Source organism: Strigops habroptila, chromosome Z (genome assembly GCF_004027225.2).
Source record: "Strigops habroptila isolate Jane chromosome Z, bStrHab1.2.pri, whole genome shotgun sequence".
In the NCBI taxonomy this organism is placed as follows: Eukaryota; Metazoa; Chordata; class Aves; order Psittaciformes; family Psittacidae; genus Strigops; species Strigops habroptila.
The window spans coordinates 10,109,523-10,253,701 of record NC_044302.2 but is presented as its reverse complement, the minus strand read 5'-3'; the positions used below and the strand labels follow the sequence as shown (position 1 = coordinate 10,253,701).

At 37.6% G+C, this 144,179-nt stretch overlaps 1 protein-coding gene across 3 annotated transcripts; it reads left to right on the top strand.

Annotated features, from left to right (window-relative positions):
* Positions 1 to 46,308: 46,308 nt before the first annotated feature.
* CDH11 (cadherin 11) lies at positions 46,309 to 129,624 on the top strand. 3 transcript variants are annotated; one of them, XM_030469752.1, is made up of 14 exons: positions 46,309 to 47,072; positions 59,376 to 59,440; positions 86,131 to 86,261; positions 103,754 to 104,149; positions 105,395 to 105,689; positions 106,469 to 106,588; positions 110,335 to 110,502; positions 113,485 to 113,672; positions 115,210 to 115,463; positions 116,417 to 116,553; positions 116,753 to 116,874; positions 117,670 to 117,787; positions 125,472 to 125,723; positions 126,719 to 129,622. In XM_030469752.1, exons 4-14 carry the CDS (start codon positions 103,922 to 103,924, stop codon positions 127,213 to 127,215), a joined length of 2,379 nt encoding a protein of 792 aa, XP_030325612.1. In that variant the 5' UTR covers positions 46,309 to 47,072; positions 59,376 to 59,440; positions 86,131 to 86,261; positions 103,754 to 103,921; the 3' UTR covers positions 127,216 to 129,622. The 3 variants fall into 3 exon arrangements, with proteins under 3 accessions (XP_030325612.1, XP_030325613.1, XP_030325614.1); XM_030469753.1 differs by lacking the exon at positions 59,376 to 59,440 and having other exon boundaries at positions 46,492 to 47,072; positions 126,719 to 129,624; XM_030469754.1 differs by lacking the exons at positions 103,754 to 104,149; positions 105,395 to 105,689; positions 106,469 to 106,588 and having other exon boundaries at positions 46,845 to 47,072.
* The last annotated feature ends 14,555 nt before the right edge of the window (positions 129,625 to 144,179 follow it).

Below are 144,179 nucleotides of genomic sequence, written 5' to 3'. Positions count from 1 at the left end.
CCCCCTGCCTTGGGCAGGGACACCTCACTCTAGACCATGTCGCCCAAGACTCTGTCCAACCTGGCCTCAACCTGGCATCAAATTAAAAATATAGATTACCATGTAATAAAACATGGTGGCTATCTCTTTTGCTGTTACTTATATAGTCCTCAGCAGGGATTATATAAACATATGGATGCAGGTTCTGTGCAGCTAGGCAGTATAAATGCAGGTCTCTCTCTGGGTAACAAAACCTGGCTAACAAATTCATATTCCTGTCATCCACAACCAGAAAGACTTTGGTTTCCAGAATTCCTTGTGTTGCTGAGAAATTGCTGAAAACCTACTTTTTTTTTTTAAGATGAATTGGTTCATTTTTTAGTTTCTGGAGCCAGAAGGGGAGGGTAATAAACTCTTTTGGGGGTGGAGGGATTGAGCTGGTGAAGTGTTGGGTAGGAGTTGGAATTAATTTCATATCCGGAGATGCTTGCATGTTGTAGTTTGTGATAACTGTAGAAGTTTAACTATTGGACTAGATTTACTTGAAGAAAATCTATGCTAAGGGAGCGAAAAAAAGGTTAGATGCGTCTTGTGGAGAGATACTAGGGAACTGCAGAATTTATGGATCCACTCTGTAGCTGAGATTAGATAGCCAGCAACAGTAGCCAGGGGAAAAATGTACTATAATTTGCATGTGGCCAGGTAATTACAAGTTCCTCCATTAAATCTTCGCCTCTGCATATGGATCTATGGTTTAGCTGGGACAAGTCCAATTACCTTCCTGCACTCTACATGGAAATCACTTGAAGTTCACTTGATGCAGAATAAGGCTGCCAGTATGTTTGGTGGTATTAGTTTGATGTGAATATGCTGTAACAACTGGAGAACTGTGGTGTGTTTCCATTTGCTTCTATGTATAATTCAGGATGTTCATAAAGAGCACGAACATCCTGGATATCTGAAGAATACTTTGTGGCTGTCAAAGGAGTTCAATTCATTGGTTATGAGGCGAGCAGTTGCAAAATTTCACTCCAGCCAGTAAAATAATTTCGGTCTTCAAGTTAGTATAACATTCAATCCATTTCTGTAGCAGAGCAGGAGGAATAGGTGCAAGTGATGGGACCCTGGCTTTTTTAGTGAATCTCAGTCCTTTAATACAGCCTTGTATAATAATAGCAAGGTGTCATGAGTTCTGTACATGGGTTCTACTATTCCTCCAGAAAGTGTGCCTGAAAGCTAGCTTCTTCCTGTCTGTTGCTTCTTCTCTGACCTGCTTATCTTCCAGTCGAGGAAGCTCTTAGACTAAATCATTTCTGATTATTCTTTCACAAGACCTTTGTTAAGACAACGTAAAAGCAGAATTATTTTCTGTCTAACAAGTCTTTTAAAGTCCCGTTTTGTCAATGCTGCTTTTCCAGTGGGTCTGGGCTGTGTCCTTGTAGCCCACGCTCCACTGAGAAGTGACTAATTCATTTGTAGTGTCCCTCCAGTTAAGTGATCCTTGTAGGGAAAAAAAGTCCAATGTCATGGTGCTGTCCAGTGAGGGCTGTAATGAAATGACTGAAGACATTTAAATTGCTTATTTCAGCTTATTTTCAACTTCGACATCTGAAGGATTAAGACTTTGCATTAAATTGCAAGATCTTGCCTTCTCTTCATCTCTTTTTCAGTCACTCATTGCTGGTAAATAATAGATACAGAAGAACGAATAAAACACTAAACTTGTGCCCCTGGGGCTGAAGTTTCCATCTAATTGGTGGTCCAGTCCAGAGTGAAATCTATTTGGTGGTTTAGGCTTGGTCCTTCTGGAACAGTATTCTTCCTGTGAAGTTATTAAATGCAAAAAAATGCAGCACAGCAAAGCAATTACAGTGTCTGTTTGAGAAAGGCCAAAGATTAAGTTAACATAGAAGCAGATTTACCTCCCACTCATACAGAGGAGTGTCTACAGGTCAGCCTTTACTAGGATGCAACAAGGGAAATGGTATTGTGCCTACACACGCTCCCTGTCTAGCTTCTGGTCAACAGACAACTTCTGATTTTCAGTGTTTGGGCTTTCAAGTGGAATGATTTTTATATGTTGAATTTATTTTTATGTATATATTCATAACTATAATTATGTATGTGTGTATAGATGCATAGATATACATGTATACATATATATGTGTGTATCTGCACACATATTATAAAATTTAAAAATACTCCCCCCACCATTGATTCAGATAGGGGAAAACACCTGGCTATGACTGGGAAAGCAAATGTCTAATGACACTCTAACACCACTGTAAGAACTTTTTTTTAATTAAAAAAAAAAAAAAAGAAATCTACAGCTGTTACAAATGTGCTGATTGCAAATCATAGTTCTGTAAGTGCGTAAAATAAATACAATTGTTTTGATTTTTTTTCTTAATATATCCTTTGTATATTGAAAATTGAATAGAATTAGACAGAAGTAATTCAGAGTTGGGCATTTCAGCTCATATTCTGTGCTTTTTGGATTCCTATGAAAATCACAGTTCTGCACAATCACTTGTCTTCCTTCAAATGAGTAACGATAATTTTATGTGAATTATTGTCCTGGGTTCAGCTGTAGCAGTCATTTTTCTCCTGCTTAGTAGCTGGTGCAGTGCTGTGTTTTTTAACTTTCAGCCTGGGAACAATGCTGATAACACTGATGTTTTTAGTTGTTGCTAAGTAATGTTCACTCCGACCAAGGACTTTCTCAGTCTCATGCTTTGCCAGGGAGGAGGAGAAGCCGGGAGGAAGCAGAGACAGGACACCTGACCCAAACTGGCCAAAGGGGTACTCCCTACCACAGCACGTCATGCCCAGTATATAAACGGGGGAGTTACCCGGGAGGCCCAGATCACTGCTGGGGTCGGGCTGGGTATCGATTGGCGGGTGGTGAGCAATTGTATCCTCTCCCCTTGTTATTTCCCTTACCATTATTATCATTGGTGGTAGCAGTAGTGGTTTTGTATTATACCTTAGTTACTGGGCTGTTCTTATCTCAACCCGTGGGAGTTACATTCTTTTGATTCTCCTCCCCATCCCTCTGGGAGCGGGGGGAGGAAGAAGGAGGGGAGTGAGTGAGCGGCTGCGTGGTTCCGAGTTACCGGCTGCGCTCAAACCATGACAATTATCTTCTCATGCCAGAATGACCTCAGAATCCTAGTTAAGATTCATTGGCAGAAAAATGCTGAAGAGGGAACATTTAAGCACCTGTATATATGAATGCAGAGCCAGTTCAGTGGTTTTTAATGTATACAAAAGTGACAGTGTCAGAACTTTCTGAATGCAATAATTGGTGCTGTGGTCTGAAATCACATGTGTATTTTGTAGTTTGGGCTTGCCATTAAGGGGTACTAACTACAAACTTGTTCATGGCGATGCTGGTCCCTAAAAGTATTCCCTTGTGTTTAAAACTTTTTCTAGTTTTGCTTCTCATCTCTATAAGCTCGAGAGCAGTTGGTGGTATGTGGCATTAAGAAAATTATTTTTGTGTTAGAAGCATTATGAATGTTATGAGTTGGCTAGTGCCTTCCCCAGGCTTCCACTGCCCAGGGCTTGGGGTAGGTATTGTAATTTCTGAGATTCATCCAGTCTGTGTAACAATTGTTCAGACACCTGGAGATGTCTGTATGAAGCCAATTAAAGTTAGCAGTGGGCAAGATACAGTTTTGCAATCATGCTTATATTTGTGGGTAACAGACTACATAAAAGATTAAAAGATATGCCAAACTTAGAAATTACTGGTTACACCTCAGTCTTTTTTGTGTCTTTAAAAAGATTAATAACAAAAGGAGAGTCTTCCAACATTCCCTGTAAAATTTTGTTACATTGCAGAATAAAAAATTGAAGCGTGCTGAGGTCAACAGGAACTTATTGTTGGCTTCAGTGAATATTGAAGCAGCTGCTAAATGAAATCTCACTGTAAACCCACAATGTTTATACTTTCTTCTTGTGGGGAGAAGGCAGTAGATGGGAAAGGCAAGATATGTAAACAAGCTATGCATTGCTGTTCACTGTGAAGGAAAGCTTAGTGGAGAGCTTTTAGAAGCTCAGCAACAGTCTGATGGAAGAACTTCAAAATGAGATAGCAACAGTGAGTCTTTCCATCTTCCAGTAGTATCAGTATGTCTCTCCCAACAGAAGACACACTGCAATGGGCTGTGCTGGCAGATAGTGAGAGGTCAGGCCCATATCTCTAATGCAGAGCCTGATGAAGCAGTGGATGCCAAACTGGTGGCTCTCTCCAAGCAGAACTTCTGAGGGGTTTCAAAGGCAATCTGCTTAAAAAGCGGATTAAAACCCCTGTTTATCTTCATCCTTGAGAAATCCTTTTGATAACAAACTGGAGTATTAACAAATAACAACCAAAATTTCTGGCCAAAATATTGAATGTGCTAAATAAAAAGCTGTCTTATTGAATATCGTATGATGTGTCCAGAACACAAATTTCAGCAAGTTGCTGCTCATCACCATCTTCTCTCTTGAAGGTAGTAAATAATATAAACCTTTGGAAATGTATGTTTCAAGAGTTTATCTTGGCTTTAGATCTTGCCAAACCTCATGACTATGTCTGAGGGGATTGTTTCATATAGATCCATGTCAATAAGATCTTATGTGAGGTAAACCAACCAATTTAAGAGTGCAGGACTCAGTCATCTTGTTGGCAAGCTCCTTTCATGCTAGATATATTTTGTTATTGATGTCATTTTCAGCAGATCCCAGAATAATACTAGGTTTGTTCTAAAATTAATATCTTTTTTCATGGTTCATTAGTTTGATGAGGTCTGGATAATAGCATTACAAAAAACAAGCAAACAAAACCCAGCATTTCATCTCAGATCCAATTCTGAAATTGAAGGTGTGTTTTGGTTTTGCTGGGTTTCTTTGTGGGGCTTCTTGGCTTTGGGTTGCGGTTTTTTTTGTTTGCTGTTTTTTTGTTGGGTTTTTTGGGTTTTTTTTCTGGGTTTGAGGTTTAGGATTTTTTTGTTTGGGTTTTATTTTTTGTTTAATTTTGGTTTGTTTTTCTTTTGGGTTTTTTGTTTGTTTTGTTTTGTTTTTTTTATTTGAACTTTGAGGAATCTTTATGGAAATACTAAAAATGGCATGCTCATTTTTCTTTTCACTTTCATATGCCTACCGAGTCCCAATCAGAGTGATAATGAAAATGTTAAAATGCAATGAAATAATCTATCTGCAAGGTGTTTCTAACCAGAAACTGAGATCTCTTGCAAGATTTACAGCTCAGTTTTGCAGACCCAGAGGATCTAGCTATTTCTGATAAGCCCAGATAAGCCCCTGAACTTCTGAATGCTTATCAGACCTGAACTCAGACTCTGAGCTTAGTGAAGTTCACTTGTTTCTAGTTTAATGTTGTTTTATCAGCTGTCATTATATAACTTCCCTTCCTCTTCTCGCCTTCAAACCCCACCCCCCCCCCTCCAAAATCCAACCTGGCATTTTAGATGCAAATCCCACTTAAATATTATTGTCTTCAATACAATAGTTATTAGATCAATATATTTTAATTGCTATCTACAGACGCTGGTAGAGATCGACAACTGTATTAAGCAGCAAGCATGTTTAAAACCCTCACAGGTTTAAAAATCTATAGAATATTGGATGACACAACTTCTATCCAGAAGTATTTAGTTGCTAAAGAAGTAGTTCAATAGGAATTAATGTAGATTTACACATATACTTGCCTTCTTATAAACATTAATTTCTATTACACTGTTAAACACAATCCTGTATTCTTTCAGTTTCCCCAAGAGCTCAGAATATTAGGAACAATATTGTGTCTTTTTTAATCTCAATTTCATAGCAAGGTAAACCTGCCTGAATAGTTCTAATTATTTCCCAAACATAATATCTATAATGTTCTTGTTGTAATTAGGGACAATTCATTATAACTGTAGATTTTGTTTTAAGAGAGTAATTTATGCTTGCTAGTCTGTATTCAACAATGCTCATCACTTTAAATTTAGAAATGTTTAAAGGTAATTATACATATCTTGAGCTGTAGTGAAAAAACACACAATTACAAGTTTGCTTAAGGGCTATACAAAGTTTGTGTTTTTGTTTTAAATTCTTCACTCTTCAAGATTTATAATTGTCCAGGACACTCACATGATTTGCCTAACTGACTTCGTTACTGGAGTGATACTTGGTGATACATAAGCATAGCTCAGAAAAACACGTTCATAGGTCTCTAACTGGAGTCTAATCCAGACTTCTGGAGTTCAAGGGAATGCCCCTTATGTTCATGATTTTTAGAACATCTGCTTCCATAGTAGAATTGGCATTTTCATTATTAATATTTGATTCCATAATTACTTGATATTTAACCTTCTTATCCCACTTGGGGAGGGGTTGAAAAAGAATAATTTTCCATGGGACAAAACTTCCAAATTCTAATCACTTGGATATTAAGTTTCTGCATTTTCAGATATGGAATAATTTGGTTTAATTATTCAATTATTGAAAGTGCCCTTTCACTTCAGTCCAATGTCATTTCCATTCCCTCTTGGAATTCCTGGATACTTTTAATGTTCTGCTCAACATAGAATCATAGAATCATAGAATAGTTAGGGTTGGAAAGGACCTTAAGATCATCTAGTTTCAACCCCCCTGACACGTGCAGGGACACCTCACACTAAACCATGTTGCCCAAGGCTCTGTCCAACCTGGCCTTGAACACCGCCAGGGATGGAGCATTCACAACTTCCTTGGGCAACCCATTCCAGTGTCCCACCACGCTCACAGTAAAGAACTTCTTCCTTATATCTAATCTAAACTTCCCCTGTTTAAGTTTGAACCCATTACCCCTTGTCCTACCACTACAGTCCCTAATGAAGAGTCCCTCCCCAGCATCCTTATAGGCCCCCTTCAGATACTAGAAGGCTGCTATAAGGTGTCCACTCAGCCTTCTCTTCTCCAGGCTGAACAGCCCCAACTTCCTCAGCCTGTTTTCATACGGGAGGTGCTCCAGCCCCTTTACCATCCTCGTGGCCCTCCCCTGGACTGCTCCAACAGCTCCATGTCCTTTTTATGTTGAGGACACCAGAACTGTACACAGTACTCCAAGTGAGGTCTCACAAGAGCAGAGTAGAGGGGCAGGATCACCTCCCTTGACCTGCTGGTCATGCTTCTTTTGATGCAGCCCAGGATATGGTTGGCTTTCTGGGCTGCAAGCACACATTGCCAGCTCATGTTAAGCTTCTCATCAACCAACACTCCCAAGTCCTTCTCTGCAGGGCTGCTCTGAATCTCTTCTCCGCCCAACCTGTAGCAGTGCCTGGGATTGCCCTGACCCAGGTGTAGGACCTTGCACGTGGTTTGGTTAAACTTCATAAGGTTGGCATCGGCCCACCTCACAAGCGTGTCCAGGTCCCTCTGGCTGGCATCCCTTCCCTCCAGCATATCAACCGAACCACATAGCTTGGTGTCGTCGGCAAACTTGCTGAAGACGCACTCAATCCCACTGTCCATGTCGCCGACAAAGATGTTGAACAAGATAGGTCCCAACACCCATCCCCGAGGGACACCACTCGTTACAGGTTTCCAACTGGACATTGAACCATTGACCACAATTCTTTGCGTGTGGCCATCCAGCCAGTTCTTTATCCACTGAGTGGTCCATCTATCAAAAAGATGTCTCTCCAATTTAGAGACAAGGATGTTGTGCAGCACAGTGTCGAACGCTTTGCACAAGTCCAGGTAGATGACTTCAACTGCTCTGCCCCTGTCCATCAGTTCCGTAGCCCCATCACAGAAGGCTACCAGATTGGTCAGGCAGGATTTCTCCTTAGTAAAGCCATATTGGCTGTCACCAACCACCTCGCTGTTTTTCATGTGTCTTAGCGTGCTTTCCAGGAGAATCTGCTCCAAGATTTTGCCAGGCACAGAGATGAGGCTGACTGGTCTGTAGTTCCCTGGGTCTTCCATTTTCCCCTTCTTGAAAATGGGGGTTATATTTCCCTTTTTCCAGTTGTCAGGAACTTCACCTGACTGCCATGATTTTTCAAATATGATGAAAAATGACTTAGCAACTTCATTTGCCAACTCCTTCAGCACCCGTGGATGGATTTCATCAGGTCCCATGAACTTGTACACGTTCAGGTTCTTAAGAGGGTCTTGAACCTGATCCTCTCCTACAGTGGGCCTAAGGTCTTCATTCTCACAGTCTCTGCATCTGCCTTCCAAGACTTGGGTGGTGTGGTCAGGGCATTTGCCAGTGAAGACTGAGGCAAAGAAGTCATTAAGAACTTCAGCCTTCTCCAAATCTAGGGTAGCCAGTTCTTCCGATAGCTTCCGGAGAGGGCCCACATTGTCCCTAGTCTATCTTTTATTTGCTACGTACCTACAGAAGTCTTTCCTGTTATCTTTCTCATCCCTTGCCAGATTTAATTCTAACTGGGCCTTAGCTTTCCTAACCTGGTCCCTAGCTTTCCAGTCTTAGAATCCTTGTATTCTTCCCAGGCTGCCTATCCTCACTTCCACCTTTTATAAGCTTCTTTCCCTCTAAGTTTTCTCAGCAGCTCCTTATCCACCCATGGAGGTCTCCTGGCCTTCCTGCCACACTTCATTCTAGTCAGGATGCAACACTCCAGAGCTTGTACTCTCACTGGGAAGAAAACTCATATCAAGAAAAGAGAACTTATGTACTTCTATCTAGCAAGGTGCATATGTAACCTTTTGCATTCTTAATTCAACTTAAATAGGAACATTAAGTTTATGTAATCAAACATAAAAAGCTGGCCTTTTAAGATGCCACATCAGATGCTGAAGAAAATATAAAAGGAATGAGGTTATGTAACATGGCAAATTCAAGATCTAGTGTGAAGCAATGTGCCTTGTCTGACAAGTATTAGAAGGATAAGGACATTCCTAATGCCAAGTGTTTCTGCGCCCTACAATGGTGACAGTAATGTACCACAATTATGTGCCTCTGATACTCTCTCTCTAGAAGAATATGAGTTAGTAACTGTGTTCTTTTTTTTGTGGAGAAAGTTGATAACTAAGGGCAGTTCTGATAAATACTGTAAAACAAAGATTTACACTCTGAAAAATGGCAAAGGAAATTTCTGGTCTGATTTTCATCTTCTGTTTGAAGTAGAGGTGAATCTACTATGTACACAGACAGCTTGGGGAACCATATCTTTCACCCTCAAGCTGTGCATTTAAAGGTCCTTAGCAGATTATATAGAAGATGTTGACAGTTTATGAAACAGGAATGCTGCAGATTCATCTGCCATGTAGAGGAATCTTTATTTCTGACAATTATAAATTAATTAATTCTGACAATTATAAATTAATTAATTCTGACAATTATAAATTTCTGCCATGTAGAGGAATCTTTATTTCTGACAATTATAAATTAATTTAAGGCAAGCTTAAAAAGCTGTAGAATTCTCACTTATTTTGCCTGTTCAGCTGAAATTATTAATTGAAATCTTAAGTTTCTAGAACTTCCATCTTGGAAGACCTGAAGCAGTCATTCAGACTCCTTGGTGAATGGTGTTGCTTTAAATACAGGATGAAAATATGTTATAACTGTAATGCTATTGATTCTTTTTTGCAGATATTAATCTTTTCTTTTAGCAGTAAACAACAAACAGAGACAGGGGGAATAGGGTGAGCTTCCCAATAGATTTTTAACTATGACTGCTGGATGTGGGTATTTTGTATAAGAACCCTGCTTTTTCACAGCTTTTTCTACAAAGTCATGTCTGCATTTTAGGTAGGAAAAGGTGAATTCTGTTTGCGTAGTTAAACATTTTTACTCAACTTCATGGCTTTGGGAGGCTGACTCATACTCATATTCACTTTCCACTATGAAGAGAATTGGCAAAGAGCAGAATGGAAACCAGAAAGAGAAAACCTTTTCCTGTGTATGAGTGTGAAAGCAAAAGTGAAGTAAAAACTAAATATGGGGCAGTAGGATTTTTGAAAAACTGCAGCCTTGGGTTAGATTCGTATTCATATTTAGACTGGAAAAAACGCTTGTCCTCATTTTCAAAATTGTTCAGTACTTTCTAAATTCACTGTGAGAGATTTGAGCTCTGTACTGCTTAAAACCTAGGCACTTATTTTACCTTAAATACAGACAAGAGACGAATTATAGCTCTTTTTTTTTTTTTTTTTATGCTGGGCCTAAGTGTACTATATGCCATCACAGTATATCCAGTGAATCTCTAGCTCATGGAAAATATTTTTCTATCCCTTAAGACATTTGTAAAACCAATATAAAAACCTCAGCCTGGTAAAATGGTTTGAATTACCCAGAGGCAGAGGTTGCTAAGGCAGTTGAGTTTTGTAAGCCTAAAATAGCCTTTGAAAGGTATGCACAGTTGCATGTCACTTAGCTACTCCCCGGGTAAGCAGTCATTGAATGACAAATGGCCTGGTTAGGCAAGGCATTGGGCATTTTGGACTTTTGAATTTTTATTGGGATTGAGAGTGACTGTCATTTTCTGGACTGGATACAAATGGCAAAGATCTGCTCCAATTAAGGACAGGACTTTCTACTTTTCATAGAGTCTGTTTGGTAGGTATCTAATGTGATGTAAGATATGTTAGGTGTAAGACAGACTGGCAAGTTTTTAAGAAGTTCAACTGGAGCAATTTTCTTTATTACAACTGACAGATTAAGGATGTCTTTACCTTTTTGATAGCACTGTAACTAATGCTTTCTGTTGGTGACATGATCACTGATAGTAATGACAGACAATTGGATCTGTCTGCCCATTTTAATGAGGTCTTGCTGCAAAGGCCCTCTCCAAAGCAATCATTGTGCTGCTAATCCTCCTAATGCCTATGAGATTAAAATGGGATCTTTCTGGAAATATTCGAATGATTTCACCACCACCACACCCCCCACCCCACCCCCCTTCTGTTTTCTAGGTGGAAAATTGGGCTTTCAGGATAGATTTCTGCTTGGATTTGGATCTTCCAGAGCAGTTTTAGTTTATGCTGTATGCTGTCTTGTTTCCATGGCCTGAGATTTTCCTTTTTAGCAGCTGAGTAAGATGGAAGCCTATGACACATCTAAATTTCTAGCTAAAGAAATCTGCAATAGTAGATCACTAGAGAATAAACAATTGGGTATATTAATAGCTACTCTAGAAAACACTCTGGAATAAAATTTTTTTCTTCATCATTCTTTATGCCAAGAAACCTACATCTTCCAACAGAAAAAATAGCGGTCTTCAGCCAGTTATATTTAAATACAGATCTGTAGTTCCAGTGTGAATAGTTCTATTTATATAATGAATACAGTATGACATGGAAGTTTACTTTTGATAAATTTATTCCAAGAACAGAATAGACGTATGAGAGAGGAATGGCTGCAGTCTGCAAATAACCTGTTTAATGATTAAGACAAAACCCAGGTTACCCAGAGAATGGCCATAATAGAAGTAAAAGTGTGTGTTTATGACAAAACCTTAAACAATACCAAAACAACTGTCATATGCATCTTAAAACCCCTTCTTTTATAAAGTTTCATGCTTCTGAAAATTTACATTTTCAGAAGCATGCCAACGTTTCACACCCATTTCTGTGGCTTCTTCTCTGAAGGAAATAAAAGCATGTTAATTTATTTAGAAAAACAAAATGCTTTGCAGAAGGAATTTTTGCATTCTTGTCCAGCTGACTTTTAATCCCTACGTCAAGAACTGTTTAACACAATGCCATGCCTGCATGCAATACAAATTAGGAAAGACTGTGTTTTAAGTTTTTTATACTGGCAAAACATAATAATACAGACTGTGGTAGTAGACGACATCATTATTTATTTTGCATGTCACAAAGTGTATTAATGTTCACTGTAGCTGGTATTGACTAATGCAATTTGAGTAAATGTACAGTTTTCTGGATCAGATTCAGTGACTGTGCAACCCATACCCTGGAGGAATAGTCCATGCTAATTGTGCTGGTAAAAGACATGGGGTTGTCATGGACTCTGTTTTCTTTTTACCCTACCCCAAACACACTGCCATGAATGATGAGTTCTGGCTCCCATGTAGTATTTTCAAGAATCACGTATGTTTGCAGGCAGTATTTTGAAGCTCAGCATACGGTAATGTACAGTACCAGTTAAATTAGCAAGAGAAACTTTGCTGACTTACATATTGTTTTTATTCAAGGGTTGATTTTTTTCTCTGTGCTTTCCCTTTTTAGTCTGAAACTCTGTAACATGCGTCAGTATGTAGGAGTTCTTCTAAAAACTCCTGTTAATGGAAGGCTTGATTATTAATGTGGAGATTGGGAGATAAACGCAGGTATCTTGTGCCAAGAATGAGGGCAGAATCTGACTACACTGCACTGCAGCCATTCCATATGGCAATTTTCACCTGTTTTTTCACCCCATGTCATGTAAATGTTCTCGAAACTGACCTGACGTGATGAATGACCAGAATGGGGATTCAACCCTTAGCCATACCAGCCTGTAGTGATATAAATCTACGTGTAAGACTGAAAAAAGGCCCAAGATTTTTAGATTTGCTAATGTTTCCAAAAGGTAATTTGATTAATTATGGACAACTATGTAGAAGTAGTGCAAGGATTTCATAATTACCCAATGTACATGTAAAATATTTCAAAAATATATTAGCTGTAGGTGAAACTGGCTAACACCTACATCACTGTATTTTATCATTTAAGCAAATGGACTTGAAGTCAAATTAGTCACTTATTTTGCTGTCATTGGTGCTCATTAGTGGAAAAAAAAATAGATGTAAAGAAACAAAATTGTTCTAAAATGTAATATTTAAGTAAATGTGTCCTAGTGTATACTTCAGGCTATGCAAAGAAGAGCTTTGCTGTGTCTGTGCAAAAACATAATTAAAACATTCCCTTCAAATTAATTTATCTTTGTTTATCAAAATAAAAAGTGTGAGGTATTAAAGGCCCCACATTTCCTCCTTCTGGTAGCAGCAGACCTTGTTTGCTTCTTGTGGCTTTTCATGGGTTTGGTTGACCTGGATTTTTTTTGACCCTTTTTAGGAAATACTGGGTTCTTATTTTTCTGACATGGGATGAGTCTAGTATAATTGTACTAAACTTTATCCTCCATTTCAAAATGAGTTGTTATTGTTCTGGTGTAGATAAAAAGGATTAGGAACAGGAAATTACTTTGATTTTTAAATAGGCTTTTTATGAGTGCCTTCCAGGAGTGCATTAAGCAACATGACTTACATCTGTCTCATCTCGTGTGTTTTGTTCTCTGATTCTCTTCTTAAGGGAGAATGGTGTGTGCAGCGGAGCATTTTGTTTTGGTAGGATTTGTCATTTGATTTGCTTTATATACAAACTGTCTCCATTTATACTGGACAGAAGTGTGCCTTGCATTTGAAGCACAGGTGGTGAAATTTATGATGCCTCTTCAGGCCTGTAGGAGTCATTGAACGAAACGCTACGATGCTAACCAACTGACATAATTTTAAAGAGTCTTAACAAGACAATTCTTGTTAAACATTTTGAAAACTCATTTATTCAAAGCATTTTGTGGGGATTTGTCTTAGTTTTGATTTGGGGATTTGTTTTTTAATAGTTGCATTAGCAATTCCTCCATCTAAGTGGAAAACCTCTGTATCCAGAGGGTGACTCTGAGATGTATCATCACCCAAATCCTACAGAATGAAGGAATTTCACTTTAGGAAATATGAATCAGAGTCCTCCCATCCTCCTGCTCCCCGCTCCCCTCCCTCCCCCCCCCCACCGAGACTTGCAATACAAACCAACCTCTTCATTTACTAACAATAATATTTTTTATCTTCTCAGTGAAGAGCACAAGAAATAAATAATAGGAATAAAAGCTGATGGGAACAAGTGTGGATTGCTATTATTGCCATTCTTTATTGGGTTTAGGTAGTGTCCAGAAAGACCAATTGCAATTAGACTCCTCTTGTGTTAGACCCTATATATACTAGAATAAATTTAACAGCTTTTTTTTCAGCTGTGTATCATTCAAAAGTACGTTGCTTGGTTTAGGCAGACAGGCTGAATACCAAGCAACACAGACAATGCAGGAAATTGTGTGGCCTCCTTTACAGTATATGTAACTATGTAATGCTGTATTTGTTTCTGCTGTTGTGTTCACCTCTGTACAGCAGAGAAGTACATCTACATCTGGGCTGGCATTTTTCTGTGTCGTACGTTATCTGCTAGACAACAACAGTAATTAGACTAAATTTAGAATGTACAGAGTGGTGAATTTAAGTTTTCAAAACAATCTTACACTGGAGTTACGCACACAAGAATGTCTTAAATTGAGTATTGAAAGAAAAAAGAAATGGACTAAATCATTTTTAATTTTCTGGAGAAGAAATGGTTGTAAAATATGCTAAAGGATACAAATGGGCAGAAAAATGCCATTGTAAGCTGAGATTCAGATCTGATGTCATTTCTTGTCCAGCTGTAAGACAAGGAAGAATAGAATTTTTACTAGACTGGTACATCATCACTGTGATGCTACTGATGTAACAATGAGATCATTTACTTTAGTCATCCAGCAGATGCAGAAAGGATGCATATTCTGCTAAAAAGAGTCTAACATAATTATGCATAAACTGTGGTGGGAATACAGCATTGCCTGTGCAAGTGGTATGAATATTTGAAAGTAAAGAGGGAAGCACAGTCTGGTCTAAAGATGTGTCCTAGAAGAGATGCTCCTTTTGTGGGGGTTTTTTATTTACCATAAGTGTTCCCAATAGATAAAAATGTAGATCAGGAAATTTCATCTTATTTTTCTTCTGTTTACAATTGTGCCACTTTATTATATGGCAAATTCAGACATTTGAAGGGAACAGAAAATCTGTTTTGTTCCAGTGCTATTTAACTTTGGAAAAGTTAAGACGAATGAGGAAAACTCATGCTTTTTGTTTAAGATGCTTCAACTCCTAACTGAATCTGTAGGAAAGTCCAATCTTCTTACAGAATGTATAACTAAAAGCTACTCGGAACCAGTATATTTATAAAGTCTGCATACACTTTTCTCTCATTTGAAAATAACCTCTATAAATCACATCATTAAGAAACTGTCTAAAGCTAATAAAAATATCTTACATTCTTAAATCACTGTTAGTTTTGAAATTGGAGGAAGCAGTGGTCTCATGCTTCTTGCAGTAGGTAAAGCTGAAAAGTGAACACTGAACAAATGAGTTGTGTGGCTTTGGTTGGCGAAGCAATGCCAGAAGGGTTGCAGCCTAGTGCCAGGGAGTGGCATATTCACCTTCCCTGATAGGCAGTTCCTTGTTATTTTCTACTTTGCAGGTATTAAATATTCTTTATTTTGCTAATTGTACTTATTTGGAAGTAACAAATTTTTTTATCCTAAGTAATTAGGGGAGTTTCAAGTAATAGGAATCTAAATTATTTCTCCTTTTATTCTGATTTTTTTTTTTCTTTTTTTGAGACAGAGGTGGCACGTTTTCATTTTACCTTTTTAGAGAAATAAAACTTAGTTTGCTTGGAGAGCTGGGACTGAAACAAAAACATGCAGTATGTCAAAATCTGCAGTAAAGTAATGAGCTCTCATTAACACTGCATTCCACCCAAAAGTTTCTTGCTCTTCCTAATAGCTTTTTCATACCAACACAGTTTTCCCAGTACAATTAGAGACTTTGTAAAGTACCTAACTTTAAAATGACAGATACATTCAAAGACATGTTGCTGAGACTTTTACTTACTGATTAGCTGAAATAAATACACATTTCTTTCTAATTTCCATGCGAACACAATAAATACACAAAATTGTATCTTGCTAAAATGTTAAGCTTTTCAGCTTTTTTTTTTTTTTTTTGGAAATTTTCCTAATATACAAGATTCTTCAGAATGTATGTTCTGTTTAAAGGTACACTGCTAAATGAATTCTTGCAATAGCTTTCCACAGTATTTCTACGGAAAAAGCAAAAAATTGCATGGGCATTTAAATAAGGGTGGGGACTTTATCAGTATTTTTAGTAGAGCCTTTCTAGTTATTTTATTCCAATCCATCACTAAAACTCCACACAAATAGAGGATTTAAAATGATATTAATATACAACAGGACACAGGGACTGGATGAACATGGAGATGGCAGTGGTCTGTTTACTGAGGTCTTAGAAACTAAACAAACTCGAGTTTCCAATAGGGTATGCAGTGTGTGCAGGTGGAGGGTGGAACTGGAGTGAAAGAGAAAGTAGGTGATAGCTTGTTGCATTATAAATGTCTCAGCAGGAGTTATTTGGAATGGCTCCCTCACTTCCACATTTTGGAATCATAAGGGAGTTATGCTGCATCCCAAATGAGTGCTAATGAAACCTTTATACCAAGTACCATCGTGTTGTGCATATGCTACACATGATGTGGGAAAACTCAAATTAAAATTGAGGGGGAGAGAGAATATACGATGGAGTGGCATAAAGGTTTTATCAGCATGGGGTTGGGAGGGAGTGCCTTACTCACAAAAACAAAGCTGAATTTATTAGTTCACATTTTTCCCTCCTCCAAGGTCTCCATCTTTGCACTTGCTGTAGAACTTGGGCTTACGGGCACAGGCTACAAAAATAGTTTCAATAATCTATTTTAAAACCCCTTTTCATCTTTTAATAAATACTTTTTTGACAGAATATATGAATTCAGGGTACAAAAGTCTTACCAGCACTTGTTTGTAATGTTCTGCATTTCTCACTCCTAATTTTGCAGTCTGGAAATGTGTGTGTATGTTCATTTGAGTGCTTTTAAACTCCCATATCTGAGCTTCAACCATTAATCTAGCCAACCGAAACAAAAACTTCGTAAGAAGCAACATTTCTTCCTTCATCTTCCCTTTTCATCTTATCTGCCAGAAAATGTTTTTTTTCTTTCTCCCTAGATATATCAGTTGCTCACCCCTTCCAAACTCTCAGCATCTGGACACTGTGCAATTCTGGATTAGTGAGTTTGATGGTGTATCCCAAGAGTGATCAAAAGTTGGGAATATGAGAGTGCTGCGCAGGCTCTCCCAGTTGTTTTATTATCAGTGAAGTAATGCTCATTGTAGGTATTGGAGGTCATTTTGTGGAAATGTTAAAACTGCTGCCTTCCCAAGGTCAGTAGAGTTTTGAGTCATGCTGCCTTTACAAATCAATAAACATTTAAAATAGCTTAAATTAAAAAAAAAAAAAAAGGCTGGAATCTATAGTTATGCATCATTTGGCTTGTAGTAATGATAGAGTCATATGTGCAAAATCAAGCTTTTCCAGGAAAGTAACCACTGTGAAGTACTTGTGCCATTAGGAAGTAGCTTCCTATCTTCACCTTTGGTTTCAGCAATAGTATTTCTGGTCTCTCACTCTCTTTCCATGGTATCTTCTTTGACCTGTCCATGGCTGTAGTTCTAGAACAACCAGTAGTAGTAGAATTTTTTAACATGTTAGCTGACTTCCAATTTTCAGACTAGAAATAAGCAGAAACAGTCTTTAATAAAGATGACCTTTAGTTACACTGCACAATAAGCAGCGAGAGAGGGAGGGAAAATATACTAAAGCATGAAGAGTTTGTGGTGCTTCTTAGTGACAAGAAAAAGCTGTGCAAATCTTTTATTACTCATTAAGGTTGATTGGTCATTATGTTCTTGCGTCTATTGACTGGTTTTACAAAGAAGGTTAGGTAGCATAGAGAAAGTTTTTTTCCTTCCGTGACTTGTCTTCTTTCTGACCTGAAGCTTTCCCTCAGCAGGAGAAATTCCTCATCTCACTTTTTCCTGCTTGCCCAAAATGAGTGCTTTAATAGCACCTTATCTTCTCACCTCTACCCCCTCAAAAAAAAAAAACAAAACAACCATACATTACCTACCAAAAAAAAAAAAAAAAAAACCCAAACAAGCAAACAAAAAAAACCAGGCAGGTAGGAGGTCTGGAAGATTTGTTCCTGCATTTGGTAAAGTTTTAACTGTTTTTTTTTTTGTTACTCGAATATATTTTCTCTGCTACGTGGATAATGGAGAAAAAAATCAAATCATGGAAAGAGATATGGAAACTATTCTTGCCATAAATCTTCCCTTTTTCTCTATTTACTGAAATAGAAAATTGGCTAGGAGTTGACATGCAGTGTGTATATGCGTGTCTGCATGCTTCTGAACCTTTCTTACCAATGTAAGAAGTGACATTTTCCTAATTTCAGTTTATATAAAAAGGCTTTGCATGACTTTGATTTTCATAACATGAAGGTCAAACAATTCAGAATAGAAACAATAATGTTCTTCAGAAATTGACCCATGAAAATGTATTTAAGTTGTTTCTGGAAAACTGCCCTTCAAAACTCCTTCCCAAGTAAACTTGCAATGACATTTCAAAACCAGAACATGGATGCCAGTAACTATGGGGAATTTTTGGATTGTTTCTGTTAATTTGGTAACCACACACAAAATACCTGTCACACAAATCAAACTCTAGTAATTTACTGTCCAGGTGCCTGATCTTGTAACAGCCACCATGCTGAGAAAACTTTTGAGGACATTCAGCTCAGTTTATATACATTCTGTAGTGCTTTTTCTATTACTTTGATTGCTGATCTAACTTCCTGAGGCCTTTAACATTGAAAGAGATAAACCTACTACCCTGTTAAAGCACAAGGAATTGAAATATCAGAGTAATTTGATATCAAATAGGTAATTCAGTTAAGAATTAAGGTTTCATCATGGTTTCATATAATCTTTTGTTCTTTTTCATAAAGAAATAAAATGTGGTGTTGCCTAGCTGGACATTTGGGTGAGATAAATGTACTGACTGTGTAGATAAAACACCCCCATGCCTTTAGCAATAACATGGACAGGAAGGATTGTAGAACTGTAAAATCGCAGGTTTGGAGTGTCCAGGGATCTGTGTTATCTTCCCATCTCTGTCAGACTTCATAAGTGAAGCTTTGCAACAGCTTTCAGAGCTAAGTACAGATCATCATCCTTTTACAGAAAGGAAAACTGAACAACAGAGTGATTCTCAGGAACTAAAAGACAGTGCATGCATTTTACCTGTAGACACAGAGGTAGCCTAGAATTGGGAAGCTAGCTCAGAAGCCCTCCTGAGGTTTGATACAGAGGATTTGTGTGGCAAGTTCACCTTGAGTATTCTTTGAATGTAGACAGTCAGGTTAGGAGGCTTTGCTTTTATCCGAGATACTGCAAAAGGGTGAGAAGGGGAAGGGGTTTCTTTAGAAAATTTACAAAGAAGAAGTCTTTATTTAACCTTCTGTGGATACTCTGACCTCTGTCTTGAGGTCTCTCTCCTTTGTTGCAGAATATTACCCAATACTTAAGAAGTATATATATATATGTAAAGAATACTTTGTGAGTATGTTAAATAATGTATTGGAAAACATACAAGTCACTACAGTAATCAGGATCTGGTGAAGGATAAAAATCCCCCATGTCTGTTCATAGGCATGGAGGAGCTCATGTGCTAAGAAAGCTCTGGCTGAGTCCCGTGCCATGTGCTGAGAGCACAGTTGGAATTCCAAAAGGCCTGATTCACAGGGCAAGTCTTGCTTAATGTCAGAGTAGTTTTGTCTTCTTGGGTAGCACATTACTGGCCTAGTGATTCTTTTGATGTGATGCCTGAGCCCTGGAAAGGAGTTACTTGACACCAGTTGTCATTAGTATTAGTCTTATTAATTATATATTATCTGTATGTTAGATAAGAGTTGAAGCAGCTCTATAGAATACCTGGTGAATTTTTATTTAAAATATAGCTTCTTAAAGACTGAGTGTATCTGTGGATGAATATATGGATCCGTTTGTCCTACAAAGACAGACCTGTGAGAACAAATGTTGTGAGTTGTCCATGTTTCAGTTTTATAATTTTGGAAGTAATTACACCATGAATTTCTTCATTTTGTTGCCCTCTGGTTTTAGTTTTTTAAATTTAGACCTCACCATATTTTCTTTTTCTTTGTCTTTTTAAAGCAGGAAAAAATATTTTTAGACTGAAAACTTTATGACATGATTTCTAAAGGAAATACCACGTATTGATCCATAGTCATGTGGTCTGGTGTGGTTGGCATTGTTTTATTGCCTACGTTTAATGGTTTTTATTGGTTAAAGCTTTTAGTCTCAAGTCATAGCAGTTACAAGGGAGCATTGTGAATGTCTTGTGGTTGTAAGTAGGGTATTAACCTGTCTTGTTTAACTGCTAGCTCATTCCTCTAGAGGCATCATGTTTGTCAGATCATTTTTCAACTGTGCTGCACAGGCCTGTGTGTGATATTTATTCTCCCTGTAACAAGTTCTTTAATCTATAGATGGGGTACTTAGGAGCTCTGTTTTGTTCCGTACTATTATTATCGTTACTTTGAAAGTGAGTTTTGAGTAAGTCTTGATTTTCTCTTTTAAAGAAAAAAAAATAAATTATTATTTTATATTAAAAGGTATATTGTTCACTCATTAATCTTGCTATGATGTGCAGTAACTAAGACTTATGAGGCTCTTCTCTGGTTTAAGTATGAGCACAACATGACCAAATGGATGGTAGTAGCCAGTGTAATTTCTTTTGTTGCCACTGAATTTCAGATTAGCTTCTTGTAGACTTCCAGGTACTTTCAAAGGCTTCTCAGGGGGCCTGGAATCCCATGGGTATCACATAGCTTGTATGAAGCTTGACCATGAGGAGGTTGCTGTTTGCCCTAAATGCTCCTGGCTCTAACCCTTGAAACTGTATACACATCGCACAGAAACAAACAAGCAGAAGCGCAATTGTGTTAGAAGATCTGATGAATGAGCCCTGGCAGAAGCAAAAGGCAGTTTCTGTATCTGAAAAGCATGTTCCTGATGTGAAGACCAAGGAAGCATTTCTTCATCTTGAAGTAGTTTGCTCCTTTCTTTTAGCTCCTGTAAGTCACCTTTATCTCCCTCAGGTATTTATAAGGCACCTATTGCTTCAGGATCTAAATGGCATGGGCCTCCTATGGAAGGCAGTTTAGATAAAATAACTATGTGGAATAACTGACAGACAGCGGAGTCTCTTCAGATGTGAATTCACTTGGGAGAATGAATACATCCTACAGCACTTAACTGCTAATATATAAACTCAGTTGTAGATATTTATACTCTACAGCATAGCATAGTTTCAGCACATTGTCCATAAAATCTTGATGTTTTGAGAGTAGTAGAATTTAATTTTCCTCTATTTAATGCAGCTATATTTTTAATCAGTTTTCCACAGATCTGTGTGCTGAACTGCAGCAGGAGTAAAGTAAATATTAATGAAAATACATTTAACATAATTTTTAATAATGAAGATCGACTGGGTAATACTAGAGTATTGTATTATAGATACAAAAATATACCTAAATTCTGAAGTCATACTGCAAGATGAGTTTCCAGAGCTTCAATTAGCAGATGTCAAATGAAGGAATGATAGATTTGAAGCAGCGTATGTTTTCCTGTAGGTTTGAATGGTGATGGATAGAAGTATTTTGCAGAATGTTGCTTAGGTGTCACTGGAATGCTACTTTCTGCAGTAGTAGAATTCAGCATCAGAGATCTGTTGCTTTTTTACACTTAGCTTGGGTTAGAGGAAGAAGTATTTCAGTTTAATAAAATATCTGATAATCATTTTAGCGGAAACCAGAACTGTTCAGAAGATAGGGGTTTATTTAAGAGGAATATGTTACAGGCAGAGGTAAATTAAAGAACTTGTTAACATGTTCTAATGAAAATGCTTAAGCATCATCTGTGTATTTTAACTAAAATTCCTGGTTCACAGAACTTTAATTGTTCTCAAAACTATTGTTCCCAATAATGTTAAACTTTGGAATGATGCAATTGTAGTGAATATACAATAAAGAAACAGGTGCAATTTATTTAGTTAAAATCTGGAAATCAAGGGAAGAGAAAACACATTAAAAATTACCTACTGTTTTGCTGTTATGAGAAAAGCAAAAGTTTGAGGGGTTTAGGGGAGGTTTAGTTGTTTGCACTGAGTCTCTTTCATATGTTCAAGAGTTCTGCAGGTAAAACTGCTACCAGACACTAAGTGTGCTTCAATTTATCCCCTCTCATGAGCTCTAAATCTGAAAATGTGGCAAAAATGGCTTTTTCAGTGAGTTCTTTCACAGCATCATGCTAGACTTAAACCCCAGAGCATCTATAACACACACACCATGCTTTAAGCAAGTAGAATACATTTTCAATTCCTAAATAAAGTTTAATATTTTTCATCTGGAGTTGGTTTTCTACTGTCAGCAAAAAAGACCATGGATGCAGTTGTGTATTTATGAGCAAATTTTATCTCTAAACAGATTTGTAACTAAAAACAGAAATATCTTTTTATGGGAGACAGCTGGTTGGGAGATTAAAGAAACACAGCAAGGGAGGGGAGTTCAAATTAACAAACATTCCTAGAGGAGGAATGCCTGTAAGCTTTATCAAGCTTTTAGCTTGCGACCTAAAAACATATCTAATCTCATCCATGGGTCTGTACTGATGGGTTTCACTTTGTTATTTGCTGATAAATCTTTGAAAAGCCCAATGTGGAGCCATGAGTCTTGTACATCTTTAAGTGTCAGACAGACCCTACAAATAAGCGTCAGCCTGAAAATTTCCAATTATGCCATGAGTTGGAGCTGAAATGGTGTGAAGCAGTTAAATCTAACATAGCTTGTACTGGTAAAGTTTTCATTGGATAAATTGCTTTGAGCCTTTAGCAGCTTCATGGGAAGCTATAGGGTCCTTGAGCAGTCTTGCAGAGACTTTTCACCAGAGCAGATGTTGTGTTGTAGAGAAGGCGAAATTTGCTGCCTGAAGAACAAAATATCTGAATAGGGGCAGAGAGGAATTGGGTTGTCCACAGACCGCTCAGTGTGTAATTCAGGTCATAATGGTACGAGGTGTTGGGCATTTAAAACCTTGTCTGTCACAAGAAACTGCAAGAAAATTTGCATGATGTTCCCGCTGGTATCAAGATGGTAACCCTCAGGTGGGAGCTTCTAAGCACATTTTTAATAACTCTACAGAAAGGCAGCTCTCAAAAAAAGAGGCAATTGTTCTGTACAGCAAGCATTTGAATAGCTAGACCTTGAGTTATTTGACAAATCTGGTTGAACTTTTCTCATAAAGTATACAGCAATATGTCATTTAAAAATAGTTGGAATATGCTTGTGCATATTGTATTCTGTCTTTCCTTATTTAAATATTATTATCGGGAATGCTGCCAACTTCTAACAGAACTATTGTTTGTTTTTAAATCAGTATAGTTACATTTGGAATTGTGTTCATCCTTCATACTGTGTTCATTTTTATTTGATTTTTAAGTTTGTCTTATAAGGGCACATCATCTGGTGGAGTAAACTGGCTCAGATTTACTGACTTTCAATTGCACCATAACAGAATCTTATTGATGATGTTCAGAAAATTTCTAGAAATATTTGGGCCAAAGAGAGAAACTGAGGTATAGCATTCTTAATATCAACTACTTTGAAGCCAGTTTTTTTTATTTCTTAAGTTTTACCTGATGCATAATTGTGGGGTTTGTGCTGCACTTATAAAAATAAAAAATTAAAAAAAAAAAGGGTGGAAAATCCTATCCTCAATGTAGTTACTTAAATCCAAGTTTCCTAATATCCATACGTTCATCACATCTGCTTTACTTGTTTAAAAACCCCAAATTTGCTCTGAAAGAATGGTGAGAAGAAAGGAGACTAAAATGAACTATTCTGATAGCTACTAAACGCCAGAAAGAGGGAGAAGAATGGCCAGTATGTGACTTTCTTTGTGTTGCAGATAAGAACTTGAAGAAAAATTTGGAGCAAGTTTGCATGCTAGAAAGCATGTGCTTGCCCATCTTTGTGCTCTGACCCCAATTCCCCCAAGAACCTTCTGAATGCTGATATTCGGCCAAAAATATGGCTTAATGAAGGGGATGTAGGTGAATAGGAACATAAATGAGACACTTTAGCTCTGTTCCTTGGTTTCTTGTCTTCTGTTTCACTTACACGACGTTATTTCTTCTGCTCCACTCAGGATTCCAGGCATTTTGGGGAAGATAAATGATCTCATCTATGTCTGACATCCAAATTCCTCAATAGAAGTTTGTTTGAAACTTGTGAAATCAAATCTTCTTAGGAAATATCAGAGATTATTTGGATGTTTTACCCAACACAAATACTAAGCCTGTATGCTCTGGGGGATTTCTCATTATTGACTTTTAGATCGAACAACAAAATACATGGTTGGTGAAAAGCATGCAAATTAAGTTTTCAAATGGAAGTTATAAGGTCCTTAAATTACGTTTCTGTCAAATCATAGATCCAATTGAGTTTTTTTCTGTTTGTCTTTTTTTTGTTTGTTTGTTTGGTTGGTTAGTTTTTGTTTGGTTTTAAGCAAGATATGAAAAAAATATTTAGATGCTTAGCTACATTCTAAGGATGGGTTTGGATTTCTTTGTTTTTTGGTTGGTTTTTTGGTTTTGTTTTGTTTTGTTTTGTTTTGGTGGTTTAGTTTGGTTTGTTTTGGTTTTTTTCCCTGTAAGGCTTGTGACAAATATTTTGGAGATTACATGTGGAATTTTGGAACTGTTCTATTCACTTTTTTAAGTATATTGAATGCAGGTGTTTGTAGCACTTTATAGAATCATAGAATGATAGACCAGTTAAGTTTGGAAAGGACCTTAAGATCACCTAGTTCCAACCCCCCTGCCATAGGCAGGGACACCTCGCACTAAACCATGTCGCCCAAGGCTCTGTCCAACCTGGCCTTGAACACTGCCAGGGGTGGAGCATTCACAGCTTCCTTGCTTTTCACCTTCATTGTTACTATTGTGTATATACATTATAAAATCAGAACCCTACCTCTAAAAATCTTTCTTTCATTGCTTTGTGAGTATCATCAGTTTAGATCTTTCCCACACATGTTCATGATTATATCCTAATGAGGAAAGATTTTTCAAATTCATAAGTTAAAAAAAGGGGAAACTGTGTCTGATTCTTCAACCCAAGAAAGTAATCTGAGATTTGCTTTATTTTGACTGGAATACTTTCTTCGTTATGTGCAATTCTAATCCAGAACACATTTTTATTCTCCTCAAATTGACATTCTTTCAGCATGTGCTTGGATGCAGATCTGCAAAAAGACTGAAATACAGAGTGAAAGCACATAAAAATAGTATTGGTGAACACATATTCCATATATTTATGCAGGGAATATTGACCATTTCGTACTCTTTTCTGTTGGTTTTCCAGTCATATAAATTGAGATGGAGCTGTCAATTGTTTGATGTATTTGTCTGCTATACAAAGATATTTACTAAATATTGCAAGATTAGATTTGTTGGCTTGGTGGTGGCTTGGTGGTGGGTTGTTTTTTTTTGGGGGGGAAGGTGTTTTGAGGGTTTTTTTGTTGGGCTTTTTTTGTTTGTTTTGGGTTTTTTTGTTTGGTTGGGGGGGTTTTGGGGTTTTTTTGTTTTTGTTTTTTTTTGGTGGTTTTTTTTTTTTGTGGGTTTTTTGTTTTGTTTTGATTTTTGTTTTTTGTTTTGGGTTTTTTTTTTTTTTTTCAAAATTACATTATATGTCTCTTCCATTTACATTTATGCCATATTAACTAATCTTGGCAAGTCACATCTTAGATATTTCTGTGGACAGCACTTAAATCCTAGTTATATTCATTCTAAGAACATATCTTGAATGCATCCTGATATATTCAATTGTTCACGAAAAAAATTAAAAAATGGGATATTTTTCATAAACAAAAAAAATGTAATCTAAACTTTTGATTTGAGCAGTGTTCATTTTTTTTCAATGTGAATAGCTTTTGGTGCATACTGCCTGGTGCATACTGTAGAACATTCACACCCCTTGGTGGGGTATATTAATCTTGAAAATATCAGCCATAAATTCATAAAGGGATGAGTTCTATTGCAAATAAAAACCAAACCAAAAAATTAATAGACTTCTTTTGCTAACCTGTTTCTTAAACATTTGAAAAATAAATCAACATGGAGAACAACAGCAACTGCAAGTAAAGGAGCACTATGAAGAAATTCCTTCTGCAGTACAGGTATTTATGAAGACATGCAGATGTATAGAGCTTAGAGAGCAAGTAATCAAAAGTGGTTTTCACTTCAAAATTGGATGGAACCATTAGATTATCTGGTTTGACCTTTTATGTGCAATAAATCTTGCCCTTTAACTTTATTGTACCGGGCCCCATGATGCGAATGAAGCAAATAGCACTTTAACAAGAAAAGCATCTAGATGGGAAAGTATGAAGGCCCCATCCTTCCTTAATTATTGCTGTGTTCAATTATCCATTACAAATATATGCTCAGTTTGGATTTTTCTGATTTAAGCATGTTTTATGTTAGGTATGTTTAGGATTTCCCCAGCTGAGATTGATGCCTGTTAAGTTCACCGTATTTATCATAGAATTTAATATTGTTCTTCTGTAAAAAATAGCATTTGGTCCCGCATGTCCTCAATTTGTCACTGAAAGTTCTTATTGTCCCTGCGACATTACTGAGACAAAGTAACAGTTTGCTGGTACAGTTCCAGCTACAAATCGAACTGCTACATTCTAGTCTTGCCTGCTTGTTTAAGAGTCTTTGTGCAGGGGGTGTGGTTAGAATAGTTTCCTAAGACATCTCTTTGTGCTATCTCATCTTCTGGAGTCCGTACTGCTTTTGGCATGCACAATCAATTTTAAAGAATTTCCTAATAGTGTTTCTTTAAGTGAAACTCGAGTATTTCCTTAAAATGAAGAGCCAGCAAAAATATTCTTATTTAATTTCACAGTTTCATTTATATGAACTGCTTGTTTTAAAAGTTAATGCTAATATTTTTAATGTTTTACAACAATTTTGCCAGTACTTTCTTAGTGGCCATAATACTTATTAATTCTGTTAGGATTATGTTTATGCTCTGCAGAACTAAAATCGTAAAAGTCCCTAGTAAATAGGTAATATAATGGGATATCCACAATTACAACAAAACTGAAAAGTAGGTATGTTATTTTTTGCTTTAAGCTTGTACTACTTCCCCTTGTTGGCCAGGCTACATCAGCACCAGTATTCTAGTACATCTCTGTCAACTTATCAGTGAGAATTCCAAGGACTTTTAAGTAATTCTTATTTAAATGTTGAAGGATACAATGCACTGAACGGTTGCTGTCATACAACCAGGTCTAGAGTTCTGTGCACATCCAAAATAAGTCATTGGCAGTGAGATGAAAGTAAGACAAGGATCTTAGTTCCTGTCACTCCAGCATTTTTCAAATTCTGGAAAATAGCAAGTGCAGATGAAGTAACGATTGTAAGCACTGCAAATAACAAAAAATACATTCTTATCATACTGGAAACATTTTAAAAGTGATGTTAAAGAGAAGAAAACCTCTTGACATTAATGCAAAAAGCAAGAAGATTATGTACCACACTATTGATTTAGTAAAATTATTACTGCTGTTCAGTGGTTACTTAAATGGTTAGCTGAAGGTTAAATAAGAGTAGTAGTAAAGTAGGAATAAGGAAGAAAAAGAAGCAGAGGAAGAGAGGGAAAGATAGAGTGGAATTATTGATAGGCTGGATCAATTATTTTTTTCCCCAAGAGACTTTACAAGATGTCCTATCATCCGTCCATAATTACCTCCTGCTTTTCTCTCTTCTAGCAGTCAGGCAGTTCTGCACCAACAATGTAGAATCCAATTTATTTTTATGTTGTATTCTTCATTCAAGGCATAACAAAATGCTTTTCAAATAGAAGCAGCATTACATTTTTTCATAAAATTTCCATTGCTATTTTCCCCTGTGAATTTTCCCAGATGGAAGCACTGTTCGCTATAGCAATAGTCCAAGACATGTAACATATAGATGGGTTTGGATGGGATTAGTTGATACTGCTAAATTGTAGTGAGCAAGTCAATATCAACAGGTCACAGATGGAGTTAGACTAACAGGAGATTTTTAATAAGAGTGTTTAAACCAAACATTTCTTTGCTGGATGTTTCAGTATGTTCTGGTGGATATTTTAGTCCATATAAATCACTTAACACAGTCAAAGTTTGGCTTCCTATAGGGAATCTGTAAATACTAAGAGTTTTATGACTACAAACCCTCAAGATGATATAGAAAGTTTTAATCATGACTTGTGGGGCATGTGCTGTTTATTCTCATACTAATAAATGAGTCATTTTATACAGGAAAATTCAGAGGAGGAAATTGGCTGTAGTGCAGCTTTTCTAGTTCTATAGATTGCGTATAATTCAGGTCCTAGCATGGCCTGTACCAAAAAGTTTGAGGAAAAATGGAACTTTGTAACTCTGATAGGTGACTAAAGCTGGAATAAATGTTTCAGCTGAAATGCAGTGAACATTGGAAGGGGAAGACAAGTTCCTTTAGTGTCCCTGAAACAGGAAGATTTCATGTAGATCTGGTCTTGAAAGGCAAGACAGAGTCAGGTTTAACCTACCTTTTGTGCAACAGAGAGCAAAGTAAAGCTTAGAAATGAGTAATTAATGGCTGTGTAAGAATTGAGAACAGTTGCTTTTTCTCCCAAAACCTGAGAAAGAAACATAGCAGGATCGTGTTTATTTCTGCACTACATACCATAATCTACTTAGAGAAAAAAAGCATAAACACGTGATTTAGGATTTACTAATGTAGGTCATTAATTCTACTGTTCTTGATCTTTTGGAATGGTTTAGTTTAAACATTATCTTGATGGATATCTTGCCACATTCAAAACACCAGTGGAGGAAAACAGAGCTAATGCTTCTGTCAGAAGACACTGAAGTGTATGAACACTTTGAAAAAAACATGGTTGTGTATAGGCACTCCTACTCAATAGTGACGGGACTGTACTGTGTACTGTAGAGTCTTAGTAGTTCCCAAAAGACTCCCCAAGGAACTACTAAGAATTGACTCTTAACTGGTGTTTTCTTACACTAAGAAGTGATTGCAGCCACTCAGTTAGGGCTCTAAGTGTACAGAAAATGCTCCAAGGCTTCCATATGCTCTATATTTCCATAATAGAACCTCTACAGCTAAAAGTGTATTTTTTATTTTTCTGCAAATTTCTTTCAATTAAGTGAACATGATACCTAAAAAACAAGAAGAAAGTGCATTCTGATGTGTTTACTTTAACAGTAAATGGAAGAATTAGTTAAAACCCAAATATTTTCTGTTCTAAAATGATAGTTTAAGCAAATCTATGAAAAGCATTATAAATGAATAAGTCCAGGGACTCCTAAAATGATATTTTATATATCTCCAGATGGTTATGCTGAATGATGCAAACAATAATGTTAACCTACTCACTGAGACATTACCCACAAAGGATGGTGTAATGGTTGACTAAAGACAGTGTACTAGGTTCACCTGTTTTCTTTTACAAATCCAATGCACTTTAGTGTAATTTACTTAGAATATTCTAGTAATTTTTTCTTTTTTCTTTTTTTATTTTTAATTTTTTTTTTTTTTTTTTTTTTTAGCTTTTTTTTGGCTCTGTTTTCGAAGTGTTCTATATGAAATTATCCTTCCATACTAACAGGAAGAGTAAGTATGGCTAGTTACAGTGCTCTGGCAAATTGCATATTTTCAAGATGAATGGCAATTAGCACATTTTTATTTCAGGATTTTTGAAATACCTCTTTTCTTTCACCTTTGTACATTGCCTTGTAGCTATTATCCTCACTGTTTTATACAGCATTTGATGTCTGGTTTAGAGTTTTTTCTGTCTTGTGATTCAAACATCAAGTGTTTATGACTTTTGTAGGTCACTTCAATGTTATATTCATATCAGATTCTTTCAGGCAGTCTGTGCTTTGAGCAGAAGCAGTGATATGTAGTTTCTTTCTGTACTTTTCTCTTCACTTTATATTGTTTTATTTGGCTTCCTGGACAGTGTTTCATACGTCTCTATGTTTTATTGGAGGATCAACACTTTCTTTTTTATAACCATGTTGTGAACTGGAAAGTGACAAGCATCAACATATAAACAGAATATTTCTGTTTGCCGGTGGCATAAATGTGGATGAGTTTAGTGGTGACTTGAAGAATAGCAGCAGAAGAAGAGAAATTATATTCTGAATCAGAGGAAAATAAGTAGCTGTGGAGAGCAAACAGTACTTTAAGCAACATTAACTTCCCTGTGTACTCTGTGGCCTTTCTCTAAAGACCCGGTAGTCTGTAAGCCGCGAGCCAGTGCACTGTTGGTTCTTACACAATGTTAAGAAAATGGGAACCTCAAGCAGTTTTCAAGTTGGCATCTGTCAGAGCTTCCAGAAGTTCTGGTGTTATGGTCTTTGGCTTCTGAGCTGTAGAATACATCCTGTGTGTTCTGCACAGGTCTCATAGATGGGGAATAGAGTTTGTGTGGCTGCAGAGCATGGAGATTTATCTGTTCCCTTGTGTGTCCTGGTGTGAGGAAGGGAGAGCATATTTTGATTTTACAAGTTTTTAAGTTTTTGTATCATCTTTGGAAATCATGTTTTAGAAAGCTTTTTTCAGATACTGTTCTATAACAAGACATTTTAGTAAGCAAACAGGTCAAGGCCAGATTGTGGTAGAGAGGTGTATGTCTATGGTCTGGAGATGTGATACTGGACTACCCAAGGAGCAAAATCCTAGATTTCCTCAGTCTAGAGAATTAGCAGTTATGATCACCAGTTAGCAGACAGGATTAGCACTATGCTAATCATTCCTCTGAATTATGATCATGTATGTCCAATTTGCCCTGATGGCTGCTCAGGGTCAGAGTGAATAGCAATATCATTTGATTTTCACCCTTCGTACATGGCATATGTGTCCTTTAATTACCTCAAACCATTCTGTGTTAAAAGCTGAGAATGCTGATAACTTTTTTCCAAGCCATCAGAAAAAGCAAAAGTAAAAGAAACTGCTCCCAAACTTAACTCATCTATTATTCTATTAGAAGTAACAAGAATGTTAGTTTCCAGTGTACTTTAAGGGAAACCTTTTCTGTATATCTGATACAATGTTTCCACAAAGAATTACTGTTACCTTGAACATTACCAAGGCAAAATGAACCCATCATTCCTTAGAGGAATTTACAGAACAATGAAGCTATTCCACCCCCATATTATAGGTAATACAGTAATACTCATTATACTCCCTTGGCTTTTTAAGCCTTTGCTGAAGTGTTGTACAATACACTTGATTTAAATAAACTGTTTCTTGATAAAAACAAGAAATCTGGTAGAGGTTTTCTATAATTGTATGATGTTAGAAATATTCTGTACATGAAAACTGGCACAACTCCATTGACTTCCAATCAGTTTTGTGAATTCATGCTGGAATTTAAGAGCTGTAGGTGTAAGTTGTGATGAGCTCAATATGTGAAGACTAGACAGCGCTGTTGAAGTTAGTAGACTGGTTTAGGTTTAACTGGAGAAAAACAATGAGAGCTTGATCTTCCCCAAGCAGGAGCAAATTACTTCAGCTGCAATAAATAAAAATTACTTTTATCCAGGAAAGGTCCAAAATCTTTAATGCACATACTTTGTCTTTGCCCCAAAACAGTAACAAACAAATGCAAAACAATTCAGAAGAGAAACAAAACAGAAAGGAGTAGTTAATTATGATTTATAAATTTATTAACTTGCTGAATATTCTAATGAACCAAAGCAGGAATTTAATTTCAATGCTATTCAGCTGCGGAATGTTTCCAGAAACAGCACCTATGGAAAGAAAGCAATACCTTTATGGTAAATAATTATGGTAAATACAGATTATGGTTTGAGATCATTAAAAAAATGTAACCTTTTAAACTTTGTTGTCATTTTCTTACTTTCAGATAAGTGAGTAAAATTGATAGATGACCTGCATGGTATAACTGAACCTTGTAAAGAATCATTAATACTTAATCAGTAGGAAACATCAGTGGCAAAAGCCATAACTCAGCCACAAGTCTGCCTGGCAAAGAGCTCTCACGCTAGTGGGGAGCATCTGCAATGCTTCCCACAAATTGCTCTGTGTATGCAGATGCTGACTGTAGCAGTTCTGCTGCTGTATCACAGTGGATGAGTTGGTGTTGATATATGGAACCAGAATCTCTCCTTCAACAGCAGTAGCACAGTCATATTATTTTAATGACATAGATCTCAATGCGAGTCTGTGTTGCTGCCTGGGACGGCAAAAAACCCCCTCAAATTTTCAGCTAATGATAGTGAAGAAACTTTGAAGGAATTGAATGTATTTGTTGACTTAAACTACTTGCAGAATTGAGAGGGGTGGTGGTGTTAAAATACAGAGAAAAAGAGTCATTTAAAAAAAAAAAAAAGCAATTTCCACTTTATTTTATTTATCTGCATATATTTTTACTTTGGCACCCTCTCTGTGGAATATTCTTGAGAGCAGCACTTGCATGAACTTAGAGGAGACAGTTAATATGCAGTGTCCTGATGTGCAGCTGCTCACCAAGATAGATGCTGAATTGACAAACGTAGGCTACATGTGCCTGCACTGTACTAAGCTGTAATTCAGATGCAATTCTCTGTATAGCAATGACATCTTGGGGCTGGGAATGCAAGAATATAGTCCTAATAGTTTCACTCCCTGGATTCAGATTTGGATCTAATAGTAACAGAAGCTTTACAGTAGAATAAGTGAGCTGTTGAAATCACAAATTAATTCATGTGTACAAGTGCCCTTTCCTAAGGCACTTTATTTGATGACAATGATAATACTACTTTGTATTATGATGATAACACTTTGCATGTCTTCAGCATCTTTCATCTCAGGATTTCAAAGCGCTTTACAAACGTAATGAATCATGCCTCACGACATCCTTGTAAAGGAGATGAATGACAAGTCTCATTAGAAGTGCTTTGTAATGAAGGCAGAATTTTAGCATTTATATTTAATGGAGTTATGGTATTTTGCTTGTTGAGAAGGCAGGGCATAATTTTTTAATATATTGGCAAGTTTGTAGATTCTTTAGACAACATTTCATTTTATCTCATTCTTCCCTTTTCTTGATTTAGGTTAGTATTATTTGGAATCTGGTTAGATTTGCTGTTCCTTTTTTCTTTCCTCTTACCACTGCTAGTATTTAAAAATTTATATATATTAACAAAAAAAAAAAAAAAAAAAAAAAAAACCAACAAAAAAACCCCCCAAACATTAGAAAGTCTTCTTACTTTGAACAGAAGATCTTCACCTTTAGAAATAATCTGCATGCACTGAGATGAAGGTTCTTCCCAAATCTTAATCACCATCAGAAACTCTACTTTTTCCCCCAGTTTGAGCTGGTAGCACGTAACACAGGTCACCAGTATATTTAATGGCTTTCCTGTATTTTGCAAACCTATTTCTGTAATCAGGTCAAAGGTCTATTTTTTGACATATGGATCAAATATTTTCTCCCCCCCCCCCCCCCCCAAGTACACCTTAGGAGGATTACAAAACAATACCATGTTTTCGTAGTTTTTTATGGAAGAACTATATGATATAATTAGGAGCAGTACCTAATACACATATTTTCCTCTTACTTTATGCATATCCATGACTTTCCAGTTATATGACAGCTTATTACAATGGGTTATCTAATCCTAGCTCTTTGCCACTTAGATTCACAGGTTTTCAAATATGTGCTTTCAAGGACTCTGATTACAATAAAATATTTCGATGGCCAATGAGGCTTACCTGCTAATTCCATCCAGAAAATGCGTAATGATGTGATAAGCTTGTTATTTTGAACATTGAACTGCTTTTAAGAGATCTTCATTTAACCATCTTCATCGGTCATCAGATGCCATCTAGTCTGCGCCAAAAATAAGTTGACATTTGTGCTCAGACTTTGTTATATCATTATAAATGTTTGTTTTTACACATTTTAACTGCTTCCTTTTCACATTTCATTGCCTCTTACATGTCTAATATGTATGAAGATTGATAAAAATAGCCTGCTCTGTTTTTTCTGTAAATATGTAAATTATAAAAAGATATTTATACTGGATACATTATCATGAGAACCCATCCATAAGCTCCTTGGGAACAAAGTCATAGAAGTACTTTATTACCAAACCAGTGAACTTCATAATTTGGAAGTTTAGTGGAATATTTCTGTGCACGTTGTTACCATATTATTTGATAGAAACACTCATAGGTGTTCTCATAAAGCTTACTTAAACTGAGTAGAGAACTGATTTTTTTCCATTTTTGTTAGCTGAACAAAACCATTTAAACTTATTTTCTTAATAAAAGTCACAAAATATTTTTATTGTTAAACTAAATGTGTTCTGCTTAAAGAGGGTGTTGCAGTTACATTTTAAAAATTTAGATTTGAACATTTAATTTTAGCTACATTTCATTTTGGTTTACATTTATAAATGACATTTTTACCTGTTTTGTTTAAAACATATGAAAGCAGTATTTTGACTTTTCTAAGATGTTTCCCTTCCCAATTCCTCTCAGTCAAACCTGTATACTGGATTTAACATCAATTTACAAATAGCTTGTTGTTAAAAATTCAGTTTAACATTTTGGCAAATAACTGATAAAAATTCAAGTAAATCTATTATGGAACTGAACCCTCTAAGCTGTAGCTAATAAAAAGACACGCAAATTGAGGCCCAAATTAAACAAGGCACTGAATATTTAGTGCTGAAAAGAAATACTCTTTTTGTTAATTAGAATTTTAATTGGAGTTTTACAAAAGCTGAAGTGCCAGATGCTTTGAAAGGTAGGAAATTGAGTGCCACAAGGGCCATTTGATTTGGGACAGAGAGGTGAAATGTGCAGAAGCCATGGATATAACTTCAAGCTGCACAGAACAGGAATACTGTACTGCAGAAATAATTGTATAGAATGGACTACTCGGGAATGCCATGTGGGTCATGCTTTAGTATATGGTATACACATTTTGGGTTTTTTATTATAATGAATGAAAAATATCAGTTCATATTTCCTAGTGACAACTTTGTTTCTAGAGAACGAAGTTATATTGAAATTTTACTACTTTCTTTGTTCTTTTTTATCAGGGTCTGCAGCCTTTCTGTCTGATTTCAGACTGTAATTGCTCTGAGCAATAAAAATAGACTCTTTTACTTGTATGCGCATTCCAGTTCCATTTTATTTCAGAAAATCTGCTATATAATTGTATGAAATGTAAACCAGAGCATTGTTGCATCATATCATCCAAATAATAAAGAAATCACTTCTGAATTAGAGAAGACGTTTTCTTTACGGTTTTTCCTCAGCCAAATTCAAGGGCAATAGAATATAAAGATGTTTTCAAATTAGCCCATTATATAATATTTCCTGTGTAATGTATAATGACTATATGTAGATTATTTGAAATAATTCTCTTGGTGTCTTTAAAATCTGTATACTGCAGTTACTACAGCACATCCCTGAAAAGGATGATTTGCAGTGCTTGATTTTCAGGGTTAAAGGCTCAACAATACTTCATTGTATAGAACCATTATAGTTGTACTCAGAAAGCATACAAGTATCTGCTTAACTTCATGATTTTGTACATGCATATGTAAGCAAATTGAAAGGACACACAATACGCCAAATTGCACACATGGTCTGGGAATGTAGCATTAATCTCTTCTCAATATCTCTTACCTGTAGATCAGCACCAGAAGAGAATGCGCTGTTTCTTAATCAGTTTTTTGAGATTCTCATTTATTCAGGAAAATTTATCAACTGAGCCTGAGAGTTTCAGAGTTACCAGAAGATGGATATTGTGTCGTCTTATGCCAGATGAGAAATTAATTTAAACAAATGAAAATCATCGTTTGCCTGAAGAATTGGAGATTAGATTGTTGCTCTCATCTCACTGATGATCTTGGAGTATCCTGCAAATAACAGCTACAAAGATTTAAGAGCACAGGCCTCCAGACAAAAATATTTTTTTCCATTAAATTCTATTCTATAGGAATACTGTTTAAGGAATGAAGGAAAGCAATATGAGGCACCACCATTGCAGTCAATATTCAGACATGAAAGTGCTGAATATTAGTCCAGTACCCAGGAAAAAGCAAAGTAACTCAGACCAAAACATTGAAATTTCTTCTGAGTTGATTTCAGTATGGGTCTATTGCAAACAGAATTAGGTAGCCAAATGTGGACCTTGATATGAAAATACACGTCTGTGCTTTAAATCTGTACTGAAAGTTTTATTGAATGAGTAGCTGGAAGGATAGCATAGACCTCTGTCAAGTAATGTACGTAGGCTCTAATAAATGCACTTGGAGTTCCCTTCCACTTGTTTGCAGTATTGCTGCAAACTCTGTTATACTTTTCCATGCTCTGTTATACTCTTCCATGATGTTCCATTTCTCTGCCAACTTCCAGGTCCTTATAACAGGTTCTTTTGGCAGCTGTAAATGCTCTTATCGACAACTGCATTTGAAATTTATCCAACTCTGACAGTTGTAAAATCTTGCAAATTGAAAATCCTTGGGTCTCCTGGGATATAGCTGTTTAAGATCATGTTTAATCTTCTTTTAATATCCTCTCAGCAGTTTGATCCAGATCTTACAGTGATGTAAATTCAAAGTAACTCTCCTGAAGTCAATGTAAAATCTTAGTAAGCCAATGGTGTTATTTTGGATTTATGGCATGAGAACAGAATCTGACATAGCATCCTTATGTTTTAACTCATTGAAATTGCAAGTGTAAAAGTTTCTGAGTCATGTACTCTTCTTTCTTCATCTTTACTAGTGAAAAGGTTGGTTTGCTTTATTTGAGCTTGATCTGACAAATGACATTAATAATTAGCAGTTATGTTCTCTAGCTTCTTTACCTCATCTGTTTGCTTCTTTATTTTGCAATCCTCCTATAGACTCTTTGTCAACTGTTCAACAGAACAGATACTGAAATGGTACAGGAACAGTATTAATTTAGTTGCCTAAAGAACTGCACTAAAAAAAAAAAAAAATCACTTATCTCTGCATGATCAGGAGCTTCAAGCATTTGGGTATATTTCTTCATCCTGGTTTTCATGGACACTTGTTGCTGTCACTATTATCAGTTTTAGTATTACAATTAAAAAGCTAAAGGTCTGTGGATCTGAAGTCTTCCTTCGAATTTGAAAGTCTTCAAATTTGAAGTCTTCCTTCAAATGTGTGAGTGTGTGTAACTCTTGAGGACATAAAGGTGTTATTTACCAGGACTGTTCATGAATTCTCTCATTTTGGTATTCTGGAATAAAAATTTTCAAATGCTGTGATCTTTCACAAGCCATGCAGTCCAATTAAAACTTCAAAATAATGCCAAACTGCATTATCAAACTGAAAAAGAAAACACCTGTGCCTATAATAAGTACTTTATGTATGGCACCATAAAAATAAAGTTATAAGAGCTCCATGACTTTATTTGTAGAAGGCCAGATGAGATTCCAATGAAATGAGTTTTAAGATCTGAGGAATCTATTTACTGGCTCATTTTAACATCTTGTAGTTATGTTACTGAAATTTCAGACCAGTAGCTTGGCCCATTCAGGACAGGCCTCAGTGCCTGGTATGGAATAGAGGGTAGGCAGCAACGGAAGAGAATATCCACCTTTTTTTTTTCTGAAATGCTGCAGAAGGCAACCCCTTTCCAAGAGGTTGCTTAGAAAAGCATCCCTAAAAGCAGAAAGCAACTACGGAGAGCCTCTTGGAGGTTACTGCATAGGAGGGGGCTACAGGTACTGCTTTCCATTCCATGGAAATGAGTTCATCTAGATGCTAAGCAGTTCAGTGAGGGCTACTTGCACATTCCTACTGCAGCAGTGGAAAATGAAGAAGGATGAGGCTTTCTCCAAGTAGGTCTTATGAAAGCATTTTCCATGGATTAAGGGCTCTGAAGATCCAGAACATACGTAATTTTCTCCAATACTCCTAGGAAAAAGCCTAGGAAAAAAGATGTGTAAATTGCATTAAATGCCTATGTAAGGAATTTGTTTGTGTTGTGTAACCTGAACATAGGCTGAAAAAGCATATTCTGTGCGGAAATTCGCATTAGTTTCTTTTTTAAATATGCACTTTTTCTTCCTTTGTTGATTAAATTAATGGGGTTGTTGTATTGGATTTTGAGTTGGAATATGTTTTTCTTCTAGTTGCATTTGACAGTGTGGCAGCATAGTTTGAACATGTTTTCCACGATTTGTTAGCACCCACAATATTTCATTCAGAAAAAAACTGACATTTTTTGATGCATTAAGCATCAGTGTTAATCTACCTTCTGATTTTGAAAAATGGAAGGCAAACAGTAACACATCTCAGCTATTGAATCAATAGAAGATTTGTGTTTGGTTTTTTTTGTTGTTTTGTTTTGGTTTTTTTCTTAAAAAATAAAAGACATTAACACATGTACAGAACAAATAACCAAAAGCACCAAATGACGAAGCAAAAGAAAAGCATTATGAAAAGCTGTATTTCTCACTGGTATCATAAAATACAGTGGGGACAGAAATCTTGGTTTTTCAAATAGGGAAATATCAAAAATTGAAATGGCATAAGAATTTTTCTAGAGTAGTGTATGTGACTGTGGCTGTGACATTATTCCTCTAACAGTGGCAGTGTATTTGTAGTGGCTGTTTGCATAGAGATACGCAGGGGTTCTCTGTGACGAGTTGAGCTGTGCAGTTGAAGACTTACCAGCTAACACGTGTCTTCATGAGCACTTACTGGTTGGTCAAAGGATAAAAGAAGCTTGTTCAGCCCTTTCTTATGTGTGGATGCTGCAAAGCTGTGAGGCCTGAGCTAAAGCTCACAGAAGTCAATGCGAAGCCTTTCCCAACTTCTGTAGTCATTGAACATGCTCTATTTAAATCTCCCATCTCGTTCCTTCAGACATAGAACCTTAATGTTTGTACTAGTTTCTAACAGATGCCTAAAGGACACCTTTTTTTTTTTTTCATAGAAGCTTGTTAGATTATCTATCTAATCTTGAATTAAAGACAAATATATGCCCGAGCTTCCTGAAGTAAAGCCTATCATTTTCAAGCATGACTCTCATTCACCTCTTTGAGTGATTTATAACCCTTGACCTACTTGTACATGGAACTAAAATTGCCATGTAATACTGGTCTTATGTTATTGGGAAATACAGGGGAAAAAAAAAAAAGAATCACAAGTCTCTAATAATTACCTGGTATTAAACAAAATGATACCTTATTATACATAGGATTTAAAAGAAAAAATCTTGGTGATCAATGAAATTTTAAGCCACATGGCAGATTGATAGTAAAGCAGCACCATTTCATTTTTCAACAAGTTTAATAACTGAGATTGTTTACTTGTTTGGTGATTGATTACTGTATGAATCATCTAATGTTTTTAGTTATGACTCATCTGACAAACTCTAAAGTCTGTTATATTTTTATCTTCTGATAAAAGCAATATTAAAGAATTATAATCTTGTGGACTTCAAATAGTCAAGAAAACAACCTATATTTCTTTTTATAACTCTTTTACTCCAGCTCATTAGAGAAACGTTATTTAGTGTTTTTTTCTGTAGCAGATAGATGTTAATGCAGTGATAGCATATCACTTGGTTCAATATTATGTATGGCTTTAAGTAGAATTTATAGATAAAGGTATATAATTTTGTCATTATTTTGCTGGTCTATATAGAACAGCTAAATTTATAATTGTTAACTGAACTCTTGCAATCATGATAGTGATTGATTCCCTGGAACCACGCAACATGGTTATTTGTATAGTGGTGTAAAAATGCCTTTGATTATGGCCTTGTATGGCTCGAGAAGTAGCTACTGGCTCATAGTACCTGGAATAGCATGGGGACATACGCAGAAATCACAAATAACAATCTGGAATACTTGAGGCGCATGCTGGGCAAGATTGACTATCTCAAGCTGCGGGCATTAAATGAAGAGAGATCTTCGTGCTAGATAAGCATGACTGCCTGGTGTTCATCAGTGCAGAAGGGTTAGCAGCTGAGATTACAGGAACATCATTCTCCTTTAAATCTTCTTGGGCACTATTTGGGCTATTTGCAAACTGATGTTAGATATACCCAATACACATGTAAAGAGTATTTGCAGCAGGCAGAAGTACATTCTAACAAATCAAACGTGTATTCTTTAGACAAAAAATTGAAAATGGGAAAAAAAAAAAAGCAAAATTGTGAAGACATGGTGGGTTTTTTTCTTAGGTTTTGGAAGAAGCGCAATCAGTAATTGTACAGCACAACCTGCACAAAATAAATGATACTCAGAAATGGAATTAAAAGACATAATTATTACCAGCTATTTAACTATGCTGTATCTTACTATCAAATGATGTGTGTATAAGCCATGAATTCTCTCTAGTAAGAGGCAGTAATTTTTTTCAAGCTTGTTTTCTAATAAAATAAATTATATAAGCTAAAAGTTCAGTACATTAGAGGAATATATTTGGAGGCCTCATCCTTCTAGATAGCCTATGTAGGCAGTGCCATACACACAAATGTCTGTGTGTACACACATATGTATAAATGCATTTCTTTCTTTCAATGTACAATGTCAGAAATAGATAAGTTTCAGGTTCTTAACTAAATAATACCTTGTCTAAATGAGAAATTTAATTTTCTGATCTGTATTTCTAAAAACCCATTAACAAAAGATATGGATACATTAAAAAATTCAAGATCTGACTCACCATTGAGGCCTTTTTTCCCCCTGAATTGTTTTGCACTGTAATTTTTGGATACTTGGTTGGAACTATAAATAGGGTTTACACATTGGTCAGCAGATCGTCTGCATACAACATTTTTCAATGAACGTCCTTCTGAATACTATTCTCTGATCATTTACTTTGGTACTGTAAAAACCACCCAGCTGGGGCTTCATCCTTGATTAGGTCAAGTCTGTAACCCAAGGCAACCAAAAGGCTGTTTCAGTGCCTCTGAAGATTTCCCAGCCTTGAGAGAACCCTTCAGAACATAAAAGCTGACTGGTTCAGTCCTGCCTGGTCTTTGGTACATCACAGTAGACCTGAGGAAATGGGATGATGGCCAACATGCTGCTGAATCCTTACTTATCACAATACTTTTTAAAACTGAATAAAATAGTCACAAAAGATTCTGAGAACTGTAAGATGGTCTCAAAGCTCAGTGAAAGAAATGTCTAATTGTCCATACTCAGTACATACAAAACCATTTCCTCAGATTTTGTAAAACAATATAGCACCTCTCATCAAAGTCTTAATAAAAACAGACCTAGCTTTGAAAGGTATCTGAAACCTGGAGAAAAATAGTCTTCTGTTTTACTGCAACCTAAATGAAATTGGACTCAGTTCTGTTGTCTTTTATGGGTAGGCAGGTGCTTATTCTGTGGCCTGGATCTGGCCACTTGGATTGGCTGAAGATGAGGATTTTCACTTTCATCATGAAAACGAGTTAAAATGTGAAATGTCATCAAGGCCAGACTCCATCTGCAGATGAATGAGAAGAGATTTGCCTGAGTCTGCTGTGGGAATGAGACCTTTTTTTGTAGTGAACAGGGAAAAGAAAACAAGCCCAAAATACTGGTTCCTCCTTGATATATGAGGCACATCAGTCTTGTATTTGAAAGTACCACCTTGGGCACCACTTGGAATAGGTGATTCAAGCTGGTGATTTATCAGTGTAGGTAGTGCACTTATAAGAAGCTCCAAGTGCATATCTGAAATCTAAAAAACCACCACTAGCCCCAAACCTTGCATAGCACTGTTTATAGAATTGTAGTATTTCTGTAGTTCAGTTTAGTTTTTACTGTAATCCTCTTCCCATTTCAAAATTTCCTTTTGTCTCCTTTTCGAAGCTTCAAGTATAACGTAAAATAGCCAAAGAAAGATTTTTGCGTTGCTAACTTTGTGGAAATAGTTTCTGTATCAGTTGCTTTGTGTAGAATTTTTTTAACCTCAGTGATTTTGCCTTTTTTAACCTTTCTCTCAAGTAAGCACTTGTTGTTATATTCTTATATTTCTACAAGTAAGACGTTTGTTATTGGAAAAAACAGCTTTAGATTCCAGCTGCTTTGAGCTGTCCATTCTTCATTGCGTAAAACAAGATGCATGCTTCTGTTAAGTTATACTCTTCTTACACACTTGTCTTCTCACTGTGATGTTATGGTGGCTTAATTAGTTTTCCTGGTTTTGGAGTCATTAAAAGCATTTTTTTTTTCTCTCTCCTTCAATCCTGCTCACCCTCACATTTTCACATAGGAATCAATCTTTACTTTGTTTCACTAGCAAACTAACAGTGAAATTGAAGGGCATTTTGGACAAAAGCCTAGTTCAGACTATGTGGAATATTCTTTATTATAAGCCTCTTCTCTTTCATTGTTTCTCTTGCTTCTTCCTGAATTCGCAACTCCTGCAGATAGCACTATACTGTTCATGTGCCTTTTAAGTCCCTAATACTTTCCAGGTGAGAAGAAAAGTGAAGGAAATTGCAGGTTTGTTAAAGGTAGCTGAGAAGGAGGAGAGTCTGTTGGAAGACATGTGCCTGTAGGGCTTGGAGAAAACAGGGTCAAAAGGTGAAAAGGAGTTTCTTCTTTCATACTTATGCATAGATGTGGCCAAGCTATTCAGTAAATGGAACATTGATAAATTCTTTCAAATTTTGAAAGGCGTTTTGGAGTTCAGTTTCTGAAGTTCACAGTTCAAGCTTTTTCATGCACCCTAATACAAATGTCCAGCTTAAACTTATACCTGCTTATGCTTATTTCATGAACTCAGTTGCAATGTTTCCTAGAACAATGATTCAATTAGAAGTGCATGTACCCCCTTAAATGCTTAGAAAACAAATCAGCCAGCTTCTTTTCAAATGATAAATGGGTTAACTTGTGAAGCAATGAGCAGCATTTTAACAAACTTCAGATTCTGTAAGCCCGCAGTAGATAAAGAAGCCTTTTCTTAGGTTTTCAGATTTGTTATCACAGGTGTTCTTAACCTAAATATATGGATATGCAAAACCAAATAATGTTTAAAATATGTATAAACTTCCTTTATTTATGTCTGACACTGATTTCATTCTGACACCAGGTTTTAAGCAGCTGTAAATGCTAACTCTGGACCTCGCTGTACTCCCCTGCTGCTCTGCCATGACTTCCATGCCAGCAGGATAGCTAAGGCCTGCTTTTTTGGTTTGCATCTAACATTTTGTGAAGCGAGGTGGCAACTGTGTTTAGAAAGATTTCCCACTAGTTAATCTGATACTGTCCACATTGAATTTACATTGGCTTCAACATGCCATTCATCTAGCCTAAGGCTTCATAGGTGAAGAATCACCAACCAGTAGAAATAGTCTGCAAAGGCAAAAATTTGCAGTAGATTATCCTCTTTACCTTGACTTGTCAGGATGCAATGTTTCTGAGCTTGGAGCAGGTGATCCTCGAATACCAACCTGCATTCTTGGCCCCCCTATCTTCTAGGGCTTTATCCCATGGAACTTTACAAAGTAGGTTCCTGAAGAGGCCAAAGTCTGCTCTCTTGAAGCCCAGGGCAGTGAGCTTGCTGCGTGCCCTTCTCACTGCCCTGAGGATCTTGAACTCGGCCATCTCATGATCGCTGCAGCCAAGGCTGCCTTGGAGCATCACATTCCCCACCAGCCTCCCCCTGTTGGTGAGCACAAGGTCAGCCATGGCACCTCTCCCTGTAGGCTCCTCTATTACTTGCAAGAGGAAGTTGTCCTCCACACAATTGAGGAACCTCCTGGATTGCTTGTGCCAGGCCGTACATACTCGATTTTAAATGGCTTAAGGTAGCTGAAATTAATTTCACAGTGGTTATTAATGTAATCAGACTTGGGAGTTAGTGAGAGGTGCAAACACATAGATTTCAGCAAGAGTTTTGCTTTAATTTTGTTTGCAGATAAGGACTGTTTATCTATAGAACCTGTAGGAAGATGAACAAATGAGAGAAAAATAATAGCAGAATCTGATTAGTTTACACCCAGATTTCAATACAGAAGGAAGTGAGGAAACAAGCCACTCACCAGAGCAGATGTTACTATGCTCATTTGTTAACGTGCCTCCTTGAGTGAAATTAATGAAACCTTACCTTATGGATCAATACGCTCTTTGACTAGAGAATATTATGGGTACCTATTATATATGCTTAATTAGATTGAAATTGCTTTTGCATTTCCTTTATGTTCAAAAAAATCTGATCTCAGCAGCTTAAGAAAGGGAATTACAAAAATCACCCCCTCCATTGTGCTCCTAAAGCCAGCAAGAGAAGGGAAAAGAGAAAAAATCCTCAGCCAACTGCCCAGCTCTGGGCTCTAGCTTAGTGGCAATTTTGGCAGAGCTGCACTAAGTAGTACTCACTGCAGTGTATCCACAAAGAAAACAAATGGTAATTCTCATACTATCATCACAGGAGATTGATGGTGTCCATTAAAGGCAATAGGCTTGGACTGGGACTGTATGGAACTATTTTGAGGCACATTTCTCTTCCTCTCGTATTTTCTGTCCAAAACCAATTTCTTGACAAAACTGCTCCAAATTAATGTGCATCACCCTCCTTCCTCAGCTACATCTCCCCAAAAACATTCTAGAGTGATCCTTTACATGTTTTATTTCTTGATGGCTATTTATTACTCCTTGAATTTTCTATCAAAAAACATTCCTAAAATTAGTTTTCTTAGCACCACAGCCCTACTCCTATCAAAGTGAAGCGCTTAGTATTTCAATACCAATTAATTAGTGGTCTTGTTACTTCATGCTTTTGGCTCAGCCCAGCATGTTTCTGAGTTTGCTCACTGTTTTCCCATGCCTGTCCCGTGCTCAGCTCTAAGTTGTCCACACCAGGGCTGCTTTACTGGTTACTCGCCTGTCCCGTGCTCAGCTCTCTGGGTCCTGGTGAGGCCCTGGGTGCTGCTCAGTGCCCTGGGTTATTTTGCCATGCATTCACCTCGGAGCCCTTCCACCGTTCCACTTCATGGTACATACACACCATTGCCTGCTACATTTATGAATCAAATTGTGAACTCCCAACTGCTTTCTGAAGAATATTTTAGCCTTATATTCTCCAAGGCCCCCAGCTCTGCAGCCAGAACACTCCTGCTTTTTCCCTGGGGCTGACATCAGGCAGGACTGAGGTGGTTTAACTGGAGGAAAGGAAGCTCAGGGGAGACCTTATTGTGCTCTACAACTGCCTGAAAGAATATTGTAGCAAGGTGGGAGGTGGTCTCTTCTCTGAAGTAACAAGTAATAGGACAAGAGGAAATGGCTTCTAGTTGTGCCAGGGGAGGTTTACACTGGGTATTAGGAAAAATTTCTTCACCAAAAGGGGTGTCAAGCACTGGAACAGACTGCCCAGGGAAGTGATTAAGTCAACATCCCTGGAGGTGTTTAAAAGATGTGTAGATGTGGTGCTTAGGGACATGGTTTTAGTGGTGGACGTGGCAGTGCTTTGTTAATGTTTGGACTTGATGCGCTTGAAGGTATTTTCCAACCTAAACTATTCTATGATTCTATGACTTGCTACTGTGCTGTGCTAAGTTCAGTGTCCCTTGGCCTGCTTAGAATGCATTGTTTATCAGCTTTCCTCCTTCTAGATTCTTTGTTTGTACAGTGGCAGCTTTTGTGGCAATTATTATTTTTTTCTTTGCCTGGAGTTATTGGCAGAGCTAATTAACCACAGAACATAAAAGCCTTGCTCTTCGGGGCTGAGTGGTGTGGTCACAGAGCAGTGTGAGTGCTGCCTTGCGGTGTGGGAGATGAACAGTCGGGTGGGTTGCCTGAGGATGAGCAGATTATCTTCACAAAGAGGTATCTAGTTATTTTCAACAGCAAATGCAATCCTTATTTTTGAGGGGCTGTGCACCGCATCCTTCTTTGCTCTCCCCGCACTGCTCCACAGCTCCGCAGACGGCACTGACTATGCAGACAGCCACCTTAGAGCACACAGGTCTTGGCAACTGTGGCAAAAGCTGGTGGGTGAGAGGGGGCTTGGCGAGCTCAGGTGTGCCTGTGTGGGCATGACAGAAGGACACTGCATGGTGCCTCTGGGTGTGGATAGGTACATCAACTCAGAGCACTTCTCCCTGGGCTTGTAGAGCTCAGCCCTGCCTAGGAATTAATTATTGCTGGGGTTTTCACTTTAGGGAGTAAAAACCTAGAGAGTGAGAGTGGCAGCCTCTGGGCCAGGTGTGTTTGGAAAAGAAAGCATCACCCCGTCCACCTCCACTGGGAGGGCAGCCTGCCGGGGCAGAAGCCTGGCCTCTGCGCTGCTCCCGACCAAGATTTTCCACATCTAGAAATGCCTGAGGAACTTTTTCGGTATGGTGGGGTTTTTTTGTTTGTTTGTTTGGTTGGTTGGTTTTGGTTTTGGTTTTTTTGTTTGGTTTTTTTTTCCTCCTGGACAAATGTCTGCTCATGACAGGAAACATGACTGGATTCGGTATAAAACGCTCCTGCTGTTTGTGCAGCTCAGTTTCCCTGCCTGTGCTCCGCGGTGGGGGTAGCCCCGCGCAGGAGCCCTCCTGCAGCGGCGGTGGCCTGGCTGCCTGTGCCCGGAGCTCTCGTCCGGGTTCCAGCCCCCCCCCGCCCCGCGTCGCCGCCGTCGTGGGGTGGTCCTGGGCTGCCCGCAGAGAAGCGGCGCCAGGGAAGGGACTGGGCATTGCTGCCGGCAGCCCTCGGGCAGCAGGACGCGTGTCCCCGCGTCCCCGCAGACGTGTGTGTGGGTGCCCGTGCGGGGGTTGCAGGACTGGCTCGTGGGGCGGGGACGGCGAACGCTGCCCATCGTCGGGGTTTGGGGGGCAGAAGGAGCCCCGGGCTCCTCGGTTTGCCGTCCCAACCTCAGCTTCTCCCCCGCAGGCATCAGAGGGCACTGGGGACGCGGGGCCCTGCGGGAGGGCAGGCTCTGGGGTCTGCTTTCCTTTGGGGCGGGGGGAAGGGAGAAGAAAATAAAGAAGCAACAGCCTCCAGCTTTTCCCTTCCTCTAATCTTGCTTCACTCCCCCTTGCTCCCTCTCCCTCCCTCTCTCCTTTCCTTTCCCCTTTCCCCTCCCTCCCTCCCTCCGTCTTTCTAATTCCTGCCACTAGCTCAGAGCCTCATTCAGCAGCCGCTGTCCGTGGAGTGTAATAGGCTGAAGATGCCGCCGTTTCTGCTCAGTGTCTAGTTGTGAATGGGACTTGCCTCCTCTCCCTCCTCCGGAGGTGGCTAAGGGAAACAGCCAGCCCCCGCTGGACCCGCAGGTAAGCGGCGGCCGCAGCCGGCAGCCCCGGGGAGCAGCGGGACACGCCGGCGCCGGACTCATTTTGGGGGAGCGGGGCGCGCTGCTGGCGGGCGAGGCATCAGCGAAGGGAAGGAGAAGGAGCAGGAGCGGGGCGGCGGGGGAATGGTCGTTCCCTGCAGCTCAGAGCAAGAGGACCGAGCGGAGGATGCGTGCGCGTACAGCCGAAACTTGACAGCAGTGGCGGGGCTGGGGCGGGGTGCGGGGTGCCGGCCCGGGGGTGCGGGATCGGCTGTGGCTGGGGGCGAGGTGGTCTCTTCACAGGCTGAAATGGAACACAGTGGCAAACGGTAGTAGTATTGTTTAAAAATCCGTTCTTGCTCGGGGAGGGGGACGGGCGAGCATTTGTCCCTTTTACAATGTTCCTCCGGATAAGCAGATATTGAAAGCCCCGAACTGAAAATCTTTTACTCGCACTGTAGCTCCCAGACATGAAATGGATATGCAGAAATTATGAGTGCGTGAAATGAAGGGTGCTCTATCCAGAATTAAAAAGGGGAAAGACTTTGATTTTTGTTGTGGAGGGTTTTTTTGTGGTTTTAATTTTTTCTTTTTTTTTTTTTTTTTTTTTTTTTTTTTTTAATTTTATTTCATTTTGCTTGCTGGCTTTCAAGTGCGTTACTACTCACAAGGTACCAAAATGGTATCTGTCTCTAATACGGGCTAGTCCAAAAAGCGTTAGAGTCTTGGGTGATACATGCATAAGCACGTCCCCAAGAAAGGTAAAATAGATTAGGCTGCGGCTCCCCATAAATACCATTAACTTTTAGAATAAAAGTGCTTCCTGTTCAGTCCTTCGGGAGCACATATAGCAGTCTGACATCATGATACAAATGCCTTTACCTTTTACAGAAGTCCCCCTTTATTGTCTACTCTTTTAAGTATTCATTTGGCGAGGAGAAAACCAGTGTATGCTAGGAGATCTTCTTTGTACCGCTGCTACAAACGACAGTGTGGCTGTGTAACGCAGTATTTACCTACAGAGATATCTGTGACAAAGGAACCTCTTTAGCAAATGAGGTCACTAATTCAGAAATTGGCTCTTTGTGAAGAGAATGCTCATTTCTTTTTCACATTCCGGTGACTAGTAACTCACTGGGAAAGACTTTCTTCCTGTTGATTTGTAATGGTGATACAAAAAGAATTTCACAGACTCTGCACTCCGCTATTAAGAAATTAAATATTTTTAATTATTTAATAATGAAACTGTTGAATAAGAAAAGCGGTAACAGATTCAGAAGCAGGGATGCACTCACTCAGACATTACTGAATGTCCATCTCTTTTCCTCTCCTTGCTTTTATGCTTGCTTCAGTGTTTCCAAAGTCTGTGTGATTCTCCAGGTACTTTGTTCTTTTTCTACACTGGCTAATGTATACCAATAAATAAATTTGCTTTCAGTGTAGGAGTTCCGCAATAATTAATTTGACATCTGCCTCAGTTAGGTCTGTCCACTGAGATTTGGAGCACAAATCGATGATTGTACTTAGCCCTTTGGATGATTTTATATGGTGAGATATATAGAAGTATATGGAAATGGAATTGCAGATGTTTGCTTATGAACTGCATTTTCATAGCTGAGTGGTGCAATTCACGTTGGTGGGTGAGGGCAGTAAGAACCGTAGAGAGACTGAGAGCAGAAGGTCTGGTCTGAGGTTCATACCTGAACACATGAAACGTTCTTCTAGCATATTTCTTAGTCTACTACACTCTAGAAAACAGAAGTTTCTGGGTGTACTTCGAAAACAGTTCTTCTTCCTCTTGGAGAAGAATAAAATGAAGTTACAGAACTAAGAACAACATCTTCAATAAAAGAATTGGAAATTCTTCAGGAAAATTGCCTACAAGACATCTTTCTGCTGTAGGCTCTGTTCTTAGGCCCTGGAATAGGATATGTTTTTGTTTGGTTTTTTTTTTTTTCACCTCAGCCTTGCACTGGAGCATCAGAGAATGAGCATGGACAGAGAATGCTATTTATAGACTTCTCCACATCAGCTGTAGCTTTGCTAAAATTTTAAGTGTTGCCTGTCCAAAAAAATCACTAGGGAGTAGATTACTTCATTTCCAGAAATGCTGCTACAATAGGGTATGTCAAGAGATAAGTCATTGCGATTTATCATCAGCAGTTTCAGAAGGAAATATGTGTGGAAATGGTTGATGGAGAGATGGGACAACTAAATTCATTTTTCTTTTGCATAACAGTGTGGGGAAACTACAAAGATTAGGGTAACTTGTATGATTTATCTGATCAAATGCTTTAAAATATATCATGTGATTTCAGCTTCAATTAATATGCTATTCTGACACCATTTGACATATTTAATTTAGTGTAAGAAACATATGTAAAGTTCAGAGTTCCAGTAGACTAACAGTTGTTTTCTGCAGATGCTGTAACTAAACAAAGCTTAACTTGAGAAACAAATATTTTATTGCTGTGATTTCCACAACAGAAGTTATTTCTAGCTCAGATATCACAGAAATTGAAAGCAAATTCAAACTTAAAACTAGTGTCTCCCCTTTTTGGTGAATCCCCTAAATCATTTCTGAATCCATTTTGTGAGCTGGGTGTTTAGCGAAATGTCTTCAGTGTGTGAGACACAGAGGTCTCATCTGGAATCAATTAATTTGAAGCAGTTTAGCAACATAGTTTCTAGACTTGTTTTGTGCCTGAGTTTTTATACTAACATTTTAAGCTAAAAATCTGTGTATAATTTCCTATGCTGTACCCCTCGCTTTTTTTTAATGGCGCTTCAGTTTTCATTGTCCCTTTGTTGGGACCAGTCCAAAGCTTTGGGAAATAAATGGAAAGACGACCACAGATTTAAACGTAGTTTGGATCAGGCACTTTATCCATACGAATTAAGAGGGTTTTACTTTACACTTAAGTATTGTCATTTCATGTCATATGCTTATATTTTACTTTATCTCTTATCAGTTAAGGAGCAATGTAGTCATGTACTCTAAAACTCATTTGTACTATTTTAGGAGAAAATGTAGTCCTGTGTTTGGGTTTTGATGCTGAAGACTCTGATACTCTTAGGCTGAGAAAGTATTGATTCATTTAAGTGCAAGCCTATGCCAAATTAGTAAACCCATTCATTCTCTTTTCCTGTGTAAGTAAGGACTTTAGAGTCATTTAAATGCTACCGAAGGGTGGCAAATTTGCTCACCATGCTCCCAAAGGAGAGGTTTTTACTCACGGAGCCGGGATTACTGGAAGTCGTTCTCCCGGTGTTGAGTTTATTGGCATCCCTCCGCCTTGCCCAACGCGTCCGTTGAAGGCGGCCCGAGGAATGGCCGGCAGCGGGGCGACCGCGGACCGGGGTGGGGGGCTCTGTGGGGCTCGGCGCGGCGGCTGCCGGTCGGTCACTAGAGGGCACTGACGCTCTTCGCCGCCGGCCCCGCCGCTTCTCCGGGCGCTGTGAAAAGCCGTTTTGTTACCACCAGCATCGCCGGCCCTCTCTGGGGAGACGGGATTCAATCTCGCTGTGGTGCGGGCTAATGCTCGGGCAGTTTGTCAGGATTAACATCCTTCTAGTCGGTGGATCGCGTTACCTTCGGCGTCGTGTTACCGCCTTGCAGAGTTTTGGAATCCCGTAACTTCAGGTTATCTGAAGAGTGTCATGGCTGGAGTCTAGGTGTAAAATAAGTACCACTCAGTTCTCTCAGCGGCAGTGGTTTGTAAGGGGTTTACTATCTCTTTCTTCCTTTTTCAAAGACAATGTCAGCTCCTGCTATGCCAAGAGAAAGAGTTTAAAGACAGAAAAGATGTCAAAGCAAAAAATACTTCTTTCAAAAATTGTCATGCTTGAAAGGTCTTATAAAGACATCCTTGATAGAAAAATACCCCAAACATATTAAACCAAATTGGTCTAATTTTACCCATACACTGACATCTAGGTCAGTGGAATTTAGAACTGAAGAATTGAGAAAAGTAGATTGGTCCAAATCATTTCCGTATATCCTGTAGTGCCTTGGAATATAAAAGATGTTGTTACAACCCATCCTTGCAAATGCTGAGCAAAAAAGACGTACGTGACACTATAGATGTTAAATGGTTGCAGGCTTGGAAGGAGTCTCATTTCCACCTGCGCTCTTCTGATGTTCTTCCCTAGACATCCGCTTTGAGGTACTGCTAAGGGCAGGATGCTGGACTGCATAGGTTTTTGATTTAACACATAGACCTGTGTATAAGAAATACATACGATAAATGTGCAGGATGTTATAATATTATATTGTATCTCTGGCAGATACACAGTCGGAGAAACTAATGTTTCTAATAGAAATTGTTGTCTACAACATCAATGCCAAAAATGGGCAACACAGTGCTGTAATAGTTGTATAAGTTTCCGTCAATCACATGATTTAGGATATTAATTAAGAATTATCATAAAGTAATAACTTTTGGTGAGAGATCAACTACCGCATTGGAAAATGAGCACTGCTTTGCTGAGGAGCACTGTGTTGCAAAGAGCAGTCCAAGACCCCTTAACTGCATCCTCTGTGCTCCAAGGCAGGGAACATCCCTTAAGCTATTAGATGTGACCAAGGTGGATGCAAAAGTTAGAGCTGACAGTCATGTTCAAGGGCCCCCAGAGAACATTATGCATGGCTGGGTCTTTAGCAGTGCCTTGCAAGCCAACAGGAACTGGGAGGCAAATATCTGGAGCAGCCAGGCCTGCTGCTGAGCAGTGCCCATGGGGAAGGTGACATTATGGTTAATTTTGCCTGACAAAGGCATGAGGCTTTCTTCCATAACTGCTTGGGTGGTGCGGTGGCTTTCTGGCACCCCTGTCCCATTGAGCTCTCTTCACTCCATGAGCCATAATTTATCTTTTCAATTTTAAAGTGCTGGCTTAAGCAAATTGTAAGGGGTTTTGTGTATTTTCTCCAAAGTTTGGCAAAGAGTAGGAGCCCTCCCCCTTCTGAATCAGCAAGACTTCATCAGAACACTTAATTGTAATGCAATGGAAGGCAGAGTTGGAGTAGTAGAAATCAATGTAAATGGATTAAAAGAAAAGGACCAAGGAACTGAATATAAAAGAGTAGCCAGGATTTTCCAGAGTGATTGATGAACAATGCAGCAATAGGTTTCCAAATATAATTCATTATTATAATGATGATTTAATAGTTCATCTACAGATAGACTGTAGCCACATTGTAGATAATTTAACATAAAATGCAGTTGTGGGTTGTGAAGTATTAAAAAGTGTGAAAGATTGAACAGAACTTTGGTGCATGAACATAAGTTGTAGCGAGTACTCATCTACTCAGTGATTACACTTAAGCTTTCCTTTAATTGTGTTGGTACAATTTGACACTGTTCCAGGGTTCCCAGTGATGCTGCGGAGACACAGGCCCACACAGGCAAAGACTGGAGTGATGAGCAGAAGAACTTCTATTCAGTAACCCTTTAAAACACAATTCACAGAATCCCCATGTTTATGAGCTTCACAGCACCATGTTTGAATGGTGCAACTAGTGCAGATTTTCCTGCCCTACGAGCACACATCAGTACTACCCCATACCTTGAAAACAGCCTGGCTTATATGGCTGTGTGTGGGGTTGTTCTTTGCTCTAGCCTCACAGTAGCATGTGGGATAGAGATTAAATTCATGGTGCCATTTCTTTTCACATGAGCTCCTAATCACACAAGGTCTATTCTAGCTTGGTAAACTAAAAAGTTCCTTACCTTGACATCAATCCCATTGCAGAGCTGCTGCTTCTGCACTGCATTTCAGTACCCTTCGTTTTATAAAGTGCGATCATCAGATATTCCATGTGAAAGCATTACGTTTAAGGTTAAACCAGTGCCGTATAAACTCTGGCTCAACATAATTTTATCCCAGTGAGGCTGCTGATATATATAAGTAAAATAAAATTTCAGAAACATATCAATTGGTCTCAGTGGTTAAGTTAAATAGTTAAATACATGCATACATATAATTTTGCCAAGGATAAGTCATTAGTGCAGTATAAACCAGAAATGATAGCTCTATTTGAATCAGGAGACTAAACCCTATTTCCATTAATGCTAGCTGTTTTATTAATATATGCATGTGTCGGCATTAAGTCATAAATTTAAATGGTCTGTCCCTTCTTGATTTAAAGTAATTATCTCAAAGATCTTGGCTGCTGAATGAATAACTTCATTACTCCTTTCATCTTTTAGCAACTTCTTTCTTCCTTTTTTGTATGTAGGCATTGTAAGGCAAACAATAGAAATACAGTTTGTGCAAAGTTAGCTGGCATTTGAACCAAAAGTAAATGTATTTTAACTACCAGAACAGAACACCTGTAACTATACCAGTCCCCAGACAAGGATTCTCAGTTAAGAGTTGTATAACATTATGGACCTGCCTGTATCTTATGTGTACTTTATGCACATTTAGGTATATTTTCATTTATATAGTTAAAACCAATTTTTGTGTGTTACTGAAAAATTTTAATAGAAGCAACAGGTGAAAAAACACAATTTTTAAATTGTTTGACAAAATTGACATTCAAAAAGTTTATACCTAAATCTTGGAAATAATTTTATCTGCGAGAAATCCTGAGGTAAACACAAAACTTTGGGTGGTATTTTCAAAATAAAAACCTGGTCTTATTAGCACTAGAAAACACACTTGAAATTTTAGTATTAAATCTTATCCTTTCAGAACAGTGCTTACGACAGGCAGACATCCGTTTCAGCCGACTCGACCACATATTGATATAGTTAGGTGTTTTGAGTATCACTCAGTTCATTTTAGATCACTGTTCAAGACAAGATTTTAGGGCATTTCTTCATCACAGGGTACTTTCCGGTCAGGGCAGAAACAATTGTAAGCTTTTTCTGAGGAATTACCAGTATTAAAGCCATCAAATGCTGCCAGCTTAATTCAGTATGTACAGCACAGTGATCAAAACCTCCAGTTTCATATTGCATGAACCACAGAGATTACCAAACTGATGTAACTGAAGAATCACTCAAACATTTATCCAATGCACACAATGAACAGATATTCTTAAAGAGAACATCTCCTTCATGTTCTTTTCCGGCATATTTTTCTTGCAATTGAAATTCCAGTGAAAATCTTCAATATTTCACATTAGTGAAAGCTACTATTCATTCACAGTTTCAAACATAATTTCTCCAGACATAAGAGGTTCCAAAATTTTGAAAAGCAGTTGCATAATTTTACTTGGGGCTCTGATTCAAATAGAAAAATTTGTCCACTGCTGATTGTTGCCTTTTCATTTGTTACAGTTCCAGTTATAGCTGGTATAGCTCAGAGAATACGGTTGATCAATATGCATTTCAATTCTTTTTAGCACAGTGGCAATTTATATAGCATTTCTTTTTCTAAAGCAAGAAGAAAACATAGCAGGCATTGACATTTACATACAGACAATTTATCATGTACATACAAAAGGGCTGATTAGATAACAATACCAAGTGACTATAGGTCAGATTTAGGATGGGCATTATAGTTCTTTCTTTCTTTAAAATTGTGGATTTTGCAATATTTATGTGGAAAAAAAAATTACGTTTATAAAGTATGAATATGTAGTCATGGTTCAAGTACTAAATTTAACAATCCTCTTAGAGATCTCTAGTATGTGGTTTTCCACAGTGCAGTCTTTGACTATACCCTTGTAGTGAACCTAGTTTAAGACGATCCCTTCCTCAGTGATGCCCAATCCTGTACTGCAGTTCACAGTCCACTGATCTGTATAAAGTTGATTTGGAGACTTCAGAGCTGATTGGGGTATCTGCATGATCTGGATTAAAATGTACAGTAGTCAAGGTTACTGTCTATATGACCTTGGTAACATAGAGCCTGTGCACCTAGGCATAGTTATTGTCTTCTTAGGTTTCTGCATCATCATCCTGAGGTCATTGAACTTGCTTATGTTTATATGATATTTCTTGTGCCTTACTTTATTAGCATTAGCTCCCCTCTACAGCGAAAATCTAATATTCAGTGAACTTTTCACCTTCACAGTTTCCCACTCTTCAAGGCAAACTTTGCTCTGCCCTCCATTTTATCAGATATAGTGGACTTTTCTAGCCTTTGTTTTTATTTTCAGATTTTTGCTTTACTCAACCATTGCTACTTATCCCCAAATGTGGAGACATTCTTCTATGATTTGGTCAGGCTAAACCAACGCATGCCTTTTCCTTTGACTATTACTTCTACCTGAATTAAACAAAGGCTTCCCATTCCTAGGCGGGAGTGTAATTGCTAGAATCTTGTAATGTCCAGTTACCCTCTGTGCACTTTCTGTTTTTTGGATCCATAAGCAGAAGTCTTACTTTCTTTGTATTTGGCTAGGTATGTCAAATTACTGGGATATGATAAAACCTAATTCTTAGTATGTTCAATGACTTCCTATATATTCAAAACGAAGAAAACTCCACATTTAAACAAGGTGACATTGTTGTGTTCTGAGAAACACTCAAAAAATCTCATGAAATAGGAAATGGAAACCAGCGTTACTGCCCCCCTAGACCATTTATATACAATATGCAGATGTCACATGTAACTAGGACATGATGAACTCCATTGAAAAAGGTAACACAAAGATTTACTCCATGCTGCAGTAAACTGCTGTGATTCTATAGCATCACAAATCAGTAAGTGGCTGCTGGCCTTGGGTTTTGAAGGAGAAGTCAAAACATGCTATGAAAATCAAAAGTCACATTGTAAAAGTCTAATTATTTTGAACGGCATTGAGTTGACATTGAATCGTAGAATCACAGAATGATTTGGGTTGAAAGGGACCCTAAAGATCATCTAGTTCAAACCCACCTGCCATGGGCAGGGACACCTTCCATTAGACTAGGTTTCTCAAGGCCCCAGCCACCTTATTGTGACCTTCAGTATGTATTTGTACGTTTAGGAGGCTACCTAAATGTCCACCTTATTTAACATGTGCTCAGAATTTTGTTATTATTGTTAGCAGACTTTTTTTAGTGCCTTCTGTGAGCAGACAAGTTTAAACTATTTATTTGATGTTTACACTTTACTGGTTGAAATTCTGTCTAGTCAGCCTGATACAAAACAGAGAAACTGGAGTCCATGTGGTTATTCAATTGACATTGGTGTTATTAAACAATATCCTTGATATATAAATTTAAAGGATTTTTGGTAATTATGTTAACTCATGTTTTTAAACAGAGTTTACAGGGAGGTGTGCATTTCAGGGCTAAGCCAGTTTTTAGTACTACTGGCATTAGCAATGCTATCAATCCACCACCATATGTAAGAAATTGCACTAATATTTGTTTAATTATCCAGTCAAATTGAACAAGAAATGAGTTTGGCTGAAATAATCAAGTCTATAGAGAAAGCGCCAGTTCTGATACTCACCAAGATTTGACAGTGGCTTGTTGTCATGACCTTGGCTTTTTTTATGATGACCTAGAGGTCAGAAAGTGTGCTAGCTGTAATTACTGCCTTCATATGATTCTGTAGGCTGTCCTCTGCAGCAGACTTGAACCAGATTGTCTACATGTATCTCATTACTGATGGGACTGGATGCAAATCTGTATTTTGTTCTTACAGCTGTTAAACCCGGTTTCTATCACCATATACAGCCTGTGGAACAGCTTAGCCTTTATATTCCCCTCAAAAATGAATGACTAGCAAGTTATTTCTTGAAAGCTGTACATATGTGAGAGATACCAAAAATGGAACTTTCGCTTATTTTTTGCAAAAAAAAAAAAAAAAAAGGAGGTGATTGATACTTTATCAAGAAAAGAAAGAGATGTAAATGAAATTAATAATGTGTACAAAAGACTTTTCCATTGGTATTAAATCATTTTGCCTACTGGAGGAGAGAAGAATGTTTTTGCCTAGAGGTATACCCCATCTGGAAACTAAATCCATTTTTAGTTGAAATGAAGTTATTCAAAATAAACTGCAGAAAAGCTTGTGTTTTAACTGTTTCCATGTGCTTAAATGTAGACTTTATTTAACCCATAAATGCTTTGGGCATTTTATTACTTGGAGTTAACGAATGCTAATTGCTTCCTGAATTTGAGATCAGCAGCTCCTCCTTTCAGGCTCTTCAATGTTACAAGGAGTATTTTGAGTCAGATATGACAGTTTCCTGTTTCACATGTTAGTTATATATGCCGCTCTTGTGACTTTATGGAAAAAACATTAAATTATATACACATTAACTTCCTTTCTCATACTTACCAACTGATTACATGCATTTCCCCTTGGGGCTTTTTATGAAGCCCCAGGTTTTATTTTCCAACAAGTTAGAAACATACAAACTTTTTAATAACATATTAAGTGTTTTAAATGTAAAGACATCAATTTCTGTCTACATCCTTATGCACCAAATTAATTTGTCTGTTATCTATAGAAAGCCAGGCGTATTCATTGTGCTTTCCTAAGCCTGTATCCTTATGAATTGAGATGTCAGTCTGAATGACATGAATCTCTTTCCACAGCTGTGCCTTGAAGGACAGATGCCTTTCTACCATGAATGATGCCAAAAAATGTCCTGTTGCAAAACTGTTTTTCCCACTTCTCAATAGTCTGGTGAGGTCATTTCCATAATCCATGGAACTGTTGCTAAAATTAGGGGTGTATATATACGTATGGCAATGTTGTTGAAGCTATATAGGGAACTGAGTAAAAGATCCCTATACATTAATTATGCCTTCTAATTATGCCCCTTTTTTTAGTAATCTCCTCACTTACTGAAAGAATTCCAGAATGAATGAAGAGGAGCCTAATTCTTCATTTATGGAGAGGAATTCTTTCAGTAATCATACTCAAAATTACAGATCGGCTGACAGGACAGCATCTGTACGGACTTCTAGTTTCTGTTGGCTTGGACTTTGACTTCTTAATGGCCTAATAACTTCATCCAGGTGCCTGCATTTGAGGAGAGGGAAGAATGAAAGGTTTAAATCTATCTGTTTGTTTTTCCTATTTTAAAAGTGTCCTTTAACCTGACTAGAGGAGTGTGTGCCCAGTCAGGTTTCTTTTAGGAGAAATAGTTGGGAAGCATGGAACGTGATGAAAACTTGCATTTCAAAGGCAAATCTCCTTGCTTCTCAGAAATATTTTTATGTGTCTCAGCGACATACCATATAAAGAGCAGCTTTTAAAACATAATATTAAGTCAAGTTAACTTGACTAAAAAATAATTTCAGCTTGTTTAGGGATGGAGTTTTAACCTTTCAATGAACTTCACATCAAGTCTGTGGTGTAAGGATCCTATTGGACCTAGTATACCTATGATACTGCTATTGGAGCAACATCCCCAAATGATGTTGGGGTGCTCACTTTGAAATGCCAGAACATTGCATAAAATCTGCTGCTAGTGGCAAAAGGCTTAAAAACCATATGGGCTAGTTATCTGTTTGGAGCTTCAAACAGCCACATTCTACATCAAAAAGGGATTGCAGCAACTCCCTGATCAAAGCTCAGGTAATTTAATTATTTGCCTTCATGAATCAAGGGGTCCTTGAACAAGCTCAGGATGTCTGGGTATTAGAATATGGGAAATTTATTGTTTCACTCCTTCTAATATTCCAACATCAAAGAGAGCTTTTTCCGATAAACAAAGCAGTCTGAAGTCAAAGAATTCAAGCAAAAGCTAGCATGGAGAGATTCAGTTTTCTAGGATGTTTGTGAGCTGGAAATTAAGCTAATTCCTGTAGGGTGAGATATTTACCTCTGTGATTCTTTGTGTTTATTTTATGTAAACATCTGTACCAAATCTTGCAAACTGAAATGCGTAGCTCCTGCTCCTGTAAGTTCACTTATTGACATTGTTTTTCCAGTTTCTCAATTTTACCTGAGTTTTCGTGTTTTGTTTTGCAAATCTCTGTTTGCCAAACTCTGTCTCTTTGACCACGTCATGCTTTGAGATTCAGATTAGCACAATGTGATGTAGACTGTGCACCCTAATTTGGAGGAGAAAGTTCATAGCTGAATCTTTCAGTAGCTCCAGCCAAAAGTCAGAATAAATTCAGGGTGGTGAGGGAAGCCTATGGTCTGGAGGAACAGTGCTCAGTCCCAAGCACTTTCTGTGCTTCTCACCATTGGTGGCAGTCACATTAGTTAAGGATTAATGAAGTAAAAATTGGTTGGCATATTTAAAACCCTAAACATAGCAGAGATGTGCATGCTGATACAAGAATGGATTCTCAGCCTGCAAAAATAAATGACACTTTATTTCAGAGAAAGATTAATTCCTTTGTATCTTTTTCTTTTTGTATTTTCTTCTTTTGGCCTGCCGGATTTCCTTTCACAGCTGGGGCCTGACTCCTCTTATTAACATGTCCATGGACCAAACATAATGTACTAAAATTTCTTATGGTAAGTGCCACTCTGACTGTCTGTGTTGTATGTTTAGGTTATGTCATTTCTGCGTAAAAGCTCTTCCATTGCCTGTGTTATCCTGATTTTGAATCTGTTATGACCTGCAACAATACCGTGTATCAAAAAGCTATTGAAGCCAGTGAGATGTCTTTGTACAGAGTGCTTCCTTACGTCTGAACAGGAACAGAAATAAATTAGTAGGAGACAGTCAGAAGAGACAGGAAACAAATACAGTTGCTACATGTGGTGACAAATGTTTCTGAGAATGATACGGAAGTTATATAAATAGAAAGAAAATAAAGCAGGTTGGCTCATCCCACCTTCTCATATTTACCTGTGAAATGAGAAGTGCCACAAATTTCTAATACTGAAAATCCTTTTGCAAATGAAAAATTTTCTTTAAAAATGCCTTGGAAATTTTTATAGAACAAAAGGACTGCAAAATTATGATAAATAATCTAATTATCTCATATAACACAATAAATAATTAAGACAAGATAACAATGCATAATTCATTATCATATTGGTGGGGAGCTCAACAGAGTATTTTATTTTAAATGGCAACATGCTGCTTGGAGAGACACGCTCCTCTGCTTTGTGTGGAGAAGGTACACTGTACTTCACATATCAGCTAACTGCAAAACAGATTTATCAGCTACGTGCACTGCAGTTCCTTACAACAAGGTTACGGAATGAAATCAACTATACCTAGTTCTGTAAAGACATTCCAAATTTCTATCATAATTCCCAGATAACACTGTTATTGGAAGAATGAACTGTTTTTGTCAAACTTTTGAAACGACTGAGTGTGATTTTTCAGTTTCTTCAATCTGGACAGAAAACTGTGTTTTAAGCTTGAAAGACCTAGCTTTAAATTTCAATCAACATGCTCAAATCTTTACTATGTATTAATCTCATTCCATGTTTTCCAAGAGATCAGCCAACAGAAGGGCAATTATTTCATTCCAGGTGAAGTTACTTAACTGGTATCACACCAAATGTACAGTAGCATTCCTGGCACCAGTGTTATACTTGGCCAGGCAGAATTGCCAAAAAAGTGGTTTTATGTGTGTGTGTGCATGTGTGTATATATATACATACACGCACTCGCAACATTTTAGGTGTATATATACACACATATGAGAACGCCACCCTTCCTCGATGTCTATAATAGTCCTACTGTGAAATCGCTGACAACAAACAGGATCATATACATAAGATTATGGAAGTCTTAATTTCTGCCATATAAACTATGTGGTGATGTGAGTGGTTACATTTGCCAGTGAATGATGTAGTGACTGTGCACATGCCTGTGCCGTTACCAGAGAAGAAGGAATTGATTAGCAATAACACACTTCATTAACACTGCACTTTCTCAATCATTGTAATTGTGGCTCTTCCCCTGAAACATCAAGTGGAACAGGTTTTCATTTCAACCAAATCAATCCAATGTGTTAAAATTTACATAATTTCCTCTCACTGCATTTATAGAGCAGCAGGAATTTTAATTTGCATTGTCTGTATAGTCTATAATCAAAGTGTTAAGAGCACAAGGTTTATTTATTATGTATGGCATGTAGTGACAAATTTACATAATAGGCTGCATCTTGCTGAAATATCCTTTCTTTCCCTACACCCACCTCTGCAATTTTGACTACAAGTTATTTTATATAAACCCGTTAAATCAATTACACAAGCCTTTGAGTTCCATAGGACATTTATTAGGGAGACAGATCCTTAGAAAAATAGGTAAGTTAATAAAATGTCATACTGAAAGATGAGAGGTTCTAAGCTAAGGGAAAGCATTGACAACTGGACTGTTTCCTGGTTTCAGAAGAAGGCTGGTAAAAAACCACTGTGGTATGTACTATCACTGTATACCAAAGGTAGACATTTACAGATTGAACAGAAAGATACCTTTTTTGTTTGTTTAGTGGCAATTACTGTAGAGAATCTATTCTATGAAATTTTCCACCTGTTAAGGACTAAAAAGCAATTAGGAAACTAAATGCTGTAAACGTAAATTCCAACATTGATTGTTGGCTGCTAAGGGCAACCTTTGCTTTATGAAAAAAAAAATGCTTAACAAGATGTTTTTTGGTATAACATTGTTTTAGTAAACAGAGAAAAAACAGAGGACTTCAATAACATTTGTAGCAGTTCAAAATACTTTCTAAATAAGGAATGTAAGGCATCCATTGATTTAGGTATATAGGTCCTCTACGGAGCGTCACAAAACTACCGTAGTATGAGATTTATTATTTAGATCTTTGAATGACTGAGTTTTATATGTGACATGCATCAGATAGTTCCTGTCTCCTTTTACTGCCCAAGTAAGGATATTCAGACTAAAATGTAGGAATATGCATTTATTTTTATTATATTTTACTATCTTATAATGCAACAGAATAAACAAATATATTCCATGTGCTAGCACATACAGAAATTCAGGTAATACAAGATTTATCTATCTTTGATCAAAGAAAATGCTTGTAGCACCTCTTAACAGAACTGCAGAAAATATATAGATGTTGACAGTCATGTTTTTAGAAAGAAGTTATATGGACAGGTGTTTGTCCTCTACCAAAACATTCATACAAATAATTTTATTAACACATAATTAAATCCCTGATCTGATGTTAACAGTTTAAAACTGTCAGTGTATTGTATTTGAACCATATTTTAGTCCATGCTAAGAAAAGGGTGCGTGGGAGTATTACATGCATGATGACTTGTATTTTCAAGTTATATAAGTATCGAAGCAGACACAAATCTGACATTTGTGAATGTTTCGATCTCTGTATGAAATTGGAATAAAATTTTGGTATATACAGCAACTGTTAATATCCAACATGTGCCAAAATGCTTCTAAACAGTGTTATGTCAATGTAGCTGCAACAACCGCATACGTACAAGAGAGAGTGAACACTATAACCAAGTTCACGTTACTGAAGTTCTAAGATTAATACATAGACAGTCAGACAATTGTCTATAACAATAGGGTTATAGAGGTGCAAAAGAGAAATGTAAAGCCAGTTAAACTTTGAGAGAGAGACAATCCAGGGTAAGGGGAGACTTATTTTGCAGCTGAGTTCAGCAATAAAAGGGCCCGTTAAAGTGATTATGAAGCTGTAGCACTGGCTACTTTTTAGTTTTGGTTTGGTTTTGGGTTTTTTTTTCATCTTTTCACAGAAGTTACTGTATGTGCTTCACAGTCCTTGAATGCCATCTCATTTTGATGTCAAGCTCCTCTGAGAAAGGATTCTTTTGCCACCTTCCATCTTTTTTCTTCTTTACTTATTTTCCTACCATTTCTGCACATCTGTTGAATATTGTTTGAAAATCTGCAAGGAACTATCAAGAAGGTCTACAGATAGATGGATGTAGCAAAGGCAAGTAATGTAATAATTGTTACCTTTTTGCCCAGTCATATTCTCGGAGATAAACGATGCTGGTGTTCAGTCCTCATATTCTTCTAGCGGAACGTTTCCAATTATATGACTAGAGTAGGGGGTGAGGGAAAGTGCTGCAGTTTTTAATTACTACCTTTCTGTGCACAGTGCATGACAATTGTATGAACCTCAAACTGTTTTTGTGAGCTTTTCAGAGTATTCTTGTCAAGTTGAAATCTCGCTTGAACCGCACCTGGTTTTGGACTCTCATGTTTCCAAGCATCAGCACATCTTGCTGTTGATTTAGCATAAGCTGAAAAAATACCAGTTGGAAATGTCACCAAAGCTCTTCTTTGTTAGAGCTCCCCCTGGCCATCTGGGGGGAGCCTGCCTTCCTGCATAGGTGAGAATGGATGTCCCTGAAAGCCCAAGAAGAAAAGGGGGAAGGTGGAAATATATGAAGACCTAGGTGCAACACCAGTTCGTACTTCTCTGGGGAATTGCACAAGGAGGTTAATTGAACCAAGTGAAGTGCAATGTTTACATCTAACACAGATGAATTAAACTCCCGAGTTCTGTTTGGGAAATTTCACTTTATTCAGTAGCACCTCAGAGTTGGCTTAGTCCTGCTGCTTTGAGCTTTCTAGGAGAATAAGACCTGCTGAAGTCTAAACAGAAGTACACTCAATCTGCTATTGCCATGAGAGTAAAATACAGCAAAGTCATATGTCTTAACCAGCTCTGCTGATGTGATGTTCAGCAATGCACCTACTACTGAGGTGCTATGATTTATATCCTGCTTCATTCAATTTAATACATAGTTTTTCTTATCTGTGGCTTCAGCAGCTGTCAGGTAGATCAGACTTCAGCTGAAATCTGTGTTTATGGCACTCTTTATGAATAAGAAAAATGTGTTTTACAGCTCAGTAGGAGAGATGAAAGAGAAATCAGATAAAGTTGAAATGTTTTAGAAGTTTAGGAAGTTGTCTCTTGATATGGCTATAGAACTTGGCTAGCCAGTAAAATATAATAAAATAATCATTGTTCAGTTGAAATAGCAGATGAAGATATTCATTATAAATACTGTGAATCTACAAATAAACAGGAACACTATTTTTCTGCAAACCAAAATGCAATTTCACTATCAACTCAATAACTTAGCTTTGTTTGAAAAAGCTATAGCTAATCCAATTAGAGAAATGCATTAAATTGCAGTAATTAAAAGACCAACAGTGCTTCCTTTCTAACTCCCTGAGGGATAGTTTGGCATCCAGGCAGGAGAAGGGAATGGTTCACCTTTCTCTTAGATGTTGCAGTTTGGGCAGGACGTAGGCAGGCTCCGATCAGACTCACTGCGATTCTTTTTTAATTTGTACTTTTTTTTCTTCTGTAACATGGCATATGATTTTTTTTTAATAGTATCATCTGTTGCTTTTATATAACAAACATGTTCCTCTTCCAGGACTTACGACAGTGGTGAAACCTCTTGATTTCTCAAGCTCTGCTCTTATGGCACATTATGCTTTTAGGTTTTTGATCTTGTATTGCGTATCTTCAGTTTACTATAACATGCACTGAAACCTATATGCTGCAGCACATGATTGTGCTTGTGAGTGGATGCACCTTTCAAAAGTGCTTCTGCTTTGCCCGCCTGAGGTGGCTGGAGTCAGAGACTAAAAATGTCTGGTGCTCCTCTCTTTTTTCCTATGTGCATAGAAAAAAAGTGTGCATTTTCTATGTGCATTCTTTGCTTGTTTGCATGACAACACAGAAATGAAAGCAGAAACCCCTAGTTTTAAGTGCTAATACTTACAGGGTGCTTTAGACAAAGCTAAAAAATATTAACGTTGACAGCTTTCAAAGGAAATAAATCAGCTTCAAATAGACAAAATATTTCACTAATTTAGTGTTCCTTTCCCTCCTTGACCCTGTTTCAATTCAGGGACTATACAAAACTTCAGTATTTAATAGGTTTTTGGAAGCTTAGATTTAAATTGGGGAAAAATCAGCAATCTGACATTGCCAGCTATGGAGAAAAAATGAAATGTCATGTAACTGAAATAAGCATTACAACTCTTTGTGAGGCAATTTCTTTATTTTTTTTCCCTGGTTGATTAGATTTTATAAATATCCTGCTGTGTACAGGTATGTTTGCATCTCCCCATCTACCAGTACAGGCTGATGGGCTGTCCTCCACTCTCAGATGACGAGCAGCCAGCAGCAGTTAATGACAGCATTGGAATTTTTGGCATCTTTTTTACTCTGCACTGGCTCCATGCTCACAGGATAATTATCCCTCAGCTTTCTTTTATGTCACTGAATACAGGACATGCATCAGTGCTTCTCTGGCAAATTTCCAAAGAATTTTTCTGTGAAACTTATGATTTCTAAATGTTTGTATGGAAAGGGACCCTTGACTTCAAATATGACTAACATAGGGGTGTCACTGACATCAGCTTATTGGTTTCTCTTTTCTGAAGTGAATTTTGGACAGGGTATAGCATTGTGATAAAGGTTGATAAACAACTTTATATATTCTTGGATATCTAAGGAATCTCAGCACATATTTGTGTGGAAGTCGTCAGTAGTTTTGAGAATGGATTAACATGCTCAAATATAGGCAAAGGAAAAGATCATGGAAGTGTTGTACTTAAAATTTCTATTTCATGTAAAGCTTTATTCTGCAGTGGGCTGTGTTTATGTGCTCCATTGTGAGAGCTGAAATAAAAGATAAACTAAGCAGTGACAGAGCCAGGAAGAACATGGATCTTCTTTGCTTCATATGCACTCAGTCAAATGAAATTTCTTTTTATTCCTCTTGTCTTAAAGAAGACAGAGATAAAATGAATTCTTATTCTTGAATTTTCCCCCTTATATTGCTTGGTTCTTCACCTGTTCAGTGCCTGGATCCTTCCTTTGACCTATGTCTATTGCCCATTCTTAAACTTACTAACACCACAGATTCTCTTTTAACATTCTTGTGCTCCTTGCAATGAGATTTTTAGTGCTTACTTTCAATGGGTCAGGTCTAAGTGTTCAGCTGAAATTTTCTAGCATACTTAGTACAGGGATTCCTCTTGTTTCACTTTCTTTCTTTTTTTTTTTTTTTTAAACTTTTTTTTTAAGCTGTGATTCTAATTATTTCAAGCACAATTATGTACTTCAAAATTTTTGAAGCACTAAATGATATGCAAAACACTAAAACAGGCAGATCATATACATCTTATCCTCAGAAGCAAACGGTATTAGAAGTCTCTTGAAGAGGCCATAGATTGCTGCAAGGAAACTGAGTGAAGAGGATTGGATTACTTATGCCAGAATATTTACATGGCACTGAGCCTAAATGGTTGTCAGAAGTTTCTCCTGTTCAGTGATGAAGATAAAGCTGCTACAGTCCTTCCAACTCATTCAGCTGTACAAGCTTTAATTACCTAAACCTGAAGTAAACCCACTAAATCAGTCTGGTTCTTCTTAACTGCAGTCATTAAATAATTTACCCCCAACAACACCCTGGTGTGAGTTGTTGCTGCTAAAGTCAGTTAGAAGAAGCATTATTGGAATAGGCATCTTTGAGCAAAGGAACTCCAACACTTTTCTCAAAATATTCTGATGATAAGAAAATGAAGGATGAAATTTGTTTGTTACAATTATCTTTTTCCAATTTATTTGACATCTTTCAGCTAGGAGAAGATACCCTCTATTTTCAGTGTGTTTTCCTGTATGAAATAACTCTTGCATTCTTTCATATCAAATATTACATATTTGGTATATTCTTCGAACCTGAGAAAACCATGGGGCATATATTTGAATAATTGGCCTATACTGAAATCCGTAGTCTTGTCCTTACTATTGAAAAATAAAGTTTGTGAAAATTCTTGATGGTGTGTCAGATCACAAGATGTCCCCTGTATTTTGTTTGCTCTTTTCAAGTCCTTCCCCTCCCCCCCCCCGCCAAGAAGTTCAATACTACTAATTCAGTTCTGACTCTTTCGTTAGATTTAAGATGGAGGAAATGTAAATATTTTATTTCTGCAATAAACTGTTCCTCAGGGAGGTCTGAGGGTACCACAGAATAAGAAATAAGAAAAAATTTAGGTAAATCTTACTGTAATAGTCTCCAAAGGAACTGTTACGGTTTTCAAAAGAAAGAGCATTAAATCAATAAGGTTAATTATTTCTTTCAAGTATTTTTCCCCATGTTATTCTACATAATTTCAGTAGATTTTTTCTGCATACTTGAACTGTTATTATTTTCTCTATCTTCTTTTAGAAGTAATGTTGCCAAATATCTATCTATTTCACTCATAGACCAAATAGTTGCAATTCTCAGATGCTAAACCAGGCAAAAATCATAAAGTGACAGACTTGCTGTGATTTTAGATACTTTCCTAGGAAAAAAAACCCCAAAACCTAGAATTTTTAATTCAGAGGCAAATGAACGCCATCCCCTACTGTTCTTAGCAAATGACTCATGTAAGAGTTTTCAAGGTAATTAGCAAATCTTTCTTTTGATAATATGGAAGATTGAACTTATGAGGAATTGCTAGCTCCCACATCATGTCAGTTGGACTTACTTAGCTTAATCTAGTTTCCAAATTTATTTCTTTGTCAGCCTCTTGTTTCTGCATAAGACAGAATATATGGATATATTGGAAGTCATGTGGATACATGGAATGCATGTATAGTGAATGGGAGAGTCTTCTGTTTTGTGTACCATCAGTACCGGCTGTTTCTGTTCAGCATGATGAGAACAAGAAAAATTCACTAGGTTAGACTTCTGGAGCTACAGAATATAAAGGTGGCCATTACAGGCAAAATGTCTGAAATTACTCCTTTTTTTTTCGTATTAGTGTTTGTAATTAGTTTTAGGTAGAAAAAAACAAAAATTGCTTCAAAAGTAGAAGACGGTACCTTTTAAGGAAATTAACTCTCTCCAGATCTTCTACTCCACATTTGAAGTATTTTCTTGTTCAAGATTTAAAAAAAAAAATTCTAGTAGATATTATTTTGGTCTTGTTCTGTAGTAGAAAGTGTTTGCTGATATAGTTATGCATGGATATCCATATCAATAACAATCCTTATTTTAACCACAGTATGTGTTGGCAAAAGAATGTTTTCATCCATTCATGGATAAAACTCATATAGCAGAAATTATTAGTCTTCACCAGCTGAAATATTTCTATTCTCAGGTTTTTGTCTTACATGGTTAGCAGTGAGAAGAGGCTGAAACTGTGCATCTCTGACTGATGTAGGCTGGACCCGTATTTTCAGGGTGCCAGAGAAAATGAGACATTGCGAATTTTGACATCTCTAAAGTTTCTGCTATTTAAAAAAGTTGTATTTCTGAAGTCACAGAAAGAGGTGTCAGTGAAAAGGGATTTTAGGTCCTGCAAAAACTGACAAAAAAGATTCATAGATAGAGTATATGTGTTAACGTCACATTTTCTAATTTAGAGGGATCTTAGTAAAATGTATGGGTAGTTCTCCTACCATTGTGGATTCCTTAAATGGCTTGTTTTATGGCCTTTATCCAGGTCATTTGTCTCTTTACACTTTGCCAGGTGTCTGTGCCCACCTCTTATGATATGTTTGCACATGGTTTTAGAAATCAAGAGCCTTTAGGGAAATATGCCCTACTGCAAACCAGGAATAATTTCTATTCTAAGTAAGCTAAATGTCTGAAGAGTTTTCTTGCATAAAAGCCTTGTGCAGGAGACTAAAAACCTGTGGATATAATTAACAGCCTGACTACAACTGAGTATGGCCAACAGTGACCTTCAGTTCAGAACCTGCAGAAGGATTTATAGTTAACTATATGCATCAACATAAAATTAGCAAAATAGAGTGCTTCTTATCTTGGAAATGTCACTAATAGATTGCTGGTGGAACATATGATCATTCATACACAGTGCAATACAATCTGTAGTGCTTACGGTTAAGCATCATATTCCATTCTTCTGAGTATAAGCTTTCAAGTGCAAAATATGTTTAGTCCAGACTTGGGGTGTTTTTCTCTGTGTCTGAAGGTATGATTGTTTAAGGAGAGATAAGAAAAAAACGTGAGTAAAAAAAGCTATTTGTTACAGATCAGTCTTTGGATATGTCAGTAGCATTTACACGAGTACAAAAGTGCTAAATTTGTACAGCTCTTTTGCTGCTTGTGCACCAAGAAAGCTAATATTACTGCAGCACACATGGTTTTTTAGCATTTTTCTGCTGTGCAAAAAGCATTTTATTATTGCTGATAACTGAGAAATTGTCAATGCCAAGTTCTTGTTCTTCCAAAATCAGCAAGCTGATTCTTTAGGTCAGAGCCGTTATGGGTTACGGTTGTCTTAGGTTAAGATGTGCTAGAGCTGTTAAGCAGAGGTCAGATGTTCAAGTAGAAGATGTTCAAGTAGAGAAAAGATGCAAGTGATGTGAGCTACAAATATTAGGAGCATTCCTTCCTATGACAGCCTTCTTGGGTTTATTTCCTCATCACTATTATTGGTTAATGTAATGCATCTGTGAGTGTATACTGTGGAGATTTAGCACAAATCAAAATGAATACAGAGTGAGAATTGACTGACACTAGATCTTTTCTTCGCTGTTAGGTTGAGAAAAGCGCTTGACAAATGTATTCTTTTTGGTAGCATTGTCCTTTAGCATGAATTCCTGGTTGTGGGGGTTTTTTTTTTCTTCTTTCTCAAAAAAATTAGATTTAATGAAAATGGGGTCCAGATTTGGTTTCTTCTTTGTGTATGAGAGTGAGTTCTGACTGAATTTTATATGTTCCATATTTTTGTTTCTGCTCTATATTTGATAGACTGCTTTGAATTTTATTATTTTTGTCACCTTCTTACATAGAAAAATAACACGTTGAGAAAAACATATTCCTTGCTTTAGGGATTTATAATAAGAAAGATGAGGTAAGCCTAAACAGGAAAAGGATGACCAATGCAGATGCTATAAAGATACTTATGGTTGTGAAAATGATAAATTAAAAAAAAAAAATTAAATTTTAAAGCACATAAAACTATCTTAGCTTGGGATGAAAGCAGGGTGGCACATTAGCGCAATGACTGTGCTGAAGAGATCCTAGCAATGGCATTTTGGACATCTAGAAAAAGTTGTGCTCTTCTTAAAGACACAATCAAGTTTATCTTGCCTGCCTTCCAGGTGAAGCTGGTTAATCCTTAGCTCTTGTTAAATAGATAGCAGTTACAAGATATGTTATCTCCAGCCAAAAACTACATGAGAAAAATCTGAACTGAAATTATTACTGAAAACATGCTAGTGTTTAATGTGTGACAGTAAAAAGGTTAATATCAATTTACTGAATTGGAGTTTTTCATTCCTAAGAGCAGGAAGAATTTACTCTGGAAGTGTATGCGGTTTATTTGGGATTGTACTAAATGGTAATGAAGGAGGATGAAGTGCTTGCTAAATACTGCAGAGATGCTCTAAATCAAACTGAGCTTCTGCTAGTATCTTGGCAGGATCACAGAGTAGTACTTGTAGTACATCAGGATGGCTTGCTCTCTTAAAAACTCTAGTGGTGAGTTGAACTTGTGCTTGGCTTACCTACTTTTTCCTAATTTTGGGGGACTGAATTTTGAGTATAAATCAGATGTCTGAATAGCTTTTATTATGTTTGTTGTTTCAGTACAGCAAAGCCATTTATATTGCTGGATAATAAAAATTGTTGCTTGAGCTGATATATTTTATTAGGCTTCATATAAATTAAAATTACCTTGACCAAATCTGCATTTCAGCCCAAGTGATGGGAATTTCAAAACCTCACTTGTGATGTTTTTGATTGAGGCAGCCATCAAGTTTTCTAATTGTAGCTAATTATTGCTGAAAATTGGGCTGCAGTTTGTTTAGATTTGACAACAGAAAGGTTAGGCATTCAACTGGACATAGATAATGAACATTCTAACCGTAATTATTACAGTTTATCCTACCAGATGCTCCTAACTTGCCATAAGATCATGGTTATGTGTTCTCCTTTCATCAGAATTTATAAATTAAAATTAAACAAATGGATGAAACATATAATGTCACACGCGATGGAGCTTTACTTTTTTTTATTATGACATGTCTAAAGAGCTATATGTTTCTATAGTACCTAGCTCACAACATGTATCAGCCATGGTATGGAAAGTTCAAAAGAAGTTAGCATGTATTGTGCCATCGAGAGTCTGTCTTAAAAAAATCTTGGGGTATTTATTACAAATGGTTGAAATGAACACAGACAACTAAGGAAGCTTTGCAACCATCTAGTATTAGCTAGGCCTTTTGATGTTTCATAACCCTTCATATAAATGGAAGATGTAACTAGATACAGTACAACTCTTTCTGAGTTTTTGGATTTTTCATGGTTGTGTTGATGATGATGGAGTATGGAAGCATGTTCAGCTGAATAGGTTATATTAAGAAAACTAAGCAATAAGAGCAAATGCTGCCTCAGAGGTAGCTTTGCTGGATGAAAGTGTCTGCAAACAGCTGTAGTCTCACACCAAGCAGGCAAAGGAATACAAATATTGACCAAGGAATAATGTGGGAGTGTAGCAGTTGAAAATTTATTGCAATTATGAACTTGGTAGTCAATATTTTTTGTCTACATGTTTGTGCAGAAGACAGTATACATTTGGTGACTTTCAGAAACAGTTTCAGTGTTTTAAAAGTGAAAAAAATCATTAATACATATTGATTTCATGAAAAGAATGGCTAATACGTTAAGGCACAAAAAAGTAGCTGCCAAGGGCATTTATTTAACCGGCTTGCATTGATTTCGTCTGGAGGTACATCAGGTCTACAAAGAACAATATTAAACCGCATCAACTTAATTTTCAGTTGTTTATTCTAGAATTGTATCTTTTAATAAAGCATTATGACTCCATTTAATATAGCAACACTTTGTGTATATGTATAGTTGAGATTAATTTTTTTATAAGAGGGTAGTTAACTTGTAAAAAAGAATTAATTGATGGTAATCTTGCTTTTCCATTTCCAGTAGTTTATGCAATAGTTACGTACTAATATATTATTTGAAAAATAGTTAATTTCAGAAAAATACTCAGCAAACACTTGTGTATGTCACCAGCTTTCCTCATCTCAGCAGACCGCTTGCACTGGGTCACTAACATGTGTTGTTAACATAATAATATTTTATTTTTGTAATTTTTGCAAGCCATTTGATGCATTTTGAGTTGTGTTGATGGTATGTACAAGCAGTGTGATACCCTTGAGTTTCCTAAATGGATGTGTAGTTCTTTGAGTTAGGTTTCTGACATGAATATTAGCAATTACAAATTGAAAGTCTGTATGAATGATTAAGTAAAATATGCTGTTTCTGTGAACATGCTTGATAATCTGAATTCAGGGAAATATTTGCAGAAAAGGAATCTGAAAATGTGTGAATCTGATAAAAATATTTAATATTATATGAATATTTGTAGATACATTGGCAATATTTGCATAATTTTTGTAATTGCTCATGGCTGTATCAGAATATCTTTGATTTCTTATCATATAGAAGAGGAAGAAATTAAATAGGTGTAGGTAGCTAAATACAGAAGCAAACTCTTCTCTGCTTTCAGATAGTTTGAATTAAGTTCTCCTCAATAAAACTGACAGCTAAACTGGTTCCAAGAGTCCAAAGCACGGCTGCTCATCTGTGTAAGACAAAGACCTGTAATAGTGAACCCCGTGATAAATCGCAGTGGTTCTGCAGCACAGCACAAGGCAGACTGTTGTGCCTGTGTAGAACAGTTTCTCTGGCCCGCTGCAGCAGCCTGCCTGGACATTGCCCATTGCCCTGCACACTGCGCTGAACCTAAATATTTGAGAAAACCCTTACCATGCCACCAGCATCCTACAGAAAACTGGCAGTCCTGCAGGATCTCCCCACTCAGTACTGCCTTGCTGCTGTTCCAAGCTGCGTATTGTTATTTTTGCATTTGTTTATATTCTGTCCAGATCGAAAACTGGATCCATCTTCCCTCTCCCTTGAAAAATGTCATTGATTTGTAGGTTCAAGTATCTAAGATGCCTTTTTAACTCACACTGGGGTACTTAAAATATTGCCATTGTTTGCCTTACTCAAAGATAAAAATGGGCTTGTGTGTCTTGCCTTCTGTCATATTAGCAACAATGTGAATTTCACGTCAAGTGCTTGTATAAATATTTAATTATAAAAAATTCTGTAAAATTCACAGCTTTAATTGCTTTACAGCTTTGGTTTGAAAGCAACGAAAAGTTTGCAGTTAAGGCTTCTTGCAACTCGTTGGATACATAAAACTTATTTTTTAACCTTTTAGTTACAACCTAATGGCTTCAGCTCTCTGATGGCATTTTCTTAATTACATTAAAGTGAGTCATGAAGTCCCTTTTATTCATTGTTTTGTTATTTTTCCCATGCTGCTGATAGATCTTTTGATCTGTCTGGCCCACATACACTTAGTTCAGCTGCAAGGTTGGGCATTACTGTGTTAGATTATTTGTTTTCAACTACTAGTTTTTATTTAATGCATCAAATGTTCATTTGACTAAAATCTTTGCAGCCAATTTCCATCCAGGACACTAGTTTCTTCATATTATTCAATGTCTTTTCCATACATTTAGGACCTTCCACCTTCAGCTTTTCAGCACAAATCATTCCACCCCTAAGTCATCAGGATTTGTTTTGTGGTGACTAACAATAAGTACTTGTTTGATATACTGTTTCCTCTAAAGTTACTGGTTCTTATTCACAGCAATCTTTGTTTGCCTGGTTGTGATCATTGCTGATAACTGGATTCTGAAACTCATTTTTTACCTTCCCTTAGTATCAGAATACCTCAGGCAGTTTATTACTGAATAGTTTAGAACAAAAGATAATTTTGGAGAAAGGTTAAATGTAGACAGCAACTTTCAGGAAATGTCAAATTAATTTTAGCAAGGTTAGAAAAACTTTTTCTTTTTTTCCCCCCAAGCTTTATGAGGTGTAATATGCTCTGTTTCTTAAGAACTGCAAAGTCCACAACAGTTTGGATAGTTATCTAACTAAATTTGGATAGTCTAGTAGAGAGTGTGAGAGTTAGATAAGAGTAACTTGACATTGAAATTTTATTCACATTATTTGTATGTCCACAGAATTTGTAATGACTAAATTTTTTTCCTCTGACTCATTTTGAATTTTAGAATATTTGGTTTTCTAGTCTATAATTGAGTTAAAATAACACATATAAGCAACTTTCATTTGTCTGGTTAACAATGCAGATAGTGCACCTAACCCTGCCTGCTGCCAGCTAATCAACTCCTGAAGAAGCCCATACATATACTACATATGTCTTTTAAACTTCCTTCTCCAGATGTTTCATTTAGTTGTGCACTACACTTGTTAAAATTAGACAACCTTGCTTTTCCCTTATAATGTCTATAAAATTTTTTTACCCATCTCACTAATTCATAAATTAATTTCTTATACTTATTTTTTCCAAAATAATCTTGGGTTCCTTTTTAGGCTTCAAAAAGTTGTCCAAAACCAGAGGGGACCATTGTTTTAAAATTCTGTAGCATGCTTGCACAGAAATCCTTCCAAAACCCATGGTTTCCTCAATCTTCGTGTAAGCTTTTCCTGAGGTATGTGCTGGGCCAAACACTTGAAAACCCCAGCCAACCCTCCCTGCCCTCCAGTCCCTTCCTGGTGCAGGGCATTACTCTGCCTCTGCCAGGCATGGAAGAATGGGTGCAAGGGCACACACGAGTACTCCTAATGCCTGTAGCTGCTTGCAAGAACTAGTAGCTTGATTGAACTTCTGGTTCATGTCAGTTAATTTGTTAGATTATATATTTGCTAACAGAACAGTTTAGGAAAAGCATAATTTCTGGATTAGTGCTACCTTTTAAGAACTATGTCTGCTGTATAGTTTGGGGAAAAAAAAAAAGTATTTTTTAACAGAGAATGGCTCTTGCATCTTTGTTTTCCATGCACGACCTTCCAGTTCAGCTGCTTAAATGACTAATTGTAAATACTGTGCCATACAATTAACAGAGAAGATTGTGGCTTATTTAATAGCATGCAGGTGAAAAGGGTGGTGGAGGCTCCTGCCTTAGTGTGCTGTAATATTGAAGGATATAAGCACTGGACTGAAAACGGTTGGCACAGGGCTTTTACCTTTACTTGTGGCATAGGTTACTATGTTCCACACCTGATGCTGCAGCCCAGTCAGTACAGCTGTGTCAGGTGTGTTCCCTGTGTGGTTTTGAGTGAGTTTAACGTTGTGCTGCCCTTTATTCATTGCTTGAGACAAACCTCAGCTCTGTGCACAACGTAATTTTTTTTTTTTAGCAGCAAGAGATAAAGAATACCAGCAAGTGAGCTATTGTACGTTTGCCAGCAACTGACTTGGAACGATGTTATCTGAGTACAAGATAAAACCTTGGAAATCCCATTTTTCTGCTTTGCAAATGTATACGTATGGCTCCTGAAACATGTTGAGAACCCAATTCAAATAATCTTGTGGTTCAAAATGCCAGAGGTTCTGTGTCCTTTGTCAAGTTTGGGAAATAGCCTTCATTTCAATAGTCAATCTAAATCTAAACGCACATCAAATCCATTTGATCTGGAATCCCAGATTAAGATATTATTTGTATGGAGGATGGTAGAAAATATTGTGAAATATTTCATGATACTGGCTCTACTGAGAAGCTCCTATTGCTTTAAAAAGTATAATGTGAAAAATATAATGAGAAAAGTTTAGAATTTGGCCAAAATATTTAAAACCTTTATGGTGGATTAAACTGTTTTGGAGCTAAATACTGCTTTTATCTGAAACAACCCATTCCCTCATGCAACTAAATACTGCCATATGTTTAAATTCTTGCAGGCCTCCTAAGGCTGACCCAGAAGAAATGACAGCAAATGTTTGTAAGTCCTTGTGGCCTTGTAACGTTTTCTTTAAAAAGTGAAGAATGGAACAGCAGGAACTGTAACACTCCCACTGAACAGACATATGAAGGCATATGGCTAACATAGGAGCCTGCTGGCTTTTCAGAGCTTGCTGGCTTCATTCTTAAGGCTTCCTTTCGTTTCTCCTTTTTCCTCAAGACAGCTAAACTTGTCTTTCTATTTCACAAGTTGCTCTGTTCTACTCAGAGCTGAGTTTAGCAAGCCTAGGGTCCTTTACAGCCCCTGACCTGCCATGGAAGAGTGGGCACATCTGTTGCCAGCGGTATGGTGCAATGTGCTGAATGTGCTGTTTCTTGAGACAGCTCCTGAGCTTGGCATATCCCTAAGGTAATTAGACAGTCATTCAACCCTGTACATACGAGAGCTCATATAGCAATCTCCTCTCTACTTTTATAAGTATACAGTTTAGAGCATAAATTTTATGCTGGATCTGATTTTGGAAATTAAAGTAAATGACATTTTCTGAAAAGTACTGGAAAGTTGCACTTAACTTTTGTTGCACATGTGAGTTTATTACCTTTTGAGTTCACCATTATGGGGGAAGATCTTCAAATGCATAGAATCACAAGTTTTTTCAAAGTCAGTGTGATTTAATCATGTAAGAACTTAAGACTGCCAACAAAACTTATGCTTCTAAAGCTCTTTGATGCTTTGGATTATTTTTTTCTTCCCTGTAAATATCCTTTCCTGCAATTACTATTTTTAATTAATTGAAATATTTCTGTGCTGTAATGAGGTAACTTTAGTACTGGAAACTATAGGGAAAAAGTACAGCTCAACGACTTCATTTTCAACTGCCTGTCTTTCATGTTTCTGATAATATGCAACTTTACTTCTGGTTTCTAAGGTGCTTATTAACATCTGTGTAGCATAAAGTACAGCTTTGCAGGTTTATGTGTTTCCAGAGGCCATGCCTGCACCATGCAAGCGTGGGTAAATGGGTGGATTATTGTATACCAAGAGAGGAGGAGCGCAGTGTGTGACTGCATCTTGACTCAGTTACACAGTGCTCCAGTACAAGCATGTGTGGGGGAATCTTACAGTGCGTTTTGAAAGGGTGTTTTGCCCTGATGATATACAGATGTGTGGGCTTCCCTGTTGTCATCTAAATTTATCTGTTTGCAGCACAGAGTTTTGCTCTGAAACTTGCAACTTTTGGTCTTTTTTGTTTGTCTATTGTACCATATTCATGGATGTGCAGTGTTTTAAACCATGAAATCTTGACCTTTTGAGTTACAAGATTGTGTATTTCTCGATACTGCAAGATATTTCTTCACAAAGTATTTTGGTAGATAATTTATGTATCCACTCATAAAATTATATTGTCTTGATGTGGGGGATTGTTGAGGTTTATTTTCTCAAAAGTGATTGGAAAATTTCTGTGCCACGAAGAAAAAAATGCAAAATATAAAAGGAAAAATTCAACAATTCAACATTTAATGGAGTTTCCATGGTTTATTCCTCATCCTCTGTCTTACTTTGTGCACTACAGTTACAGTATTAAGTAAACAATAATGTAAAAACAATGAACATTTTGTATGAGATTGACAGTATGAATAATCAGATTTCTTTTTAAAAAGGGAGTGGGGAAGCATATTATTGCCATTTGAAACTTCTCAAGTGAGTTTTCTGAAGTGTTCAGCCATAATTTAGCATGTAGAATGCTCTCTGTTAAAAAGAACTACATTATAATTTACAATTGCTGTGAATGCTGACTGAAGATTGAGCAAGGTGTTGAAGCGAAGTTGTCCACACTCTTATGTAAAATTATTAAGTGTCTTGTTTCCATGTAACTCACTTAGGTTGACACTTTCTGAAAATAAGAGGTTTGTTTAGATATGTTGAATTGTCAATACTCATAAGTCTTATGAACCTGAAGATAATACCAAAGATGTGAGTATCTATTTATATTATCCAAATGGAGAGCTCACCAAATTGAACATAAAGCATGTATAGAGTCTTATTTTGGCTCAGTTCCATAGCATAAATATGCAAAAAGGTTTACTCCCTTAAGTAGTAATTATATGGCTATATGAGTCTAGTTTTAGAGCATCTTAACATTCATTGTTAGATTAAATTAACTTACCTTCACAATATTATTTTCAGATACAGGTGTTAATTATTATCTCCATTTTAGTGATGGAGCTGAGGAGCAGAGGGCATGTCGACAAATTCTATTGTTGGCAGATGGAATCTCAGCCCACCAGAGCTACACAAACATGTTTATCACGGTGCCAAATCTGAATTAGCAGGTCTGATCACAAGCTCATATGCCTCGACTCACAGTAGGACTTGGTGGGTTGGGCACACTGTGCTGTGCTAACCACATTTATTCAGCTTCAACTCAGCTTGGAACTTGGGCAGAAAAAGCTCACATCTGCCAGCAATATACTGTGTAGATACTCCCAGCAAATCTGCCCAAGGCCACCCAGGAGATTTTAAATTATGGCCTGGAAAATTCTTCCATCTCTGTCCAGTTCAGTTGAAAAGGAAGAGAGTTACTGCTGTATGAAAATTATTACTTATATGATTTTAGATAAGCTTTTAGCAAATAGACCTTTCCATGCTTTTGCTGGAAAGTCATGTGTCTGCACAGCTAGCAAAGAGACTTCTTTCGTTATTATGATGTTATCTTTGATTTTTATTAGGCATTAGGCTATTTCCGTATGCAGTCTTCCTTTTTGTCTAGATATGTTAACACTGGGCACTCCTGGCTGAGTCCTAAAAGAAAGTAACTGAAACTTACGGAGTAGCTGCATTTCTGAAATAATTTAAAATAGTGCATATAGTTTCTCAAGTTTCAACCAACTGAGGGGGTTGTTTGTTTGTTTGTTGTTGTTGCTTGGATTTTTTTAACACTCTGGAGCTCATTTATTGTTATTTAAGGAAATGCTTTAATTACACCTAGGACTATCTCCATCAGGCAAAATTCCCATTGATGTCAGTAGGAGTTCTTTCCTAATTGTGCAGTTTCTCCTGAATATGCAGAGCACTTGCTCTGTTATTATTTGGTTATGCATATTTCTATTTCACAATCATTGTTTTGAAGAAACCTCATAATGCACTTGCTCATAGCTTACAATAATTACACTACAGAAAATTAAAGTCTTGTTGGTATTTGGGAGGCATAATGAATAGCAGACAAATGTTAAATATTAATATTGTCAAATATTCTGTTTAATTTTGGCTGTGAACTTCAGTGTTACAAGCACTTCATTACATGATGCAGCTGAAATACAGATCTGTATTTATGTTTCAGCTCTCAAGAACAGATAGGTGGGCATATTACCAAAAAACAAAATAACTCCATAAAAAATAGAAGTATATTATAATTTCTGGAGTGGAATACCCTGAAATTATAGGTGGTGGAAAATTATATCATCCTTGCTATGAACATTGCTGAAATTCTATCATCCTTGCTATGAACATTGTAAGTTGTATTAGTTATGAGTAGAAACTGCACACCAGGCATCATGAAATGCTCTTAGTTCTTGCACATCTTCCAAATTCTATACTTACTGATATTTTTCTGTATCTTTAATTACCATCTCTTAAAAATTATATAGTTGATGATAGTATCAGCACATCAGTTGGTCAGTATTGTTCAGTCCTGAAAATTGAAATGTATCTTTTAAAGAGGCTTGGGTTTGGAATCGGTAATGTTTAGCTTGTCTGTCTTCATGTTTTTTAAGCTTCATTTTGTCAACACTTTAAGACTGTTTCATGGACAAATTAATGTGCTTGACATTGCCTTGTCCTTGGTTGAGAAGCCAACTGTATAATGTCCTTTGAGAAAACACAAAAGGAAATGAGGAAAAGACGACTAGGAAAGACAGACTGAATCTCTTTTGGTTGACCTAATATGAGTTTACTATCCATTTTCCCTTCCTTTCACCCTTCCTACATCTAGACAAGCTATGACCTGTGGGAGTTTGGGAGGAGGATGTGGTAGAATAGGGAAAGAGGTGTATTCAGTCCAGAAATAAGACTGAATTAAACTTTTTTAAAAAGCTTTGAAGGGACATTGCTGGGTTTGCAATAGATTTCTCAGAATGAATCATGTATCTTTCTTGGGATGACAGAGATATTCAGTGAGTTGAATGAGGCACACAGAAATTCAGAAATGTCAGATCTCTGTGGTGACTCTGAACAACTCTTTTTTTCTTTATTTATTAATAAAAGGGAGAAAGTGTAGGAAAAAAATGTCTGTAAGACCAAAGAACTCTGTCTTCCTTGAGCCTCTTGGATGAATTCTGTGCCATTTTCCTTAATGGTATCTCTGATGTCCCGGAATTATTCTTTCTTGAGTGTATCTAGTGGACCTGGAACCAGCAGGATGATTTTGTAGATTTTTTTGAAAGGTTAGTTGATTCTTTTTTTCTCACTTCTGTGTGTCCCCTACAGCTTGACTAATGGGGGCATTCAGCATATACTTCAGTGGCTCTCAATTTTTAGGTTTTCTTTTAGGATCACTAGAAGAGGTTGATAAAAGAGAGCAGAAGAAAGCCAGAGGAAAGAAATAGAGAACAACCTACTGAAATTGTCAGCAGAGAAAAATAAGATAAATAGAGAGCCAAATGCTAGTGAAGACAGTCTTTGATATAGTTTTGCTCCAGAGGAAGGATCTGACCATTTGTGTTTAGTGGAAGAAAAGCACCAAAGAATATGAATATGAAAATAACATGGAAAGGAAACAAGCAAGAAAAAACAAAAATCTGCAAGATCCCACTCTATCAATTTCTGTCATCTGCTGCTGAGTTCCAGCATCACTTAGAGGACTGTGGAGTAATTCTATGTGCCTCTTGCAATGGTAGTAATTGATTTTAAATGGTTTGTATGTATAATACGTTTTTCCAAGAGAGAACATATATGGGCATTTTACTGGTGGTGGCTCAAGAACAGAAGTTTATATGTTAGACAGCAAATATAAAAAGTCAAATTTTTAGAGGGCAAATGAAGATCTTTTCCAAATGCAGGGAATTCAAATTATGTACAGTGTGGTGCACAAGAATATTTCTTTATGCATGAAAAAGTTGTATAAAGTATTTTATTAAGATTTGCTTACATGCATATATGTACAGGCATGTATGTATAAAAAGTATGTATCTACTTGCTGTGGATCCTCTTCTTCCAAATTTACTTTTTAGAAGAAACTCAGGGAAGTTGGAAACATTGGAGGGCTTGATTTATGATATTAAAAATGACAGAACGTACCTGCCTTCAGGCCATCCAATCCGCTTGTATTCTTGGTACCTGGATAGGATGACACTGAAGCAGCATGAAGCTAATTAATACAGACCTTATCCTCAAGGGTCTATCATGTACCTTCAGGCACTTGTGACCCAAAAGCAAGAAAAAAACCTGATAAAGTCATATTGTATTGTGTGTGTGCAGAGCCTGGGTGCTCATGTGATCTGTAAAGAGATTTTTTGAAGGAGGCTAATTTGTTCCTTGTGAGCCCACATGAACCTTTTCTCTGACTGCTATTTAATTTGGCCTTGAACAGGTGAGATTTGGGCATTAATCTGAGGTCTGTTAATATTCTGAAAAGCCTTAAAATTTATTTTTGTCTCTTGTGAGAGCATACAGCTATTCTGCTTCTAGTTTGTTGATTTCTGCCATCGTTCATGTCTTTCCATGTCTAGCAGCTTAATATTCAGGACAGTCAACTACTTTTCAATACAAGGGATTTGTAAGCAGCCAGTCTCACCAATTCCCTTCTTGTGGCATTGCAACCTGCTGAATGTTAGTCAGCGCTCAACAGCATTGTGAAGGTATGGGAATACCAAGGGAAAATATTTTGGTAGAGAGTATAATGTGAAATCAGAATAGTTCATAAGAAAAAGAAAGACACTGTTTACCTGCTTTGAACACAACCTTGTTTGTGTGAAACCTCTGCAGCTCTTTGGTTTTGCCATTTTGTTGTGTGTCCTGCCTTTCTTGCATGTCCTGCCTTCCACAAGCCATCCCCCTGCGTGGCAAGGTCCTTCTTTCCTTCTGCAGGAAGGTGCAGGAAGGTACAGGATGGTACAACTGCTTCGTTCAAAATTTGTTTTCAAGCCTCATTTTACAATAGCCTTACGCAAATCATAGGTTGAAAACTTAGCTCCTCCAGGGCTGAAGTCTGTGCTGTGTAACACTTTTTAACACTTTCCTACCTCAGAACCAGGAGGTAGCAAAAACAATCTGAAGTATTCAAACATCATGGTGGTGGCAGCCAATAACAGAGGAAAGGTGTTCTCCATCACTGTTGCTCAACACAAGCTACATCTTAAGTCTGCTGGATGTTTTCTGGGTGCTCAGGAGCATACGCAGAGCATTGCAAATGTCTCCTGACTCCGAAATGTGGTCAGGTATCAAAGTCATTGGCCCTGGCCTGCCAGCAGTCCCTGAAATTGCACATGTATGTATTTATAAGGCAGATATAATTGCATTCTTTGTAATGCAATTCTTGCTCTTTGTTTTGTTGTATTACTTTTCATGTGATCATCTTTCAGCGTAAGATGGTAAGCCCTTAAAATGTTCATGTTCACACAGTGACCTTGGTCATACTGCTAATTTCAGCTATTAACATTAATGAAGTGACAGCCTTAATAACCTAAAGTAACTGAAATTGGTACTGCTTTAGGTGGTGGAGTTGGACCAGATGTCCTCCAGAGGTCCCTTCCCACCTACATTATTCTAGGACGGATATTGGTTGCTGCATGTGGGGATTCATATTACTTGACTTGAACAGTTAATTATTCATTGAGGAGAGAAGGTGAGAGAAAAAATGGTGAAACTCTGCACCCAAACAGTAGAGGTACTCAGCTGGCTTGTGGGAGGTTGAATTAAGGTCTCTTTCCTCTGATTTTTATACTGACTGGTACATTTTTCATAGGTGAAATGTTTTATAGTGTGCCTTTGTTCCTTTTAGATATGGTTCCAAGGTTAAGCGGTGTGTGGCAGGGTCAGACTACAAATTCCTGGTGGAAACCATGGACAGCTCACATATTCCTAAATCTTGGATTCTGTTTTGTGATTGTGAGCTTAAACCTTGTAATGTTATTTTTATTTTAAATGCTCTTAGACTCTCTTTTTGCATTTTAACAGTATTCTTATTGGTTATTATGTACATTCTGAATATTTAATTTCCTCACTTGAATATCTGTTTAATATGAAGGTTAGAAATACCTCTATGTTTTATAGGCTTGTACTAATTAGACACAGGGAAAAAAAGCTATTCAGCCACTCAGCCTATTTTCCAAGGCTGTGTAAAAACATTGTTTCCATATTGGATTTGAATAAGTAATTGATGAGCAATAATTCAGTCAAGAAGTTTCAACTTCTTCAAGTTTTAATTCAGCCATACAGATTACTCTGACACTTTGAATATGGTCAGTACTGTTTGCTTGAGCAATACTTTAGATTAAGGTTTTCCTTAGTAATTGTGTGCAGTGTAAACTGTCTTTCCATAAGCACTTTTCTAGTAAGTTGTAAGCAAATAACTGTTTATGTAGAAACCTGATGCAATGGAATTCTGACTATGTTAGAAATGCTTTTTGAAGTTGCATATACATATATATTTGGAACATTTTTGTTTCTTTCATTTCTGTGATAGCTGCTAGAATTTTCATTGGGCTTGAAAAAAGTTGCAATAATCTGGCAACTATTTCATTTCAGAAACTGATCACTAATGCCTCTCAGTAACGGAGAGCTAAACGTGTAGTTATAAATCTACAGTTTAAATCCTTTTGTGACTGTAAGTATTTTATGTCTATTTAATTAAACTCTCAGATATGTTCCCAAGTTTATTTCTGTAATTGCTCTTCTGGAAATATTTAACTTTAAAAAGACACTGAATACAATTTTGCTCAAATCTGATATCTTTGAAGATTTCTAATATTTTGAATCTTTATTTAGTGAGTGTAATGTACCTAGGTCTTTTTTATAGGCACAAATGTGTATTCAGTGTAATTACATGGAATCAGGACAAGGAGAAATAAAGAAAGGAAAATAAAGAGAGGTTTGAGATTGTTTTGGGTTTCCTTGATTTAAATCTCATATTTTGCATGCTTCTTGATTGTAGTAGTTTATTCATTTTGCCAAACAGACCACAAAGCTGTGAATATTTATTTAGTGCTGTTCCTAATACTTTTTCTAATAGGGAATTATTTTGGTACAATGAAAGATATTTGTAAATGAAGCAGATAAGCCCTTTGGCAGACAAGGAGTGTTTTGTTCAACACAAGAATTCTATTGTCCACTGCTTTAGTTGTCAAGTGCTTGGGGAGCCCAGGATTTATGATGATGTTACAATGGCCCTTTCAGAGCGAAGTCTAAGAAGCTGTGAGATTCCATTCCTCTGCTTTTCAGGCTTTCAAATCTTTTTATCGTGCAAAGACAATGCAGGATTCAGCTGCTTCTTAGGCCACAGGACTGCCCATTTAACATCAGGCATTGTGAAATAATTACTATAGTGACAATGGGTTTGCGTTGGTTTTTTTCCCCTCTAACTAGCAACATTTCAAAATTGTTCTAGTTGTCACTTTGTATAAACTGACTCTGAAGCCACGGCTTACTTAAAAAAAAAAAAAAAAAAAAAAGTCTAGTTAGGAAGTTTGATGTAAAGTGCCACTATGTCAAATCTATTTGGAACATTGGAACTGTTTAATGGATTTCTGTTTGTTTCTTTTTTTTTTTACTTTTTTTTTTTAATTTTCTTATGATTATAATTGGACTTTGAAACAGCCCTCTGTAAATACAGCAGTTGTTTTTCTTTTAGCTTTTCTGCCTTCTGTAAAGGTTATAGAGTAAGAAGATCCTTACTATTGAAGCCATGTTTAGCAGCAGCAGAAAATATGAAAATAAAGAAGATAATATGTGTAAAAGTAGTATCTGATACCCACATCTCAATTCATCAGCTAAACTATTTCTTGTGCTATAATGATGGAATTCATTCAGCTGTCTTGGATTGTGTTTTTCTTGAAAATTTATATCTGGAGGAGTTTCTCCTTACTTGATGTTAATATGATGATTTATTTGCTTCAAATACTGATTAGTGCTGAAAAAAATATTGATTTGTAATCTCTGATGTCTGTTTAAATGCGGTGTAACTGGAAAATGGAGTCTTGACAGTTAAACTATTATGTGCATGGGCACTTCACTGGTAGTAGGTATATGCATAGAAAAAAGCTTAATAGTGAAGCAGGTCAGATTGAGGACTGGTAATATCTATTAACTATTTGCTGCTTTTAAAAGCAAAACAGATCTCAAAAGAATTAGACAACAGGGATATGTAGGAGGATATTTTGAGCAATACTTATTTAAGCAACTTCAAATGTCTTGGGCGAAAAGGAATCTTGAGCTACAAAGTCATCTGTAAAGATGTTATCTGTGACGATACTGAACAAATTATCAAAATGAGAAAGTTTATTCAGTTTTAATCCTTTTCATTCATTCATATTAACAGTGAATTAGTTCAAAAGAGTCTTCTGGGACTGAAGACTTTGCATGCAAAATGAGCATATTTTAAAATGCCATATGTACTTCATAGCGAATTGCATAAATACATTGCATGTGTAGAGTATTTTTATAAACCAGATGCTTTATATATTAGTGACTGGGTCATCACACAAAACATACCTCACTTGATAGAGCTTACCTTAGCAAAATTTGCTTTCTAGGAATGTGGTTTTTGTTGAACGTGTATCACAGATTTTTAAAACCGTGAGTCAACGTATCCGCAGTCACAACTGGCATAGAAGCCATGTGATATTATTTCTTTGTTTGATGGAGTGAGTGTGAGACATGTTTGTGTAATACTGCAATATTGTATATGTAATATTCAGTCAATGTCTATTAATTTCTCCTCAATGCTTTTGCTAGCAACTTTGAAATTTGAGCTGTGCTGCTGAACTATTTTTTACAATTAAAACTTGGTTGCTTTAGTGGGGATGAGAAGTGGGTATAAAATGGAGGATCAATATAAATGAAATGGCTTTAACAGTTAAATACTGCAAAAAATTACTGATTTGCATGTAGCAACCCAAATTACAGAAGCTATTTTGCAATAATTCTTCCTATAAATTCTCAATTAAAAAATTTTAAAATACTGGGTGATCTAGCCTGATTTCTTTGGCTAGAATGAATACTAGTCCTAAAATTCATTTAAGAGTCTATCAAGGTGTCAAATGAGCATCAGAAATACAGTGTCTACATCAGTACATAACAGTAGATCACACTGAGTATTTCTTTTGCTAGTCTTCAAATGATCTTTAGGCTACTGTGATTGTTTATAGGCCAGAGTTTAGTTTTCTTTTCTTATGGTACCTACATTGCATTGGATTTCAAATGCACTTTTTCATTCTTTGCAGCCAGAACTGAAGTACTGGATAAGTGGTAGCAGAAACCTTACCTCTGAGTTGTCATCACAGTCTCAGTAAGTGTCATTTCAAATGTGTGGAATATGCTACGTACATTGGCAACAAGTTTCCAGTGGCTGAAGGTAAGTAGTGCATTCAAGTGTATGATCTTCTGAGTGATGTCAGATATGCACAGCTAGTCTCTTGTTTCTAGGGTGTCTACAATATTTGTACAATATAAGGAATATTTCTTCAATGACTCATCCCTCGCCTGTTGCGTGCTGTCTGCTGGTTTTTCTTATGCATTGTAGAGTTTATCTATTGGCCTTGATTGTCACTCAGGAGAACTGATGTTGCTGGACACTGACCATCCTGCTATGTTGGTAAAGCACAGCTTGATAACATGCATTTTTTGGATCACATTTGTTTAATTTCTTGTTTAAAACACTAGAGAACTTCTTGAAAACTCACAGCAGTATGGTACTGAGGAAGAGAAATATAAGGAATTATCTAATATTTAGTTTTCCAATTTGATTTTATCAGTCAAAAGGATTCATACTTTTCTTATTCTAGGCCTACATGAGTGACTCATTTATTCCATATTTGGTTTATTTCTCTGGTATTTTGTGCAATACCACTAAGCTTAATAAAACTACTCAGACTTGGGTTAGAAAAATAATTCAGTCGTGACCTTTGCACTTCAGAGAAGGTGGCTGTGGAAAGTTTGGAAAAAGAGCAGTATGGGAAACTCTAGACCTAAAAATAGTTGTATCTGCTGCTCTGATGCCTTTAATTTTTCATATCATCTCTTTCAGTTGTGCTATCACTGAAACCAGTGATTCCACAGAGGTGAGAATGGTACCCTTAAAGGAGTATCTATGCTTTTTAAAAAATTAATACAGAAACACATTAAATGTAATAGATAATAAATATGTAAATACTATAATTTTTACAGAATCAAAGGCATGATCCCACCTGAATTATCTAGGATAAAGAGTACAAAGCCAGGATATTAAAACTCTTTGTCTAGTTGACTCATCCACAGTTTTTGCATTCAGTGCACTCAAGTTCTGCTTGACAGATGCTTCATTTCTGTGTAAATGTCCTTGAATGATGATGATCTTATTTCTGGCAGCCAAATGGGCTGTATACTTTAAACATCCTTGTGAGCAGCTATATAGGATATATGTTTATGGTATTCACTGACTTGTTAAGGTAGGCTGCAGCTATTAGTATCAGGCTGAAACAGAGTATATTTGACAGTGACACCAATAGCATTCAATTTAACTTCGGTAGAAATGTGTAAATTCCTTTCCTTCTGAGGAAGAGCTGTAGCTCAGCATATGAGATTCTTATCCTGTCTAAAAACGAGCCAAATTTTGCAAACAATGCTCAGTTCTTGTTCAGATATAGCTTTTTAAGTGAATGAAGTTAAAGTGAGTTTGGTTTGACTGAAGACTTCCTGACTAGGTTTCAAATTCATATACGGGTCTCAGGAAGACACAGCAAAGTATCTTAAATTAGTTACACATTCAGTTTCTCTGAGTCTCCCCTCCATGCAGTGGTGTGTGAATTTTCTCACCACTGTCTCAGTTATCCTTTTCTTTCATTTTCTTATATCTCAATTCAAGGTTTAGTTCAGGCCTCTTTCTAGTTGTCTTGTTCTTGGCTTCAAAGCTACACTTCCAAGTAGATTTAATTTTTACAAATTAAAGAATTGCGAGGAATAATATTAAAGGAATATCTGAAGGCCCATTGCTCTCACTAGTATAGGAGATAAGTGAATTTAACAAACTGGGTCCCTATTCAATCTTTTTTCATGTCTTACCTGAGAAACTGTTGTGTCTATTTTAGGAGACTTTTTTACATTTCAGAGTTCAGGCAAATAATTTCTGAAAGAAAGCTTCCTGCAGAGTGACTGTGAGATGTTCCCTCTGCTTGGTGTGTGAAGTGCCTCCCAGCAAAAAAAGGAGGAACAAGAACTGCTTTTGTTGATTATCATGTAAACCTGGGCATCCTGCTTTTACATGCTTTACATATGCTGCTTAAATTATCTTCCCTTTTTTTGAAGGATTTCTCTTATATTGCTCCTAGCTGTGCCTGGTCAGAAACGCAAATTTCCTGTTATAATATCTAGATAATTAAACAGTTCAGGAGGTAAAATGTTCATGTTTAACTATTGTTAATGGAATAAAATACAGGGCAGACAGAAAGGCACTACTGAGCTCGTATGGAGCTGTAACATGGGCTTGGCTACTCAGCCACCGGAAGATGACCAGTAGATTCATTAAGTGGTTATACCTTGACTAGACATTTCCTTCCTATACTGCTTAGATTTTCTATACTGAAATTCTAGAAGAAGTGAGAATAATCACAGCAGATAAATTTCTTCCCAATTATATTATGGTGCAAAGCAGTATATACGAATAAAGGGTCCATGGGACTCCCTAAAAAGAATACTACCATATTTAAAAATCCTTCCCATATAGGATGAGAAACTTAGGTTTACTTACTGAATATAGAAGTCAATATTTTATAATGTATAGTTTGCCTCTTTCATAAATAACATCATTTTTATTATTTGTTATAAGTGTAGTAAGCCTAGACTACAACAGGAAAACATGATATTCCTGACATACAAAGTAGATCTTGAAAGAAATTGCTGTATAGTTTTGTTTCTGCACAAATGCCATGTAGAAAGAAGACTAATTTTCAGTTACTTAGAATCACCTTGTCTTATTACAGTGCTAGCACATTTAATGAGGTCTACATATCTAAATAGAAAAGTGTTACATCTTCAATTTCCTGCTTTATCCTGTATTATACCTCTCACTTTGCTTCCATACAAGCAGATGTTTATATAGGTTTTAAGATCAGAATTAGAAATAATTTTATGTTAAAACATGATCCATTGTGTGTCTTGGATGCATATATTGTATATAAAAAGATTACTGTGCACTCAGCCATTCAAGGTTTCATATGCAACAAAAACTCAGAAGCTAGTTTGCCATCTCATACATGGACATATTCTGTATGTTATAAAATAAAACAAAATTTAGTATATTTAATGCTTTAAAGGTATTTAACCAAACCAATTATGGCATTGTAAGTCACCTTTGAAGAAAAACTTCTTAAAAATGTCTTCAGTATCTTTCAGGAATACTTGCTAATACAAACATGCTAACATATGCAATTTATGTGGATTTACTAATCTTTATAAACAGTAATAAAGTCACACAAGGTGTGGTTGGTAAAATCTAATGTAATGGAAAGGATATTCCCATTTTATTCCTGACAACCTGCATTTTCAACCATTCAGTTACTTTATTTTAAAACGGCTTTTCAATTACTTTCTAGTGCTGTAAGGAAAAGCCTTTTGACAAAAGTATGACATAAACCATTTATATTATAGCTCCATCATATTTCCCATAGCTAAACTAGACTGGACAGTTCATTAAAAAGAAAAATTAATAGTACAAGGTTGCAGGGAAACAATAACAGATTATGACTGGCCTGCGGCAGCCCACTGAATTCATGTAGTGGAATAAAAATGATTCCCTTGTCTTGTAAATGAAGGTTTGTTCCAAGGTTTTAGGCAAAGTCTATACTTCTGTTCCTTTACAGGAAAAAGCTTTACAGTTTCTAGTCTATGAAAGCAATACTTTAGAATTCCTGCAGAAGATAAATATGTACTCTTTTGGGATGGAAAGCACATGTATGATAATCTTTCAATGCATAATAACAAACATAACATAAAAGAATAGAATGGCACACAGTGAATGACTACATCAAAGCAAAAACCTAACCTTCTCAGAGCTGGGCAGAGGCATGGAGAGGCAAAGTGAGGGCAGAGTCAGGACTCAATCCCATCTTTTCTTACCTAAGGTATATCTGCTCTAGACCAGTCTAAAATCACTATACTTCAGTGTGCAAAAAATGAAGTATTTGTGACTCAATGGAATATAGTTTAGGTCCATTGCTGCCACCTTTCTAACATCATACGTGATTTATCTATTGCTTAAGGTTGTTCTTAAAGGTATAAGCAAGTCCTAATGGCCCCTTGCTAGATGTTACTGCATATTTTCACAGTTTCCTCAGGGTTTCATGGTTCAAATTTTCTGTATAATTCTGGTATGTGTGGCAAGTACACAGACTTTAATGTTGAAATCTGAGTTTTATTATAGCAATACTATAAATTCCTGTCTCAGAAGATATTTCAAAGAATATGGGCTCTGGGATGCATTAACCATTATTTTTGGCTGGTGGCCACAACCTTCTAATGAATTCGAGGGGATAACAGGAGAGGCCAGAAAAGGGGAAGTCTGAGCCAATATGATGTTTGGAATCAAATACAGGACTGACCTTCCAGGATATTCTCTGGTTCTGTTTGTGAACACAATCTTCTTTTAGAAACAACAACCTAAAATACTGAAAAGTCATGGTTCTGTACTTTTACACATTTATATCTACTTTTACGAGAGAACTTGGATACTTGGCCTCTCATTCTCTCTTCTCTCCCACCAAAATAGAAAAACAGATTATGTAACCTCAAAAGTCTGGTCTCGGAGAGGCCTCCTGGATATCTTGGCTTAGTTTCATGCTTTGAGCTATATTTTGTGAACCGAGGCTGCACTGAAGCAAAAAATAACCAACCAGCCAAAAGACTCCCTTGACCTTCTGAGCTGTTTTCATGTTTTCACTGCAGGCAACATGTATGAGTTGCAGTATGTTGGAGAGAAGAAAATTTCTTTTAATTTTTAAAGGAAATGTGTTTGCACAAACCTTTAGCACTCACTAATGAGCTGTTCATTTCAAGACTGGGTACTAACTGTAGACTTCATTGTTATATTCTATTTACATGTCCTAAGGTATCGCTTCCATCTTCTCTCTGTCTCTGCCCTGTGTAAGACACAAGAGAGAACAGCCCTCTCGCAGGGAACAGTCTTTCAGTAAATCACAGTGACTCACTCCAAAGAAAGCTCAGCAGAGACTGTGTTGCGCTGTTTCACAGTAAAGCTAGTGACCCAGTGGCTTTCTGCTACTTTGCTGCTTGCAGGATTAACAGAATAATACGACAGTTGTGTAGTCAAGAAACCTCATCATCAAATGGAATGACCTTTTTCCTCCTCTTAGACCCGTAGTGGTTTGGTTTGCTCCCCACATGCTGTTACCTCCTTTAATCTGAAACTCTGTGAGCTCACACATGGTTGACAACATTATCTTCTGTTTGAACAGTCACTTTGCTTGTGACTGGTTACAGGTGTGTTGCATCCAGATTTCAAATTAGGTTGCTTGAAGTCTCCATCAGTTTATTATGCTACAGCCTGTGGAGCTCATTTAGGCAAAAGGAAAATGCCAAGAATGTACTGCTAATGTAAAATCCTAACAGTCTAAGAAAAAATCATTAGTTCACCTCTGCTGAGCTCTTATACAAGTTATGTACAGTTAAACATGATACACACAAGCTTTCTTGTATCTACCGTTTCTCTGGTATTACGCTTGCCATCAGCTGCCCCTCAGGGAGATGTCTTCTTGCAAGGGTGGGAATGGAGGGCCTTTGCATCCAGAGCAGTACACTGATGGTTCCTTCTTCCTTCTTACTCTACAATCCATCTAGAGAAAACATGCTTCACATCTCCACACCTTGCACTTTCTTCATTGGTCTGTAGTTCCACATTGCATCTAGTTTTACTGTGAATGGTGTCTTCTACATATATTGAATATTGTCCTTTGTTCTCTATGTTATCTTTAAAACTGGTTTTGTGCAGCTTCCAACATTGCATTTGTTCAGTGGCTGGCAGCTGACCCCTGGTGAGCAGTTTACAGCCCTGGGTCTCCACTATCATCTTGTACCTGGGCTTTCAAATCTCTTCATATCATCCCCTGCCTGTCTCTCTATGCTCTGTTTTATTTGGAGTCATAGGTAGCTTGTTCTATATGGAATTCTATATGGAATAGTGAATTGTTATTGTTATTCATTACAAATATATGTATAAACCAACTGTATTACACCACAGTCATCCAAAGCTAAGCAAAAAGCCAAAATAAATTAGGCAATAGTCACCTCCTCTTTAGATAACCTGTTACAGCCAAATAAGTTAACCAAAACCAAACCCCAGGCAGGCCAGAACAAGTCCTGATGAACCCTAACAAGCCCTGTGGTTGCTGATGCCTGTGCTGCCAGCTGCATACACAGCCTTTGGCATGTTGCTAACAATAACAAATCTGTTTTATTGTCTTAAGAATCCCTGAAATTTTAACAAGTCCATGTTACACACAGAAAATTATTTTTTACACTCTTTAATTAAAACCCATTATTAAATAGGTGTTTAGTAAATATTCATGTTAGCAATCTTATATAATTCTTTGTGTCATATTATAGTTGGGTTTAGATATAGCTGTGTTTACAAATAACATAATAGCAGAAGTGCCTATGTATGACCATCATAATGAGCTCTTCCTGCTTATAATATATATTTATCATTCTTTGGGTCTGATTCTAAGCTCACTTACTGAAGCTTCAGCCAGAAGGGGTCCACAAAATTTGCACAGAGAGTTTTAAAAAAAAATCATGTTAAGTTTTTTAAGGCAATGTTTGCTCTGACAGCCGTTACATTTGAACAAGTAATATGTCTGTCTGTTCAGAAAGATGTTCCCAGTTCTTGGATGAATCCCCAGATCCAGTTTCTCCAGCTGGTGCCTGTCTAGTGCTTTATTCTCTCTGTCCACTGGATTTCCAGGAAGCTGGTTTTGGTTGTAGGTGTAGCACAAATGGTACCAAGTCATTTATTTTCCTTTTGCTAATTCTTGTTTCTGAGTTGCAACCACTCTCTTTTGGCCTTCAAAGTAGCAATAAAATATAGGGTTAGCATTGTAGAAGAGCACTATATGGCAGTCCTTGGATGTGATATTGTAAAAACACCATAACAAAATTTAAATACTAATCCATATTGGTTAGTCTTATGCAATCTTATATTATTTACCAAAGAGATTTAAAGGAAAAAGGAAGATGGGAGTGTTCATCTTTATACACAAAGAAAAACATACCCACTGGAGTTTTGCATGGACTTTTAAATGAAAAACTCCAGATTCTTTGTAATGTGAACAAAACCAACAAGCATCAATACCGCATTTAAATTCTGTGAAGTCTGAGATACCAGACTAGACTAGAGAACAAGGTAGGGGGTTACGTCAGCCTGTTCTGATGGTTACATCAGTGGATGATACAGATTGCTTAGCAAGTATATGGTAAATTTCCACAAATAATAGCGGAATCTTTAACAAAGTTGGAACTTAATCTGAGAAAGAACATAAAACTCACGGTACACACAACACACTGCAACTAGCAATTTTAGCCTGACTTGTAAAGCAAGAAGAAAAGTACAGGTGAAACACTTATTTGGAAATTATTTGGAACTGTGAAAGCCTCATTTCTCTCTATCAAGGATGGTAAAATTCACAGACATGAGAGGTGTTTGATCCGATGAATTGCCATACACAGAACTTTCTTAATAGAACTATAGTAACCTGGTCTCCAGAGCCTCATGCTCTTGCAAACATGACGTATTTGTGCCTGCATGGAAAATGCCATTTGATGCAATACACTTGCTCATTAGTCTTGGGCTTTTAGTCACCTTCATCTTGTTCACCAGCTACTTGTTCTGACATGGTAATTTGGGCTTTAGCTCACACGAGCTCTCTTGGGCTTAACACATATGGTCTTTAAAAGCTTTCTATTGACACAACTTCCATTTTCTTTCTCTATGCACTCATGGAACTGTCAGCAGTCATTTTAGCTTGTTTCTTACTTCAACTATGAAGTCAACATTTCTTTCACAAAACCAAAAAAGGTCCAAAGTTTCTAAGTATTCCATCCTTCTTCCTACAAATGTAACATGTACCAATGTATTTAGAAAGATTATGTTTGGCGACAGACTCTCTTATCTCTCTTTACTCTAATAGTTCCTTTTCCAGAAAAAACATAATTACTCCAAGAGCAATTTATTTAATTATCATTATGGGAGACTTCAAAGGAAATTGATTGGATTGAAATAGTGATAACACCGTGGCAACTTTTTGAAAAGAACATTTTGGTAGAAAATCTGCTGTGTGTAAGGGTATATTTAAGGTTTTTTATATATATATGTGTGTGTATATATATATACACACATGTATGTTAATTCTTTTTATTGATTTTATTAGCCCCTATTTTTCTTCTATGAATATAAATTCTTCCTCCTGTACTTGCCTTATGTTAAGGTCATTCCATCCAAAAATTGTACTGTTCTCAGTCCAGCAGTTCTATCAGCTTGTTTTCCTCTTTCACAAGCTCATTTTCAAGTTACACTTCACTGGTCTTCATTAGGGGCAAAACTGGCTGTTACTGATTTGGAAGATAAAGCTTTACCTGACTTGACACACGTTCATTCACACTCAAGTTCTTTTATACTGTCCTGTTGGTTAAAAAGCACATTGGTGACCAAAGATGCCACAGGCCCTGATATTGCACTTTTAAGGTTAAGACTTGCCCTTAGCATCAGAGAAATGGTGGCAAACGGTATTTCTGTCTCTAAAACATATAATGCACTTCCAGAAGACATCTAATTATAGCTGATGTGTATGCTTCAGCTATGAATAGCACTAATCTAATTAAACAAATGCGCATGTTTGCCATTTTCCCATGGCCAGCTTTCCGTGGAACATCAGTTTCTGATAGTAGGGCTTTTGTGCAAGAACAGCTATAGGTTCAAGTTATTTAAATTTTACCTTATCTGCATTGTATCATGGTTCCAGCCATAGCCAGGAACTGCCTTAAAACTATTGTTGTTAATGATTTCTGTGAGAAGAATAGAAATGTTTTGCCACAATCATCTGTAATTAAAGGTCAGAATTCGTGCCAATCCATAATCTCTGGGACATATTAGTGTTTTGTACAATCAGTTAGAGATATGTAATGAACAAGTTTAACTCAAATGATGTTCATGCAAAATATACTGAATCATTTGCCCTTTTTTTGCAAATGTATGATTTGATGGAAACCAAATTTTAATTGCAAGTTGTCAAGCCTGTCCTTTTTGTGCTATTTATATGCTTAGCATCTAATTGCATCACCTTTGCACCTCTTGTTGCATTTTTGGTTTTGTATCATAATATTGGGCATTATATCTTAACCTTATAGCTTTGGAACACTGAAAATACAGATAGTTTCTCCGATTTGTGCTCAGAGCAGGTCAGGCTGCGCAGGAAGCCAAAGGGTAGGCTGTATCTAATGAAGGTGGTGTTTTCTTTTTGAGTGTTTGCATGGTTTTTAAGTTAAATGGAAATATTCTAGGGTTACTCTTTACCACAAGACATCTCAGAAGATACTTATGCAAATATTGTTTGAATTATAATCTTATGATTTTTAATGGATTGTAAATAATAACTTAAATTTGAAGTTTCGGTCCTTTCAGCTGTAACTTACCATTAGGTATTTAAACAGCAATGGTCTCCTTTATTAGAGCTATTGACTCTGTATTAGAAATGTGTTTGAAAATTCTGATGATGTTATTTTGTTATATTGAGCCAAAATAGGTCTCTTGACAGACAGTCTCTGCCTATGCAAAAATTAATTATTGATTCAGTTTTTCATTCAGAAGATCTCGAAATGGCTTTTGTGCTCTTTATGTAAGAAATTTGCACTACACTGGAGCAGTTAAGCAGACTATCAAAAAGACCCTTACATGTGCATGCATGGCTGAAGGATCTGAACTCTTCCTTGTGCAGCTCCAAGAAAACTAAGAAAAGAAGGATCTTTGATTAGAAATTTACCTCTCACCTTTCTTTCTCTAGCAAATGTATTTGAAAAAGGCACTCTTAGTAATTCTCTAACTTGTCAAGTTTTATAAAGATAAGTGTTACAGAGAATCTAATTATGTGAACCTCTCTAAATGAGAGTCACAATGGCTTCTAGATTTAAACAAACTGCTGCCAGGGTGCATTGCATGTGTTTCTGAAGTGGCAATCTTTTATCAGAAACTTTCCCACTTGAGGGAGACCAAATTGAAGGGGGCCAGGGAATCGAGTAGTCTAGTAGAATTGTATTCAAAGTGGAAAAATATTCTGTAGAGAAACACGTTGGTCCTATAAAGACCGCACAAGATGCTGTAATAGATGGCATTTCAGCAGCACTGCTGAAGTTGCGTCTAGAAATGAAGTTGTAAGTACAATACCAGAGACTGAGTTTAGATTTCTGATTGCATGGAGGCTGTCAGCCTTTCAGCAAGAGATTATATATCGGAACAGAAATGGATTGCTCATTGGAATTCTTTCTGGTTTGGTTTGGTAGCAGAGTAGTCTTGCCTGTAGTCATTAGTTTTTGATAGGTTTTCAGTTATCACTCTATAATCCTGTATTTCTGCCTCATTTTTGGCATAAACCAAAAAGACCATCAGTCACAATGCAAATGTTATTTAGCCATTCATAAATATAAGTTCTTAGACAAAAAAATTATTATTCAGGGTTGGCTTAGCATGTAAGTACAACATTAGTAGTTGGGTGAAAGCTGACTTCAGTTGTCATTTGTTTCCTCCTTGGGATGTCATTTATAGCCATTTACATAAGAGCAAACTATTTTGAAATTAGCATGGACATAGGCTGCAGCTATGTTGGCCCTTGAGTATACAGGAAATTATGAGAATCCCAGTTTGTCTGAGATGCATGAGAACACAATTACTATTTAAAATAAACTCTACCAAGAGCTTAGTCATTACTTCAATTGACTCTATCAATCACCATGTTCTTTAATAAGCCTACCTTTCTTATGCTAGTTGTTCACCTATAGAGTTTATGCTTAAAACCAGACAGCCTCTGTCACATTTATCTTAAGTGGATCTCCCCAGGGCAGCAAGTAAATGTAAAAGTGTTTACAGTGGTTTTTCATTCCCCAAGCCTTTTAATATTACTCTCTCAGGCTTATTTCTATGTCATTCACTTCATAATGTACTAAGTTTTCTTCCTACTTTCTATTGCAAGAGGTACCCCAAGTGGCAATTTCATTCTTCTTGAATGAGTACAAATTAAATCAAAGCCTGGTGAAAATACTTCCTTTCCATGATGATTTCAAAGTTAGATACTGAAGGATATATTACATCATATTAGTCAGGAGGTTATTTTTCCTCCCCTTTCCTGCAAAAAGACTTCTATTTTCAAAAAGCCATCATTTCATGGTTTTGACTATGGTTCCCTAATACTGAGTCTCAAAGCTGCTATAGGAAAATATGGCTACATTTCAAAAACTATTCTTTAGAGCAGCTGGGGATTATTGGCTTTAAACCTCTCAGTAATCCAATACAGTGCTATAAAACATAATTTTAAAATCCAAAGGACTAAGACTTCTTTTCATAGGATTTCTACAGAAGTCAGAATAGGATTCTACAAAACTTAGCATTTTTAAGGGAATTATTGCAAAGATGATAATTGCCACTTCTGTAACGATTTTACGTATGTATTTAGTACATACAAATCTTGCCATGACCTAGAATCCCTCTGTAGTAGAATACTCCTACAATCTTGACTGTTTGCACACCATATATAAAGTTAAATATATGCTTAGCTCTGCAGAACTGCAACCTCAGGTTATAACCTTTGCAATTACATTGTGCTCCCATGCAAAACAGCAGAATATGAATTGGGGGAGTGTGAGTTTCTCACTATTTAGTGGAATAACTATGAGATTTTTTTTTCCCCAAGTATCTTTAAATATGAAAAACTTCCTTTTCTGGACTAGGTACTTTGTCTTATAAGACTAATTATGTTTTGTGAATGACACAAAAGACTTTATATCAATTTGCATTCAGATTCAGACGAGGGTTATTTACTGTTCATTCCGGTGAGAACTAAAATATGCTTCAACAAGAGATTCAGTGTTTCTGTAGGGCTCACATGGAGTTAATTGCTGGTGGTCTGCTTTAGAATTGGGAAAAATGGGGTTAGTCATATTCATAAAATCTGTTTGCTGGGTATGGAATCCTTCAGTTTTGAATTTTCCTATTTGGTATGTCATGAGTAAGGGCCATGGACTTGGCACTTAGAGAAGGAACTCTGCTGATGTGTGAATAGAGCTCTATGTCCTAATGCTAGCCTGGGAAAAGGGGTTCACCTAAGGAACCAAAACTCCATCTCCTAACGGTGTGATTTCCTGACTGGAAAGACATGCCTAAAGCCCTTAACTGCTGAGGCGGAGCTGAAAGTTGAAAAAGCTGATATTGTCTCATTCTCCAGTTTAGTTCGTTCCATTTAAAGTACACCTTGCAAATGACGATGCCCTAATGCTGATCCTTTCTCAGTTCTGCATATCATATAAGTAGCTTTACCAAGGAAAAATCAGGCATACTCTAGTTCCAGTGAAAAAAAAGCCATAATCCCAATTCTAGTCTTGTCCAGATTTAGGGTACCTCGATTCTCACAGAAAGTTTGGCATTTCTCAGGACTAAAGGATTTATTTTAAGAATTAGCTTTGCTGTGTGTGTTGTGCACACTGGATATGCTGTATAGCAGATCTTGATACATTGCATAATATTATTTCATGTAGATAAAATGAGATGCCTTCTTTTCCACAAGTAGGTTGTACAGCGAGTCTAAGATAAAATGTATTCAAAGATTGGTCTGATAATGCAGAACAGCTTAAAATTAAAAAGTAATTGAGAAAATTTATATGTGGAAGGTACTGATTCTTGGTATTTTATCTTGTTTCATAAACAAAAGGGACTAGGCTATTAATTTAGTTTTATGTACCATGTCCATGAAATGAGTGAAGAAAGAGAACAAAATTTTCTTAAACAGGAAAAAAAAATTAACAAAAAAATTTAAATTTTTAACTACAAACTAAACCCAAATGTTAAGTTATGAAGATGTGTGAAACTTACTGGCTAGGGCTGAATAGCTTTCTGCAACAAGAACTAGTATCCTTCAAAAATATTTTCATATTAATTTATAGAAATTTCTTGAAAATACTTAGGCATCAGATATTTGAATTCAGCAACCTACCAGGGGATAAAAATACATGCCAGACTGAACACCTGCATTCTCACTGATATGCATACATTTATACATACTCAATGCACATGAGTAACGAAACACAGATCTATTCCACATCCCTCAATTCATGTATTTTATTAAAAACTCCTAAAGTAGTTAAATACATGATATGCCCTAAAGATTAACCAGTGTGATCTCAGTGGGACTCAACTGATTATTTGATCTGGAAATCTTTTTCCTACCTTCCTTCCATGTGAACTGCTCATTTTTCATGACCCTGATTACAGTATTCTGGGAAGAAAGAGACTGTTAGCTAACCATTGAAGTTAAACCGTGGAGCATGAGCTCTGAGGCTGCTCAGAACAGCCCTTCCCAAAAGCAGAAAATGCCCAAGTTCTTGTTAGCTTTACTGGCTGGATCACACGGAGGAGAGGCCCCAGCAAAGCTGGGTACATTGCCTAGCCACAGCAGGTCCCTCCCTGCCTCCATGGGGATCAGCCAGCTGCACCCACCACTCCACCCTTACGCCCTAAACTCAGGCACTTTTAACTTCAGAACTAATATGATCCAATATTTATTCTGCCATTAAAAAACTATTCATGTCCTTGTCTGACAATAAAATTCTTGTAAAATAAATCATTCATCTTTTCAGCTAATTCTAATTGCAGCTAAAATCTCAATTGGAATGAGAGTTTACTATATTTACTTGATACTTTTGCAAAACATTTCAGAACATAATCATCCATTATTATATTGCTACAATGCGTTCTTCACTGCTCTCTGCCAAGTGTATTCCTGAGAACAATTGCTATTTTAATGTATCATCCAGAAGTTATGGGCTAGACAAATCAGAAAAATTGTTTAGTCTATTATAATTTGGCATATGGTCATTTAATAGCCCACAGGAAGTCATCATGAATGTTTGGGATTATCTTTGCTATAAATATAATGAAAGAAATTTAAAATTGGCTAGACTTCACTTCCGCGACTGATCTTGTCGTTAAAATAATCTTTGCTGGCTCTTTATTTTTGTCTATTAGTCATCTATGAACAGTCATTCAAATTTGTGTGTGAAGTTTTGTGAAGCAGACTGACTTTAGAATATCCCATTAGAGCTGGGATAACTCCACAGTGCCACCTCTCCCCTATGCTGTGCTGTGGGTTGAGTCTTTGCACTTGGCCGTCTCAGTGCGAGGCTGCACAAGGAGAGTGGAGCTGATGTGCTGTGGAGAGTCAAGACCATGATTCTACTCTGTGCCGAGTACCTTGACTGATCAACTTACACAGGCAGCATTGGGAATCTCATTGCATTTATGTGCCTCTCTACTGTGATTTGCTGTTGTGTGGTGGCTGGTTAACACTTATGTTCCCTTTACCCCTGATAAAGCTATTATTTAGTACCAAAATTTGCCAATATTTGTTTGTATGCAGTTCAAACACATTAATGCAATTCTTCCTTTTGAGAAAAAGTCCATCTTTGTTCAAACCTAACATGCTCTATTTTTAAGGAAGTGGGAATCAGATTTTTTTACAGATTTCTGAGGAAAACTTAGGATTTCAAAATTACATGTTGTGCAATTCTAAACAACAATGGAAAAAACCCAGGATGTTGCAGTTTGGTCAACTTCCCACTAAGATCGGCTTTGTTGTAGTTGAAGATTATAATCTATGCGCAGAAATAACAATAATGTTGTGGGTATCTCTAAGGTCATGATTTTTTAAATAAGACTAGAAACATTCACAGCAAATGATTTTGACAATTCCCTATCTGTGTAGTGTTGCGCAATGCCTGAATAAAAGTGCTACACACAAAAAATTTGTGCTCACCAGAGCAGCAGTCAAGTGAGCTGTGGTAATTGCCATCCTCAGGTCTGTATTCCATGCTTACAAGATTACGAAGTATTTTTCCACAAGAAAAGGAATCACTTTATAAATTGTTTAGCTGCTTTTCTGTATTTTCTGCTTGAAGAAATAGGAAACTGTAGGCTTTCAGCAGCTGAGTTAAGGTTGAAGAGTTTGAAAGGTTTTAAGTAGATTGTTTGGGGCGGGGGAAAAGTGGCTTCTTTCTTGTTAGTAAGACTAGTTTGTATTTTAATGAAGTTTATTTTAGCTTTAAGTTTGAAGCATCTTTTGCACTTTGCCTTTTAGGAAGAAAGTAGTTTATAAAAAGCCAAACTGTAGCTGTTTTGAATGTAAGTAATTTCATAGACTTCAGTGGAACCCTGTTGGTTTATTCTATTAGCTTTTCTTATGCCAATAGGAGTCAGATGGCTTACCACTGTGGCAACCACTGTATAACTGAACAGAGTACGAACTTCAGGAAGGGAGGAGGTAAGAGGCGCATGAGGAGGCCAGGGAGACTGTACTGGCTGCAGCTCTAGCTTTAATTTCAGCCTATCTGCAAGTAGGTCACTTATTAAAAGCCAACTTGGTATTACTGGCAAGGAGTCCTTTCACATTATAACTCAAAACAGAAACAATTACCATAAAGAGCCTTAGTGATTTTTTTTTTTTTTTTTCCCAAGTAGTGGATGAGAGATAACATCAAAGTTTTCTTTATCTTGAAGACATGTGGCCTTATTGCTTCCTCTCTATACATGTGTATGCAGACTATAAACAAAAGGTTAGCAAACAATTATTGCTTTAAATTCTTATTAGTTAATTTAGCATGGATGTGTGATTAATATTTCATTTCCAGCACTTCACACTAGAATAGCTGATAATAAGCAGCATATGTATCAGCCTGGCTCTTCCATTATTGTTAAGCTTCTTTACAAAATGTTTATTGATTTACATAACAGTATTGAGAAGTTTGGGAATAATGGTCGTATTTGTTTACTTATTTTCATTATTGAGATCATTATGTGATGTGAATAATCAATAATTATCAAATTTTCAAACGCTTCCAAAACCTGTTAATCTAAGCAGTTTACTTACATTTTTTTTTCACAGCAGGTTTGATAATGTACAGCTGTCTAGGTGTTACCTTCCTATTTCATTGCTGTTTGGAATATGTAGGCCCCATTTAACAGTCCAAGAGCCAAGCACCTCCAAATGCTACACAGGAGTAACATGTTGTAGATCCCTATAACAAGTATACTTGTCCAGCATAATTAGCTATACTATGCATGGCATTGAAGAGTATTTGGCCCAAAGGACACTCCGTAGCAAACTACATCTGAAACAGCAGTATCATTGATTAACTAAATGCAATTATGAAGCAGACTGAACTGTTCTTAATATGTGTGTGAATTTCTATAGACAAAAGTAACCTCAGAGCCTGCTTGCTGTGGAGATAGATTTATACCTGCCACAGGGATGTAAATCTAGAGGTGTTTACTAAGCAGGACAGAATAAATCATTTTACATCTGTGGGATGAGTAGAGAACATGATGGCTTGTCTTTAAAAAGATTTACTATGGTTTAACAAAGTTAAATGGTAGGGAAGCTTGGTAAGTACTGCATACTAGGGGCTTCAAGTTTATTTTTTCTATGCAAAACTGGGGGGAAAAAAGTGTGCTTTCCTTTTAGAATTAACTATTATTTATACATATGCCTGTATGAGTGTAACATTGAGGTTTCATTAGCGTCTTGCAGAAGAGAGAAGTGAATTACACTGAAAGCTGAAACAAATGTCATAGGTACCTTGTAAAAATTGGCTATTCTGTAAAGATTGAAGGAGAATATATTGGATACCACAGGGATAAGACATAGTGGCCTTTATGATGGATTCCTAGCTACTGGAGGTATAGAGCTTGGTTCAGGTTTCACTGTATTATGCAATTTCTGCTTCAAATATTAATTCTGAACTTTAATAATTATTAGAAAGTACAAAATCTATATAATTCTGGTAATTAAAATCACAGGAAAAGTAAGAATAAATACCCAAATCAAATGTTATATCATCAAAAGTATGTGAATATGTTTTTATTGGTTTGTGGCACTTACTGTCACCAGCCCAAAGACGACAGATTTAGCAATCAATGCTGCTTCTCTGTGTTGATGACTTGATCTTCAGAGGGAGGTAGAAGAGCTACTTCAATGGTCTAAATCCAAAATGTACATCCTCTGAGTTCTGTCAGCCACTGCTCCTGCCTAGAAAAACATCGGTAGTTATTTTGAGCATGAAAATCTGTTGGTCATCAAAAGGCATTTGTCCAGGCATGTGTAGAAGTATTCCATTCTTGATAAGCAAATATCTTGCTATCTATCTTATATCTAAACCTATGGCTTAACAGCTTATATCTAAGTCTTGTATCTAAGGTCCAAAGAGGGCTTGGACATAAATTAGGTGTTTCTACAATTACCTTGCATCTTGGGCTAAATCCATTTGGAAGGATCATAAGAGAATATGATTCTCTATCTTTCAACTTCCAAATGAGTCAGGAGCAGCAAGTCGGGAGATTTTACAAGGTGGCAATTACATGTAACGTGTACATGCAACAAAACCACAAAGATGTTCATTATTCAGTATGTCATAATTATTAATATATTTTACTCTTCTTATTATCTTGAAATTTCCTAAAGTAGTTCTAGTTTTATTTTGCTTAATAAAAAAATTGCTGCACTTCAAAGACATGAAAGAACTGACAATCTTCTCAATTTTACTTTCTTTCAGGAATTAAGTTGGGAAGCTTCAGAGCATTAAAGTAATGTGCTTAATGCGTGGTGGCATCCTACGTGCACAACATTTTATCTGAAACTTTCCAGTAGCCCCAGACTTTTTGACTTCAAAGGTGGAAGGGGTAGATTCTTGAATACTCCTGTGCCTACAAAATAACCAAAAATGAAGGAGGACAATTGTTTACATGCTGCTCTTATTTGCCTGGGCATGCTGTGTTACAGCCATGCCATAACTACAGAAAAACTGAACCACACAAGGCCATCACTTCATGGTCACCATGAGAAAGGAAAAGAAGGACAAGTTCTGCATCGTTCAAAAAGAGGTTGGGTGTGGAATCAGTTCTTTGTTATAGAAGAGTATACAGGACCAGATCCTGTACTAGTAGGAAGGGTAAGAAAGGATTTCTTTTTCATTCATCAGTTAATATTCATAATTTATATTATTTTGTGAGATGCTTTTTTTCTTGCTGTTCCTTTCTGTTGTATTAGTTGCTTCTTCAGCAGCTACTTATTCACCCAGAATTCAGGTGATAAGCAAAAAACTACTGAAGCAAATACAAAATTTTTTTTCCATTGACCTCAGCAGTCTTCAAATGAAGGTGTACAAGCTCTTATTTAACACAACAGCAAGAACCACAGCAACCAGTTGAGAAACAGTATGTCTCAAGAATACGTGGTATCGCTATTGGGTCTTTAAAAATAGTAATGTTTAACCCAGCATCTCAGTGAAAGTGTACTGCTCAATAGGTATCTGTTCATCTTTTCATTTTCAAGTTATCAGTAAAATTAAATATATGAAGAGTAGGTATAGAGGGAGATATGTCTGTGTGCACATGTGTATGTACACACATCCTGGACTAATTTTTTATGCTGTTACTGTCTAGCACTAACAGAGTATAAATACATAAATAAAACAGTGTGTTTGCCCATTTAGAAATGGTCAGCAGAACTGTGTTAACCCCAGCACAAAAAGAGTGGAGAATAGGATCAGTGACAGCAAATACTGTTCTGGGTATTCTGGTTTAAAAGATGATTAGTGTTGTGCAATTTGTAGATGTCAATGTAAAATCAATAAATCTGTAATTTGACTCAATATTTCCCCAATTCATCTCGCTGAAGTGTGCATTGGCTGTGGAAGTAAGAATATTTAGTAAGCATTTGTTACTTCTTTTATATTAAAGAGGTGGTAATTAAAAACTTTGGTAACCTGATTGGTAAAACTGATTGGATCATTCTTTACATCCCATTTGTCACTTCACATCTTTTTACATGCAACCCAGTAGAACATGATTAGTACAAAGTGTACAAAGTGTAAAAATTACTCTTCCTTCCAACTCCATTTGAATAAATAATCTGTTATAACTATCTTCTCATGTATTCTCTTCCTTAAATCTTCAAGCTTGGGTCTCAGTAGCACCCTACGTGTGGTAGCAGCATGCAGGTCTGTGCAGGCAGCTTCTCTGAATGTAGGGCAGATGTGTTCACAGCATGTGCCTAAGTATGGGTTATTGCTTGATGGAAGGCAAGATTTTTGAAAGATATGAAATGATAATAACATCATAAACTCTTTTTTTCATTAACATAGACACTAAATGTGTACCATCCTGTTAAGGCATATCTGTTTCTCATTTTGTAGCTTCATTCAGATATTGATTCTGGGGATGGAAACATTAAATACATTCTCTCAGGTGAAGGAGCAGGAATCATTTTCGTTATTGATGACAAATCAGGGAACATCCACGCCACAAAGACACTGGACCGGGAGGAAAGAGCTCAGTACACTCTCACGGCACAGGCTGTAGACAGGAACACTAACAGACCTTTAGAACCACCTTCTGAATTCATTGTTAAAGTTCAAGATATAAATGACAACCCGCCTGAGTTTCTTCATGAAAACTACCATGCAAATGTGCCAGAGAGATCAAATGTAGGTAAGTACTCCTAAATGCACTTCAGTTCCTGGCTTTATGGAAGGTGTTGCATTGTCAGTATGTCTTGACTTTAATTCTTATCATCTAGAATTTGGGGAAGTAAAATTTACTTCATGCTCAGCCAGTGATACAGTCAATTTATCTTGTTTGCTGACCAAATCAAACTCTGCACAGCACTCACTGTCATGGTGTAGGTGTCTCTAGGTGGTTCCTAGTATAGGACTTTTTCCTCCTAGGAAGGAACGTTAGGGTCCCCTGGAATTCATGGAGTATGAATCCTCTGTGGAGTAAACATCACAATCATTCCTTTGGCAGAGCTGTGTAATAAAACTAGGGAGTCACCATCACACTGTCTAATGCATCTTCATCTCGTGCTTGGGTTTGTGTCTATATCAGAGATTTCTACAGGAATTTTTTCTCTAAAATTCACTGAAGAAAATATAAAAATAAATCTCTATTGTTTGGCTGTCTAATGACAAAAGCAGTATAATGCTTAAACTACTGAGGAAAAAACATAATGATACAGAGTGACTGCTGACTTTTATATCTTCACTGTTTAGAACACTAATACACATCACAGCTGGTGACAAATCTTGTTGGATCATATGAGTCTATTTTGTCATATATAAATTACCAAGTAGATTTTTTTCCTTTACCAAACCTGGAAATAAAGAAGTTAAGAAACAGTTATTCTGTGTGACTGAAAGCATCTTTACATGGTTCTTACAGTCATATTTGGTTTTGACTGTATTGCTTCTGTGTTTGCTCTCCATTTTTAGGTACATCAGTTATTCAGGTAACAGCATCAGATGCTGATGATCCTACCTATGGGAACAGTGCCAAATTGGTTTACAGTATTCTTGAAGGTCAGCCGTACTTCTCGGTGGAAGCTCAAACAGGTATTATTGAGCAGTTTATTTGAGTAGGACCTCATAAATGGAATACGATAAATGTAGAACTAAATATATTGATTGAGGCAGTACAGTTGGATATATCTACTGATGTGTTTGAGTAAAACTTCCTTCATTTTCTTTTGATTCTAGCTAAGCTCTTTCACAGGTTGGACCCCTGGCATTTGGTAGAGGTTCTGGGTATAGAGCTTCTGGGCCACAGCACTACGCTAGTGTTGTGACCTGAAAGGAGTCATTTAGTATGACCTCCCTCCCCTTGGGACAAAAAACCAAGTTCATGATACGCTTGTACTGAATTAAGGTGAAAAGACACCAACCAATCAGTTTTATGATTTATTAATACAAAATATAAGGCATGTGGTTAGATATAATAGGTCAACAATGATTGCTTTAACTGGAGAAGAAGTCCTGTGCCACGTGTTTTTACTTAGATCTAGTCAATAGTCAGTGAAAAAGAGAAGAGAGGAGAAAAGAGAAAAAAAAGGGAAAGAAAAAGATAGAGAAGTATCACCAGCCATGGATCCAGTGATGTCTCATTGGTCCTCTTTATCCAGGGTATTGTCGGTGGTGGCAGCTCTCCCTCTGACCTGAGCCTGGCACTTTTATGCTCATATTCTTTTGGGGTATTGTCCATAATTTGCATACGAATCATAGAGAGGCATTACTATGATAATGATGGACATAGTTTAGTGGGCACTTGTGCAGTTCCAAAGCTGGGGTTCCCTTGAGGGTTCTCCATGCGGCCGTTGCCCCTCATGTCATGGTGTCTGCTTTCCAACTCCATCCTCTGAGTGATGCTTGAGTCATCCTTTCACATTCCTGTGCAGGCTTATCGGCTTTGAAGAAAGAGGTCAGAACAATCCTATCTAAGTGGTATTGATAGCCATTGATAACATCCTTGTTATTTGCTTCATTTAGGCTCAAAGCTTCCCATGGTCAAATGCAAATGGTGCCTGAGAGAAGCTCAATGTCCAGGTTCTGACACCACCCTGTGGCTCAAACACTGCTGGGCTCGGTGTCAGGTGTCTTCATCCACAGTGGTTATAGGCACATAAGATCAGAAGGAAGTGTAGAAGTGACAATACACATAATCATATATTGCATGATAGCTATGCCAGTCATGAACAATATCTTCATTTAACAATAACATATCTAAAGGTAACTGTTTCTACAAAACCAAAATGTGTCCCAGTGCAAGTTTGAGAACTATGGCTCTGGGAGATCAGAGGAAGGTGATTGTCCACAATGACAATCACAAGGCAAACAAACACATATTAAAATCGTATTGTTTCCAGTTAGAGCAATTTTTTACATTTTGGCAAGACCACAGTGCTGACTTGTTTGATACTGAGGCAAAAGTGAATCCTGGTTCGAATGGTGTGAAACCCTGACTGTGAAATCCAAACCAGGCATAATTATTACTAGGGGGAGGGCAGGGAGGGTGTTAGCTTTTTTGGGACAATCTTGTCCTCTGTTCCACTGTATGCATCAGGCTGTGTTTATGGGTTGATTAAACTATAGGATGTTAGTTTCCTGTCTCCAGCGTTGTAAATCTGTTGTTCTGCATAAAATCTGATCACAGATAGAAGTTATGTTTAAGACTTCTTCATAATATGTGCAGGTTCTGCTATTGATGGTGGAAAAATTGAATGGCTGATTAATTTGGACAGAATCTTGCCTTCTATCTGAGGAACAAGAATTCAGTATTTCAAGGATACCCTGGGTATTCCACAGTCATAGCAAGCTTCCTGATATGTCTATGGGAAGAATATCAGTGGGAAGGGAGTCTTCTACAGATTTAGGCATAGGCAAGCAAGCAGTAATACTAGGTTCATTGGGGGCAGTTGCAAACCCTTTTATCAATGTTAGCACTAAGTTGTCCTCCAAACCATGAGTGATTTGAGTGGATAAAGTATTTTTACGTTGGTTATGTTCCTGGTTCTGGCAGTAGATTTGCCATAACACTTGGAAACACATTAATCCAAGACATATCTTTCTAACACAGGTTAAAAATGCTATTCGGCTTGACTTCAAATCAATTAAGTTGGTGGGGCAATAAACCTGAAGTTAGCTTACTTAGGGGACAAGCATAGATGAATCAAAATTTGCTGATGCTTGTTACCATAGTTATACAACTTAATTACTGTTGGGTCTGTCACACCAGATGTGGCGGGTGAGAGTGCAAAAAAAAAACCCCATAAAATACTTCGAAAATTACTATAGCCAAAAAAATTCCCCAAACCACTGGAGATACCTGGTAGAGAAAAGTTAATGGACATGGGTCCAGTAGGGCCACATCAGAAGGTGAACACACGGATCTTCACCTGATTTTCTTTTTGGCCAGTCATTCCTGTAAAGGAAGTTGTTAAGACCTCATAGTCCAACCACACTTGTACATTATTGATCTAAAAGGAAGGGATGATCCATCTGGTATGGATCCGATGATGTTTCCCATGGGCATAAGTAGCTATCCATGTATACAGATTTTTTTGAGCTTTCAGTACTAGAGGTACTTGTCGCACAGTGGGTAAAGCCACTAGAACTGGTTGTACTGGATAGTACAATGGATTCCTTGGGTTCTTATTCTCGGTGGTTCTGGGTAAGAGGGATGGAGGATTAGAGCAAAAAGCTGTGAGCCTGGGGCAACCATATACTCCCCATCATCCACTGACTTTAGTTACTGCATCAAATATTTGTCCCACCTATGAAGGTTCATGTGGTCTCAGGGTTTGTGTTAGGAGTCCATTAGTACATTCTACAATACCATTTGCCTGGGGATAATATGGGGTACGGAAAATCCATTGTATCTCTTCATCTCGTGCCTGTTCTTGAACCATGCCAGCAGTAAAGTGGGTACCATTATCTGATTGGGTAACTCTGGGTTTAGGAAAAAAACTAAACTGTGATTTCAGACTGTCCACTGTATATTCCCCTGTTGTTCGCGGGACAGCTTCAACTTGAGTTTGTCCAGAAATTACGTCAACTCCTACCAACACATACCTCTTTCCTTCTGAGAGACAAAAAGGACTGATGTACTCTATTTGCGAAGTATCCTGCAGCCCCTTGTTGTCCCTTAATTGTAGCGGTTGGTCGTTGAGAGGGTTGTGTTCTGCTAATCGCGTACGGCATAGGCCACGTGCTGAGATAGCGGTGTTCCATTACGGACCATCCCATGCTGACTGCCTCTTTATAAAGGTCTTTACTTCCAGAATGACCTCGTTTAACATGTAACCATTCTAACAGGTGTCCCCATTTTCCCCCCTCCACTTCCACTGCTAATGTGGCTGGATGGGTTTGTAAATCTACTTGATTGTTCAAAAGGTGAGCAGGGTGATTTCCTGTTTGGTGTGCAACTGCCCATCCTACTAGGAAAGATTTCTGTTTAGCAATGCTGAGGATTTCTTCCCATTTTTCTCACTGCCACACCAGTACTTGATTAATTTCCCACTGGTTTTGTTCCCGAAATGGGAGCCATTCAGTACAACCCTTGAATACAGCATATGAATCAGTGTAAATGAGCACTGGTTCTTTGCTTTCTGCTTCTTGTTTTGCCACATCCCAAACTGCTAACAACTCTCCTACCTGAGCACATGCACAGTGAAGGGAAAGCAGAATCTGCACCATCACTGCAAGTATTGCTGTATTTTAATGCAAGATATAAATGCAGTCTCCATTTTTTTTCTGATGTGAACTTGTGAAAATTTCTATGTGCTGTATTTTCTTTGTATTTATAGGAATTATACGAACTGCCCTTCCGAATATGGACAGAGAAGCTAAGGAAGAGTATCACGTTGTAATACAGGCAAAAGATATGGGAGGACACATGGGAGGCCTCTCAGGGACAACCAAAGTGACAATTACACTTACAGATGTCAATGACAACCCACCAAAGTTCCCACAGAGTAAGTAACAACAAAATCCTTAACCACATTTACTACTAGTATCTGTATATGTATAGTATCAGACATACTCAAAACTTGAAAAAGCAGTAAGTGATGGATTTTCACAGCACACATGAATAGATAAGTATTATTTATACATTTTTGCTGGTAACATATAGAGCTTTAATATCTGAATTATTTGCTTTCTGTTGCAAAGTAGACTTTTTTAAGGTCTTACTTACAAAGGTTTCTAACCCTACACTTCATTTTTGAAACTACTGCACCATGTCATATTAGAAATACACCTGTGATATGGTCAGAGACACATAGTTTGGTCTTCTTTGCTAATAGAGAAAGAAACCACATTTCTTGAGGTCTGTTTTGTGTGTTAAACCAAACCAGTAAAAAATACTAGAAACTGTACCTGCCCTGCAGCAGTGCTGGGATAAACTAGTTTACTTCATTTCCCATTTTCCTAATTATACTATAGATGTAAAAGATACTTTAAAAAAGCAAGCAGCCTTTACTACTCTGCTCGGGCCACAAGAACTTTAAGAAATCATTGCAGGGAAGTTGGAGGAGGTTAAAACAAAAATCCATACATGTTTTGTGAAAGACCAGATTCTTCTGTGTTGGGACAGTTGCAGTATGCACGCATAGCATGTATGCATCAGAAAGCTTGCCAGTTAAATTTACAGTGTTTGAAAGAATTTTCCAAGTAGCCTCCTCACACTTTTCAGTACTCCAAGTTCATAGCTATTTGCCAGTATAGTTAGGATAGTCATTTTCAATGGGCAAATCCACTTTGTTTTTTGATGAAGATGGACAAAGGAAAGGAGATCTACTTTATGTTCTTACAGCTGCATTTCTCAGGTTTGAAGTCTCTTGCTTTTCTTGGCTTTTGATGAAAGTGTTACACAATATATTAACAGCTCCTGATTATGTCCTTTCAGGTCTTTGACAGACCTTCAGGTGGGTGAGCATCATTTTTTATTTCACATAGCCTTCCATTTTGAGTGTTGATGCTTCATCCTTCACTTCTACAAAAACTTTCAGTGAATAGTGAAATGTCCATAAGGTGAATGGTGAATGTCCATAAGGATAAAAGTTAAGACTGGATACTCAAGACATATATTTACCATGGCAATACAAACTAAATTTAGTACAATTGCTTTTTAAAATTGATATTTGAAGTGTATTTCTGGTGGTCAAATAGAGCTATTGTTTTATACCTGTGCAATTTATTTTTCACATATAAAATTAAGCAGGGCTGACATTAATAGATTCAGTCTTCGCAGTTGGGTGGAAGTGCATTAATGGACCCACACATCTGTTCTGCATCTCATCTCCACATGGGCTTAGGGGGCTTTTTTTGGGTGCAGTGTACGCACCAGCCCAGCCCACCCTGGTTCTCCTCTGAGCAACCGTTATGACATTGATATATTCTGAACATGACTGTCTCTCCTGACAACAGCTCTTCTTCCAGAGTTGCAGCTTCTTGGACTCTCATGCAAGTGCTTAAATGGCAAAGCCAATACCTATATGTAAGATCTATGTCAGTATTTTCTACCATTCTAATAGAAAAGTATTAAAATGTCAGGTTTTACATACCTTACAAACATATCTTTTCACTCCAAATCATAGTCTGGGATCCCAGTACATTGTATTTTATTGAGTAACTCCACCAAATTATGAATTTTTCTCTACAAATTCAAGCTACTTTAGTGAGTGTTTTGGGAGAATATATAAAATTATCAGAAATGATCTACTTAATCATGCACCCCCAACTTAAAACCTTAATTTGGAATGTTTTGTACCTCAAAGGCAGGATTTGACCTGTGTATATAAACACCCAAATGATTTTTTTTTTTTTTTGTTTGTTTCTTTGTTTTGTTTCTTTTTCTTGTTCATTGCTCAAACCCTTAATGAGTTATGTGCTTATATTTTGAGTTCTTCGTGACTGGAGTTAATGACCTATTTCTATGACATGTGCCAACTGTTTTTGTGGGTAATGAGCCAAGTCCCTGCCTGGTGTAAGTCTCCTGATGTTCCTAGGGTGCTCATGTAACAACGAAGAGCAATTATGGAGGGGGAGATAAATTAGATTATTTTATTTTCTCCTGCTTCTTTTTTTCCAGTGTATTAGTACTGATGAAGTGCCAGAAAATGATGACATAGATCTGTACATTTAGGATCAGGTTGTGTTATCTGAGCTCTGGAGTGGGCTGGGAAGGTTCTAGAATTGATGCTGCCTAAAGGACAACTTTAGGAGAGCTATTTATCCAGGGTCACTATTGCTCTCCTCTAGTATCCCTGAATACTCCAGGAGAAACCTGTATGGCACCACATCTATGGGATGCTTGGAGATGGTTTTCCTATGAGAGTTTGATAGGGGAAAGCCATTTTTTGTTTGGTATGGAATCCCATACAAATTGGTATGTATTCTTTGTTGTGTTAAATTTTAATAATCAATCATTGCTACTGGATGTTCATACTCCAAATTAAAGCCATAAAAAGCAGCAGATTTATTTTCTAGCTAACACAACAGAGAGTTCTTATCCAATTCATTGAATATAATTTGTGGCTCCCGAATGAATGAGCAGAAATGCTCCTGGACTCTACAGAATACAAGGTCATACCATGAGTCATATGAAAGCAAATTTTCCTTCCATTTTTGTAATAGCATTTCTGATATGAATGATAACCTTGATGTCACAACAACTTCTGCATTCTGAATGATTTGTTGTCTTTTTAACCCGACCCTGAACAGAGATACACAGATATGGTGTAAAACATCAGTGAGAAAGTAATGTTATATGGATTACCAATGAATTTCAGGATTTCACAGATGACTTGCTTCTCAGAGCTCTCTGTAACATAGCATTCCCTCAGAGGATGTAAGAACTGGTGTGTTTATTTGGAACTTACAAGTTTAATGAGTAAATATACAACTGGAGAGCAGACTGAATACTTAAGGTAAATGCCTTTTTTTCCTTCCACCAGGTGTGTACCAGATGTCAGTGTCGGAAGCAGCTGTCCCAGGAGAGGAAGTAGGAAGAGTAAAGGCCAAAGATCCAGATATTGGGGAAAATGGCTTAGTAGCTTACAGCATTATTGATGGGGATGGAATGGATATGTTTGAAATTACAACAGATTATGAGACTCAGGAAGGTGTTGTAAAGCTTAAGAAGGTGAGCAACACTGACTAATGTGTAGTATTCTTCAGTGCTGACAGAATATTTGATGATAATGGATTGCCACCTAAGATAAAATATCAGTAAATGCAATTTCACTTAATTTGTTTCTAAAGCTGTGATTAACTCTTAATATTCCATTTCCCCATTAGCTGAATTGGAATGGAAGAAAATAACCCAGAAGAGTTACATAAATACTGTACAGTGGATTAATTGCACAAACTAAATGAATTCATAATAAAAAGTCACGGTAAAATACAATGCCATCAGCTTCATTGTTAATGAAGTTTTGCCTAGTGCTGATAAGTAGCAGACATTCACTGTTGCTTTATGTTCAGTCTGAATAGCCTCATGCCCTGTAGTTTGAACTCTTCAGCTGTGCATTGTCCACAATACTGTTCTGAAGGAGTCACAGGCTATGTGAAAAGCAGCAGGAATATTAAGGTGATTTCACATACAATCCCTCAGTGTGATCTTTAAAAGTGTTACTAAATGAATTTTCAAATACAAATTATAAATCATAAATCTTATTCATTATTTAAGCCTTATTATTTTGCCCTTTGTATCTTTATAGCTGTTAATGTCTCTTGGAGATACTCAAAACTCAAAGAAGAAGTCCTGGACAACTTAACTTCAAAGTTAACCCTGCCCTGCGCATCGGGGCAGTCTCTCAGGAAGAGACCCAGAGGTCTCCTCTGGTCAAAACTATGCTGTAGTTCAATTACTGTGTCTGTTCTGGAGGTGGGAGTGTATTGTACTTTTTGTGTATTTTAACACATGGGTGAACTGTCACACCATTCAGTCTATGGATTAGCATACTTTGTGAATTGTAATTGGTACCTGCATGACCATTTTGAGGCTACCAGTACTGCAACACTACAGCCATTTCATGTCAATGACAATGCAGATATGCTGTGACTTTGTTCAGGCTCCCAAAAGGACATAATAGATCATAGGGTGTTATTTACCTCCCCTTTGTAAAGTTCTATGAAACCTATGGATAGAAAGAACTACAGAATTGAAAGTACTGCAAACCATCTTGTTTCCTCTACTACTTAAATTTAACTTGTCTGTGTCCTATCTACCTCATGGTGCACCTAGTAGCAATTCGAGCCACATCCATATCTCTAAAGAAGTGCCTGCTAGTTTGGGATAGACCAAGCCTGGCATTTTGTGGAAATCCCTTTCCTATCCATCACCCTTGTGCTATCTGGAAGGTTTCATGTAGAAAAGGTTATTTTTCCCAGCAAAGATGATTTCCTGAGTGATACAGCAGTCAAAGAGCAAGACAAGGACTATGTCATGATATTTTGAGTGCCGTCCTATGCTGCTCCATACATAGAATGTAGCTCCTTCCATTTGAGTCTTTATGCTTTTAAATACACACATTTCAGTCCAAGCTTGTTGAGAGATGCTTACGTTTGTTTTATGTCATTGAATACGAGGGGACTGCTTACTGCTTTTACACTCAACTTTCCTGACTGCATATGCATTGCAATAATACTGCAACGCATTATTGTCTTGCTTCTTGCAGGTCTTGGATTTTGAAACCAAAAAGTCCTACAGTCTGAAGGTAGAGGCAGCCAATGTACATATTGATCCTAAATTCATCAGCAATGGACCATTCAAAGACACAGTAACAGTAAAGATATCAGTGGAAGACGCTGATGAGCCACCTGTATTTTTAAAGCCAAGTTATATTTTTGAAGTACAAGAAAATGCAGCATCTGGTACTGTGGTTGGAAAAGTACATGCCAAAGACCCTGATGCTGCAAACACTGCTATAAGGTATGCTTCATTAGGGTAGGCTGTTTCTTTCTAAGCATTAGTTTTTAGAATTGTTACGCAAGTTATTAAGATAGTGTGATAGACCTAGCATAGTAATATTCTAAATCCAGAATAATAACTTTAGCGATACAGCATTGTTTTTATGTCTTATTCCATAAGCTACCAGTTTCTCAAAGCCTGTATCACTAAGAAAGCATACCATGACTGTGTCTAAAATATACTTGACATCTGTGCTAAACTCTATTCTAAATTATATTTTCCATAAATATCCTGTGCTCTTATCACAGCATGTTTTTTCTCAAAATATAGAAGTCTACACAGTAGATTAGAAATTATGTTGGCTAATTGCTAAGCATAATGATGAGCATATACACACACTTTCTGTAGTTACATTGGGTAGTCTTCTATTCATTTATTTTTATTTGTCATGCTCTCAGTGTAAATTTAAGTATGAAACTTTTGTGGGTATAGTTAACTTTTCAAATAATTGTAAATTTGTACAAAACCAGATCTGTGTAAAGCCATATGAATGTGTAGATAATGGATAATATTTAGTAATCTGATTAATTAACATTCTGAGTAATCCAAAGAACAGAAGACTTTAAAGATCTTTATGATTCATATGAAACAAAAGAAAATATAAATATTTCAGTAGATATGTTTATCATGTTTTATAAGAGAAGAAAATACAAACTATTTGGGGGCTTATGCATAGACACTTTAGAAAGTTTTCACTCACTACAAACATTCTGATGCAATATTTTTTTCTAAATGTAATAACCAACTAGGTGAATCTCCTTTTAAAAGAGGCATATCATCCTTTTGACGATGATATTAAGGGTAACAATAAGTGCATTACTTATATTTAAAAAAAAAAAAAAATCAACAAATTTGGATTCATGAAAATAGTAAATCCTTCTATTATCTAATTAATGACTTGCAATTTTCTCTAGATATTCAATTGATCGTCACACTGATCTTGAAAGATACTTTATTATTAATGCAGAAGATGGCAATATCAAGACAATAAAAGCTTTGGATAGGGAAGAAATTGCTTGGCATAATATCTCTGTCTTTGCAGTTGAAGTCCGTAAGTGTTTTACTGAGGTATTTTATAATCAGTGGTATAAATTCTGTAGACTTCTAATTGTCTCAGTTTGATAAGCTGCAATAAATCCCAATAGAAATACTTTAGTCTATTTCATTTTCACCAGGGTGCAGCTGGGGTTTTGTTTGCTTTGAGGGGTTTTCTTGCTTCACTTTCATTTCAGTTTTGCTTGCTCCTGTAGACAAACAACACCAGGAAGCCAAAGTTCCAGTTGCAATTAAGGTTGTTGATGTCAATGACAATGCTCCAAAATTTGCGGCAGCTTATGAAGCATTTGTCTGTGAGAATGCTCGAAGCAATCAGGTATGCCTGTGCCCACCACCTTCCTTTCTTTAGAGTGTTTGCCAAGTTTTGTGTTGGCAGCTCAAATGAGTGCTAATAAACAAACATTTATTTTGAAATGTTGGCCAAAATGCTTAGAGCACACAGAAGGGCACTTTTCTGAGGTTTTTTTTGAAATGCTATTAACAGTTATAGATCCAATGCTTCATGCATTCAATATGAATGGTGTTGACTGTGAGTATCCACCATCACATGAGCACTGAAGCTGGTTGGAAGCAGCTTTCCCAGTTGTGAGCCTGTTTTGTATGTTACAGAAATACTCACCACCTTATGGGAAGAATCACGGTACAGTGCTTGTAGGGTTTAGCCTACAGATTTATGCCTGAACAATCTGTGAGAAAGAGGTGTTAATATCACACGGAAATATGGTTCTACGCATTGTCTGCACTTCTGCAGTTAGCGTAGCAGTTTGAGAAGGACATTGTGCTTAATTCCGTCTGAGCTGCTGATTTTTCAGCAGAATTTTATTTAGTATGTTGAGTAATCCCTAGCACATATTTGTATATAACAATGCATATATAGGTGTATACTTTTACATCTATAATTCTGTGCTGTTTAAATGTAATAGCAAATAAAAATTGCCAGTTCTAGTTTTGAGTCTGCTCTGTGTTTATAACTGCATACATTTGTTGAGGTATTTTGGGGGTTTCTGCTATTTCAAAGTTGTTTGTATTTGAGAGATTTCGCAGAATGCTGTCTATATGTGATGTACCCAGAGAAGAACCTGTTAGTTTACAGAGTACTTTTCTTTTACAGCAATTTATTACAATTAGTGCTGATGACAAGGATGACTCTGCCAATGGACCAAGATTTATCTTCAGTTTACCACCTGAAATTATTCATAATCCAAATTTTACACTCAGAGACAACAGAGGTTTGTGTGAAGATTCTCTTTATACTAGAGTCCAAAGAAATGACATAATAAAACTAATGGCCAACATAATGTCTTGCAACAGCATTTTCATTAGCTTTGACAGTGTCTCTTTTCCATAGATTTAGTGGAGGAAGGCAGAAAAAATACAGCTGAAATACAAGGATGTTCTTGAAATAATGTAATGCTTGTTAACTCACTCTTCTTTTATTGAATACATATTTCGAATTACATAATAATACCTTACATGAAAAATCACTGCCATTTTATTTCCCAGGAAGTGGGTTAAAAACATTGACAAAAACATTCACTAAATGTAATTGGCAGATCTCCTTGATTTAGAGAAAACTTACCTGTTAAGCTAAAATTAGCTGAGGCAGGATAAATTGTTAGGTTGCTTGCATTTGTTCACCTTAGTCTGCTTGCTAGTTTTCATAAATTGTGGATCACAAAAGACATGAACTAAGTTCCTAATGGAATATTATCACTGCCACGCTAACCTTTTGTAGGATCATAGAATCATAGAATCATAAGGATTGGAAAGGACCTTAAGATCATCTAGTTCCAACCCCCCTGCCATGGGCAGGGACACCTTGCCCTAAACCACGTGCTCCAAGGCTCTGTCCAACCTGGCCTTGAACACCACCAGGGATGGAGCATCCACAACCTCCCTGGGCAACCCATTCCAGTGCTTCACCACCCTCACTGTAAAGAACTTCTTCCTTATATCTAATCTAAACTTCCCCTGTTTAAGTTTGAACCCATTACCCCTTGTCCTACCACTACAGTCCCTAAGGAAGAGTCCTTCCCCAGCATCCTTATAGACCCCCTTCAGATACTGGAAGGCTGCTATGAAGTCTCCACGCAGCCTTCTCTTCTCCAGACTGAACAGCCCCAACTCTCTCAGCCTGTCTTTATATGGGAGGTGCTCCAGCCCTCTTATCATCCTTGTGGCCCTCCTCTGGACTTGCCTTAACAGCTCCATGTCCTTTTTATGTTGAGGACACCAGAACTGTACACAGTACTCCAAGTGGGGTCTCACAAGAGCAGAGTAGAGGGGCAGGATCACCTCCCTTGACCTGCTGGTCACGCTTCTTTTGATGCAGCCCAGGACACGGTTGGCTTTCTGGGCTGCAAGTGAACACTGCCGGCTCATGTTAAGCTTCTCGTCAACCAACACCCCCAAGTCCTTCTCTGCAGGGCTGCTCTGAAGCTCTTCTCTGCCCAACCTGTAGCTGTGCCTGGGATTGCCCCGACCCAGGTGTAGGACCTTACACTTGGCTTGGTTAAACTTCATAAGGTTGGCACCGGCCCACCTCACAAGTGTGTCAAGGTCCCTCTGGATGGCATCCCTTCCCTGCAGCATATCAACCGAACCACACAGCTTGGTGTCGTCGGCAAACTTGCTGAGGGCGCACTCAATCCCACTGTCCATGTCGCTGACAAAGATGTTGAACAGGACTGGCCCCAACACGATCACTGAGGGACACCACTCGTTACAGGTTTCCAACCGGACATCGAGCCATTTACCACAACTCTTTGCGTGCAGCCCTTGAGCCAGTTTTTGATCCACTGAGTGGTCCATCTATCAAATTGATCTCTCTCCAATTTAGAGACAAGGATGTCATGCGGGACAGTGTCGAACGCTTTGCACAAGTCCTGGTAGATGACATCAACTGCTCTGCCCCTGTCCATCAGTTCCGTGGCTCCGTCATAGAAGGCCACCAAATTGGTCAGGCAGGATTTCCCCTTAGTGAAGCCATGTTGGCTGTCACCAACCACTTCGTTGTTTTTCATGTGCCTTAGCATGTTTTCCAGGAGAAACTGTTCCAAGATTTTGCCAGGCACAGAGGTGAGACTGACTGGTCTGTAGTTCCCCGGGTCTTCCACCTTCCTCTTCTTGAAAATGGGGCTTATATTACCCTTCTTCCAGTCATCAGGAACTTCACCTGACTGCCAGGATTTTTCAAATATGATGGACAGTGGTTTAGCAACTTCATTCGCCAGCTCCTTCAGGACCTGTGGATGGATTTCATCAGGTCCCATGGACTTGTGCACGTTCAGGTTCTTAAGACGGTCTCGAACCTGGTCCTCTCCTACAGTGGGCCTAAGGTCTTCATGCTCACAGTCCCTGCATTTTCTTTCCAAGACTTGGGTGGTGTGGTCAGAGCATTTGCTGGTGAAGACTGAGGCAAAGAAGTCATTAAGAACCTCAGCCTTCTCCAAATCCATGGCAGCCAGTTCTCCTGATAGCTTCCGGAGAGGGCCCACATTGTCCCTAGCCTGTCTTTTATTTGCTACGTATCTATAGAATCCTTTCCTGTTATCTTTTACATCCCTTGCCAAACTTAATTCTAGCTGGGCCTTAGCTTTCCTAACCTGGTCCCTAGCTTCCCGGGCAATGCTCCTATATTATTCCGAGGCCGCCTGTCCTCACTTCCACCTTCTATAAGCTTCTTTTTTCCCTCTAAGTTTCCTCAGCAGCTCCTTGTCCATCCATGGAGGTCTCCTGGCCCTCCTGCTGCACTTTCTTCTAGACGGGATGCAACACTCTTGATATATCTTGATATATCCAGATACGTGACTTCAGTAAAAGCTCTTCTCTCTGGAGTGTTATGTTGTGGTATATTTTATATCTTTGTCAGCCTCTGAAGTGAGGGTAACTGCCATCAGAGTTCCCAAACAAAATTCCTGTTACTCTTGAAGGATCAAAGTAATGCTGTTGCCTGGCGCTTGACACTTGTACATATGTAGGCAATTCATAAAGGATCCAGTGGAGGGGATACATTTCTTTCTTTAAAGTAGTAAAACACAATTTTTTTTAAAATTGATGACTTTATTTTTAGAGATAAGTAAATTAAAATGTATTCTTTACTTGAGATCCAGAGGTGATATTTCTCTTTAAAAAGAAATTTGGGGTCACCTTATCAAACTGAAAACAGATTAGATTTTAAAATCTAACAGTGAAAGCGTAGGTCAGAACTGAGATGCTCTGATACAGATGCAGGCAAACAGTATTATGGTTCCTGGTTCTATCCAATTCCACTAATCCTTCATTTCCTTATGCAGCAAATAAATTCTTTTTTTAATGATAAAGTTAACCCACATAAAAATGTTTTGTAATTTAAATTATGATGACAGTTAAATGTAGTGACTGTACCTGACAATACTGCAAAAGTTTATTTCAACAAGACAGTATTTAAGGACTGAATATTCCTGTATAATTTTGTGTTTGGGAAATGACTAGTGTAATGAAATCCATCAATTTCCATTTTGTCTTTCCCTCATTTTTGTCAATCCTCAGTGCAATTATGTTGTTAATATAACTATTTCTAAGTGGAGGGGGGAGTTAGGTAAATTATGGTAGAAAGCAAAGTAAAAAAGTTAAAATTCTATGTAGTTCCATAGAAAAAAACCCAAATCATTCTCTCAGACTGTGTTACTATTTGCAAATCAAATAACTCACATGATCATTTCAACTTTGGGATTTCCTTTAGTTGTAAATCTGAGTAGTCTGTATACACCATGCCATTGCTTTCAGAGGGAATTGCTAGTTTCAAAGAAAAATGGCTTTATTAACTGTGGAGAACAGTTAATGAAAACTCCAATGTTTGGGTCTATCACATAACTTTAAAGTGAATACAGTCCTATAATTATAATTTAATAGAGTTTCTTTCTACCTACTCCTAAAAGTAATCACATATTGCAGTAATCCAAAAAATGTAATCACATTCTACATCCTTTTAATAGCCTACTGTGTTACCACATTTTTCGGCTGCGACTGTCTTCCATAGAAAACATGAGATAATGGTTTATCACATGCTGTGGTAAAACACTGAATTACTTTTGCGCTGTTTACTTACATTATACCATGTAAATAAACAGCACTGTGTTTGCCCAGGCTCTGTTCAGTTTTGCTCCCATTGAAGCCAGAGCTTCAAAAGAGCAGTAGAGGCTCATGACACTTCACAGCAGAGAGACGGATTTTTAGCAAATGGATCTCCTGCTTTTAATCTTGCTCTGTCCTAAACCGAAATGCCCTTAACTTGGGCTCACTCACCTTGCATGGAGGCCTGGCACATAGCCAGTGCTGCTGGGAGGATTGCAGCCACCTTGCTTTACCATGCTGCACAAGGACAAATTACACTGCAGTGCCAAAAGTGAGGTGTAGTGATGTTCTCAAATACACAAGATAGTGCTTTACAAAGACTGAAATTGAGTCCTCTAATCAGTGACTAAAATCTGCTTTTTTGATAGAAACATGTCCTCTGGCTCTCAATTTCAGACCTTCTAATCAAGACATTTTGAAATATATTAACAATACCATTACAGGAGTTTGGCATGGATTATTCACAGCAATTGCTAGTGCCTGGTAATGATTTTAGACAGTTGGACCTCTGTAATGGTTTAGGTTTCTTGCTGAATCAGCATTCACACTCTGACATAGGTGAATAATGTTCACACTGCAGTCAGCTTCTTTAATCTAGAAGCCTACTTGTACAATATGTATTTGCTAACAAATACATATTGTTAACAAATACAGGCAAAAAAGCCAAGCTAAATTTGCCTCTATATAGAGGAAAAATTGGAAAACCATCAATAAGATCACCAGAGAAAAAGATAAAGATCAAAGGTCAGGAAGATTACTGTAAAGATCACCATTAAGTAATGCAATTTTAACTTCTAATTATGAAGATTTCATGGAGAGTATAGGTAATCTACACTTACAAAACTTCTGGATACCGGATATCCCCAACAATAAAAGCTCTAAAAATCAGAGCATGTATATTTGTCTGGATTGTGTTGAGAAGGCTATTTTATCCTTCTGTCTTGTGTTAACCCCCACTGTGTTTGTTAAGACTGTCAGTCAAGTAGCTCCCTTATGTGTTAAGTAATAGTTTTAAGCTGGTATTGACATTTAACTTGTTTCTTTGCTTAAAAAATGCCATTATACCTGGATTATAGTTATACTCCTGGGAATTTAAAATAATGAAAAAGGAAGGATGAGAATATTAGCTAGGATTATATGTTATCTTTTATCTAGGTAAAAGAGGTTTTTTTCTCCTTATGGATATTATGGTTCTTTTGAATGTGAGAAGCGAACATAAACAGAAAAAAGTTTAAAAAATGACCTTTTAGAGTTAATATATTGTAGACCTTTTCAAACTTTAGTCATGCATGTTGATTAGATTTTTCTTTTTAAAAAAATTATATTAAACTAGAAATCATTTAAAGTTAAACCACATAAATCAACCATTGGATAAAATTCAGCCTTAGTGTAATGTAATTGACTGCAGTGAAATTGGCCAGTTTGTATAATAACTGAATAAGTTGCCATCCTTTTCTTATTTCAGCTTATTTAAGCTGCCAATATTTCAGAAAACCAGAATATGTTATAATAAAAAATGCATATCCAAGGACTAAATATACTAAATATGATATCACCTGTGTTTCCTTCCATATTGCCTTTGCAGAATCTAGGCAGTTGTAGCTTAGCCCACTGTTAATGTTGGGGTTCTTTTTTGCCACAAGAATAATCTATCCTATTGAATAGATTAGAGTAGATCTTTGTTCTTATATTGAGGAAATGAAGTATTAAATGCATTTTAGAAAATTCTATGGAATAGTTTTATTCTATATCAATATATAATTCAAGTATTAGCTGATAGGTTAATAGATATCAGATGTTACATTTCTGTTTATACCAAATTGTTGTGAGCCCCTTAATTTAAAGGCCTAAAATAAAACTCCTATCACACAGACACTGCTATTACTAAGGTCCTTTGAAAAATTGTGCCACAAAGCCTAGCTGGGCAAATGTTACGTGTAAGTATTTAGGAGGTTAGAAAGACTCTGGAAAGAGATGAAGGGCACCTCCAAAATAATAAATAATTTGACCTTTCTCAGCTTCTCTGTCCTTAGCAAATATGATCATTATGTAAAAGAGAAGTTAACAAGTTGTTTGTTATCCATACGTTATTTTTGTGAGACTTCAGGATCAGAAAGACTACAGTTCTGTCATGCTGAGGTAATAACCACACTGGGCACCCTGTGTGGTGGTCCTGGCAGGAGAGGTGTAGATATGGGGAGATTAATTAATTGGGCATGTAACAAGCAGATCCTATATGGGGCAGTCCTAAATGAATTTCATTGTTTCTGGTGTGATCTGCAGAAGTTGCTAGTGGGAGAGTCAGACAAGCACGGCCCTAGTGCAAACATCCTTCTCATCCCATAAATTGACCTGGGTCCACCAAATCTGGGCACGGTATCAGACCTCGTCCTACATCGGGGTACTACCTGCAAGGGTGGTTAATATAAGAACAGAGTACTTCTCTTTTGGTGTAATTTATTCACAAACTTTCATGGAAATTACAGTGATTAGATCATTAAGAGAGGTTTTATGATTTGCATTATTAAATTCTGGAATTTATGCTGACTCTTCAACAGGAAAATGATTAATCTTCTGCAGTATCCCAAGGCAATAGTCAAATGGTACCACAGGAGGTGAACAGCCTTCCCTTAGTAGATAAAAGAACCTCTCATTTCTTTTTTTTTTCTTTCCGTTATATAGTGAAAAATAAAGAACACGGCAAAACAGAAAAGGTCATGTGAAGCAAATCCTCATCTGAAACTACTTTTTGAAAGTTCGAAAGCCATGGCTATTACTGTTTCATTTTATTTACTTCAGGATGTTTACAGTTTTATAAACTTTGGTTCAGTCTGAGAACTGAGAAACAAGGAGCGCAAAGAAAAGCTGTCCATGTTTCCTAGTCTTTGTCTGGCGTGGCTGGGAGCAGGAAGCGCTCCTGGCCATCTCATCCTAGTGTTTCAAGTCACACACTTCCCCTTCAAATACTTTTGCCCCAGGAAATGTGCAGGACTATCCAAAATGACCTTCTGTGCTAAGGTGGCAGCTCAGTTTCCATCCCCTGCACCAGGAGGCCCATGGCAGGCAGCTGGTCCCTGAGAACAACTGGAAATAGTGTTATAGCAATACTTTATCTCTTTGTCATATCCATACAATTCAAAATGTGCCCATACTGTGCATGTGTGATCAAGCCCTCTGAATTCTGTCTTTGTGAGTTAGGGTAAAAACCAGGTTCTGATAAAATACTGCTTGCTTTAGTATTTCTTACTGAAACAGGTCAACACTGGGGCTCAAATCTGCTAATAGACAGCAGATATTGGCTTTCATTTTAGTGGGATTCTCATTAACACAGGCCATTTTGGTGCAGATTTCTGCCTTCCATTCCTGTAGGTCTGACACCAAAAACGATAAATCAGGGAGTTTTCTTTTTTCCCCTCAAACGGAGGCTTAATTCTGGAGAGTGAAACCAGCTCAAACAGCAGTACCAAGGCCCAGTAGTTGGTAGCTGAAGAGGTATTGTGTTTCCTAGAAAGTTAGTGGTGTGCTAAAATTAGGTACTAACAGATATTCTGTGTTCCTTCTGTTACCCTCATCACCCAAAAATAATTGGAGTGTGGTATGGAATGAATGAAACACAGTACTGTAATTACTCTTGGGAATTCTTCATTGAGAAGGGGATACTTTGTACTAGTTTATTGTACATATAATGCTAAGGCATCTGAAAATTCATAGCCATCATAGGCATTATAGCAAGATTTTTTTTGCAGTATTTACTATGAGGATGACTGTGGAAAAATTATTACTTTCTTCTTTAAACAGATAATACAGCAAGTGTTCTTGTTAGACGTGAAGGATTTAGTCGCCAAAAGCAAGATTTATATCTTCTTCCTATTGTAATAAGTGATGGTGGACTCCCCCCCATGAGCAGCACCAATACTCTCACCATTCGGGTCTGCGGCTGTGACAGCAATGGCTCCTTGCTTTCCTGCAATGCCGAAGCCTACATCCTCAATGCTGGGTTAAGCACTGGAGCTTTAATTGCCATTCTTGCTTGCATTGTGATTTTGTTAGGTAAAAAATTCTTTATTTATTATTATTCTTTATTTGTTTGTGCCAGAGAAATTAACTTTGCCTTCAGCTGCAAGATGGATAAATCAATCTTAATTTCTTAGCTTTTCTTTTTATAGAAGGTACTAATCTACCTGGCTGAAATGCAGTATTTGGTAACTGCAATAGCAAACACCAGTGAATTTGTCTAGGTGTGCTCAGAGAATGTCCTTTTGTTACCTGATATCACATTGGGGACACGGTTTAAAGGAGGTCATGACATACAGTTTTAAGTTTTGTGATCTTCCCTGGATGACAAGTTCCTTTTTTGAGGTCAGCTAGGATTAATGGCTGCTGCCAGCTATTTCCCTCTGGCCTTTCTTGTGTTTTAGACAAATGAGTGGCACAGAAGACCTGCTTTTAAGAAAGTGCTGTAAAGCGTTTCCTGATGATTTGATAATACTTCTATAAAATGTTTGATTTGCCTATAGCAATTTATAGTCTTTCTTTTCTTACTTATTTTAAGTTATCTTATAGAAATTTGAAGTGAGAACGAACACAACAACAGAGACATGTTTTGAGGTGTTGCATAAGAAAAATTCCATTTTCATGGAAATGAAACATGGAATTAGTTAAGCTTTGGGCATACAGGAGAGAGTAAAGATTCATCTTTGTTTTGTTGCAGACGTACATCTGTTTGGGCTACTCAAAGGCATTGTCACTGTTCATGTAACACTGGTGGCCCACGAACACTTTTCTTGAATTAGCTTTGCAGTATTGAGCAATTAGTAAAAGCAAGGGCATTCAGCCCAAACAGAAAGCCTCAAATCAGTATGTTCAATTCTGTGTACAAACACAAATGCTTTTACCCAGCTAGGTATGCTAAAAATGCGGATGTTAGCAAAAACACATGATGAACTGCAGAACAAAAGCTGAGGTTTTAGTAAATGCATTAATATATTTATAAACGAGCTACAGTTTGAGAGTGAAGTCTAACTTATCTTTTTTTCTTTTCCTAGTCATTGTAGTGTTATTTGTAACACTGAAGAGACAGAAAAAAGAACCTCTGATTGTTTTTGAAGAAGAAGATGTGCGAGAGAACATTATTACTTATGATGATGAAGGTGGAGGAGAGGAAGATACTGAAGCTTTTGACATAGCTACTTTGCAGAACCCTGATGGCATCAATGGATTTATTCCTCGTAAAGACATAAAACCTGAGTATCAATATATGCCAAGACCAGGGCTTCGGCCAGCTCCCAATAGCGTTGATGTGGATGATTTCATCAACACAAGAATACAAGAGGCTGATAACGATCCAACTGCTCCTCCTTATGACTCTATTCAGATCTATGGCTATGAAGGAAGAGGCTCAGTGGCTGGTTCACTTAGCTCCTTAGAGTCAGCGACAACAGATTCTGATTTGGACTACGACTATCTACAAAACTGGGGACCTCGATTTAAGAAACTTGCAGACTTGTATGGCTCCAAAGACACTTTCGATGATGATTCTTAACAATAAAGTTTAAGATTTGGCCTTAAGAACTGTGTCTGATGTTCTGATGAATCCAGAAGACATGTAAGCAGGTATTTTTTTAAAAATCAAGAAAAATCTCATTTAAACATTAAAGTCTGACAGAGAGGATTGCTTTGATAAAAAAGGACATAGAAGTGGTAAATACTGTGAAGTACCTTTTCCTACAAAAGGCAAATGTAGAAGTTGGCTGCCAACTTCACTAATGGAAAAAAATCCATTTACAAAACACAAAATATTTAAATGAAGGAAAACGCTAAATGCAAACTTACAAATATGGGGAATATTTTATGTATTATGAACAGCTAAATCTTTTATGTCAAAGAAGCTTCCACAAGTTAGAAAAGATAACAGTTGTGAGCTGTAATTTCGCCTTAAACTATGGACACTCTATATGGTAGTGCATTTTTAAACTTGAAATATATAATATTCAGCCAGCTTAAACCCGTATGATGTATGTACAGTACAATGTACAATTATTATGTCTCTTGAGCATCAAACTTGTTACTGCTGATTCTTGTAAATCTTTTTGCTTATACTTTCATCTTGAACTAATATGTGCCAGATATAAAAACTCCGTCTTGTTGCAGTGGGAGGCGCCCTATTTCTATGTCATTTTTAATGTATCTATTTGTACAATTTTAAAATTCTTATTTTAGTATGCATACAAATATCAGTATTCTGACATGTAAGAAATGTTAAAGCATCACACTTATATTTTATGAACATTGTACTGTTGCTTTAATATGTGCTTCAATATAAGAAGCAGACTTTGAAATAAACTGATTCTTTTTTAATTCTTGTTCTGGTTATTAAGCATATAAGGAAAAACATAGTGTTTCTAATGTCCCATTTATAGTTCTGACTAATTTACTACAATTGTGACCTTTTAATAGCCTTATTTATTATGTGTTTGTAGTTGGTTTGTTGCCTTGTTAAGTGATTATTTAAAAATCAAGTACATTTTAAAAATGTTTTTTAGATTAAAAAAAATGTAATGATGTCTGGTGAACATTTTGTACCCTCTCTATCTACAGCTTGTGGCTGCTCCCAGAACACAGTAATAATGTTCATGTAATATGACTGTGTTTTCTGGATTAAATTAAGTGTAATACTTTTCAATATTTCCCATGTAATATGCATTTATCTTATATCTTAGAAATTCCAGAGGTTTCAGAAATGACTTTGTAAGTGGACACGAGTACTCTGTACTTACAATTTATTCCACGCTTCTGAATTTCCCTATCTGTGCTAAGCTTCTGTGGGTTCTAGAGACTTAAATTTGACCCAGTTTAGCTGTAAGTTCCCTAAAGACTGTTCTACCTGACAATTACCTTACCTGAATAGTAATTAAGATTCTGGCACTTTTTTTTCCTTTTGATTTTTTTTTTTTTCACTTACTGCAGTAGAATAGCATCGTCTACTGATAGGAAGACATTTTAATTTGTGATGGCAGAAATACAGAGTGCTTTAGGAGTTGTTCTTCGTAATGTATGTTTTTAATCGGAAAATGATCTATAACTTTTTTTATATTAGTTCAAAATGAGCAAGAGATTGGAATATGTTCCGTGCATCAACATTTTCAGCATCTGTGTACAGCTGTGCTTTTGCTAAATTTAATGGAGTTTGCTATAGAGTCAGAGATCAGCAGCTGCAATATGGGAAGAGACAATAAATGGAAATTATATACATTTTTCTACCGTTCATTTTACAGACCCTGTCCTTCATTTGCAGTCAGATACCAAACTGCTTGATCTGAGAGGAAACCTGATTTGTTGGTGTGTTGCTTTTCTGAAGACTCCCATATATGTAGTTAGATTAAAATTTAACTTGTTAAAATTATGAATGATGTTTCAGCTCTATACTCATGACATATTCACTTGTCCCATTATATCCCTATGTTTTATAAGGCAGATTTTGCTAAATCAACAGATTTGCTCTACAATGTTTATTGTAATATTTCACTTTATTATAGCTGTATGCATTCTATATAATTCTATAGTTTATTATTAACTCGATTCAAATTTCTTTAGTTGTTGATTTTTCTCTGTTTATAATCCAAAGAATATTTTGCTAGATTTGCACATTTCTCCATTATAAATTTAAATGAACCTTAAAAAATGAAATTAGTATCAATTTACACATTAACAAATTGAAATAAAGTAAAAAACCGTCATTTGTAGGACTCCATCGTCATTGATGCTGTCTGGGTTTATTTAATTTTTGAGCAAGTTTTAGAATTAATGACTGCATTGTCTACATTTTTATGTTTAATTTTTATGAAGGACATTGTCAACTACATTTTTTAATAGTTTTAAATGCCTTGAGTTTTAGTCTCTATTGTTTGTAGCACTCTCGTAGATGCTTGGAAATAAATTTTCTTTCCCTGCTGGTTTCGTCCTTTTTCATTTGATTATTTTTCCCCCTCCCAGTGAATATGCATTATCATAGTGCTTTATTAAGTTAGTCTTGCTAATCTCAGCCAACACTACCTCTGAACTGCTGGGAATTATACTCATTATGTATCATCTGCAGCACCCCAAATGAACAGCGTGTTTTGGCACAACAACAGGATATTTATTTGTGTTAAACTTCACAGGAGTGGTCGCTGGAGTCTCAGGCTTATAATCTGAAAGTCCAGTGCAGCAGTAGTGGGTTAGTCCCTGACACAAATCAGAGAAGCCTGTGGGCTGGGGTTGTAGTTTGTCACAGTGCTCCCAAGGATCTGAGCAACCTGGGAAGGGATTTACTTGCATGAGTTGCTTTAGCATAGTGTCTCTCTCTTCCCTACTGAGCTCAGGGAAGAACTGAGCCTTACATACACAGAATGCAACTGAAAGTTTAATTACAACTTCAGTGGGTTTGAAGACAAACCCTAATTAAAAGGAGAATCACCATGACTGAGCCAGGTAAGGTAAGGGACAGTAACAAGTGCAGATGATGTTTTTCCCCTTCTTTTAAGTCCTGCCTGAGACATCATTGGGAGGGGAATGGCGGGTGGTACAGGGCCAAACAAACCCCCTCCAAATACCCTCAGTAACAGGCAGTGTGATGTTATCAGAAGTGATATTTATTTTGTGAGCTAAGTTTATGCATGTGCTGCTGTTGGCAAAAATACACAGCTCCTTGTCTAGCTGCTTATCACCAAGAATCTTGCGTCTGAACAAGGTTGACATGCCTCCACATCTCACTATATCCAAAGTGCATTTGTACACAATTTCTCTCATCAAGTGTAAGAAGCAATTAGGTATACAAGGTCAGTGCTGGTTGCTAAGGCAACTCTCAAAACTTACACCGATATGGGAAGGAAGGGTTTGGGATTTTTCGGATTGCCTCTGTCATGTTCTTGTCATTATGTCAAGCAGGTTTTGATACTGTGTCAAGGGGTGCAAGCTTGCCAGCTTGCCACCAGCATTTATGTGGTGGCATAATATATGCCACCACCATTATTTATATGATCTTGTGTGAGATCATGCCTCAGAAACTGATAACAACCACAGATGAGAAAAGCTTTTAAATAATTTGCATGTTTTCTTGGCTTCATAATGTTGGCTGACAAAATAAAATGTTGAATTTTACCATGTTGGTGCTGATAAGCTTACAGAAAATACGAAGAATAGAAATTTAAATCAGGCTCACAAAGAGGCAACCTTAGTTTTCTGGGATGCAAAAGCCTGGAATTCTTTTATGTCTTTCCCATCCAGCAGAATTCTCAGAAGTATTTTTATTGAAAGGCTCAGAAAACAAATAGCTAGGTAAACCCCATGCATGTTTGTTTCCAATTTGACTGATCAAAATACTGAGCTACTGTAAACCAAAGATGAACAATCAACACCAGAATCATATTCTGTATTAAAATAATAATAATAATAATAATAATGATAATAAAAGGGAGAGAGAGAAGAAAAAGGAATGGCTTCTGAAAGGGGATCAATCAATTTGACCCAGGCATGCTAGTGAACATGTTTTCCATTATTTAATGTCACTAATTTCAGCATTTGATAAGGAAGGCTGTTCCAAATCCTTCACTGGCTGAGCTGGGCTGGCTATGACTATTCAAGTCAGAAGAAGAACAATTTTAACCTGGTTGGTTAAAATCCATATAAATTACATTAAATATATTTCTTTATTATATATTTATAATAATATATAATATTATATAATATTATATATAATTTGTATTACATATAATATATATTTGTATATAAATATAAACATATTTATGCACTATATATTAAAAATATAATTAATATAATTATAAGTCAGAATCTAGAATCATATCAGAATCAAATCAACTCCTATAGGAATCTTTCTGCTGATTTCAAGAGATGCTGCAAAGAGCTGCTGATCTCCTACCTACCTTCTGTTACTTTGAGGCAAGTGTACAGCATGAGGAGGAGTATATTTTAATTTTACTGGAGTAGATTTAAAATACATAACTCAGGACTATTCTAGAATACAGTAGAAGTTAAAAGTTCAACTCTGATTTATAGATTTTTAGTAATTTGAAAAGTGTGTTTCTAGTTCTGCACAAAGTCCTGGGCCTTGCCTGCTCACCAACTTTAGCTCAGTATTTGTTACTCCCTCTCTTAGTAAGGGCAAACCTTGCTTCTTTTAGGTCTTCTGGCAGCAAAGGAAGTGCAGAAGCAATGACCTCATGCACAGATAGCAGCTTTGTCATGTACAACACAGTAACTTCATGTGTGCATACGCACAATGGACTTTGCTGATGTCTAAGACCTCCTGTCTCCTGGACAGAGGTGGCGGGTTGTACATGACAGGGGCAAGTGTTTACCCATGTTGGGGTTTCTTCATTTCAGTTTCTCCACAGAAAGAACGATAGCACAGATGCACAATGAGAGGGAGACTTGCTTTGGACGGTATGTGACTCTAACGGACCTCTTTTCAGGTCAGAGAACAGTATTTTCAAGAGTCGTTAAGGCATTCTGTTGAAGCCAATTTGTGTTCTATAGATATTTAAATATTAATTGGAGCAGGAAATTTAACCTGAGATTATCAAAATCCTGGTGAGTTCTTTAACTGTCAAACTCAAAACCTGACTATACTTTTCCTATTTCGTCCTTGTTTAGTCCATTTGCTTATAACTGCATCAAGAACAGCAACAGCTGAAACACCAGCCAGGCTCATGGGCAAAGCACTCTGTAGCTGGGGAGGAAATCTGCTTTGGCATGGCAACTTGGGAGTAGCAAATTCATAGCTGGTAATGATGGGCAATAAAACATAATCTTTACCCTATACTGCCAGAAGATAAGAAGGAATAAACACATCTTTGGTTTACTGTATTTCTTTTCCTTTTATAATTGTAAAATCAGGACCAATACCTAATTACTTATCTAAATCTGGGAGAAGATGTTTGGTTTGTCTTAAATTCTTTTGCCTAGGGCAATATTTTAGACTTTTGATTACAAGGGTGCTCTTTTAAAACAAATAAAAATAAAAGCTTAATAGTTTGACCTTTAGTAGGCTTAAAAACTAGAAAGAGAAAAAAAACCCCAACCTTACTCTGTAGTTTTTTTCAAGCAATTCCCTAATTCGAACAAATGCCTAGCATTTTTGATGGTTAGCGAAAGAGACTTAGGCTTTGTGACTGCTCTGGATTGAGGTTATGAATTGATTTCCTTTTTTTTTTTCTTTTTTTCAAACAAGTGAAAAACATGTTTGTTTTAATTGACCAAATCCATATGCTGTTCTCCAGGTCTTTCTGCAAATGAAGGTTTTATTTTGTTGTTGTTGTCTTCTTTTCCAACCTAAATCATTCCATGAGTCCATGACTCACTACTTTGGCTGCCAAGGCAAATTTCCTCTAGCTCTATCCCCAGCAGGCCTTGCAGACATACTTCTCTTACAGAGCTGCTTTATAAATATGAAGCGCTTCTGTATTGTTCTTTGTGATAAATGGAGGTCTTAATGGGGCCGGGGGTGGATATTTTTTGGTTTGTTTTGGAGCTGGAACTTCCACAGCTACAAAACTGGCATGCTGTGCTCAGTGCCCTATCTCTGGGTGGTAAGGAGCAATTTTTCAGGGAGTAATAAATTCCTTCATACTTTGCAGGGTGTCTTTAGAAAGCCCCAATGTTCCCTGCTTCCAAAGATGGCCTTCCTTCTAGGAGACGATTCTCCCTGCTGCAGCCTGAGCTTGTATTTTTCTTCCTATTAGCACACCGAAGAAAGTCATCATTAATCAAATGCAAGCACATTTAGCAAAGTTCAATGTGTATGAAAAATTTATGTCAACCTTTAGGCTCTAAGACAGCCCCAAGGCTTCACTTAATAAGTTCTATAATAATGTACTGTTAATGGCTGATTCACATTATCTCTTTGAGGTCTATTGGGCCTTTCAGTAACATTTTCTATTATTGATTATGGAGCTATTTTATGTTACCCAGGCATATAAGCAAAATTTGTTTACATTCTTTGCTTTCTAAAATGGAAAGTTGGATGCATTAAACTATAAAACTTCACATAACAGGCTTCTTTCTGTAATATGTGCTAATTTATGTAGCTCTAGTATAGTGCAATAGTGGATGAAAGAGTAGCTATTTGTGGGGGACTGGCAGAAACTCTTGCAAATTACTAGAAATTTGACATGTCTTGTCCATTGATTTAGCAGAAATCTACACTCCAAAACCCAGATATCTATTGCTCTAGCTAAAAGTCTCAGAAGAGGTCAAAGACAGAATGACTGACTGCCCTAGGTTCTGCAGTTTTCGTTGCTAATGAATCATATTTAATCTCAGACGTTTAATTTCTTTCAGAATTTTATCTGGGGAAAAAAATAAATTCAAAGGAAAAGGTTTCTGACCACTGAGCACTGACTGTTTCTGTGGCTTCACACTATGCTCTAGCAAATGCTTTCCACCAAACACAATATCTCAAGATCATTCAGTATTCATAATTGCATTATTTTCTAAAGCCCTAGATCCTGTATGCACTTACTATTTAGAACTTACTATTTACTGTGAATAAACGGTAGCACTCATAATAAGTAACTATAATGAGGTAACACTACTATAGTCTAAGCACTTTGACACTACTGGAAGCTGATATATTGCCGTGTTGAAACATTTTTAAATGAAAGAATATGAACACTTTATGTGCCTACACATACTGCTACTGCACTGCAGACTACTCTGAAGTACCCAGTGTCATGTAAAAATTCCTTTCATGGAGAAAAATTCCTCCCGTAACACCTAAACATCTCACTAAGAACTGCTGAAATGGAATATTATTTTGTCATGGTCACCCAAAGAGAACTGATTGTATATTTCTTTCATGTAAGTAACAATATGCAACTGTAGCAAATGGGGAAAAAAATAGAAGAGGAAAATAAATAAAGCCACAGTACTTGCTCTAAAATGTTTTGAAAAAGCAAGAAGAAAACTGCATGTATTCTTTGTATTGAGAAATACTGTAAATCAACAGTGAGGTCAGCATCTACTATCGACCCACTGTAATACGTAGATCAACAGTCTTTCTTTCTTGCTGCCCCCTCCTCCCCTTTCCCATCATAATTGAAAAACTAAACTTCTCCAAGTGTAGAGATGCAAGGCCAGAAGCCATCATACTGAACACACAACCACTCCAACACCTAGAACATAGGTACGAGGCTTTTTTGTATGTGCCTATAGTGCATTGTAAAACCACCTAATACTAACTGGAGAGATTTGTAAATACATGGCATGGCTTTTGCATTATCATCTTCACACTTCTGATGCTGCACCAGTGGTTTGGTGGTGGAAGAAGTGGTCAAGAACATGAGGAAATCTACTGGCTGCTTTTCAAATGAGATCACGTATAAACAAGCTATTTATCACCAAACTCTTTAAAGAAATAAAAGCTGTGCATAACCCTGAATATTCCAAGGAGACTGTTGCTGGTAAACTGCTCTCAGCCATAGCGGATAATCAGAAACTTTAGCAAAAAAAGCTGTGCTGTTAACTCTTCTTCAAATATAAAGGACATCTGTACCCGATTGTAACAAAAAAACTGGTGCAAAATGTCTGCATGGTAATAACAGGGACTACAGTTTTAATGTGAGTTGGGAAAAAAGAAAGACTAGAATTTCTGAATGTTTATTTGCCCTTGGTGGATTATGAGATAATATAATCCCTGCTTTTTTCATCATGGAGTTGTGCTAATAAAAGAGCACTAGACTCCCACTGCACCTATAAAATTCAGAACTTAAACTAACCCTTCCAGTGCAGTGCATGAATCCTCATGCCAGAGATTCATTGCAGAAATGGCCCCTTCCCATCACACGTGCAAAAGGTGAGTCAAATTTCAGTAATAGTCAGCTGTTCTGTTTATTTGGCACTATGAAGGTTACTGTAATAACCTGTCTGCAAGAACCCAGACTATGTCCTTTCTTGTGACCTCCCTCATAAGCCTCGGGTGTTATCATTCTTTGCTACCAATATGTGTTGGCTGCGGAGTCTAAGGACAAAATTTATGACACATTCCTGGGAGCCACAAGCTGGAATAGTCACAGCTGGACAAGAGATTCAGGAATTGCCGAGGTGAGTATTTCCAGAGAGGACGCCTTTAACACCGGAGCGGGGGGAAGCACAGCGTCCCGGAGCCTCAGTTCGGAGCGGCAAGAGCGACCGAGGGAGCCTCAAGTCCTCGACAGGACTTACCCAGGAGCCGGCAGCTCAGCTGACGCGAGCAGCTGACTCACAGGGGGCGGTGCCAGGAGTGACGGCACCAGCCCTCGGTGGGTAAAACCCATCCCAGGGAGCGCGAGCGACCAGGGCGGGCAAACAGGGCGTGGCACGGCAGTTTCCGCGGCAGTTCGCGCGGGCAGGGCGAGCGGGATGGTGAGCACTCGCCTCAGGAGCAGGGCCCGCTCTGGGAGCTCTGCCCCGGCAGTGGCCAGCGTAGGCACCCAGACAGAGCCGATGAGAGGGGAGGCTGCGGCGCAGACCTCGGAGTGTAGAAAGTGCCTCGACTGGTCTCGTGAGGCGGGGGTGCACGATGGACAGGGCTGCACTCGGTGCGCTCTGGTGGAGGTCCTCCTGCAGCAGGTGGCTGACCTGCGCGAGGCTGTTGGAGAGCTAAAAGATGCCAGGGAAGCTGAGAGGAAGCTGGGCTGCTTGCTCCAGGCCCAAACTGCGCAGGGGCTGCAAACGTCCAGCATTGCTCGTATAGGAAAGAAGGAGGGCAGCAACCCAGGAAGCTGGGAATTAGTCATGAGAAAAACGAACAAAAAAAGGAGGAAGAGGACAATTAACGACAAGGGGCTTCTTCCTAAATCTGATGTCCCCACCCAGAACCGCTTCGCGGTTCTGCAGGAGGCTAATGAGAAAGCACCCACCACACCTAATGAGCACCCTGCTGATGCACCAGTAAAGAGGATCGCTACTGGTGCCTCCAGGAAAAAGAGGAGGGTCATAGTAGTAGGGGACTCTACTTTGAAAGGCACAGAGGCGCTCATCTGCCGGCCTGATCCAGTCTCGAGGGAGGTGTGTTGCCTGCCGGGGGCTCGGATCAGGGATGTTGCTGAGAGGCTGCCTGCTCTAGTAAGTCCTGCTGACTATTACCCCCTTCTAGTGGTCCATGTGGGTGCTAGAGATATAGATAGCAGTTGCCTGGAGGACATTAAGAAGGACTACAGAGCCCTGGGAGAGGTGGTTAGGGGCTCTGGAGCTCAGATAGTTTTTTCATCAATTCTCCAGGGCAAAGGGGAGGACCTTAAAAAAGCTAGGCATGTCTGGCAGGTTAATAAATGGTTAGAAAGCTGGTGCCATAGTCAGGGGTTTGGCTATTTAGAACATGGGGCTCCATTTGGGAGGCCAGATCTACTGGAGGCTGGTGGAGCTGGTCTGACAAAGAAGGGGAAGAGCTGTTTTGGTAGGAGGCTTGCCAGGCTGGTCAGGAAAGCTTTAAACTAGATGTGTTGGGGGAGGGGAGCATTGATCCATCCCAACATTCCTGGTCAGTTGCCAGCACCTGTAATAAGTGCTTGGAGCAATGCACAGATGTTCCAGCTGCCCCAGCCATTGAATCGGCTTCATTTGGAGCTCGGCTAAGGTGCCTCTATACAAACGCCCGTAGTATGGGGAACAAGCAAGAGGAATTAGAGATGTGTGCAATGCTACGGGAATATGATGTCATTGGTATCACAGAAACATGGTGGGATGGCTCCTATGACTGGAATGTCGGAATGGAAGGTTACAGGCTGTTTAGAAAAGACAGGCCAGGCAGACGGGGAGGGGGCGTTGCTATCTATGTCAGTGATAGGCTAGAGAGTATGGAACTCTGTCTGGGGATGGGTGATGAGGTAACAGAGCGTTTGTGGGTCAGGATCAAAGGGAAAACAGCAACAGGGGACATTACGGTGGGGATCTGTTACAGGCCGCCTGATCAAGAGGACTCTGTGGATGAAGCGCTCTACAGACAGATAGGAGCAGCCTCATGCTCGCAGGCCCTTGTCCTCATGGGGAGCTTCAACCATCCTGACATCTGTTGGAGGGACGGTACGGCCCGGCACAAGCAATCCAGGAGGTTCCTCGATTGTGTGGAAGACAACTTCCTCTTCAAGCAGTAGAGGAGCCGACGAGGAGAGGTGCCATGCTGGACCTTGTGCTCACCAACAGGGAGGGACTGGTTGGAAATGTAACGCTCCAGGGCAGCCTTGGCTCTAGTGATCACGAGATGGTTGAGTTTGAGATCCTCAGGACGGTGAGAAGAGCATGCAGCAAGCTCACTGCCCTGGACTTCAAGAAAGCAGACTTTGGCCTCTTCAGGAACCTCCTTAGTAAGGTTTCATGGGATACAGTCCTAGAGGGCAGGGGGGCCCAAGACTGCTGGTCGGTATTCAAGGATCACCTGCTACGTGCTCAAGAGTGTTGCATCCCGACTAGAAGAAAGTGCAGCAGGAGGGCCAGGAGACCTCCATGGATGGACAAGGAGCTGCTGAGGAAACTTAGAGGGAAAAAAGAAGGTTATAGAAGGTGGAAGCAAGGACAGGCGGCCTGGGAAGAATACAGGAGCATTGCCCGAGAAGCTAGGGACCAGGTTAGGAAAGCTAAGGCCCAGCTAGAATTAAGTTTGGCAAGGGATGTAAAAGATAACAGGAAAGGATTCTATAGATACGTAGCAAATAAAAGACAGGCTAGGGACAATGTAGGCCCTCTCCAGAAGCTATCAGGAGAACTGGCTGCCATGGATTTGGAGAAGGCTGAGGTTCTTAATGACTTGTTTGCCTCAGTCTTCACCAGCAAATGCTCTGCCCACACAACCCAAGTCTTGGAAAGCAAATGCAGGGACTGTGAGAACGAAGACCTTAGGCCCACTGTAGGAGAGGATCAGGTTCGAGACCATCTTAAGAACCTGAACGTGCACAAGTCCATGGGACCTGATGAAATCCATCCACGGGTCCTGAAGGAGCTGGCGAATGAAGTTGCTAAGCCACTGTCCATCATATTTGAAAAATCCTGGCAGTCAGGTGAAGTTCCCGATGACTGGAAGAAGGGTAATATAACCCCCATTTTCAAGAAGGGGAAGGTGAAAGACCCGGGGAACTACAGACCAGTCAGTCTCACCTCTGTGCCTGGCAAAATCTTGGAACAGTTTCTCCTGGAAAACATGCTAAGGCACATGAAAAACAACGAGGTGGTTGGTGACAGCCAACATGGCTTCACTAAGGGGAAATCCTGCCTGACCAATTTGGTGGCCTTCTATGATGGAGCCACGGAACTGATGGACAGCGGCAGAGCAGTTGATGTCATCTACCTGGACTTGTGCAAAGCATTCGACACTGTCCCACATGACATCCTTGTCTCTAAATTGGAGAGAGATCAATTTGATAGATGGACCACTCGGTGGATAAAAAACTGGCTCGATGGCCGCACGCAAAGAGTTGTGGTAAATGGCTCGATGTCCAGTTGGAAACCTGTAACGAGTGGTGTCCCTCAGGGATCGGTGTTGGGACCGGTCCTGTTCAACATCTTTGTCGGTGACATGGACAGTGGGATTGAGTGCGCCTTCAGCAAGTTTGCCGATGACACCAAGCTGTGTGGTTCGGTTGATACGCTGGAGGGAAGGGATGCCATCCAGAGGGACCTTGACACCCTTGTGAGGTGGGCCGATGCCAACCTTATGAAGTTTAACCAAGCCAAGTGCAAGGTCCTACACCTGGGTCGGGGCAACCCCAGGCACTGCTACAGGCTGGGCAGAGAAGAGATTCAGAGCAGCCCTGCAGAAAAGGACTTGGGGGTGTTGGTTGACGAGAAGCTTAACATGAGCCGGCAGTGTGCGCTCGCAGCCCAGAAAGCCAACCGTATCCTGGGCTGCATCAAAAGAAGCGTGACCAGCAGGTCGAAGGAGGTGATCCTGCCCCTCTACTCTGCTCTTGTGAGACCCCACTTGGAGTACTGCGTACAGTTCTGGTGTCCTCAACATAAAAAGGACATGGAGCTGTTGGAGCGAGTCCAGAGGAGGGCCACAAGGATGATAAGAGGGCTGGAGCACCTCCCATATGAAGACAGGCTGAGAGAGTTGGGGCTGTTCAGCCTGGAGAAGAGAAGGCTGCGTGGTGACCTCATAGCAGCCTTCCAGTATCTGAAGGGGGTCTACAAGGATGCTGGGGAGGGACTCTTCCTTAGGGACTGTAGTGGTAGGACAAGGGGTAATGGGTTCAAACTTAAACAGGGGAAGTTTAGATTAGATATAAGGAAGAAGTTCTTTACAGTGAGGGTGGTGAAGCACTGGAATGGGTTGCCCAGGGAGGTTGTGGATGCTCCATCCCTGGCGGTGTTCAAGGCCAGGTTGGACAGAGCCTTGAGCCACATGGTTTAGTGCAAGGTGTCCCTGCCCATGTCAGGGGGGTTGGAACTAGATGATCTTAAGGTCCTTTCCAACCCTTACGATTCTATGATTCTATGATTCTATGACTCCCTGACTGGCAGAGAGGACATGGGCTCTCTTGGGAGCAAGGTAGGTGTATGAACTGCAGAGCTGCATCTGCCAAGAGAATGATGTACTGTGACCAAACCACCAAAAAACACCACTCTCCAGACAGAAAAACACTTCCCAGCTTGTGGAGTCAAGAAAATGATGAAGAGAAGCATTTCTAGGTAGGCTGACTGCATAGAAAGGCCAGGCAACAGATGAAGTGCTGAAGCAAAGGTATCAGGGGAAGGAGAAGTTGCTCAGCTTAAACGACCCTAGTCTCCCCATTCTTACTTTGCTGTTTGTCTTGAAAGCTGTTTCAGGGAAGAGTGGGAGAAGATTGAGGCAAACTATTTTGTGGCTGTTTGGTACACTGTCATGCAGGAATAGAAATCAAAGTCTACAAAATAAGCAAGATAATCTGAGCATGTTTGAAGGTGTAAAAGGTACTTGGTTCTCAGTGCTCGCCTCAGACTTTGTTCTCCAGCTGCTGCTTTGTTTGCATTGTCAGGATGAAGACCTGACACCAACGCACAGCCAGGGAGACAAATCAATGTGGGGAAAAAGTTTGCTCCTCTGCTACAAGAGGGCTGTTCTGAGGCCATGGCAGATGGATGCTCTGCAGATCTGTTGAGGGTGCAACATCTTAAAGAATCTAGACCAACACTAACTTGAAATGTAACCTTATAGCTCTTAAAAATCTCTTTCTCTCAGAACCCCATTGATCTTTAAGAATAGTGACACACCCCTAGAAAACTTTTGTCTGTTCTCTGCTGGGTTCCTTTCCAATCATGTTGTGCTCTAGGAGTCCCGTGTTGGTTTAGTACATCTCTACTGCCGTAGCAGTGAGGCAGTCATGTCAGACGATTGTAAAACATGAAATATCCTTCAAGTGCTTTGCTCACAAAAGCTTCCTTGTTCACAGCTGAATGGCAGTAAAGTGGGGTGTCCAGCAGGTAAAAGATTGTTGACCTCAATGGACATAATTAAGAGTTAGTTATTTGTGAAAAGTTTCCATCTCTCTTAGAAACTTCAGAATTGGTCATTGTCTGTCATTTTGAATCTCATCATTATTTAAACTCAGAGAACTTTACTGTTGTATTGCTTTATTAGACCTGATATCTGACATAACTTTTTTTTCAGATTCTCCAAGCAGAGTTCAGTATGCTTTTTTTATTCGATTTATGCTACTCACAGGAAAGGTTGCATGCTCAATTTGGTATCTGTTTTTTGTTGTTTTCCTGAAGGATGGTATTTTCTTTCTTGATCTCTTTTAGATTGCAGTTAAAATGTGTTCGGCTTGCCACCTGAGTACTCCATTAATATCCTTTCCATAAACATCCAGAACACAGTGGATTACTCTCTGCTAAGAAAATTTACAGAAAGTGTTTAATTTTTTTAGTTAAAGATCAGTGTTTTCATGGAAGAGCATAATACCACTCTCATCAGTTTAATGAATAAATACTAAATCATTGCTCACTTCTGCAGGTTCTTGTGGTTCACTTCCAGAAGCTATAAGGAGAATAGATATTGCCTATGAGGGCAAAGTTTGTAAAGTTTAGGCCCCATATTAGTCAGAAATCAGGTCAGCCGAATCACTGGAGTTATGTTAGGGAGAAAGGTGGCCATATGCAAATTTAATGCAGAATAATCTCACCCTGCCAAAGAAAAGAGAAAGAAAAACACAGAGGGTTTTAGGGCCTGCCAGTGCATATTATTCAACTTTCATTAACTCTCCTAAGAACAAGCCAGAGAATTGAATTTGGATTCTTGTTGCAGTGCTAAACTGCAGCCCATCTGTTTTCTATCTCCAACAATAGTAGGCCAAAATCTACACAAAAAAAAAAAAAAAAAAGAAAGAAAAGAAGTTTTTCTAGGATTTGAAGGTTTAAATATCAGTTACCTCAAAATCTGGTGCATCTCCCCTCTTTCAGAGATGCATTTTAGAAGGGTGTTTTGTGTTCAGGCTTCTTACAACTGTGTTTGAACACTGCTTGAAATGATTCAGGAGTTTTGCTTGACAAATGGTTGCTGTGATCCAAGGCCCATATGGCTTGTTTTGGAGTGTGTAAAGGTCATTGCTTGTGTTAATACAACTAGTACAAATACTTCCCTGCCATCTGATGATGTTCCTCCTTATTCAGATTGGCAGCCATTTCCCCCCCACAATCTGGAATTTCCTTTCAGCGTGGGTTGTTGAAGTGGAGATGATAACAGTTTTAAAATCAAAGGTTGAATGCTTCTGTTGAGCTGTACTTGGAACCAACCATGTTCTGTACAGTGAGAACATCCATATGGAATGGACATATGTGTTGGATACAATAATACATAAATAGTGGATACAATTTTATATAACCCTTATATTTTTCTAGCTGTTACATATCCTTCTGTAATGAGACAGGTGAAATAGATGACTTTGATATTGATATTTAAGTCCATATGTTGAAAGCTTACACAATATACAGGGAATTTTAAAGGCAGATTTAGTGGTTCACTATTTTTCACCATTAGCATTAACATAAGATACCCTTGAAAACCTTATTGAAGTGTCCTTAGACAACAATATAGACAGCATTGTAACTTCACATTAATGAGATTTACCCCGGAAGGACATGCGCACGCACACAGATTCATATTTCTACTAATTTCTTTTTTATTGGATTAGTTAAAAAAAAAAAAAAAAAAAAGTCAAGGTTTTTTTGACGAACAAAGTAGGTGAAAATTTTCAGTGAAAATGTTAGAGCTAATATTAAAAGGACCCTGAAAATTGGTTTTGTTATGAAATTTCAGCACTGCTGAGATTTGGACCTGGGATGTGGAAACCAGCAGGAGGATAACCATGTCATCACTGATTTACACTTAGCTCTCCCTAAGAAAACCCATTCAAATGCAGAAAATGTATGAACTTCTTGGGGGGACAAGTGGAAATAAATCTCAGTTTCTGGTCAGTGAAGACCTGTTAGTACTTGGCAGCAAAATTCTTTAAAGAGACTAGGCAGAAAATTTTCCAGTCCTCTCCTTGTCCTCCCCAGGCTCAGCGCCTCATAGACAAGCCTGAGCATTGAGCTCCCAATAAGAACAATTAAACCAGAATGTCAGAGGGGTCACCATAATGACATTTCTGTTTATTTTAAACGAGTCTAAATAAGTTTTCTTAAGATGTTATGGTCATTTTATGAACCTGCATTATTCAGTTTCAGAAGTCAGGGAACAGTAGCAATACATTTCATGCTTATAGTAAGATAGTTGAAATTATATTTTCCTCATGACTACTTTATGGAACTTTCCAGAAATTGTGTAAATGTTTTCCCTCTAGTGAACAAATCACTAGAACTAGTTTTGCTGGAATAATTTTTTAAACTTTATTCTTTTATTTTTTCACCTCTATTTTTCATTTTTCTGCCAGTAAATACAAAGCATTGACATTGTTTTGTGAGAACCTTTTGAGCAGGAGGTCTAGGGAAATATGTTATGCTTTTAACATATGTTCTCTGGAAATTAATCATCTATCAGATGAAGAACCTAATGGTTTGTGGCCATGCAGTTATTACAGTCACATTAAGTACTGAAACGTAACTGTCTTTTTCCAATTGTACTCTGATACCCAACAAGCCTCATAGAAGAAACCCACATGCTTATTCTATGCTTTTTCATATATCTAATTAAAAAGTAGCTGAATGTTTGAACTGAGCTGTGTGCCAATTGGGTATAAAATAAGCATTTAAAAGACTTTAAAGCTCTATTGCTGTCTAGTGCAGTCTTCAAAAGAACTCTAAATCTGAAATGCCCTTTTTTTCAAAGCATTTCCTGAGATCCTCCTTGTAATAGGATCTGTGCTCCATAAACCTATTTGAAAGTTTCCATCTTCTTGTGGAACTAAGCAATTTTTTGTTTGCTTGTTTGTTTATTTGCTATCTAAATAATTGAAAATGCTGTGAATCAAACTGGGTGGGAAAAAATCCTACAGTGAATTTCAATAGCCAGAGCCAGCCTATTAAAGAATAGATTAACACTGCAGAATCGGAATATCTCAA

Excerpts from the sequence above, each read along its gene's own strand:
- CDH11 (XM_030469753.1), top strand. The coding sequence starts at position 103,922 with ATGAAGGAGGACAATTGTTTACATGCTGCTCTTATTTGCCTGGGCATG. Across the intron at positions 106,589-110,334 it reads CTCGGTGGAAGCTCAAACAG|GAATTATACGAACTGCCCTT; the intron begins GTATTATTGAGC and ends TTGTATTTATAG. Across the intron at positions 117,788-125,471 it reads TACACTCAGAGACAACAGAG|ATAATACAGCAAGTGTTCTT; the intron begins GTTTGTGTGAAG and ends TTCTTTAAACAG.